Below are 133,051 nucleotides of genomic sequence, written 5' to 3' on the forward strand. Positions count from 1 at the left end.
ATTAAACCTGTTCGTAGGCCTGATACGACCAGTGAGCCGTACGTTTTACACCCCTGCTCTAGACCATCGCCTGAAACCTGAAAGTGCCTGGATGTGCTGTGAATGCAACCTACCTATTGCTGCCAAAGGTGCGTCAACAAAGTACGTAGCAAATACTGTAAATACTTACACACGTGATATTTTATTTTTAATAAATAAAAAAATTAAATAAAAAAACAAGCATTTTGACATTATTATTATGGGGTATTGTCTGTAGATGTTTGGGGGACAAACATGTATGTATTTCATTTTGGAAAAAGGCTTTAACATAAAATGTGGAAAAAGTGAAGCACTGTGAAGACTTTTTAGGTGCACTATACTCCTTAAAAAAACCCGAGTTCTGACTGCTGATAATTGCAAACAAGACCACTAACTTTTGCTAACGTCCAAGAAAAGCCGAGAGCCAGAAAGAAGATATACAACGACATAATGGTGAAGTTTAATGAAGTGAGGTGGAGCTAAACAACAAATAGATGAACTAACAAATTCAACACGATGACATGAAATTCTAAATATGATGTTATGGCGCATGCTCATAATGTCATTCCCTCCGCTGCTGGAGCAGCAAGAAGCTCCGCTGAGAGCGCCGCCGTACACGCCCCTGCGCGGCCCGCTCAGACCGCGGCCACGCTGCTTTTCGAGCTGAGTTTCGAGCAGTCTTCGATCACCTAGCCGATGCAGGGGACGCCTCTGCAAGACTGCACATCATCCGGCATGGCTTCAAGGAGGGGGATGAGTGGAAAGCAGCCTTCAATACCCATCTCGGACACTTCGAGTATAGAGTTATGCCGTTTGGACTAACTAGTGCCCCAGCCGTCTTCCAGGCCCTTGTCAATGACGTCCTGTGGGACATGCTTGACCGCTTTGTTGTCGTATACTTGGATGACATTCTCATTTGTCCCCAAATTCTGCAGGAACACCAGCAACATGTCCGTCCCATCCTTCAACGACTCCTGGAAAACCGCCTCTTTGTCAAAGCCGAGAAATGTGAGTTTCACGCACCATGTGTGGATTTTATGGGCTTCATTATCGAGAAGGGGCACATCAAGGCAGACGCCAAGAAGGTGGAGGCGGTGTTAGAGTGGCCCCAGCCCTCTACCCGGACGGAGTTGAGACGCTTCCTGGGATTCACGGGCGTTTACCGACGCTTCAACCGGGACTTCAGTAAGTTGGCCGCCCCACTCCATGCTCTTACGTCTACCAACTTTCTTTTCCAGTGGACCCGAGAGGACGGTATGGCCTTCAAGAGCCCCAAGAAGAGTTTTGTTTCCGATCCGGTCCTCATTCACCCGGACCCTGAATGTTCTTTCATTGTCAAAGTAGATGCTTCGGATGCTGGGATTGGCGCTGTACTGTCCCAGCGTGCCAAGGTAGATAACAGTATCCACACTTGCGCATATTTTTACAGACGCCTCTCACCAGCAGAACGGAACTATGATGCCGGAAATAGGGAGCTTCTGGTGGGCCATGAGGCCCTATCATAATGGAGACACTGGCTCGAGGGAGCCAAGCACCAGTTCCAGGTCCTCACGGACCACTGTAACCTACTGCACATCTGTTCAACGATGTGCAGTAGTGTTGAACGACCGGCAGGCTCGTTGGGCACAATTTTTCTGCCGTTTTGATTATTACCTTCTCTTTCAGGCTGGGCTCCCACAGCGGCTGATGCCCTATCCCCGCAGTTCACTGAGGAGCCCGCCTGCACCTCCACGGCAGAACCCATCCTTCCTCCAGCCAGGATAGTTGGCATGGTCACCTGGGAAGTGGAGGACCAGATTCGGACGGCCCTGCGCTCTAACCTCGGACCAGGGGGAGGACCCCCCAACAAACTATTTGTGCCTCGGGAGTTACGACCTAGAGTGTTGGACTGGGGGCACTCCAGCATTTTTTCCTGCCATTCCGTATTCCAGCGCACACTCTCCTTCATCCGTCGGCGGTTCTGGTGGCCGTCATTTGGCAGTGGACACCCATGAGTTTATCTCCGCTTGCACTATTTGCTCACGCAACAAGTCTTCCCACAGACCGCCGACAGGCCTCTTGTGCCCCCTACCTCTCCCCGGTCGCCCCTGGTCTCACATCGCGTTGGACTTCGTCACTGGATTCTCCTTGTCCCGAGGTAACACCACGATTCTAACCATTATTGACCACTTCTCCAAATCCGCACATTTTGTTCCATTGCCTAAACTCCCATCTTCTTCCGAGACCGCTGACTTACTTACAGCGCATGTTATCAAGCAGCATGGGATCCCCATGGACATCGTCTCTGACCGTGGCCCCCAGTTAACTTCCCGGGTGTGGCAGACCTTCTGCAAAGGGATTGGGGCCACGGTCAGCCTTACGTCGGGCTACCATCCCCAGAGTAACGGGCAGGCAGAGAGTGCTACCAAGGTTTGGAGACCACGTTGCGCTATGTTGCTGCCCGTCAGCCCGCATCTTGGAGCAAGTTTCTGCCCTCGGTCGAATATGCATACAACTCAATGAAGAGCTCAGCTACGGGTATCTCTCCTTTCGAGTGCTCTCTCGGGTATCAACCCCCTATGTTTCCCCAACAGGAAACCAAAGTGGCCTTCCCGTCCTCCCACAAACACGTCAGACGCTGTCACCAAGTTTGGAGGACTGCCCGTGCTGCCCTTATAAGGGCTTTGGAAAGAATGCGTCTAGTGCCAACCGGTGGCGCATCCCGGCACCATCATACACTCCCGGTCAACAAGTCTGGTTACGGGCCAAAGACCTCCACCTGCAGGTACCGTCTCATAAACTGGCACCCCGTTTTGTTGGACCTTTTGCGGTGGAGGCCATCATTAACCCTGCTGCAGTGAATCTGTCTCTTCCCAATTCCATGAAGCGACACCCTGTGGTCCATGTGTCACAAATCAAACTACTCTCCCCCCCGCCCCCCTCTATAGAATCCTGGATAACGGTGACCCGGTGTAGTCCGTGAAGGAGATCCTCAGGGTCCGTCGGCAGGGTAGGGGACTGGTATACCTGGTCGATTGGGAGGGGTATGGACCAGAGGACAGATCTTGGGTGCCGGCCTCCTACCTTGCTGACCCCTCCCTGCTGGAGGACTTCTACTGGGCCAACCCGGGAGCTCTCCAGTGCTCGTCGGGAGCCTCGCATAAGGGCGGGAGTATTGTTACGGCGCATGCTCATACTGTCATTCCCTCCGCTGCTGAAGCAGCAAGAAGCTCCGTTGAGAGCGCAGCAGGACACGCCCCTGCGCGCCCCGCTCAGACCGCGGCCACGCGCCTACACGGCTGCGGGCAATCTGCTATCGGCGCACCTGGATCTGGTTAAATTAAGCTGATGACACAGTAAGTTGAATGATGCGGACACATTTGTAACTGGATACGTTTTGATACATTTCTGCCTTGGAGAGTTCATATCGATAAGTAATATGCAGCTAAATTTATTTGATACTAGTTTCCATTCAAAAATGTATAGTTCAGTTAAGGACAATTATTACATACTGTATATGTCTAGTTTGTGTGCTAGCACCTAGAAGCCTGTGCAGCCTACCATGTTTACATTTTGGAAATGACAATACTAAAATACAAGAAAACCTTGTGTGCTTATTGGGGGACTTAAGATGTCAACTGGCTGTCGAACTTTGCACAAATTAACACGCTGAATGGCTGCTTGTGTTGGATATTTAGATGTAAGACGATATAATTGATTTTTTATTTTTTTGCTGATATCATATTATCGAATTGGGACACCCATAATACTGTGTTACATTAAATGGTTATCATCAAAACTCTTTTGCTCTTTATCCATCACTGGTATCCTTCTGTGGCACTATTACCAACAAAGTAGTACTGTAGTTGCAACTATTCACAATATACTGTAAATCTTTGGGACTGTAACAATAATGAAATAATCAGAATTAAAGAAAGAAAAAGAAAAAAAGAAAACAATTCATCCTCAGGAATTTGAGCTTAAGGAGACAGAACACCTAAACACTGTGGTGTACTCTTATGCAATCAAGTTCAGTTCATGGGGCCAGAATGTACAGTACCATAATCAAGATTAGAAGCACAACTATACTTCAATTAGCCCAAGAAAAACATATTTCATACAGTTGTGCAGTCTTAAATGAGTGCCTGTCGTGCACAGGAGGAAGAGGACGGCCATACTTACAATATTGTCACTTATTTGGGAAGTGACTATTTTGTACACACGGAAGGAAAATGCTGAGACATGACAAGACCTGCAAACATGTTGGTTACATCAGATATGGGGAAAAAATGTCAATATAGTCCTGGCACAAAATGTAGATGTACTGAAAAGTATCATACATTTCAAAACAATGTTACTCAAAGAAGATGTATTTCAAATCTTAGAACAACATAAAATAATGAAAATTGGCATCAGTTTTGCAGATTTAATTATATATGCTAGTAGCATTAATGATTCAGTAAAGTCAGTGTTTCCCATACATTCATTTATTTATGTGTGGCGGGGCCACACATTGGTCGCTACCTTTTTTCCCCTTGCTCATAAACACATTACAACATTTTAACAATTGGTCTGCCAGAGGAGGAGGGATTGGCGTTGTCAACTTAGCGACTCTGTAGCTTTATTTAGCGGTAATCAGAGCCTTCTAGACACTCGTTGTAAAAAATGACCTTCAAAAAATGTGGAGAACAGCCTTTTGCCGACTCTGAAGACAAGAACCTGCCCTTCCCCATCTAAAAAGCACTCACAGGCAGCTCAGTTTTGTTTGTGAAATTAATAAACACAACACACACAAGCGATAAAACAAATATTTGTTTTGATTTTCATGTTTATATATACTTTTTGAAAATGCCACATGGCCAAATATAAACAAATTGCCCACTCCACGTCCATAACCCACCACTGCCATAAATAGATTGCAGTGGTGTGGGAAACACTGAAAGTAGAGCCTTCATGTAGTGTACCTGCACCTTTAAAACCTTTAACCTTGGCAATAAAATACATTCAACATACATGTACACATGTTTGAAGAGACAAATAATTACTTTAAAAAAAATCTGACTTTAAATGATTGTAAACATGAAAAAAACAACAACAAAAAAATAATGCACACCTTACCTGCATCAAGTTTAGATTGACAGCAGAGCCATGAAAACAATTCGGAATGAATAAAACAGTCCAAAAATTACCACCACCAAACCTAATAATTCAACATTCACTAACAACCTACAAAATTAAAACAAAAAAATGTACGTTGAGTCTTGTCTTCTGCTACAGAACATTGTTAACCTGCACACTCATTTTCAACATCACTTTTCCTTTCATGTAAAATACATAGAAAGATATAGAAAAGGGTAGAAATAAATCAACTCTGCTTCTTCCTACTCCTTGTGGAATTGTGCAAATGACACCATGTGATGTTCCTTTATGTATCTTATTAGAGCGTGTCTAAAACAGATAAACCATACCGGCCACAGAAACACATCCGAATTACTACATGACTTTGTTATGCTGTATTTAAAGATTACTGTAAATTGGCAACAGTGCCCAAAATATCAAGATGAGTCTTTATACAATATGATTGTATTCTTTTAATTGACAAATATGATCTCTGCTGCCCATATTTGTAAGTGGTGCATAGTTCTACTTTAGTACATCATGGCTACAGCTGTGATGTGTTGATTTAATTAATGGTCGTAAGTGTAACTACATGCAATTTCAGTCACGTGTGTGTGTGTGTGATAGATAAAAAAAAGCCATTAATAAATGTCACCCATTTGACTGTGGACAGAAGCCAGAGGCAACAATCCGTGCGTGTGTGTGTGGTGATTTAAAAAAGTCAGGTATGTGATAAAATATGTGTGCAGGTAAATAGAGCCAATTTTAAATATAAACCAACCAACCATTGTAGCAGTTCTCTGCTTTGGTTGTAGACTCATGACTCAGTAGAATTTATTTTGTGCCTTTTTTCTATGCTCCTGAATCTCACATCTGAAGTTCCTAACAGATACATGAAGTATTTGAATTGAGTTGAATTTGGGTAGCAACACTAACAGGACGCAAGAATGGACCAACAAGGCTCACTTTCCCATTGGAAATGATGCACACTGAAGCATTACAGGGGCCACACCACACCGGCTATGTTTTCATGATTTCGTGAACTCAAATGACTATAAAAAAACGGAGTAATCCCAGTTTCCAATTATTATATCATGAATAATCACCATTCACGGCTGTCTAAATTATTCCAATTTTCATGATTATTTTCATTATGCACATGCACTAATGAAGTCCAAAATTTTTGCGTAATTAAATACAGACAAAAACACCTTTTTTGACAGCCCAAATTATAATATATATTTTACACTAAAAACTGCATGATGGCTCAAACTCAAGCTGCCAATTTGCTTCGATTGATGACAAGAAATGCTTTCATCCATCCTTCAATTTTCTACCACATGTTCCTTTTGGGGTGGCAGGGGGCTGGAGCCTATCCCAGCTGCACTCGGTCAGAAGGCAGGGTACACCCTGGACAAGTCGTCACCTCATTTGATGTCCCGGTCTGCTCTCTATGTGCACACGTACGCGCATGCACACGCACGGACCTATAACAATTTGTCTGCCAGGTGTTACACTTGGAGTTCAGGGAAAATAAGTTCCAGCTCCTTCTGTGCTTCTTCATCCTGTGAAAAGTTGCATTATTTTAGTGCATTGCAGTGAAAAATATATCAAACCAAACTTTTTCAATATGTTTGGAGGTTCCCACCTCTTTTGAGACAGCTTGCATTGAACAAGCAGCTTCAAACATCTTCCTCGCCTTTTCTCTATGTCCCAAATCTCTGTAGCACTGTAACATAGAAAGAAAACATTGTGTGAGGGCTTCATGAGCTCAGCCCACCTTAGTACCACAAAACATGCTAAATATGAACTTTTAGTAAACATTAGGTACAGGTTGAAAAGATCAAATCCAACAACAGCTTGGTAACCATTCTGCCTTTGCAAAGAGCTATTTATGATTATTCTGAACAACATTGCAGCGGTCCTCAAAAATGTCTATTTTTGCAAAACATTCTGATTCATGACCACGAACGAAAGAGACCTGGATCTTATTTTTAAAAAACGGAATTGTACTTTTCACACTGCTATGGAAATAAATCAGAAACTGATCACATATGAGCAAACAAGTGTTATCTTTTTCACAGATTTAAATGAGATTAACAATTACATTTGAAAACTCAATTTCTATGACTTTCACAAAGCCAAAAAAAAAAAAGGTGTTCTCAGCCTCATTAGTAAACGAACCACATGAGCCCACCTTCGCGTGAGGTGGGCGTGTCCAGATGCTAGATGGAAGAATATGAATAAGAGAAATGTGCGTAACTGCAGGCGCTTAGAAAAACACTTAAAGGGGAACTGCACTTTTTTTTGGAATCGTGCCTATCGTTCACAACCATTGTGAGAGACAAGAACACATGTCTTTTTTATTTTAAAGATGATTTTTAAAAAACGGTTACAAGATGCGGTTAATGGGAGTCAGTATTTTAGCTTTCAAAGCCCTCTACAAAAACTTCAAAACCCTCCATCAACATTTTATAAACACATTGCAAGTAATTATATAACAGACACGTTCATAAAAATGTGTAATATGCACAATATTTACTTTATTTTGGTAATTTTAAGCAATACCGGAACTTTTTTCTCCGGTGCATTTATTTCCGTTTTCATAGCAGTGCTCTTCCGACTTTCAGCAACGTGTGTTCCTAATTCCGGAAACAAACGCTAGTGTGTCCTAATCAGGGCAGACTTGGTAACAGACAATGAAGATGACTATTTTTTAACAAATGAGGATTTACAATTTTTTTTTTTAAGATGAAAATACAGAGGATGAACTACTGGTTATAGAAGCAAGCACAAGCAGGGTGAAACGCTGGAGCAGACGGAAGCCGAGAGAATGAGGTCGGCATGACTTAGACGCTGTATATGTGGAACTTTGAGCCAAGCTAGGGTTGGGCGATATATCGATATACTTGATATATCGCGGGTTTGTCTCTGTGCGATATAGAAAATGACTATATCGTGATATTCGAGTATACGTTCTCACGCAGTTGCTTTTAGCTGCAGGCATTGCACTGCAGGCTCGTCTCACTCTTTCTAGTCTCTCCTTCTTACAGAGACTTAAACAAGCGCACCTTCTTACATACGTCACATACGTACACGCCATCACGGCGCAGAGAGGTAGCAGCACGGCTAAAGTTAGCTATGGTGCGAGTGGTAATACAAGAGAAAGAAGGTGCGAATCTGGTAACAAATGAAGGAAGAATTAATTCCTAAGAAAAACAGCACAGGGTCCATCGTCTGGCGGTGGTTTGGCTTCAAGTGGGAATATGTCAAACAGACAACCGTAATTTGTCAAGTGTGGGGCGAAAGCGTTGCTATAAAAAGTAGCATTACTGCTAAGTTGTAGCATCATTTCAAAAGTCACCCGCTCAAGAATGAAGAGTGCTTGAAACTACGCACGTCAACATCTCCGTTCGGTGCCACACCAACAAAATGCCGAGGCAACCATTTCCACATCAACATCTTATGAAAAAAATAGTCCACGACATAAGGAGATAACGTCCGCCGGAACCTACCACATAGCGAAGGACGTACACAATTTGATTTCCTATTATGCAGCTCATTTTTATTTGACAGTTGTTGAAATATCTTGTGTGACATCATGCACAGAAGTGCACTTTATTTGTTTTAAACTATTGTAGTGGCGTTCTGTACAACAAGTGCACTTTAATTTAGTGTTGTTTTGATATGTCATCTTGAGGACATCATGCACAAAAGTGCACTAATAGCTTGTTTTAAAATGTCTCTGACAATCTTGCACTTTATGTTTTGAAATGACATGAATGTTTGTGCCACTGCTTAATAACTGTTTAATAAATACAGTGTTGGTCAATTGACTTAGTTGTGATTTCCGTCTCTGCATGAAAGTTTAAAATGAGCATATATTAATGCAGTATGAACAAGAATGTTTTAATGTAGACACATAGAATCATCATACTGCTGTGATTATATGCATCAAGTGTTCATTCAAGGCTAAGGCAAAATATCGAGATATATATTATGTATCGCGATATGGCCTGAAAATATTGAGATATTAAAAAAAGGCCATATCGCCCAGCCCTAAGCCATGCTATGCCAAATTAATGGTGTGCTTACCCAAAATAAACTGTAAACGTCCCTGACCAGCTCGGCCAAACAGACAACAGTCCATCGAGTAAGTCACTATAATATTATTCATAATACATGCAGCACATCACCGTACACTACAGTACTTAAGCTGTCGAGCTAGCTGTGTACAAACAAAACATGAAATGTGAGCTAATACTTTAGCTAATACGTGGCTAGATAGCTGACCGCTAACGTCGTAGCATGGTGATGTGTTCTTCCGCTAACAAAACAGTTCCTGAGTGTTCACTCTTACAATATCAATGTAATTGAAGTGGCGGTCAAAGTGTCCCAATTTGTCGGAATACATCCTCAGCCATCTACTGTCCAGGTGAGATGCATGATTAGAATACACTTACAAGAGGCAAGGAAGCAGCAGACCACTCGAGAGACACGGCGCCACTTGAAGTAGTTAGTCTATAATAACAATATCAATAAACCTTGGTTAATATTCAAGTCACGAAATGTAAACTGAGTATTGTTGGCGCTTTTTGAATGGTTATTTATCGGATTTTATGGGCAGAATAGTGTAGCTCCCACTGGCTCAGAGGTAAGCAGACTTTTATTTACGAGTTAGAATGCATTAAAACAAATACATCCGTTGTCACGTCTTTCATAATGATTGTGAGTGATGAAAATTCCCAAAAAATTGCAGTTTCCCATTAAGCGCAAACGGGCAAATAAGGCCCATTGCACACAAGCTATCTGTTGGAGTCCGCTGGTCGAAGCTGTCGGGACTGTGTTAGAACAATTATGTATAAGTTATCACACAACTCTTATGCTTAAAGGCTGTTGCTATAGTTAATATCTATTGTGCTCAAGTTGTACTTTTCTATCTGTGCAAAGGCACACAACTTGCTACCTTCCACTGCAAGTTGTCTCGCAGCAGCAGTTTCTTTTTCCAGACCCTGCCTGCTAAACAGCCAAGGACAGACTTCAAGTACCTCAACGAAGATAAGACGACAACACGCAGACAAAGCTGAGACAAGGCGAAATCACAAGGTCCCCAGCACATTCCGTTCTGAATAATCACGTATTGTGTGTGCTGAGCTGCTCGCATTATATGTGTGACCACTCCCTTTAGAGCAGTGGTTCTTAACCTGGGTTCGATCAAACCCTAGGGGTTCGGTGAGGCAGTCTCAGGGGTTCGGCGAAGCCTCCGCCGCGGAGGTCAAGACATATCCGACTCATCGTGTAAATAAAAACTTCTCCCTATTGGCGTATTATGAATACGGCAACAGCAGAAGTCACACTGATTTGCAGGTGTGTAATTTGTTATGATTTAATTCACTGTGTTGGTTTTGTTCTTTGAACAAGGTGATGTTCATGCACGGTTCATTTTGTGCACCAGTAAAAAAAAACTTCACTTTGTCTTGAATTTGAAAAAAAACAACATTTTATTTGTCACTAAAGAAGGGTTCGGTGAATGTGCATATGCAACTGGTGGGGTTCGGTACCTCCAACAATGTTAAGAACCACTGCTTTAGAGGCAGCCTCAGTGATGTTAACTAGGGAACTCCTGAATAAATAGAGGAGCGCGGGGGCTGTACCTTAGAGCGTGGTGGGAGACTTTAACTGGGTGTGCAGCCCCAAACGTTTTTCCTCATGAGCAAAATTGAACTCTGTCTCTGCCTGATTCATTGCTTCTTGTCTTGTTTAATAGATAGTTTGGTGTTTGAACCTGACAACTGTGACGACAATCAGAAAGGATAAAGATGGTTTTCTTGAACATGTGAAATAATTGTCAACTATGAAATGGACTGTGATTATTAAGCAGCGTAGTGAGCTCAGTATTGAGACTTCCACCTCACTATAAACTTGTCTCTCTGTTTCTTGCAACGCCCCTTCCAGTGTGCAAGACATCCTAGGACAAGGGAAAAAGTTAATCATTGTTAACTTTCTTATCACAGTTTTATTTAATAATGTATTTATTATTTGTAACACTCTATTCAACATGTCCATTTTGTGTTCTGTGTACAGAGTGAGTGACTTAATTTTTCATTTACAGTAGGACATACAATAAAACGCAAGTTACAATGCTGTTTTAGGAATGCAAATCATATATTTAGACTGAGGACCTCTTTCCTGTAAGTGACAGGAAAACATTTTGGTGCAGATTGAAGACATTTTGTTTTTTTAATCACTACCGTGCAAATGAATCAGTCCATCCTAAAATCTCCATCAACAATAGTCTCTTAAAACTAACAACGCGGATGAACATAATGACTTTTGGAAACACTTTTAAACGCTCTACTCTCCTGTGTGCCTTAAATCGTTAAAGTGCTACAAAATTGTAGATAAACCTCTAAAGTATAGCAGTTTTGCAAACTCATTTAAAAACGTTTTATGTACAGACCTTAGCAAGAAATGCATAGTTGAGTTTGGAATATCCTTGATGGATTTCTTCAGCCTGCAACAGAGACAAACATGATATCAAGTTACCTTCCAGACAGAAACCATTTATCTGATTTCATTTCTGGAGGCCTTCACATTTGCAGTATACATTTCTGGAAGCACAAAACCCTTTTTTGGCAGCTTTGTTTCCTTCTCTTGGGCTACATGTTACAACAGGGACCATCAAATTGATGGGTAAATATAGATAAGATGTGAGGAAGAGGTTTGCACAGGAATATTAGCCAGAAGCAAAATTCATGTTTCTACTATATAAACATTCAAACAGTGAGAACACACATTAAGCCTGTCTAAACACAGAAGGTTTGGCCCTTCAAAACTTGGCACAGGGGAAATTTGGGAGGCAACATGTAATGGAGCATTTGTCAAATGGGACACAAAAACTCAGTTAAAAAAGTGCACCAATATAATTTTCAACAGTAAAGTAAAGTAAGTAAAAAACAAAAAACAAAACAACAACATGCTTTTGGAATTACGGTGGACCATCATATTTGGCTTTTCAATTGTTCAGATTTTATAATCTTACCTAAAAGAAATGATGGGAATGAAGCCCTAATTTTATTCAGCTTTAGTGGATTGCAAAAGACTTTGAAATCTCAGTTTCTGTTTTTTAATGAGAACACAGTGGTTCCTCGGTTATTGTATGCCCCCGTTTTTAATGTACAACCACATATTTTGCAGTGCCCACGGATCATTTCCAGCAATTGCTGGGTTGCATACGACGTCACATCCGCTTTGCTTGGTCGTGGTGTAAATCACATGATGGTCAACAGGTTTGAGCGTATTGTTAAATTAAGTGAGAGACGCCGATAAGCCGGTTTGCTGTGCTGTTCCAAGCGTTCAAATCAAAAGGTAGGAAATACCTTTTAATAGAATCTCGACAGAATTTGTTCATTAAAATAAAGTCAGGAAAATTACGAAAATGCGTAGAAAGAAATGGCTCTCAAAAATATCACTTTCATCATCTTGTGGAGTATAGTCGGACCATGCGCGTGTCTGCAACGATAACTTAGTCGAAGGTTTGTTTGAGCATTTGATTTGTTTGAGAAACATTCTGTGTTGCAATCGAGTTTATTCTCTAATATTCTGTACTTGGTCTTTTCGTGTCGTTCTAGTCATTCCTGGATCTAAATTGGATGTCGAAGTGTACCAACTTGCCGGAACACGTCCTCAGCCTTCTTCTGTCCAGGTGAGAGGCATGATTTATGATCTACAATAAACTTCCAAGGAGCAGGGAAGCAAGGAAACAGCAGACCACTCGATGATGTAAACATAGGGACACATGGGATTGATCACGTCACCGCTACAAATAGTTTGTCTGCGTTAACGCTTATATAACAATATCATCGTCTTTCATGGATAAATGCTTAATTTGTGGACCCCTTCAGATGTCAAGACATGATGTGCCTCCAATCTTATCTTCTTTAAATCCCTTCAAGTGTCAAGGAAGTGCGGTTGAGACGAGCAATAACGTCTACATTGGTGATGATGAATGGTTTAAATCTTTGGAAAATTATTTTTTGTAAGAGTGTATGAATCCACTCCATCCCATTTTAAATATTTTTTTTCATGATACCACAAACAGGTTTTATACAGCCCGCGAGATGAGTTTGCTAAGTATAAAAATTAGCTGTATTTTTTTAATGAAATAAACTGCTGTTCTAAATGTGTCCACTGGATGTCGCAATAGCAATTCTTTGTATCCCCTGCCGGAGAGCATGCATGGCTTCAGAGGGGGCGCAGCTATGTGCCGTGTTAAGATAGGAGAAGCAACACTTCCGTGTTTGGACACTACGTACTTACGCTGCTTATTAGTGATAGTAATGATGCAAAATATGGATTGTTACGTTAATGCCTATATTATCATATATGTTGTTGGTAAATAACCTGTGACATTTGTACCCAAATACATGCTTTTGATAATCTGTACATTTTGTGTGGCCCTTATGACTGCACACATTTTCTGGGCACACATAAATATGCTGAAATAATATGTACTCTGTTCGAACTTCATGTCTAATTAATAAAATAAATCCAAATTCACAAGTTCTGTTGTAGGTGATGCTACTGTTCTTACATCAGTTGAGGAAAATGAGTAAATTGCATTAATAACGTCTTGTAAATTGATTTGATTAATTATTATTCATTTTATCTTCTGACAGGTTAAAAATGAACACCAATGGGAGCATTTTAAATCTCTACCAGACTCAATTCCACCAATTTGACTGATGAACATTATCAGATCATTTATCAGATAGCATAAACGACAACAAATGAAGATATGATACTATAAAATGCAACATGTAAGCGTAAAAAACAAACAAACAAAAAAAACAACAACATTTGTTAATTTTCCTAATGTACTTGGTCTATTTTAAACAAAAAAAACCCCAACAATCTAAAGTTATCTTTATTTGTAAGTTATCATGCCATGATTTTTACAAGTCAGGCCCACTTGGGAATAGATTTTCCTCCATGTGGCCTCTGAGTTCAAATGAGTTTGACACCCCTGCTCGAAACCTTTCAAAATACAGCCAAATTTGCACATATGTAGGTAAATAAACAGTATAGCCAAATGGGACTTTAGACCATTACCTGAAACCCGGAAGTGCCTCTTGCTCTGGGTCACAGGATTGCAACCCAGCAATGTGTGGCCCAAATAAAATACTTCCACATGTTAGTGACTTAGTCTTGGAGTGTTATAATTAGACTGTGTTCCTAACGTGTCATTACAAAATGTTCCTGTAACTGTTTGCCTTTCAACTTCCTGCCTGGAAGTTGTTCTCCCCCATTAATGTCGCCCTGCCGCCCCTCTATGGCTCCATTACTGTTAGACTCTAACTAATTGACTAACACAGTAATACAACATGTCACTGTGCTTTTTTTTGGTTTATTAAAGGGGAACATTATCACCAGACCTATGTAAGCGTCAATATATACCTTGATGTTGCAGAAAAAAGACCATATATTTTTTTAACCGATTTCCGAACTCTAAAAGGGTGAATTTTGGCGAATTAAACGCCTTTCTAATGTTCGCTCTCGGAGCGATGACGTCACAATGTGACGTCGCATCGGGAAGCAATCCGCCATTTTCTCAAACACTGAGTCAAATCAGCTGTTATTTTCCGTTTTTTCGACTGTTTTCCGTACCTTGGAGACATCATGCCTCGTCGGTGTGTTGTCGGAGGGTGTAACAACACAAACAGGGACGGATTCAAGTTGCACCAGTGGCCCAAAGATGCGAAAGTGGCAAGAAATTGGACGTTTGTTCCGCACACTTTACCGACGAAAGCTATGCTACGACAGAGATGGCAAGAATGTGTGGATATCCTGCGACACTCAAAGCAGATGCATTTCCAACGATAAAGTCAAAGAAATCTGCCGCCAGACCCCCATTGAATCTGCCGGAGTATGTGAGCAATTCAGGGACAAAGGACCTCGGTAGCACGGCAAGCAATGGCGGCAGTTTGTTCCCGCAGACGAGCGAGCTAAACCCCCTGGATGTCTTGGCTCACACCGTCCCGAAGATGATCAAGAGAAGAATATCGACCCTAGCTTCCCTGGCCTGCTGACATGAGGGTATGTCTACAGAATATATTAATTGATGAAAATTGGGCTGTCTGCACTCTCAAAGTGCATGTTGTTGCCAAATGTATTTCATATGCTGTAAACCTAGTTCATAGTTGTTAGTTTCCTTTAATGCCAAACAAACACATACCAATCGTTGGTTAGAAGGCGATCGCCGAATTCGTCCTCGCTTTCTCCCGTGTCGCTGGCTGTTGTGTCGTTTTCGTCGGTTTCGCTTGCATACGGTTCAAACCGATATGGCTCAATAGCTTCAGTTTCTTCTTCAATTTCGTTTTCGCTACCTGCCTCCACACTACAACCATCCGTTTCAATACATTCGTAATCTGTTGAATCGCTTAAGCCGCTGAAATCCGAGTCAGAATCCGAGCTAATGTCGCTATAGCTTGCTGTTCTTTCCGCCATGTTTGTTTGTGTTGGCTTCACTATGTGACGTCACAGGAAAATGGACGGGTGGTTAAAATCAGGCACTTTGAAGCTTTTTTTTAGGGATATTGCGTGATGGGTAAAATTTTGAAAAAAACTTCGAAAAATATAATAAGCCACTGGGAACTGATTTTTAATGGTTTTAACAATTCTGAAATTGTGATAATGTTCCCCTTTAAGTGAGGCTGCAAAGTAAGTTATGGGCAATCTATTGCGTTCATCATGTCTTCTAAAAGAAAATAGGTACAAATTATTGTGTACAGACATTTTTTTTTGTTTAAGAGAGGTTTCTTACCTGCTGACCAATTTTGGCTGACACTTCAGCCTTTGTCCGAGCTGTTGTAGCTTCCAGGTGTGACGTGTGTAAAAACAGATGACCGGGTCGGTGAACTTTATTTTGAAAGATTTCCATATTTGTTCTGCACCTTGGCATTGCTGATAAAGGACAGCCTTTGAGGTGTGTGAAAGCATGTATGCCCCCTCATCTCTATTCACGGTGTTGGCCCCTCGCCTCCTGATTCCCATACCCTCCTTGATCCATCTCTTGTATTTATTTGTTTCTGATTAAATTACTTTACTTACCCTTGTTCCAGTCCATAAGGTGATTGGTCCTTCTGTTATAGCTATTTTTGTTTTCTTGTTCTGCGGTTTGTTTTTGTGCTCTAGTAAACTTTGCAACTGTCTCCTTCTCGCATTTGTTATTGTGTTCTTTTTTCCTGGTGCTAAAAATGTGTCCAGCCTCTCCATTATTGGATTTATTGCATGATCTGCATGGGATTTTGTAGATGAGATCGCATTTACTATCCTGTGTTATCGTATCTTTTGGGTGTATAATTTGTTGTCTTAATTTTTTGTATAGTTTTACCGCTGTGTTTATTTGAACTTTTTTCATGGTGTGTTGTATTGGTTCTGTTAATCCTTAATAAATAATGATAAATGGGTTTATGTGACGTCACAGGAAAATGGACGGGTGGTTAAAATGTATGTATAGCGCTTTTCTACCTTCAAGGTACTCAAAGCGCTTTGACACTACTTCCACATTTACCCATTCACACACACATTCACACACTGATGGAGGGAGCTGCCATGCAAGGCGCTAACCAGCACCCATCAGGAGCAAGGGTGAAGTGTCTTGCTCAGGACACAACGGACATGACGAGGTTGGTACTAGGTGGGGATTGAACCAGGGACCCTCGGGTCGCGCACGGCCACTCTTCCACTGCGCCACGCCGTCCCTAAATGTATGGTAGAGTTATTGTATCCTTATTTCTTGTGTCAGTTTCTTCTTGTTGTTTTGCTTTTCTGTTTTTTTTCTGCCTCGCTTGTTGTTTTCCTTTCTGTATGACCCACAATGGATATTGGCAGCATAAGAGAGCATATTGGATGTTTTTGTCTTCCTCCTGTCTGTCTTTTTTATCCGTTATGATGCTAGTCTGGTTGTAAAGGGTTCTGACTACCAAGAGTGTGTGTGCAGTGGGATTTTATGATTGATGTCCAGAGAAGTTTACTGTATACTGTGGTTTGAATGTTGCCATCTTCTTTGTGGTGTAAGTTTATGTCCATAACCAAGGAGATTGTCGTCGACTTCAGGAAACACAGCACTGACCTAGCCCCCCTCTACATCAAGGGTGAGTGTGTGGAGACGGTCCACACCTTCCGGTCTTTTGGCGTCCTTATCTCTGACATCATTTCCTGGTCAGATAACACTACTGCCATCACTAAGAAGGCTCAGCAGCGGCTGCACTTCCCGAGAGTCCTCAAGAAGTACAACCTGGACTCCAACCTGCTGCTGACCTTCTACCGCTCATCCATTGAGAGCCTGCTGACACTGCATCACAGCATGGTACGGCAGCTGCATCGCTGCAGACAGGGAGAGGCTCTAGAGAGTGGTAAAGGCAGCACAGCGGATCATCGGCTGCCCTCTCCCCTCCCTGCTTCCTGCTGAGGCAGCGGGTACAGAGCTACCAACATTATCAAGGACAGCTCCCACCCTAGCTCTGACCTGTTTGACCTGCTGCTCTCAGGAAGGCGCTACAGGGTCACCAGGTCTAAGACAAACAGACTCAAGAACACTTTTTTCCCTAAAACCATAACCACGGTGAACTCTCACAGGCACTGATTTTATAGTTTAGCACCTCTCTGTGTGCAATTTGTACTTTCCACTCACAGTCTGAATGCTTCTGTATGTATGTATACAGTATAATATTTAAACAACACATTCAGAACATTCGTTCTCAGGACTGTGCACCTGACCTCCTTTTGCACTATTTTTCTTTTTTTTTCCTTCATATGTTTTGCATATTTGTACTGTTGCATTGATACAGGAGTAGCTTTTAATCTCATTGTACCTGTGTATAGTGACGATAAAAGGCATTCTATTATATTCTATGAATGCTATTGTCCTGTTTGTTTCTTCTTCATGTGAAAATTGCATGTTGCCAGTGCTGTCAATTGTGTTCAAGTGATCTGTAAGCACTTATGTGTGTCCAGTCTTTGTTATTTCCAATATGTCATCTACGCAATTGCGGAATTGCAATTAGAATTTTTATTTTTATTTTATTTTTTTATTACAAAAATTGCTCATGACAGCAGATAATGGATCGCCCATGGCGAAACCTTCCTTCTGTCTATATATCACTGTGTTGTACGAGAAGTATGTAGATTTGGAGACAAAATGCAGTAAGTTGGCAATGTAATTCATTGTCAAGTTTATGCGCGACTTGAGGTTTCTGTCTTGTTTAAGTCTTTCTGTGACAAAATGAAGGGTTACATCTACGAGGGGTTTTGTGAATAATGTGGTGACATCATGAGATATAAATGTTTCAATCAATCAATCATTCAAAGTTTACTTATATAGCCCTTAATCATAAACGTCTCAAAGGGCTTGTCAAGCCACAACGACATCCTCGACTCAGATCCCAAATCAGGGCAAGAAAAAAATCAATCCAATGGGCACGATGAGTAACCTTGGAAGGGACTGCAGATGTGGGGAACTCCCATGCCGAGTTACTGGTGCAATGGATGCCGAGTGGATACGGTTAATAAGGTGTGATTCCATTCCAAAGTGGGGGATCTTGTTTTCATCTTTTTTAATGTTTTTTAGTTCCTAGGCCAGCTGTTGGGAGTTCTTGCAGTGGTGTTTTTTTGTTAACAAGGAGGGCGCTGATTAATTCAACTAAAGTGTTTGATAAGTTATATGTGGGTCATATACTGTATATGCTGTCAACTATTGGTCGTGAGTGTATTTTGTGTATTTTTGGAGTTCCATATATACGGGGATTAACATTGGCCGTGGGTGTTAAATGATTGTGTTTGTCCCGTGTTATCTTGTTGGATTCCAGTAGAGACTAGAGTAATGTCTTCAAAGTCCTTTTATTTTCCTCTGCGGGGTCTTTTTTTAATACTTTGTATGTGCCACTGTCTTGTAGCATTGTTTCTATCAGTGGTATGTGTCTGCATCCATGATGACTGTTGTCCGTCCTTTGTCTGCTGGGAGTATTTTTATTAAATTGTAAATTTTTTGTGAATTTATTGCTTTTTCCTCTTCTTTTAAAATGTTGCTTTGTGGGGGTTTTGGATGCTTTTTAGATTACTGCTACCACTTTGCGTAGATCAGCTTTTTCTCCTGGGTCTTGAATTTTATTGCATGATAGTTCCGTTGCTAATATATATACTTCATATGAAATTGTTTTCAGTGTGATTGCAAAATGTTATGATCTTGATAAACGGCCTTTTCTGGTTACCTGGAAATGCGCTTTGATAAGGTGCAAATCCATTTTTCATTGAATTGATAGTGTGTGTTTGTTTTCAAGTGTTTTTAATTTTCATAAGCTTGTCTAATTTTTCTATTTGCCGTTGTTTTATGATATTAAATTCCTGTTCATATGACCGTTCCAAATGTGTGGTGATTGCCTTGTCCATGTAGCAATCTAGGTCGTATTTTGATTTAATTATGTCCATTTCTTTCCTTTATTTCAATGTTGATAATGTCAATTTTGTTTGCCGTCGTCCTAATTCACTCTCTGATGAGGGCCTTCTTTGCTTTATCGGTGATGTTTTTTGCATTTTTAGTTGAGATGGGACTTCTGATGTTTAAACTTGCAGGTGTTATTCCTTCTTATTTGCATCAGGGGCTCAAATCTCAGGTGATTATATTTGGCAGGCAAGCTTCTTTTAAAGTCCTTCCATATGTCAGAGAGCGGGGACACTGTCATGTGCGTATCTTCCTTGAATAAGCTGTTTTTAGACATGTCACACCAGGAAGCTACAACAGCTCTGACGAAGGCTGAAGTGTCAGTCAAAACTGTCAGCAGGTAAGAAACCTCTCTTACACACACACAAAATAAAAATCTTCATCTGAACACAAGAATTTGCACCTGAGTTATAATGGGGCCAAATTGTTTTGCAAGTGCCAGCACTTTGATAAAGAAGCTGAGAAACACTATTGAATTCAAGAAATAACTTCCCAAAAGTACGAATGTGACGTCCATGTAGCTTATTCCTCTTTCCCTCCCTCTCCACTCATCGTTGTCTTCACCAACAACTGACCTCAAGATCAAGACTCTTGCCGACAAGAGTCTTCAATTAAGGTACATTTAATGCTAAAAGTTTATTTACCCATTTCATTCATCATTTACATATATTTCATATTGTTTTCTGCATGGATACAGGATATTTCGGATGCAAACCAACCGATATAAACTAAGAAGGATTTGAGTGTTTGCAAAAACAAATTAAGACAAGGTCAACCTATGGAATGATTTAGAATTAGAAATTAAGTTATGAAAAACACTTAATACATTTTAAAAAAATATTTAAAAACACTATTAAGAATATAAAACAGAATCATTAACATATTTGTGCACATAAACTGCTCACTGTATGTGAAATTTGTTTTGTACAATTATTTTTTTAATGAATGGATGACAAATTTAAAAAAGAAAATTAAAAAAAGGTGGTTTCAACCACATATTTTTGGTCAAAGAAGTTAAGTTTGCTTTTTAACATGTCCTGTATGTCATATAATGTTGCTTATTGATGTGTGTAATGATGTAGTACATATATTTTGACTGAACTTACATAGGAATATAAACATAGGATATATAATATTATTATGAAATAATATAAAAAAAACAACAGCAGGCCTTTAATGAAGCAATTTGTATTGTCTGTGGAGCTGAGATTGGGAGGGCTGATATGTTTTAACTGAATTGACAAATTACACAGTAGAGTTCTGACTAGTATATATGTATAGGTAAAAACCCAACCTTCAGAAAATTTGCCAATGCGTCTTCAATTGAGGCACTGGGAGGCTCCCCAAATAATGCAGCAGCAACCTTCCTCTCGATCCAGGATAATTGAGCCACCTGCAAAAAACACATTTAGTTACAGTAAACATTTTATGACTAAAACTTTTAGGCTAAAATTTATTAATTTGATACATCTATTTCCATTCATACATCAATTTTATCAACCGTTATCCTCATTAGTGTCAAGGGTACGCTGGAGCCTATCCCAGCTGACTTTGGGTGAAAGGCAGGGTGCACCCTGGACATATACAGTGTATACTGTATATATACACAACTATATTTAGACTGGACGCCAGCCCATCAAAGGGAACGCACAAACACACACACACACACACATATATGTATATGTATATATATATAACTACATATATATATACATATATATAACATATTTCTGTGAGTGCATATGAATATATACATATAAATATATACGTACACAAATAATCATTACAGTATATATATATATATCCCATTCTGTCGGAAGGCGGCCACCTCGTCGCAGGGCCAACACAGATAGACAGACAACATTCACACTCACATTCACACACTACGGCCAATTTAGTGTTGCCAATCAACCTATCCCCAGGTGCATGTCTTTGGAGGTGGGAGGAAGCCGTAGTACCCGGAGGAACCCACGTAGTCACGGGGAGAACATCCAAACTCCACACAGAAAGACCCACAACCCAGAACCTTCGTACACTGTGCTATATATATATATATATATATATATATATATATATATATATATATATATATCGAATATTGGACATAAATTAATTGAAGATATTCAACAGGAACACTTTGAAACTTAGGCTCCGTTTACACTAAGCCGGCTAAGGTTATCCAGGGTAGATCACACCTAACCTTATCCATGTCCACACACAACAATGCCACCGTTTAAGACCCCCGCCCCCTCCGTCCGCCGGCGCACGCGACCTTAGAACTAGACTTAGACTTTCTGTTATTGTCATTCAAATTTGAACTTTACAGTACAGATAAGAACAACATTTGGTTGCATTAGCTCGTTGTAGTGCAGGATAAAAGAGCAATAAGGTGCAGATATAAATAAGTAGATTACTGTTCAGATAAATATATTGCACTTTTGCATATGCATCCACGTTTATGGATGTAGTACGCATGCGCGGAAAATGCGGATGTCATAGTCATCTCCAGTGTTGCTTTGTGTGCAAGTTCTTAAATGTAACTTATTTGAACAATATCCAGTGTTGTGGTATTTCAATAAACTGGAATCCAGTGTGCTGTGGGGCCCTATTGTAGGGAATCACACCTGACACATCATAAATTAATCAAATCTTTATTAGACACGTAAACAATGTGATAAACAACATTTTAAATCAATCAAATTAGGGATTTAGATATCTTGTCAGGACACTCCTCACTCTTTTGCCTTCACCTTCATTGTCCATTTGTTTTTGGTGACTTTATATACTCTGGACCTAGACGTCGAGTCCGCAACATACTTGGCGGAATAACTGATACAGTCTGCTTTGCCAGTCCAAAAGCCTTCACCGTTTTCCTCGATGGCCAGGTTATACAAAGCACACGCTACCTTTTTTATCACATCCATGGTAGCTCACATTCTCGTTGTCTCTCCTTCGACATATGGTCAAAGCTTTTCGCCAAGTAGAAACACAGCTGACCCGGCTGGACATTGGAAAGTTATTTTGCCGTCTGAGAAGTGTTGTATCCCAAATAGCTGCAATCACTTTCTCTTAAGGTATTCATGTGTGATTTCCACAAGCGTCTATACATGTAGAAGAATGAGACACACGGGCATGTCTGGATGACTCGCCTTCATATTTCCAGTGGTGAGCTCCGAGTTACGAAACCGCTCAATCATTGGTACTTTAACTTTAACTTTATTATGAAGCTGGCTGTGAGACGTTCTTTCTGATGTCACTTCTTGTGTGGGCTTGGTCTTTGTGGCGTCACTTCCTCTCCGAACTCACTTTGTAAACGATCAATGAGTCCATACAAAGCTAAGTGCCGGAGATTCAAGAATTACACGGCTGACTTACTCGTGTAAAAATTTGTCCGAGGAGGAGGAGCTTAAACGCTGGTTTAGTGTGGCTGATACGGGGCTAAGGCTAAATAGTTATTCGTTTAAGGGGTTAAACGACTTAGTGTAGGCATGGCCTTAGTTACAGCTGCATGATGACTATGAAGCAAACCACGGACAGACACAACAAAAAGATACTGAGCACGCCCAGACAGACAGCCGATACCACTAACAACCCCAACCCCACAGGTAACTGCAATTGCAGACAAAGGCTGTTTGAAACTATCAGTCATCTATCAAGCCAACGTCACCCGCAAAGACAACTCAAACACAGAGACATATATCGGAATCACAGAAAATACCTTCAAAACCCGCTATAACAATCACACAGCATCATTCTGTAGGCCCTAACTCAGGAACCCCACAGAGCTGAGGAAATACATATGGACTCTTAAAGACAATAACATTGATTACTCTATTAAATGGCGAATTGTCGCATCTAGCTCACCATACAAAAAGTGCAACTACAAAACCCAAAACCAGTGAAGTTGGCACGTTGTGTAAAACGTAAATAAAAACAGAATACAATGATTTGCAAATCATTTTCAACTTACATTCAATTGAATACACTACAAAGACAAAATATTTAATGTTCAAACTGAGAAACTTAATTTTTTTTTTCAAATAATCATTAATTTAGAATTTACTGGCAGCAACACATTTCAAAAGAGTTGGCACAGGGGCATTTTTACCACTGTGTTACATGGCCTTTCCTTTTAACAACACTCAGTAAATGTTTGGGAACTGGGGAGACCATTTTTTTAAGCTTTTCAGTTGGAATTCTTTCCCATTCTTGCTTGATGTACAGCTTAAGTTGTTCAACGGTCCGGGGGTCTCCATTGTCGTATTTTACGCTTCATAATGCGCCACACATTTTCAATGGGCGACAGGTCTGGACTACAGGCAGGCCAGTCTAGTACCCGCACTCTTTTACTACGAAGCTACGCCGTCCATGAAAAAGACGTTGCTTGGATGGCAACATATGTTGTTCCAAAACCTGTATGTACCTTTCAGCATTAATGATGCCTTCACAGATGTGTAAGTTACCCATGTTTTGAGCACTAATACACCCCTATACCATCACAGATGCTGGCTTTTCAACTTTGCGCCTATAACAGTCCAGATGGTGAATTTCCTCTTTGGTCCTGAGGACACCACGTCTACAGTTTCCAAAAACAATTTGAAATGTGGACGCGTCAGACCACAGAAAACTTTTCCACTTTGCATCAGTCCATCTTCGATAAGCTCAGGCCCAGCGAAGCCGGCAGCGTTTCTGGGTGGTGTTGATAAATGGCTTTCGCTTTGCATAGTACAGTTTTAACTTGCACTTACAGATGTAGCGGCGAGCTGTAGTTATTCACACTGTTTTTCTGTAGTGTTCCTGAGCCCATGTGGTGATATCCTTTACACACTGATGTCGGTTTTTGATGCAGTACCGCCTGAGGGATCAAAGGTCCGTAATGTCATCGCTTACGTGCAGTGATTTCTCTAGATTCTCTGAACGTTTTGATGATATTACGGACCGTAGATGGTGAAATCCCTAAATTCCTTGCAATAGCTTGTTGAGAAATGTTGTTCTTAAACTCTTCAACAATTTGCACACATATTTGTTCACAAAGTGGTGACCCTTGCCCCATCCTTGCTTGCGAATGACTGAGCATTTCATGGAAGCTACTTTTATACCCAATCATGGCACCCACCGGTTCCCAATTAGCCTGTTCAACTGTGGGATGTTCCAAATAAGTGTTTGATGAGCATTCCTCAACTTTCTCAGTCTTTTTGCTACTTGTGCCAGCTTTTGGCTGTCAATTGGCTATTCACATTGGAAGGTGCAGTTTCACTTAAAGGGGAACTGCACTTTTTTTTTTTTGCCTATCGTTCACAATCATTATGAGAGACAAGAACACACATTTTATTTTTTTTTTAAAGATTTTAAAGACGATAAAAAAGGCTTAAAAGATGCAGCTAATGATTCACCATTGAAGACTTAAAACCCTCTAAAACAACATCAAAACCCTGCAGCAACGTTTTATATACACAGTGCAAGTCTGTATATAATGTAGTAACAGACACGTTCATAACAGAATGTAATATGTTCAATATTAACCAAATTTTGATCATTTTAATTATTTCCGGGACTGATTTATTCCGCACATTGATTTATTTTTACATAGCAGCACACGTCTGACTTCTGGCAACATGTGTGTTCCTACGTCCGAAATCAAACACAAGTGTGTTCTGATCATGGCAGACAACAAAGATTACTATTTTTGGACAAATGAGGATTCACAACCTTATACTTTTCAAGCTAAATATACTGCTAATGAAGACGATTTTGAGCCTATATATATGGAACTTGGAGCCAAGCTATTTCGACATAAATGGCGTGCTTACCTAAAATCAGCAGGAAACGTCCCCGGTCAGCTGGCCCGGACGAACAACTGTTCATCGAGTGAGTCACTTTAATATTGATCACGATACAAGCAGCACGTCATGCGTGTTAGTACAACCACAGTACATACGCTCTCTGGCTAGCTCAGCTGTGTACAAACAAAACATGAAATGTGCGCTAATACTTTACAGATACTGTAATATGATTGTTCATGTTTTTCAGTCAGTAAAAATTGGTGTTGTATCGCTGTGTTGTGCATTACAAACTCAATACGTTTCATGCTGACGTAGAAACTAGCTTGTCTCTTGCCGCAGCTAGGTTTTACGGCTAATACTGTAGCATGGCGATGTGTTACTACACTAGAAAAAGAGTTTCTCAGTGTTTGCTCTCACAATAACAATGTCGCTACAGCTTGATTATTATACGGGATATAGAACGTAAATAAAGTATTATTGGCGGTTTTTGAATGCATTTTTAAGTGATTTAGAGGTAGAATTCATAGCTCTCATTAGCTGCATTGCTAGCCAGAACAAGCTGATTTTTATATGTTAGAAAGCAAAAAAAATCTTGTCTCTCATAAGGATTGTGAACGATAGGCAAAATTCCAAATAAAGTGCAGTACCCCTTTAAGCTATGAATATAGTGTTTTATACAGTTACCAACTGTCAAACAAATCAAGAAGACACTAACAAAAAAGTAACATGTTCGCCTTGTTTTGATCTGTGCCAAAAACTCAGAATTGACAGCACGTGCGTATAGATGTACAACACCATGCATATTAACATATTGTTAATTTGTTTGGGTCAGTGGTAGTCTAAAGATTGACTTTCCTGCAGTCAGAGTGGTGTCTATTGGTGTGAATATGAGTGTGGATGCTTGTCTGTCTGTCTTTTTGATTGACTGGTGTCCAGGCCAGGTTGCGGTCTTTCTTTTACTGGCATAGGGTCAAGCACCTCAGTGACCCTGAAGAAGACTGAACCACTTAAAACAGGCACAGTGAGGTGTGAAAGGCCAATAAATTCTAGTGGTTACATTCAATTCAATTCAAACAACTTTATTAATCCCTCAAGGGGTAATTCATTTTGAGCAGCAGGTTGTCGTAGTTCGCAAAGTTTACACATGGCCCACAATAAATAAATAGTCAATAAATACATAAACAGTACAACAATACAAGCCTCTGAAGAATTTATAAGTTTAGGAGTCTGAGTGCAGATGGGAATACTTGGAAAAGCAATTTTTTTTAACACATTGGAATGGCATAAAGTCGCCCTGAAGGCAACAGAGAGAATTCACCCGCAAGGACATGGCTCGGGGAGGCTAAAATGCTCTTTGCTTTTCGGAGTATTTGGTGGTTGCAGAAAAAGTTTAAGTCTCTAAGTTTTACTACGGTAATTCTAGAGCAAGACTTAACAATACTAGTCAGGCTGTTTCGGTCTTTGACTGAAAGACAGTGAAACCAACAAATTAAAGAAAAACACACAAGACTCTGAATAAATTCTTGATAAAAATGACAGAGTAGAACAGGCCTGACAGATAAATAATTTAGTTTCTTGAGAAGATTAATTCTCTGTTGTGCTCGCTTCACTATAGAATCTGTGTTCACATCAAATTTGAGCTGGTCGTCAAAAATGGTTCCCAAGTACTTATATGATGAATCAATGTCAACTTTTCGGTTACGTATGACGTACTCCATAGAATTGTCCTTCTTATGTCTAAAATCAATAATTAATTATTTTGTTTTAGGTACATTTAAATCCAAAAAGTTACAGTCACACCAGGAGATAAAATCAGTTAGGGCGCTCTCATGCTTTGATTGTGAACCATAGAGGAGGGACAGCAGTGCCGCGTTTTCAGAGAATTTAATCAGATAGCTGTCCTCCAGCCTACTCCTGCATTCATCCATATACATAATAAGAAGTAAGGGTGAAAGGATCCATCCTTGGGGTGAACCTGTGGAGATGGCTAGAGTCAGAGAGACAGCTGTTTACGGAGACTCATTGCTCTCTGTCAGTTAAAAAGTGTAAAATCCATAGCACAAGCTGGGGAGACAATTCAAATTTAGACACAAGGCTCTCTATTATGAGGTGTGGCTGCATTGTATTAAAAGAGAAATCAGCGAACATAAGAGCCTGGCATGGGCTTGTGGCTTCTCTAAGTGTTTGCAGGGGGGGTTACATCCAAAGGTAAATAATCAAATGTATTTCTAATGTATATACTTGTGCTTATGCTATCTGAACTCACTATGTTCTCTGCTCACTGTACATATCCTACCAAGTCAGACCTACACTGTTTCAATGCCCATTTCTCTGATGATGCAATTGTTGATGACTGAAGTGCTGTTATCAACCAAACTTCTCATCCCACCCCCCGGATTGTAAATAATGTAAATAATTCGATGCATATACTCCATACTTGCCAACCCTCCCGAATTTTCCGGGAGACTCCCGAATTTCAGTGCCTCTCCCGAAAATCTCCCGGGACAACCATTCTCCTGAACTTCTTCCGATTTCCAGCCGGACTTAAGGCACGCCCCCTCCAGGTCCATGCTGACCTGAGTGAGCACAGCCTGTCGTCACGTCCGCTTGGCCAACCAAAAAGTAACCACAGAACACTATTGTTCTGTGGTTACTTTTTGGTTGGCCAACGGTTTACGTTGTATTGCGCACCCTGACGGCAAGTGTGGGAGTCGGTTCTGAAGTATGAAGTAAAGAGACGTAACAGTGACTTCGTCACCTCGCCTGGTTATTGACTCCAATCCAGAATATTACACTGCTCATACCTACGCTCCTTCAAAGGCTGTGCTACTGGCTGCAAAGCATTGCACTTTCAAATACAACATTGAGTAAAGATGAGTGTTATGTGTGTATATGTGTAAATATACATGAATTAAAAATTATAAAATTTACCATGAATTGATTTACGTGGACCCCGACTTAAACAAGTTGAAAAACGTATTCGTGTGTTACCATTTAGTGGTCAATTGTACGAAATATGTTCTGAACTGTGCAATCTACTAATAAAAATTTCAATCAATCAATTTATCAATCATAAATGAACACTGAAATACAAGTATTTATTTTATTTATAAGTATATATATATATATATATATATATATATATATATATAATAAAAAAAATAATAAAATACATCCATATATATATATATATATATATATATATATATATATATATATATATATATATACTGTATATATATAAGAAATACTTACATTTCAGTGAATTCTAGCTATAAATATACTCCCCCTTAACCCCCCCCCCCCCCCAAATCTGGAGGTCTCAAGGTTGACAAGTATGATATACTCTGATAGTTAACTTGTGTGATGACAGTATTATGATGATAGTATATATTTGTACCATGAATTGATTTACGTGGACCCCGACTTAAACAAGTTGAAAAACGTATTGGGGTGTTACCATTTAGTGGTCAATTGTACGGAATATGTACTGTACTGTGCAATCTACTAATAAAAGTTTCAATCAATCAATCAATGAGTATAAAAAAGCGTTGCTTCATATACACCTCTCTCTGCTAGATAGGCAAATTGGAGTGGATCAAGTCCCTCAATAGAACACACGACCAGGACTTATTAGTGATGTTAATGCAACTGGTCTTAAATCTAGATCTAGATTTACATGTTTTAGGGAGGGGAATCACAGTCGAAGATTTCCAAATGCCAGAAATCTGGTTACAGTTCAGTGACATTTGAAATATATGTTGGAGGACACTTTAGGTATGTGAGATCACAGTCAAAGTTCTATTTTATAGAAAGAGACCAAAAAATTGCTCAATCATCGTGGAACCGGTTGGGAGCTTCTCATTGCTCCTCCTTCCTGTATACTGCATGACAAACATGAAGTAAAATGAAGTGCTTCACAGGCTAAGGAAAAAAGAAGCATTGCCTAGTTACTTTTGGTATATTTTCCATAACTGTAGTACCGGTAACTTTCCACATACTGTATGTTTTGTATGTCTTCTTTTTGACAGACAATAGGAAGTCTGCTTTACACCATTATTCCGAGCGCCAACTAATTGCAGGTGTTGTATTGCTATGGCGTCATCGTGGCAGCTTTCAAACAGGTAGACTAGATCATTGTGTGAACATGCAAACATGACAGCGAGTCTATAAAACTCTGTGAAAAAATCAGGGCAATGCTCCAGATTAATGATGTTGACTAATGCATTTGATGTCCATAGCAGCCTTTTTTTACTTCCTGACAAACTGTGACATTTAGAAACACATTGCAAGCTTTAACCGCATTTCAAAATGTGCCTTTTGCTGGAACTTTGCCTGAACACTACATACTTTTCAATTCATGGTTTTGCCATGGGATCACCTGTATCCCCAATAGTAGCGAACCTTTAAATGGATGACATGGAAAAGAGAGCTTTGAACTCTTTTAAGGGAACAGTACCAAGTCATTGGTACAGATATGTGGATGACACATGGGTGAAAATTAGAAACCAAGAGTTGCAAGCCTTTACCAAACACATTAACTCAGTGGACAAAAACATCAAGTTCACACGTGAGAATGTCAAAGACAGTAAATTACCTCTTTTGGACTGTGATGTCCACATTGGAGAAACAGGGGCCTCCATGTTGGGATTTACCAAAATCCCACGCATAGCCGATCAATTCCTACTTTTTGACTCAAACTACCCTTTGGAACACAAACTGGGCATTATCAGAACCCTACAACACAGAGCCGATAATGTTCCTACCAGCCCACAGGCCAAAGAGAAAGAGCATAGGCATTTGAGGGAGGCCCAGCTGGTCGTTTGTGAAAAGTGCATCCAGTTCCAGAAATAACAAGAACAGAGTGGATGAGGAGAAAAAAGGTGGCAGATGCAAAAATACTGTCATTCCATATGTATCAGGTCTATCTGAGAAACTCTGGATATTTTGTAACCAACACAACATCCCAGTACACTTCAAATCAGGCAACACCCCGAGACAAAGATTGGCGCATCCTAAAGACCGGACACCCTACAACCACAAAAACAATCTGGTGTATGCTACCCAGTGTAATGATCAATGCACTGATTCATATATTGGGGAAACAAAAAGACCACAAAGCCGACACATGGCACAACATAGACGGCCAAACTCTTCAGGCCAAGACTCAGCTGTATACCTGCACCTCAGGGAGAAACAACACTCCTAGAGAACAAAAAATGAGAGGTTCTGAACAGGGAGGACATATGGTACGAAACAGGATTGAGGGAAGTCATCTAATCAAGGTTGAAAAACCATCCCTGAACAGAGGAGGTGGTCTGTGACACCACCTGTCTACCACATACAACACCATCCTTTCAACCATTCCGAAAAGACTGCAATTTAGCCTTCAACAAATAACAGGAGTTAGAAACATTGTGGTCACAGAAGGCGACCAGAATGCCTTTTGTTTACAACTGAATGGAATGCTTATGCGGGGAAGTCCGACTATTTTGGATTGTCAGTAGTCGATCCACAGCGATCGTTCTTCCACACAATACCTCGATGCTAACGAGGGGAATTTACACTTCAACGACTGTTGTTGGCTTTGACAGTTAGGATTGCTTGTTTACATTAAAACAGTTGTTTTTCTGACTACGATAGGTCAAAACCATCCTTACCCAGGCACACCCTTTGGTTTTGTGGAGTATAAATATATATTTTTTTGGCACCAGCCGCTGGACTAGATCTGACCAATCTAAGTCTATGAGCACGAACTGATGAAGCCTACTCGGATGAGCGGCAAAACGTCTTCCAAGACAAACCAAACATTGCAGTTGTGATCAATTGAATGCCCTGAGATGACAATGACCTGGATGAATGAGTACCTTCATAGACAGATTACAAAAATAAATATACAAAGAAATGAATCGCTTCCTAATAAATCACTACAGCTTACTGACTGGCAGACCAGACATAGTAAAAACTGTCAGGATATGTATTAGCTGTGATTCTGCAACACAAGCTTGAACAGCAGCTGGATGAAAATATGTTCTAGCTACAATCTGATTTCAAGTTAACAATGGCCGGTGTCCTGGAGCCTTCTCCTGAACATACTTACAGGGAAAACAAAACTCTAGGAAGTGATTGAGGAGAAATGATGGAAGTGTTTGCAAAAGGAGATGTGAGGTTGTGTCAGCTTTCAGAGTGGAAGTGATTTTGCATGTGGAGAGAGATGTGAGAGATAGGGTCACATACAGCGTAGCACCAGCGGCCCAGCAGGTAGTAGGACATGGGGTCTTGAGGCTTCAGCTCGATTGCTTTATCCAGATGATCCTGAGACAGGAGGAAACCAGAAAGACAGGGTGAACATTCTCAATGTTGATTTATGACATGGCTGCTATTTCTACCGCCCCTCTGTTCTGACCTGATCTGTCCTGCTTCACCAACCCACAAGTATTTCACAAACGCTTCTCACACACGCTATCACGGCCACGCACACGCGCTCTCTTGCTTTTCCATTTAGATTCTCAAAAACATTTTTTCACATATGCGCTCTCCTTTGGCTCACCTGTCGAGAGTTTTGCAGGTACACTATGTTTTAGGGGAGGCCGTTGACAGAGGATAAAAGGATACGTGCCATTGTTACACACACGCAAGCACGCACATACACACCCACAGTCTTATGTAATAAAAAGTAAAGGATGTGGGAGGGTTTAGACTTGACGAGAGAATACAATATGACATATAAACTTAAAAGTATAAAGCATTTAAATAAAAAGTAACAAAATAAATACAACAACTTACCTTAAAAATATAGCCATTCTTGATCTTGTTCTGCATTGTGTCATATTCAGCCAAAATACCACACATGATGGCATACCTGAAAGATGAAACCATTTTTCAAGTTAGGGATCAGCACCCTATTGTGTGTGTGTATTAAAATGGGTTTGTTTTAAGCGGTATATTTGCTGAAATAAAGTAGTGATTCATGTCGTGATCGTAAAAATATGTATCTTAAATCACATTTTTTTGAATTACACTTTTTGCAAAAGAGATGTTAATAGAACAATGTGAGAAGAGATGATGGAGAGTATAGACTAAACATTACTTAAAGGGAATTCACACTCAAAGCAGGAAAGGCAAAGTTAAATGGCCCCTCTAATGCTGACAACATTGGCACAGTTCTAAGTTAAAGTTAAAGTTAAAGTACCAATGATTGTCACACACACATGAGGTGTGGCGAAATTATTCTCTGCATTTGACCCATCAACCTTGATCACCCCCTGAGAGGTGAGGGGAGCAGTGAGCAGCAGCGGTGGCCGCGCCCGGGAATCATTTTTGGTGATTTACCCCCAATTCCAACCCTTGATGCTGAGTGCCATCTTAGTCACATCTGTTGTATCCTTGAGAAAGACACTTCACCCTTGCTCCTGATGGATCGTAGTTAGGGCCTTGCACGGCAGCTGCCGCCATCAGTGTGTTAATGGGTGGATGTGGAAATAGTGTCAAATCTCTTTGAGTACCTTGAAAGTAGAAAAGCCCTTTACAAGTGTACGGTAACCCATTTACCATTTGAGTAATCAAAAATATTCGACAATAAACCTCACAGTCGAATCAATTAAAATGATCGGGAAAATTTTACCCTTTAGTAGATTTATTCACATTACAATTAATTTATTTATTTCTCTACAATTTATTAACATGTTTTGTAATAATCTAAATTCTGTTGACAAATGTCCCAAAATAGATTGTGGTCAACATCAGAGGTGTGACTGTCCCCAGCTATAATTACATTTCTATATTGTGAATTGTAGTGTATATTAACTTTAGTCTTACACTTTCGTTATTGTTTTAGCTTGCGTGGTTACATTAGTCCCCCCTTGTCCTAATAGTGTACTGTATTTATAAAGCTCAGTGCATTGCTACCTCTAATCACATACAATTGGGATCATGTAATCGAGAATTAATGGTCACTGCTTCGTCCTGACGGACTCTATTGAAGAGGTACTCTTGTGAGTGAAAGGAGCTCTGCTGTTGCAATGCAGGTCATGAGAACTAAAGTGAAACTGAAACGCTTACCAAGATACAATCCTTTTTAGCAAGGCTCTTCACTCGACAGCAGATATAAGCTGTCTACCCCTTTCTCCACCTCCGCACAAATTAACACACTAGACTCAGGCTATATGACAGGTGGGAGGAGGAAGAAAATATTTGAACTTCAGAATCTTGAAGTTTGCATGAAGGCAAGGGTTTGGAGAAGAGTGGAGGAAGTTGATTAAAGTATTTTCACCACTGCTATAATCCATATGGTACTTTGTCAAACACCACAGAGCCACATAAACACCTTTTATATGAAGGATCAGCACGTAAAAAGGTCATCTGACAGTGTTGTCTGACATGATGGTGCTGATGGTATTGGAATCTGCAGCAGCATGTGTCTGTGTGTACTGGAATGTGTGAGTGGATTTATTTGACACTGCATGTTTTAGTGGTGGGCTACTATTTGAGTTAGTCACTCCCAGGGCTCTCACCGTGTTAAAGCACAGCAACCTAATATATGGATACATGTTTTTTTTTTTTTTTTACTAGAAACACATTTTAATTTGACATTTCTATGTGCAACTAAAATGATTAGTAGTCTCTAACCCTTTCCTCACCCCTTCACAAAGTTTTATAGAAATTGGTATTTCTTGCACAATCCTGCCCAATACAATAACCAGCTTGATGGAAGCAATTATACTGTGTACACTAGATGATTTGACACTACCTAGATGATTTGACTTCAGGTTAGCCTGAATATTCCTAGCTATCCATTGGATAAATATCGGCGGCACATTTCAGTTCTTTAGCACAGGCTATGTGCAGGAAAAGAAAAAGCTGGCAAAATTGTAGAATGTGTTTATGCCCTAAGACAGAATGAGCTGATTCAGTATTTTCTGGAATTTGACACTATTGCGACAGTGATGAACCTTCGTAGACAAATTGACACCGTATTGCCACAAGTAAGGCAACAGAGGCTTGCAACTGACAGACTGGCCACAGACGTACATTCTAATCCACATACCTTTGTAGCACCACAGAGGCCCCAAAGGCAGAGTTCCACATGAGCTAAATTTACACAACAGGATCACTGAAATCATACCAACAAAGAAATGCTTTACAAGAATGGAAACACATATCCCAGCTGTGTGCCTGCTGAGGTTATACAAAAAGTATTAGTTGAGAGTTGGCTTGTATCCCCCAAAAATTGTAAGGTACGGCACTCGTAAGCTGAAGTACCACTGTATTTGAGTTGTGTCACTTAATGCATTTCACAAAACTTGTTTTGATTATATAAATGCCAGTTTAATTGATAAGTGAATTGTACCAAGTGTGTAATGTTGCCCCAGAAATAATCCTGAAAATCCATTTTTCCTACAGTACTTGCTGGTAAACTTAAATTTTAAATTTTGAAACAGGGGTTAGTGCATGTGCCTCACAATACAAACCCTGTTTCCATATGAGTTGGGAAATTGTGTTAGATGTACCGTAAATATAAACGGAATACAATGATTTGCAAATAATTTTCAACCCATATTCAGTTGAATATGCTACAAAGACAACATATTTGATGTTCAAACTGATAAACTTTTTTTTTTTTTGCAAATAATCATTAACACTTTAAAATTTGATGCCAGCAACACGTGACAAAGAAGTTGGGAAAGTTGGCAATAAATACTGATAAAGTTGAGGAATGCTCATCAAACACTTATTTGGAACATCCCACAGGTGAACATGCAAATTGGGAACAGGTGGGTGCCATGATTGGGTATAAAAGTAGATTCCATGAAATGCTCAGTCATTCATGCAACTGACAGACTGGCCACAGACGTACATTCTAATCCACATACCTTTGTAGCACCACAGAGGCCCCAAAGGCAGAGTTCCACATGAGCTAAATTTACACAACAGGATCACTGAAATCATACCAACAAAGAAATGCTTTACAAGAATGGAAACACATATCCCAGCTGTGTGCCTGCTGAGGTTATACAAAAAGTAGGTTTATTATACAATGTCATTCCACAAAACACAATGTGGGCATTAATCGCTATTAATATCCATATAATCCTAAATAAAACAAAGTACCAATATGATTTTGACTGTTTGTTAGATTTTCTATGTTATGTAGTTATGTTGCTCAGCTTTGGGGCAATTTTGGGTACATTACATGTTTGTAAAACGACCACCACCGTTACATAAACGAGTGGTTATATTTTTGGTGTACAATAACTTATGGTTTTCATCTTTAATTCCTATTTAAAATTTAAGTTTACCAGCAAGTACTGTAGGAAAAATGGATTTTCAGGATTATTTCTGGGGCAACATTACACACTTGGTACAATTCACTTATCAATTAAACTGGCATTTATATAATCAAAACAAGTTTTGTGAAATGCATTAAGTGACACAACTCAAATACAGTGGTACTTCAGCTTACGAGTGCCGTACCTTACAATTTTTGGGGGATACAAGCCAACTCTCAACTAATTGTATGCTTTACGTTGCAGGCAAAAAAAATTAGCCACCATAAGATATTACCCCACCGCTAGTTGGTGTAGCGAATACCACATGAACCCCATAAGATTCGCCAAACAACACTTAATTTTTTCAACCAACGTTCTGAGGAAATTGACTGTTAAGGACAGTGCTGAGAAAAATAAGATGATGCGGAAAGAAGTAAGCAATATGCAGGTAGAAAGGAATTTAATTAGGTACCTGGCAGAAGAGAAATAGTACAGGTTGTGTAGGAACTCAGGATTTAAAATAACACTGTGGCACACACAAGATCCTAAACGAGAAACATCAGAAGGAAGCTGCTGGGCATAAAAATCCTCCTGGCAGATGAGTTGAATAACTAAGCCAGGACAGGTGTCGAGGATCAGCGCTTCAACAGGAAATAGAAAAAAAGGAAGGAAGGAGCGGTGATACTAAAAAAAACACACAAAATATTGGGAAATAATGCAATAATGCAGGTCTTGACAGTCAATATGAGTGCGCATTGCAAAAACCAATTGAACTCATTATTTTTTTACAATGATAGTCAACAAAAAACCTATTTAAAGCCCGACGACGTAGTGACACTGATAGTGCTCTCATGAACATCACACTTCAAAAGAACCTTCACCATAGTTTATGCATGACTAAGTGGAAAGTTAGTTTAATCTTCTGTGAAGGGATGCTGTCACTCTTCGTTCACTTGTAGTCTACAAATGGCCAACTACAAAGGATGTTGTATGCTTAAAAGGGGACCTATGATGATTTTAATCTACATTTAAAAATCTTCCTTGTTGTCTAGATCAGGGATAGCCTAAGTGGGGGCCCGGGCCAAATTTTATTCAAAAAGAGGCACTCAATCATTGAAGGCACGTCTGCAAGGCTAACTAAATGCCATTGATTGAATGTGATGATCTTCACCTCTTTAAATGTGGCAGAATGGGCTTAACGATTCACTCATGGTGCTGCTATACACTTTAAATCGCGATGCAGTGGCACATTTTCACTTTGCCCCTTTGAGGCAAAACGTTTGGGCATCCATGGTCGAGATAATATCTATTGGACATGCTTTTGCGTACATTATGCTTCCCAGTCACTTTTATAACCCGTTTCTAGTCTGTCCGCAAGATGTTTGTTTCTGAAGGCTTTTCCAGATTGCAAATAAAACAACATCCCACCCCTTCCACAAGTATCATAATTTATATTTAGCAAATTGTTACTGTTTAAATACAGTGGAACCTCGATTTACGCACCCCTCTATTTGTGATTTTTTTTATTTTTTTTACAGAATTTCAAATCGAGCTAAGTATGCCTCTGTGCGCGAACCGTGTCTCTGTGTATGAACGCTACATTCAGTCATTCATTTACGTACATGCATGCCAGGCAAAACTCTGGGCTCAACACTGTAGCAGGGGCGGAGCCTTCCACTCAGGTTGTGCCTTTCTAGTCACGTCTCAGCGTTTCAGTTTGTGTGCCTTTTGCATGTTTTTCCCCTGTTGACAAGTAGTGTCCATTTTGCTATCTCAATATTTGTCCCCAAAAACAAACAGACCAGCGTAGCAAAAAATAGGGAATCCCTGTAGATTTAAAAAATGACTATTTGCGTGGAGTACTGTACATCAATCAGCTTGCAAGTATGGAAGAATGATGGGACAGGCTTCATACTAGAGCAAGTTTTAATTGTGAAAAGACTGGACAGTTCTGGAAAACTGTGCCAGAGCAGACTTATTGCACAAGCAGGGAACATTTCCTCTCCAGCGGCACACACACAACAAAGGGGACGGGAATTTGAGGAAGGGGTGTCTCTCAAGTTGTCAGATGCTTTTTTTCCCCTTAGCTACTGATGATGTTATTGTAAATTGATTTAACTTTTTTTAAATGTTTATTAAATTAGCAATATGGTTGTTAAAGGCTTTTGTGACTTCTGATTGGCTTCTCTCTGGGTACGCGTGTTGGCAGGGCTTCAAGCCCACCTGTGAAGTGAAAACCATTTCAGGTGACTACCTCTTGAAGCTCATCGTGAGAATGCCAAGAGTGTGCAAAGCAGTAATCAGAGCAAAGGGTGGCTATATTGAAGAAACTAGAATATAAAACAAGTTTTCAGTTATTTCACCTTTTTTTGTTAAGTACAAAACTCCACATGTGTTCATTCATAGTTTTGATGCCTTCAGTGACAAACTACAATGTAAATAGTCATGAAAATATAGAAAACACATTGAATGAAAACGTGTGTCCAAACTTTTGGCCTGTACTGTATATATGTATGGGCAGCACGGTGAAACAGGGGTTAGTGCATGTGCCTCACAATACAAACCCTGTTTCCATATGAGTTGGGAAATTGTGTTAGATGTAAATATAAACGGAATACAATGATTTGCAAATAATTTTCAACCCATATTCAGTTGAATATGCTACAAAGACAACATATTTGATGTTCAAACTGATAAACTTTTTTTTTTTTTGCAAATAATCATTAACACTTTAAAATTTGATGCCAGCAACACGTGACAAAGAAGTTGGGAAAGTTGGCAATAAATACTGATAAAGTTGAGGAATGCTCATCAAACACTTATTTGGAACATCCCACAGGTGAACATGCAAATTGGGAACAGGTGGGTGCCATGATTGGGTATAAAAGTAGATTCCATGAAATGCTCAGTCATTCACAAACAAGGATGGGGCGAGGGTCAACACTTTGTCAACTAATGCGTGAGCAAATTGTTGAACAGTTAAAGAAAAACCTTTATCAACCAGCTATTGCAAGGAATTTAGGGATTTCACCATCTACGGTCCGTAATATCATCAAAGGGTTCAGAGAATATGGAGAAATCACTGCACGTAAGCAGCTAAGCCCGTGACCTTCGATCCCTCAGGCTGTACTGCATCAACAAGCGACATCAGTGTGTAAAGGATCTCACCACATGGGCTTAGGAACACTTCAGAAACCCACTGTCAGTAACTACAGTTGGTCGCTACATCTGTAAGTGCAAGTTAAAACTCTCCTATGCAAGGCGAAAACAGTTTATTAACAACACCCAGAAACACCGTCGGCTTCACTGGGCCTGAGCTCATCTAAGATGGACTGATACAAAGTGGAAAAGTGTTCTGTAGTTTGACGAGTCCACATTTCAAATTGTTTTTGGAAACTGTGGACATCGTGTTCTTCGGACCAAAGAGGAAAAGAACCATCCGGATTGTTATAGGCGCAAAGTTGAAAAGCCAGCATCTGTGATGGTATAGGGGTGTATTAGTGCCCAAAACATGGGTAACTTACACATCTGTGAAGGCGCCATTAATGCTGAAAGGTACATACAGGTTTTGGAGCAACATATGTTGCCATCCAAGCAACGTTACCATGGACACCCCTGCTTATTTCAGCAAGACAATGCCAAGCCACGTGTTACATCAACGTGGCTTCATAGTAAAAGAGTGTGGGTACTAGACTGGCCTGCCTGTAGTCCAGACCTGTCTCCCATTGAAAATGTGTGGCGCATTATGAAGCCTAAAATACCACAACGGAGACGCTCGGACTGTTGAACAACTTAAGCTGTACATCAAGCAAGAATGGGAAATAATTTCACTTGAGAAGCTTAAAAAATGTGTCTCCTCAGTTCCCAAACGTTTACTGAGTGTTGTTAAAAGGAAAGGCCATGTAACACAGTGGTGAACATGCCCTTTCCCAACTACTTTGGCACGTGTTGCAGCCATGAAATTCTAAGTTAATTATTATTTGCAAAAAAAAAAAAGTTTTTTGAGTTTGAACATCAAATATCTTGTCTTTGTAGTGCATTCAATTGAATATGGGTTGAAAGGGATTTGCAAATCATTGTATTCCGTTTATATTTACATCTAACACAATTTCCCAACTCATATGGAAACGGGGTTTGTGTATATATATATATATATATACACATATATATATATATATATATATATATGTATATATATATATATATACACACACACATATATATATATATACATACATACATACATACTGTACCTACATACATACATACATATATACATATATATATATATATATATATATATATATATATATATATATATATATATATATATATATATATATATATACACATAGCGCAAACTAATGAGACCGTTATAATTTGGAGCACAAATTAGACTGTCTTGGTTGAAAACAAAAAATTCCTTGTGACTGGTGACGTCACTTTTGGCAACCTAATCTTTAACTCATAAATTACAGCAGCACAATTGACGGCGTTTCACGATGATGTCACTTCCGGAAAATTTTTACATTAATATCTCGAAAACAAAAGCACCCCGATCAATATTTTTGCTGCACAAACGAATGAGACTATTTTGGCTTAATTTGGAGAAAACGGAGGGGGCTTGTGTCGCCACTTCCGGTAACCTTAATATTTAATATCTCAAAAATTAAAACAGCACAATTATAATTTTAATGGCACAAACCAGCACAAACGTTGCACATACGAATGAGACTATTTTGGTTTAATTTTGACGAATAGGGCAGCTGGCTAAACTTTGATTGACCTCAAAATTAATCTTTAATAACTCAGAAACAAAAACAGCACAAACTTCCATTTCAATGGCAAAAACCAACACAAAGCAAGCACAAACGAATGAGACTATTTTAACAGTGTTTCGCGAAAGGTTGGGGGCCTACTTCACGCAGATGTTGTAGTAATGTAGATTACCGACTTGAAGTTTGCAGTGGAGTATGTAGAATTAGGGTCTGACTGATGTCTTAACACGTAATCGAAAATAAAGGACAATTAGATTGTATTAAAATCAGCTGTATGAATGACATGTTTTACAAAACCAACTTTGTGTGTCACCAAACTGGAAATACCAATTGAAATTTCAAAATAAACGTTTGGATAACATCCAGGTGATTCAGGTTATCGACGATTGAGAATGAGAGGCAAAGAGGCCTGTGTTTTTCATATAATAATGTGTGTAACAATAAGATTTCAGTCTCATATTCATTTATTCTAAATCAATCACAATTGCTAGTCTTATGAAGGCTGCAAATTAAATGAAAGATCAATCTGAACCCATTCCAGATGATACCCAAGTAAAAAAACAAAACAGTACAGACACCATTGGAAAGGTTCCAAAATCCTTTCATACAGCAGGGCGAAGTAGCGAATGCTTCATAAGTAGTTTCAGTGGCAAAGCAGAAACTCGTCGAAACAACAGCTGCCAAATTGTGACGGGTTGGGCGTCACGCAAGAAAACAGGTAACAAGTTTTCTCACGGCATTCGTGCACTTTGTAAACAGTTACCTCAGACATAAACTTCCTTGTGACACTGGCTGGTACCGTTCCCAGTCTCTGCTTTTCCCTTTTACAATGTATTTTGCATCCACTAATCTTAAAACACTGGCTCTGCATGGTTTAAGAAACTTACAAATTCTCTTAGTGGAGGCAGGATTAACAATTAGGCTTTGGAAAAGCTGTTTCTTTCAATTAACTAAACAAACACTGCATTATATTCATTGAGTGCTTTAGCACATAAATGACCTCATAGTAATTATAGTTTAACAAACCGTACAAACATGACTGCTGGCCCAGTGTAGATGTGTTTTCCACTAGAACGTTTACACGCATTCACAAACAAAAAAGTAATATGATCTTTACTACTGTATATTATATGGAAAATTATAACATCCAATAGTTTTCATTCTATGAAAAATATAGTTTAGCAGATTAATCACAGTTTAAAAAAAACAATCATGACGAAATGCAGTGTCCAACTATATTTGAAATATGCCTATTTTCACTACAGAAAGATAAATTACAGTGCACAATTACAATATATCTATTTACCTTAGGTCTGGGAGATATATCTAATTTATCGATAAATTCGAGTTTTTTTAAATCGGCTCAATTTTATTTCTCCTCTTACGCCGGCATACTTATGTCCCCAGGAGCTTCCGCAGTTTCCGCCCTCCCCCTCATTTCCTTCGCGGGGATTCACATACCTAGCAAAACATAGGACATGCTAACATTTACAAGAGCAAGACGTTTGTTTCAAAGAAAAAAAAGTGTCAGTGGTTTGATTTTGCGGAAACAGGCGTTGAACAAGTGACTGCACACTGCAAAGTTTGTTAATAGGCAGCAGTAAAACAAACATATTCCTGCATCTGAAATCGAAGCCTCCAGTCGAGTGCGGGAAATACAACTTTTTATGAGGCGAATAAAACCGTAACAACAAACAAACTCTGGCTGAAAAAGTAGCTTATTGCGGTAGAATAATTTACACTAAGTATGTATGAAGATACCATGTATGATGAGCACAGTGGAGAATGATCACTAAAGCAGTCACTCTGCACACCACCAAGATGTGTAAATGAAAAAGCCTGCATTTATCCACTTACTGAAACTATAGTCCTCTCAATATTTTACATGATTATCTAATTGCATAAAATGTATAATACTCCATTTTTATTTACATATATATTTAATTCAAGACAGAAGATTGCACTTTATTGATCTCAATGTTGGAGATTATTATGTATTTGCATGCAATGTTCAATGCAACAAGTATTTTATTTTAGACAGACTTAATTTTAGTTCTCTGAAAATTATTTCATTAAAAGTACAATTTATATCTGGTCTAAAAAACATAATTAAAATTAGAATTTTGCAAAGCGTAAGATGCAGTGCATGCAGTGTCTTTTCAAACTACTGTTTTTTGTTCAAATAAAATAAACAGTTTTGAATTATCTTTGTCATTTGTATTCATTGATTTATTTAAAAAGTAGTAGGAAAAAAACGGAAATCGTAAATTGAATTTTTAGTGACCAAATCAGGGATTTTATCTTTAGGTCATAAATTAGGCCTCCGCCTAATTTAACTTAATCTATGTTTACTAACAGCTCCAAATGAAAACATGCTACACACTTTAATATATTTTCCATCCATCCATCTTCTTCCGCTTATCCGAAGTCGGGTCACGTTGGCAGCAGCCTAAGCAGAGAAGCCCATACTTCCGTCTCTACGGCCACTTTGTCCAGCTCCTCACGGGGGATCCCGAGACATTCCCAGGCCAGCTGGGAGAGACAGTCTTGAGGAGCAACGGCTTTACTTTGAGCTCCTCCCGAATAAAAAAACCTCTCACCCCATCCCTAAGGGAGAGCCCTGCCACCTGACGGAGGAAACTCATTTCAGCCGCCTGTACCCGTGATCTTGTCCTTTCGGTCATAATAATAATAATTCATTTGATTTATGGGCGCCTTTCTCAGCATTCAAAGTCACCTTACAACAGATAAAAAATCAATCAGTAATGTGACAAACAATTAAAAAGAGAAGTGACGAGGAGGCAACTGATTAACATGAGTAAGCCAGTTTAAAAATATATATTTTCAGGCGAGATTTGAAGGTGGCAATGAAAGAAGAGTGACGAATGTCCACAAGCAGAGAGTTTCAGAGGTGGGGGGCTGACTGACTAAATGCTCTTGACCCCATGGTAACCAGGCGTGTAGGTGGGAGGATGAGCTGAATGGAGGAAGAAGACCTGAGATAATGGGAGGGTGTCTTGATATGAAGGAAATTGGTGAGATACAGAGGGGGAAGATTGTTGATGGCCTTAAATGTGAGGAGAAGGATCTTGTAGTGGATGCGATATTTAATGGGGAGCCAATGGAGTTGCTATAGGACAGGTGTTATGTGACTAACGGAGGCGGTTCCAGTAATGACACGGGCAGCAGAGTTTTGAACCAGTTGTAGTTTATGGATGGACTTGTCAGGTAAACCAAAGAGTAGAGAATTACAATAGTCCAAAGGGGATGTGAGCAGGGTGTGAATCAGAATTTCAGCACTGCTGAGGGAGAGAGATGGGCGTAGGCAAGAGATATTGCGTAGATGGAAGTATGCTGACCGAGTGACATTATTGATATGGGACATGAATGATAAGGTTCTATCCAGGATGACACCCAGACTCTTGACCTGGGGAGAGGGGGAAACAGATGAATTGTCAATGGAGATAGAAAAGTAATTTATATTAAAGAGGGTGGAATTTGTACCAATAAGGAGGAGTTCAGTTTTATCACTATTTAGTTTGAGAAAGTTATGGGAGAACCAGGATCTGATTTCCTGAAGGCAATCGGAGAGGGAGGAGGGAGGGCGGAGACATGGTGGGTTTGGTGGACAGGTAGAGCTGGGTGTCATCTGCATAGCAATGGAATTGAATATTATATTTACGGAAAAAATGGCCAAGAGGGAGGAGGTAGTTGATAAACAGGAGGGGTTCGAGGACAGAACCTTGGGGTACACAAGAGGAGAGGGGGGAAGAATGAGATCTGAATATTTTGAGTTGGAAAAACTGAATACGGCCAGAGAGATAAGATTTATACCAGTCCAGGGGTGTACCAGATACTCCAAGGGAGGCCAGTCGTTTGATGAAGATGGCATGAAAGATTATGTCAAAAGCCGCACTGTCACACATCAGAGCAGTAGAGTAGATCTGGGGTATGGCCTTTTGAATGTGTTGGAAAATCAATAAACTGCTGCACATCGAAACTGTCCAGGCATGATATTAAGTCTTTTGTAAGGTAGTTACTACCATTGTCAATATGAACATTAAAGTCACCAAGGACAACGACAATAGGAGAGAGGGATAAAATGAAAGTGAGGAAGGCAGACAATTCATTGATGAATTCTGAATTTGGCTTAGGTGGACGGTAAACAGTGGCTACAGTGATAGGAGACGGACCATTCAGTTTTATGACAAGGGACTCAAATGATCCATACACCGGCACAGAGACAGGCGAGACTTTCCAGCTCTCGCGATAGATTAGCGCAAGACCACCACCGCGACCGGTCATGCAGGGTTGAAAGTTGTAAACAAACCCGGGGGACATTGCTTCGTTTATCTGTGAAAAATCGTTTGGTTGTTGCCATGTCTCTGTCAGGCTTAAAAAGTCATACTTGCGGTCATTGATGAGATCCTGGAGGAGCTGTTCTTTGCCCGAAAGCGAGCGGATGTTGAATAATCCGAAGTGGAGATCATTATGGTTGCTCCTGGCGGAGACAGTGTTAACTTTAGCTGACCTGGCTAGGTTGGCTAGCTACCGTCCTGCTGAATGTTCTCGGTTGACGGCGAAATGAAGAGCAGAAGGAGTTAATGGTGGTGGATTCATCGATGTTGAAGCTCCGTCGGGACCAACGATTAAGATATCCCCGGCGAGGTAAACGAACGTTGTCCGGACCATGGTGCAGTGACGATTGTAGGATTACTGGGGCAGGCGGATTGAAGCGGAGTTTGAGAAGCTCATCAGCCGAGTATTGTATCAGGGCCGATGAGGGGCTTATCAGAGAAAGCACAGCGGTCCATATGAGTATAGTCGATTGGTTAATCCACATTCTGGGTCACGGGACAGGGCTGAAAAGGGAGGCAGGAGTAGCTGGGTGTGACCGGTCAAACAGTGAGAGCCAGGGCGTCAAACAGGTAAACGGCCCGCGGTAGGAGCCACTAACAGCCGATCAGACAGTACAACACAGCTTCAATATATCAGCAGGGCAATGGACAGTAACGTAATGATTGTCACCTAATTCAAGTTTAATTAGAGTTTATCAAAAAGTATGTTTAAACAACCGGAGAGCAGCAGCAGCAAATCGCCCCAAACCTTATGACCATAGGTGAAGATGGGGACGTAGATCAACCGGTAAATTGAGAGCTTTGCCTTCCGGCTCAGGTCCTTCTTCACTACAACGGATCGATACAGGGTCCCCATCACTGCAGACGCCGCACTGATCCGCCTGTCAATTTCACGATTCACTCTTCCTTCACTAGTGAAGAAGACTTTGAGGTACTTGACTTCCTCCCCTTGGGCCAAGATCTCCTCTCCAACCCGGAGATGAGACTCCACCCTTTTCCGGGCGAGAACCATTGACTCGGACTTGGAGGTACTGATTCTTATCACAGTTGCTTCACACTCAGCTGCGAATCGATCCAGTGAGAGCAGAAGATCCTGGCCAGATGAAGCCTTCACAACCACATCATCTGAAAAAAGCAGAAACCTAATCCTACAGTCACCAAACCGGATCCTCTAAACGCCCTGACTTTGCCTAAAGATTCTGTACATAAAAGTTATGAACAGAATTGGTGACAAAGGGCAGCCATGGCTCAGTCTAACCCCCTCACTAGAAACGGGTCCGACTTATTGCCGGCAATGTGAACCAAGCTCTCACACCGATCATATATGGAGCGGACCATCACAGTCAGACGGTCCGATAACCGATACTCCCCACAGGACTTCCCGAAGTCGAAAGCCTTCTCTTTGTCCACAAAGCACAATTAGACTGGTTGGACAAACTCCCACGCATGCTCAAGGACCCTGCCGAGAGTATCGAGCTGGCCCACAGTTCCACGACCAAGATGAAAACCCCACCGCTCCTCCTGAATCCGAGGTTCAACTATACGGCATAGCCTCCTCTCCAATACACCTGAATAGACCTTACCTTTACCGGGAAAGCTAATGAGTGTGATCCCACGTTAGTTGGAACATACCCTCCGGTTACCCTTCTTAAAGAGAGGAACCACCACATGAACATGGTGTTTGCTACGAACAATCTGTGATGAGCACAAAAGTTCAATAACAAAACACCACTCGGGTTCAGATCCGAGCAGCCGTTCCTCCCAATCACGCCTCCCCAGGTTTCACTGTTGTTGCCAATGTGAGCGTTGAAGTCACCCAGCAGAATAAGGAAATCACCTGGGGGCACACTCTCTAGAACTCCCTCGAGGTAATCCAAAAAGGGCAGGTGCTCTCAGCTGCTGTTTGGTGCGTAAGCGCAAACAACAGTCAGGACCCGTGCCCCCACCCGAAGGCGGAGGGAAGCTACCCTCTCGTCTATTGGGTTAACCTCCAACGTAAGGCTCTGAGCTGGAGGGCAACAAGAATTGCCACCCCAGCCGTCGCCTCTCACTGCTTGCAACGCCAGAGTGGAAGAGAGTCCAACCTCTCTCGAGAGGACTAGTTCCAGAGCCCTCGCTATGCGTCCAAGTGAGTCCGACTAGATCTAGCCGGAACTTCTCCACCTCGTGCACCATCTGTGTCCCCTTCCTACTCAGCGAAGTGACGTTCCACGTGCCAAGAGCTCACTTCTGCAGCTAAGGATTGGGCGACCAAAGGACCTGCATTCAGCATGCGCCAAGCTCACACTGCAAATGACCCCTGTGCCCATTCCTATGAGTGGTGAGCCCAATGGATGGGCTGTGCCCGGCTGGGCCCCATGGGGACAGGCCAGCCACCAGGCGCTCGCCATCAAGCCCCACCTTCGGGCCTGTCCCCAGAGGGGGGCCCCGGTGGCCTGCGTCTGGGCGAGGAACATTAGAGTCCTTTTCCTTTCTTTTTCATAGAGGTCTTTGAGCTGCTTTTTGTCTGGTCCCTCACCTATAGAACCTGCTTGTCTTTGGAGACCCTACCAGGGGGCATAGAAGCCCCTGGACAACATAGCTCCTAGGATCATTGAGACACGCAGACTCTTCTACCACGATAAGGTGGCAGATAATATGTCTTTCTTTTCCTTTTCTGTCTAATTCCTCTGAATGAGGTTACTAACTAAAGTTACAGGTCCAGTATTTAGATCAGTATTTTCATTTTACAACGCAGACATCCCACTTTTACCCAACACATTGTTCTTTGAGGTGTGGAAAATAAAAGAATGCTTGAATGAATTTCAACATTTGACATCCGGACGTGGTTTGTCAAGCCAGCATATTTTTTGCTCAAGTCATTTTTCCGTCATTGTTCTTTTTGCTTCAGTCAAGTATGTGCGTAACAGTAGTTTCTGCCGATTTATGACGCTATGCGCTGGTCCTCATTGGAAACGTCTTCCTTCAGGCAAAACACTATCGCTTTGACTCTCTTTTAAAACAACCCGTTTTGAGAGGCAGAGTTGTTAGATGCAATGAACTCTTCCTCACCACGCCCCTTCAAGCTCAGTGAACATTCGTTCCCATCCCGGCAACCATCTTTTGTAGTTTTTTAGCTTTCTTGCTTTTATCGGACCTTATTAACATTGGTGATTTCGAGCAGCCATCTGTTTTGAGTGACATTCATCCCAACACAACATCGCAGATGATATAGCGAGACCAGCGGGCTCACCGTTTTGTCAGCTCAAGGAGGAAACGATGCGGGCGGAGAGAGAAAGGAAGGATGACAGGCTGCAAATCTGGTACGATACGTTGGTTGAGGTTAAATGTCTACCAAGTCTGTATCTCTCCAATGTGAGATCCTGGACATATACAGTACATGTGTATAATGACAATTAAATAATTTTCTATTGTATATCATGCTAATAATTCCACTGGACTGCTGCCAAAAACCACTTGTTAACAATAGGCTCAAGTATACAGTAAACTACGCTACCAGCCAATGTTCCCTCTAATTTTTCATGTGTGTGAGCGAACGCACAAACTCCCTGAGCATTCAGTGGAGCACATGTGAGCAACATCAGATGTGCACACTGTGGCCACACCAGTGTCACACCTGTCCCAAACCTGACATCATAACAATTTAAATGTTTTATTAAAATAATTTTCTGATATAAGTGATTTTGCCCTCTTACAATGATAATAACAAAAAAACATGTTTTTCATGACCTATGTGCTAGTATTGTATGTCTGGCTGCGGGTCCTGCCTTTAAAAGAAATGATACCCCTTTCAGAGATTACATTTAGTTCCTGTAACTTTCTGTCTGTAAAATACATCTCTTTATTAGCATTTATGAAATCTAGTTACAATATTTCATGAATAATATCCTTAGATTAACATTCTTAATAAATGGCAGTAAAATAAGCACACATCTGATTGTGGAGTCAGAGTGTTACAACCTGGCATTTACACATTGTGTGGCGTTGGGGTTGTCCGACTTTTTGTGTGGCCATAAACGCAGCACTGGCTAAGTGCCATGAGTGCGTGTGTTGGTGCAGGTGAGAGAGCGAGCGGCTTCTGTTGAAACGACGGATGATAACGTTGGTTTAAGCCTGGTTTGTATGGCAGAAAATTACCAGTTTTTATAGATACAATTTTTTTTACTCATGTTTTTGGTGTGGTTACAAACAGTTTTGCTCAATAAAGTGATTGATGGAATTCCTGTCCGTAAAGTGTCTCGACAGACGATAATTGAACTGTGTTGACAAAGATTGTTTTATTCATTGGGGCCACTCTTGTTGTCACCTGTCACTCACAGAGTTGCATTGCAAAATCATACAGAATAAATTGTAATGTGTTTATTTTGTGTAAAGTTCAGATGGGATTTTTGATTTCCTGCGCGGCATTAATTTGCTGTGCGCAGAGGACGCGTGAGCGGTGCGCAATTGCGCAGGCGCGCACCTTAGAGGGAACGTTGCTACCAGCTACTTCACAAATATAATAACGGATTACATTACTAACTGCCAAACACAGTAGGCACTGATCCAATTACAAATAGTTTTTAGGAAAAGCATTATTTATTTTGCCGGAGGACGAGGACATTGTTGTCTTACATTGAAAGGCCATGCTACAGGGTGGTATTGGCATCAAAATCTCACAGTACGATATGATCACTGTATTAAGTCCACAGCATGATATTATTGACATTGATATTATTATATGTCCAAAAAAAAAAAAGACATAAAAATGCCAAAGTGTGTAAAATGGCAGACATTTTTAGGATAAACACACTTACTGTAATTGAAACCATAATGCTAACATGTTCAATCAAATTTTGGGATTCATGCAGGTCCCAAATACACATAAGCAGCTATACCATCAGGTTAGAAAAGTTGGTTTTGCAAACTACAGCTGTAAATATTAAAGGCATTTTGACTGAATTAAAAAGTGCCATTTTTTTTCAGTTTTGTTGAATTTGTGTCCATTCCAAAGAACACCTCTTTTCCTGTAGACATTTTTACTTTTTAATGCCCTTACAGCGTTCCTCTTTATCCTTTTTTTTTCTTTTTTCAGACGGACGGGGAAGGGGGTGGGTGGGTGTAAGGAACAGCGTGAAGAAGCCTACAATTTTTGGTTGTGTTTTCCGCTCCATTTGCTGAATGGCGATATACGATATATATCTCTATGTTTTCCGTAAAGTAAAAACAAAACACAAAACAGTCGTAGGTACCTGAGATACTAAATATGTCATTATTATGACTTAGTAAGTCAATATTTTGACTTAGTAATTTACTAAGTCAAAATAATGACAAAATAATGACTTACTAAGTCAAAATTATGACAAAATAATGACTTACTAAGTCAAACTAATGACTTACTGTAAGTAAGCGTTTGCAATAAGCGTTTGAAAAAAAAGAGTTAAAAGTGGGGTCACATGCTGACATATGCTCAACTCATCATGCTTAATTTATTACAGCATTTGGGAAGCCTGTAGTTGATTTTTATTATGTAAATGTTATATTTTTGTCAACATGTGATAGCAGGGACCCTGCCATTCAAAACTAGGCTGCTACATTACTAATGACTAATGTAACTATAGCTGAAAAAAATAGTACAATAGCAATAGGAGAGACTATTCATCCCTGAACACCATGGAGTTCATGTAGGCTTTATGATGCAGTTACACTATTATATAAACTATCAGAGACAGCTTCAGGAAACTCTTCATTTAACATAATGTCGTTTTTTGCTGCTTCAACACAGCTCAATCAACACAGAAAAAGGTAAAGTGAAATAACTTAGTTGTTAACTGTAGGTGAATAATGCTTGTCTTTCTCTCAGGCAGACAGGGCTTTGCTGTCCATTTCACACACACGTGCGCACACGCACCCACACACACCGCACAGTGAGCTAACGTTACGCTAAAAGCTAATTAGCCTTCACCTCAAGGACTGCGAGCGAGCTGAGCTGCCGCTTATGTTTCTCGAACGTCATTGGGCTCATAGTGATGTTACTAGCAGTTGAGTTGTAGAGGACTGATTGGTGTTTATTATAATTTGGGGAGAGTCCGTTGCCTTATGTTTACCTGCTAAACACCTTTCTGCTCACCCCACCGTCTCTTCTCTCTGCCTGCCTGTGCCGTAAGCACTGACTCCATGCGCTCTGAATACGCACTGCTGATTGGCTGTTACCGCTCTGCGTGTAACCAATCAAATGGTTCTGTGGGTGTGACAATGCTGGGGTGCACCAGCAGCACAGCTGAGACACGTACTGACAGGGGGCAGAACGAAGCGGAGCAGCTTGTTAAGACCTTAGTTTAGGCGGTGGCTCTTTGCTGTTAAGGCGGCCGCCTTAACAACAAAGCACTGCCGGAAACCCTGACCGTAGCTACGACTGTCACGTTGACCAAATTTGTGCAGCAACAAAACAACAATTTGCGTAGATGGTTTCAAAACTCAAAGCCCAGTTATAACTTGAAGTAATTACCATATTTTTCAGACTATAAGGCACACTTAAAATATTTAAATTTTCTACAAAAACCAACAGTGTGCCTTACAACCCATTGTTTCGCAATATTATGCAAAACCAACTTTTCTTACCTTCTGGTACCTGCTGATGTGTATTTGGGATCTGCATAAGTCCTGAAAATGTGCGCGCTCCCGCCTTTATAGTCCGTGCCGACTCCATAGTCGATAAGTTTCTTCTTTTACTCGATTTTCTTGTTATGGGGCGTTCATCCTCCACTGTTGCCATTTCTAATATAAAGTAGCGTAAAGTTAATAATAATAATAATAATAACTGGGATTTATATAGCGCTTTTCTAAGTACCCAAAGTCGCTTTACATGTAGAACCCATCAATCATTCACACCTGGTGGTGGTAAGCTACTTTCATAGCCACAGCTGCCCTGGGGTAGACTGACGGAAGCGTGGCTGCAATTTGCGCCAACGGCCCCTCCGACCACCACCTGTCATTCATCATTCAATTCACCGGTGTGAGTGGCACCGGGGGCAAAGGGTGAAGTGTCCCGCCCAAGGACACAACGGCAGCGATTTTTGGATGGTAAGAGGCGGGGAGCGAACCTGCAAGCCTCAGGTTTCTGGCACGGTTGCTCTACCCACTACGCCATGCCGCCCCTAAAGCGTAAAGTTCCAACTTATATCCGTCAGTAGACTCGCTATGAAAGTATTTAAAACCACCTTTGTGAGTTTACATAATTCACCCACGGAACTTTAGCTATTAGAGATTTCCGGTCAGACGTTTTTTAAGGGACACATTCCCGGAGTTGCTGTTGCACCAGTGAGCCACAGATGAGAAGATGCTGCTCCGTTATTGATTTAAGTAAAGTCTGAATGTCATTAAAACAGTTAGCTCCATCTTTTGACACTTCTTTAATATCCGTCCTTGCACACTACACCGGTACAACAAAGATGACAGGGAGAAGAGGCACGTTGAAGGTGAGCCATGTAAATAAGACCGCCCACAAAACATCCTGAAACGACTGTCAGAAAGCAACTTGATGATGGTCTGTAAAACATAATCTATGCAACACTTTGACCAAAGAACCCATTATATGTTATGTCGACCACAAGGAAGTGTTTTAAATTTAGAAAAAAAAAATCATAATTTTGTATGAAAATAGACCTAATAATAGTCACGTCATCGGCAGTGCACTTTATAATCCGGTGCGCCCTATGGTCTGACAAATACGGTACCCAGGATGAGTCAAAGTATTTCCACGTAGTGGCCGGGTGACGGCCATAGCAATGATGGTTGGAGGGTCTTCAGTGTTACTTGTAGGTACTGTAATACTGTAGCTACTAATATGAGTGAAATGAATGCATAGAAAATTATAACAATAAATTAGCTTTGCAGTATATAGTGCTTTTTTCTAGTGACTGAAACTGTGTGACCAACCGATAATTAATTCACTCCACATTCACACAGCTGCACTGGGGTCGACTGATGGAAACGTGGCTGCCAATTTGCACCAACAGCCTCTCCGAAAGCAAACAAAGAGTCGGCTACACTGGAAGCAAGGTGGGTGAATTGTCTTGCCCAAAGACACAGCGGGAAGGTGACTATATATGTTATTTCATGTTTAGTAGGCTCTAATTAAGTTGAAAAAACATATTTAAAATGTCATAAAGAGTTTTTTTATTGCTGTAACTATGAAATTATTTGATTTATTAATAATAATAAATCATTATATAACGGCCATGTCTGTTCCGAATGAACCCGATAAATGAGGGATGCCTGTATTATTAGTTATCATTTTATTTAAATGGTTAAGTATTTAAATTACTGTTCAACTTGAATGCTCCAAAATTCTGTAAAAAAAAAATGTTAAAAAAAATAAAAATAAAATCCATTTTCTGGTTTGGGCACCATTTAGGTACGAGTATCTTTTGTTGGGAAGTCACAATATGCTTCTGTTCTAGAGAATTGTGGCTTGCCGTGATGTGCATGCATTAAATAATGACATTTTAAAAAGTTTAATTAATAACATTACTTCATTTATTTTGACAGCTCTAATATTTATATACACATTTTAACAGAGACGGTGTTGTTAAAAGAGCTTAAAGTTTTATCCTCTCCATTCCATGTATGATCAGTAGTCAAGTTTTGACATGAGCATCATTTTAGATGAGGAATGCACCGCTGAGGCCTATACAAATACTAACAAGACATCTGATGCCATCAAACTCAATCACCGATAAAAAGCAAGGGGATTTTGCAAGCAACCAAAGAGGTATACCAAGAAATAAATTTCTCTGAATTCAATAACAAGTCTACTTGGTTCAACAGAGAGAAAGTGTATCTGGATCCTTGTTGACCTTTTCAAAAATTGTGTCTTTAATGTTTTATTTTGAATGGACATTGCTATGACTAAGAAGACACACTTGAAAAAAAGAATATCAATCAAACAGGTTGAACATACCACTGATGACTTTCAGCACAGGTCGGGTTCAGTGCCACTGCCTCCTCGCCAACCTGCTTTCCTAAGAGGAAATAAATGGTTATGGCATTAACGTTATCTTTGCTATAGAGATAAAAGACAGCTATAATCTAAAGAATCAACAAATCCTTCCAAAAGCATATGGAAATCAATGGTGGAAAAGTGCTTGGTGACACCAAAGTTGAAGCATAGGGTTTGAAACAATAACAACCCGTCACATCACTGGATAGGCGCCTAACACTTGGTGAAGTAAGACTGCAACGTGCTTTGGCTTGTTTTTCTTCACTGGAATTGTGGCTTAAATTAGTGTCAACCATTAGACAGATCCTAGAAAGATGAAGATGAAGACGGAATTCTAATTATGTTGTTGGGACTTGTATTATTTGTCAGAGTTGATTTGTTGAATTCTTTATTTGCCTGTTTGTATTTAACCTAAATTGTACAACAAAAACGGAATCGTACAAAAACCGAATCCATTTTTCTTATAAAATATTATATACATTCAATTAATGCAATCCAGACATACATTAATTTTTTTCTTATTTAGAAAATAATTAGTTTTACATACAGAAAATTTGTTGAAAAAAAAGTTAATGGTATATTAAATGAATAAAGGCACAAATACATCACGTTTATCTTTATTGAAGACTTTTGTTTGCCGAAAACCACAACATTAGCTTTCCTAATTTGTTCTTTGCCAGGATGGAGCAAATTGTTGATGTGGACTTCCCATACGTCCTGGCGAAATTTGCCTCACGGACGCCACCTTCATACAGTGGTACCTACTACCAAGCTTGTAACTCAAAACACTTATATGTTCAAACATCGCCACCCACTGAAATGAATGGAAATTAGGGATGTTGCAATCACGGATTTATGCTGCCGATTCCGATACGATCATCTATTAGTAAGATCAACTGAGATCGCCCCGGCTCCCAGAATGGTAAACCAGATGCCTTGTCTAGGATGTACGCCTGCCCCGAGAAAGAGGTCAAGACCGAGACCATCATCCCTCCATCACAAGTGCTGGGAGCGCTACAGTGGGACACTGAAGGTCGCGTGACAGAAGAACTCAAGAACGTTCCCTCTCCCAAGAACTGTCCTCAGGGGTGTTTGTTCATGATCCCAGAGCTCCGTCCGGAAGTCTTGAACTGGGCCCACAGCTCCGAGGTCGCCTGCCACCCGGGCATTACCCGTACTGCTTTCCTCCTATCCCAGCGCTTCTGGTGGCCAACCTCCAGGGCTGACGTCAAGGAGTTCTTATCTGCCTGTGCCACCTGTGCCCGTTATAAGGCTTCACATTGGGCACCAGCTGGTCTTCTGCGCCCACTTCCCATCCCCTCCCGCCCGTGGTCCCATGTGGCGTTGGACTTCGACCATCCAAGGGCAACACCGTTATATTGACTTTGGTGGACCGCTTTTCCAAGATGGCCCATTTCATCCCTCTTCCCAAGTTGCCCTCTGCAATCGAGACTGCAGAATTGCTGGTACCCCACGTGTTCCGGCTGCATGGAATCCTGGTGGATGTGGTCTCCGACAGAGGGCCACAATTTTCATCTGCGGTTTGGAAGGCCTTCTGCAAGTCGTTAGGAGCATCGCCCAGCCTTTCTTCTGGATACCACCCGCAGACAAACGGTCAGACTGAGCGCAGCAATCAGGATCTGGAGGCTGCCATCCGCTGCGTTTGCCACCAGCAGCCGGCCTCCTGGGCGCTCGGTCTACCTTGGATCGCGTACGCTTACAATACACTCGTCAGCTCTGCTACAGGCATGTCTCCATTTTACTCCGCCTACGAGTACAAACCTCCCGCTTTTCCTTGTAGGTTTAAATTTTGTTTAATATGTTTTGGTCGAAATCAGTTAAAACTACTTTTATATTAAACATGCTTGTGCTGTGTTTCATAACTGATTTCCTTTTTTTTTTTTTAAATGAGGACTGAAGTTATGAAAATCAATTATTTTCTTAGCACTTCCACAAATTGGTCAAGCCCCCCCCCCCCCCCCCCCCCCAGCCCCGGTGGAAAAAAAAATCTTGGAGCCATCCCTGGTCAGTGATCAGGTCAATGCATACGCTAGTGCAGGGGTCGGCAACCCGCGGCTCCGGAGCCGCATGCGGCTCTTTGATCACTCTGATGCGGCTCAGCTGCATACTTGCTGACCCTCCCGATTTTCCCGGGAGACTTCCGGATTTTGGTGCCTCTCGCAGAAACCTCCCGGGATTAATGTTCTCCCATTTTCACCCTAACAATGATAATAAGGGCGTGCCATGATGGTACAGCATTTAGCGCCCTCTACAACCTGTATTAACAAAGTGCCAGCCCAACCTCTTTTTTGATGCATTTTCTCCTTGCACACGTAAGCGACAGCAAGGCATACTTGGTCAACAGCCACACAGGTTACACTGACGGTGTATATATAAAACAACTTTAACACTCTTACTAATAATGCACCACACTTTGAACCAAAACCAAACAAGATTGACAAACACATTTCGGGAGAACATCTGCACCTTAACACAACATAAACACAACAGAACAAATACCCAGAATTCCATGCAGCCCTGACTCTTCCGGGCTACATTATACACTCCTGCTACCACCAAACCCCGCCCCCACCCCAACCCTGCTCCCTCACACATCACCCCCCACCCCCCTCCCTCTATGCGTCGGTTGAGGTGAGCGGGGTTTGGTGGGGGGGGGGGGGTGTATAATGTAGCCCGGAAGAGTTAGGGCTGCATGGGATTCTGGGTATTTGTTCTGTTGTGTTTATGTTGTGTTACGGTGCAGATGTTCTCCCGAAATGTGTTTGTCATTCGTGTTTGGTGTGGGTTCACAGTGTGGCGCATTATTAGTAGGAGTGTTAAATTTTTTTATACCTCCACCGTCAGTGTAACCTGTGTGGTTGTTGACTAAGTATGCCTTGCTGTCACTTACGTGAGCAAGCAAAAGCCCCATACACCGTGTGGCTGGGCCGGCACGCTGGTTGTAGTGGACGTTAAATGCTGTACATTCACGGCACGTACGAGAGAACAGTGTGATATTCGTAGTCTCCCGGAAAAATCGGGAGGGTTGACAGGAATGACGCTGTCAAGCGCCATTCATATAAAACCCGCGGGCCGCACTAACATCCTATTTTCATATAAAGGTGTGGACCTCGTGTCTGAGACCCTTGCTTTATACAAAGCATAAAGCAAAAAGAAACTTTGTTTGCAGTGTTATTTCATGTTAAATTTCAAAAGATTTTTTGTGGCTCCCATTGTTTTCTTTAATTTGTGAAACTGGTCAAAATGGCTCTTTGACTGGTAAAGGTTGCCGACCCCTGATCTAGTGCAAAGATGAGTAATGTGTGAGGAGACTCCAACTAGAGTACTCAGTGGCAAATTTTACTTCAAAATATATCCTAGCAGGACTTTAGATAACTGTTACCAACTTATGAGCAAATAAATGACATGCATCCATGTAAAACATTTAAAACTTGTTTGTGTATGACGTTTTGAAAATAAAATTGCATATGTGTCAAAATATTGTGGTTAATCGAATTTTTAAAAAAGCGTTGTTTGACAGCATTAATTTTAAGCCAACTGTCGACCACAGTGTAAAAAAGCACAGCTGCGTAGTGAAGTAACAACCAAAAGTAGGATAATGTTAGATTACCAGATTCTGCAAGTTCCTTCTTTTCTTCTAGTGTGGAGCTGATATCATGAACATCGCAGTAAGCTCTGATTAGCCGCCAAAGAAATGTTGAGTTCTGTCCAAACTACAAAAGTACAAATACGTAAAGTGAGCGCAAACATTCCAAAGTGGACCAGGGGAAAAAAATAATCCTGCTGATTTAACATACCTCTTCTCGTCTTGCTGTTAGGATACAGAGGCTTTCCCTTTTTTCAACTTCTGTCCCCTGATGCAAAGAGTCGATCGTTTCAAGTAGGTCCGCTAATTTGTTTGTTGTGTCCTGCCTTTCCTCCCATTGTTCATCATTGCTTTGCTCTTCTTCATCGGAGTCTGTCAGTGCGGTTATATACCTGAAGACGGACAGAATATAGTTCTCAGTTTGCTGTGAACAAGTGAAATTCAAAATCTCATTTTGGGATTAGCATTGTTCAAAACAGACCAAGAGAAGCAACTTGTTCTCAGAAAACTTTGTGCTAAATGTAACGATACATATGGACATGTTAACTTATTGTCTAGTTCAGGCTGTTTCAATACCATTTTGTGTGATACAATGTTGTGCATGGAGTACAGTGGGACCTCGAAAGACTCCTTAGGTTGTACAATATATTATTCAACCAAAGTTTAGGGAACCCTTTCCAGTTTGATTCACTAGTGTGCATGGGACATCAGCACATGACACAGTATACCTCAAGTTCAGCAAGTATCAAGCGTTAGATGTGCCCACTTTGAGGCTTCTTTGTGTCATTTATTTAAAATGAAAGTATACAACATGTAAAAAGAGCTGGAGAATACTTCAAAGCAGTCTGATTCAATCGTCACCATACATATCATTTGCTAGCAAAGTTAGGGTAGAGGAGTTCCCGTATTTTTCGGTCTATAAGCCGCTACTTTTTTTCCTCCGCTTTGCACCCTGCATCTTATTAAAGGGTGCGGCTAATTTATGGATTTTTGTTGCTAACGGCCACAATGTTTTGTGTTCAACAAATTGTTTTCAACAGGCACTGAAAAAGTTTGTTATAGCTTGTGCTGTGGCACCATTTTTGTACAAGTTTCCTCACTGCAGGTGTTGCAGGTTGAAAATATACTTACTGTTCACTCCAAGCAATGTTTGTAAGTTTTACAATATAACTACAACTATTAATACTTACTAAACTGTCCCATGTGTGATTTCTGTAGGAGTGTTTTTTATTGGATATTTGTACATGATATCATAATGTAATCAAGCTAGCTCTTTAGCATTAGTCAATATGCTAACAGGTTTAAGTGACTGTGTTAGTATTATTAACTTACAACAGCATTTTTGTATTGTTTGCAGTTTAGTAAATTCACCAAAACGTGACCGTGTAGTTATTGAGTTTGTTGAGCTGATTGAATAGCTAGCTTCCGCAGTTAGTGGGTCCATTACGATGACTTCTGTTTTGTTTGATCAGCCGTTTAACTGCCGTGTTACAGACACTGTTTGGAAACAATTAAGGTATGTAAATAAAACTTGACATCGTTTCTCGTACCGGTATATATCAGCTTATGGTCCAGTACGGCTAATTTTTGTAAAAATATTTATTTCTACTACAATTTGATGGGAGCGGCTTAAATACCGGTGCACTCCATAGCCCGGAATGTACAGTAGTTGTTTTTACATATTACTGTTAAAAGTAATTAATTTGTTTTTACACCTGCAACGTTGTAAATGTTACTAACAATGGCCTGTGCAGTTAAAAAGGATTCACGATGGCACAAACATGGTCCAATTTTGATTGTGTTTATTTCCTATCGGAAAAAAATGTTTAAGAAATTAACAAATTTGAGGTAGAGTAGTTTAATAGTAGTAGTTCATCCCACGCAGTCAAGCTTTCCACCAGCGACCAAAAATCCCCACTCATTAAGAGTTACGTAAAGCAACCCTAGCCAATGAGCTAAAAGTCCTGGGATGTTAACTAATTGTCCAGCACAGCTCTGACAGTGTCAGTGATTGAGGGTTACACAGCGAACTACGGCACAGTCACACTAGCTGGCCCCCGTTACACTAGTGCCCCAGAAAATATTGTTGATATCTCTAACTTGTCTGCAGAATTGATTAAGTTAATGAATAAGTGCAGTGAGTGTGTGTGCTAATGTGTTCATTTAGAATAGTCTATTAAAATATTATGGTTTTTTTTTTCACGCAAACCAACAGTTTGTACATTTAAGTCTATACAGTATTTTGTAGAGAACCTAATAATAAACAGAGACTTTGATCTGTAGTGGTTCATGTAGGTCAGAGGTGTCCAAACATTTTCCAGCGAGGGCCACATAGAGAAACATTGAAGGACGCGAGGGCCACTTTTATACATTTTGTATATGAACAATTCTCAAACCAAAACAATGTAGGTGAACATATGTTAACATTTGAAAAACACTTCTACATCTTAGCTTTGTGTTATAGATAACAAAGCAATAAAATCATTCATGATTATTTTAATGTATTTTATTTGTATTTATGTTAACTGTGCTCTAAAGTCAGCTTGTATTTAATAATATTGCTATTATACCGTCAACTGAAACCCTTTTGAGGGCTTGAGTACACTAAAAAACATATCATGTCTCACAAGAAATGTGTACACTTTTTCATCATGACAGGACACACAGAAATCATCAAAGACCTTATACAGTAAGATGCTCAGGTTGTCGGCCATTTTGGTTTTCAGGACCCAATTTTGGGGGATTTGCTCCTGTAGAATTTTTCATAGTTTTTTGTTCTAATTTGGTACCTGTTTAGTTTGTCTATAGAATGTGTCGCGGGCCAATACAAATCGTGCGAGGGCCGCAAATGGGTCCCGGGCCGTACTTTGGACACCCCTGCTGTAGGTCATGCAAATTATTTACGTCACCTGCATGAACCACTTGCATTAAGATGACATCATCTTGACTACAATGACATAAGACAACTAACAAAGACTGACTAAGTTGAAGTACTCAACAAAAATACAATAACATTGACTATGCCAAATTCAACACTACTAAGCACTACATTGTATTCATTCATCATCTCCGATAAGTTATTGCACTTTTTATTCTTACTTATTCTCATATTCATTTTCTATTATTAACAGTTTAACTTTTATAAATTTTTTTTAATAAAATGTGTACTTAAATGTATTTAATAATTTTGATTTATATTTTTACTTTTACGTTTGTATTCATTGTTCCTTAATATTGTTCAACTCGACATTCGGAATAATTTTTTCAATCCTTAATCACCGAGTGTTGTGTTTTTGTATCACATTCCTTTCTTTTCACACAAGAAGTGAACAAAATTGAATGACAAAATGTAAGCAAAGAAAATATTGTCAACATGTAAACACGTACAAGTTATGTGAATGTGAACCTTAGAGGGGTCATATTATGACATTTTTTCTAGATTTAAAACACTTCCTTGTGGTCTACATAACATGTTTTGTTATTTATTTGAGCAAAAGTTTACATACAGTAGATTATGTTTTACAGACCATTCTCTTCAGGATGCAATGTTTTGCGTCCGGTCTTGATTACGTGCCTCCTCTTTGACTGCGCCTCATTGGAGTTTTTAACGCTTTCATATTGAGTCTACTGACAGGCATAAGTTAGAACTACATGTTACTTTGTATTGTATTAGAAATTGCATCAGTGGAGGATGCATGTGCATGTACAAACAGTCTGCCCTACAACAGGAGGATAGGATTTGTGTTTGATTGTGTTTTGTTGTAATGTATTCTCAGGGCATTCAATTGATCGCAACTGGACTGTTTGTTTTATTTTAGAAGACGTTTCGCCTCTTATCCGAGTAGGCTTCATCAGTTCATGCTCATTGACTTAGATTGGTCAGATCTAGTCTTAGACTTAGATTGGTCAGATCTCGTCTAGCCACTGGTGACAATACCTCAGTAGGCTTCATCAGTTCATGCTCATAGACTTAGATTGGTCAGATCAAGTCTAGCGGCTGGTGCCAAAACCCCAAATATTTATACTCAAAAACCAGTAGGGTGTGCCTGGGCAATGATGGTTTCCGCCTTATCTGAAGACAGATAAGGTTATCCAGGGTAAATCACACCTAACCTTATCCGTGTCCACACCCAACAATGCCACCGGTTAAGAACCCGCCCCCCTCCGTCGGCCCGCGCAACGCGACCTAGTACGCATGCGCGGGAAAAAGAAAAGAAAAGCGTCCATCTGCTCCAAGCTCTCCAGTCGATGACTTTACTTCACTGAAGTTATTTAAACGAGCTATATTGTAAATAGGTTGCTGTGCATTTTACATTTGTTTGTTGTGTTTTGTGTGCAAGTTTTTATGCCATTTAAATTAAAATGTATCTCCTTTGAACAATATCTAGTGTTGTGGTATTTCAATTAACTAGAATCCAGTGTGCTGTGGGGCCCTATTGTAGTGAATCACACCTGAGCCATCATAAGTTAATCAAATCTTTAATAGACATGAGAAAGTAGACAATGCGATAAACTGTTTGGGACATGAGGGGATGGTTCCATCTTTCAGCTGCGCGCTAATGGCGGAGTTAGTGAAGATGCGGGCATCACGCACACTGCCTGGCCATTTCACAGTCACATCCATAAAGCAATATTTATAGTCACACACTGCCTATCACAATCAAATCCACGGGAGGAAGGGACCAAGTTTTCCGGCAAGCAGAATCACAGCTGACTGTTCGAAAGTTCTCTTGCCGTCTGAGATGCGTAGTATCCGAAATAGCTGCAATCGCCCTTTGCCTTCTTTTAAGGTATTCATGTGTGATTTCCAAAAGCGCCTGTACATGTAGAAAAAGGAGAAACACGGGCATGTCTGCATGATCCGCCTCCATTGTTGTTATGAAGCTGGCCGTGGCGCATTCTTTCTGATGTCACTTCCTTTGTGGGGCGCGGACTTTCTGGCGTCACTTCCTGTGTGGGCGCGATCTTTCTGGCATCACTTCCTCTCCGAACTCACTTTGTAAACGATCAATGAGTCCATACAAAGCTAAGTGCCGAAAATTCAAGAAATACACGGCTAACTTACCCGTGTAAAAATGTGTCCAAGGAGGGGGACCTTAAACGATGGTTTAATGTGGCTGAAACGGGGCTTAGGCTAAATAATTATTTGTTTAAGGGGTTAAACGACTTAGTGTAGATATGGCCTTAGTGAGAAAACAACTGTTTTGATACAAAAAAAGCAGTCCTACTGTCAAAGCCGAGGACAGTCGTTGAAGTGTAATTTTCCCTCGTTAGCTTTCAAGTATTGTGTGGTAGAACGATCGCTGTAGATCGCCTACTACCAGTCCAAAATTGTCGGAATCCCCCATGTTAGCATTCCATTCAGTTGTGAACAAATTGCACAAATGGCATTCTGGTCACCATCTGTGACCAGAATGTTTCTAACTCCTGTTATTTGTTGGAGGCTAAATTGCAGTCTTTTAGAAATGGTTGAAAGGACAGTGTTGTATGAGGAGATAGGTGGTACCTTGACGTCTAAGACTAGATCTGACCAATCTAAGTCTATGAGCATGAACTGGTGAAGCCTACTCGGATGAAAGGCGAAATGTCTTCTAAGACAAATCAAACAGTCCAGTTGTGATCGATTGAATGCCCTGAGATTACAATGACTTGGATGAATAAGAACATTCATAGACCTGTTGTAATGTATGTTTTATGTTTTTCTGTATGTGTGTTACAAACCCCTTGTATCTGCACTGCAATCACAAAATGTCCCCCTTGTAGGATAAATAAAGTCTATCCAAAATTAGATGCTGCATCTGAAGGGGCTATCCTGAAAAAATTGAATGGTACAGAGAAAAAGGAGGAGATTATTGACCACAGCGTGGACTCACTCAAGGCTCTTCAGGTAAAACTTCACCATATATGGAGATACCCACTGATGTAACCAATGGGAACATCACAAATGAGGCAAATTCCAAACAAATCGTTTGGAGGAATTATGCAGGAAAGCAAAATTGTTTTATCAATATCTTTGCCATGCCTTCATGGTATGATTTCAAAATTTGGTGAACAAATAGACAAAAACAGGTACCAATAGGTAAGAAAAGTTGGTTTTGCATGATAGGTCCCCTTTATTGTTCCTAAATGTGACATATAAAGCATGTCTGAAAGAAACAACCCAAACCGTACCATGCCCTATGGTTTTATAGTCATTGTAACAACACCCACCAACTCAATTACAAACCTGTCTTTTAGTTGTTGTAAATACATTTTTTAATTTCTGATTTTCATCAGTAATGATGGCAACATCCGGTCTTCTAAGAATTGCATTAAAAAAATAATAATATGAGTTTCAATTGTCAATGTAGTGTTTGTTCATTAATAATAGCAGATTACAATTTGTTGACATTTTACTTGGCTACCTTGTGTGGGCTTTTGTTGAAAACACAGGAGGCTTGTTTATTCACAGTGAGGCACGCAACACTTTCATTAGACGTTTTATTGAAGCCTTTCAACTGCTGTGGGTACAGTATGTACAAACACCTTGAGCTAACACTTAAGCAATAGTAAAATGCATTTTTATATCAACACAACGGGTAGACATGAAAGACACAGACAAAGGTGAAAAATTAAAACAGCTCCATGTGCGTCATAGGTGGTTGAAGGGAATATGTTGAGCTTTGGCCATGGTTCTAGAGCGACGTGTCAGAGCGGGCTACAGACACAAACATCAGCAACCCAACAGGTGCCTTACGCCGCAGGCTCAATCTTGACTCCACCTGCATTACACACCTTCCACCCTAAGTGCTGGAGTAGGAGAGTAATATGGGGACATTTGAGCTCTGCAGATGTGCACTGTAATTAGCACAGTCAACAACATCAATGGAGCCACAATGGTGTGCTGACAAGAAGAGTTAACTATGAAATGTTACTTTCTTTCTAGACTATAGTGTTACTAACATAATTGTAAGACTATGCATTTTCAGTTCATAATATATTTATGCATTGCCTACTTGTAAGTGAATAATTATAAATAGGCGATATTACTGAGAAAAAGCCCATCCATCCATTTTCTACCACTTGTCCCTTACGAGGTCGCGGGGGGCTACCAAGAAAAGCCCATCCATCTAATCCATTTTCTACCGCTTGTCCCTTTTGGGGTCGCGGGGGGTGCTGTAGCCTATCTCAGCTGCATTCGGGCGGAAGGCGGTGTACACTCTGGACAAGTCGCCACCTCATCACAGGGCCAACACAGATAGACAGACAACACTCACACTGACATTCACACACTAGGGACCATTTAGTGTTGCCAATCAACCTATCCCCAGGTGCATGTCTTTGGAGGTGGGAGGAAACCGGAGTACCCGGAGGGAACCCACGCAGTCACGGGGATAACATGCAAACTCCACACCGAAAGATCCCGACCCCGGGATTGAACTCAGGACCTTCGTATTGTGAGGCACATGCACTAACCCCTGTCTCACCGTGCTGCCCACCAAGAAAAGCCATTCAATGTAATTTTTATACCAACAATAAACTATTTTCCATCCAACCATTTTCTATTGCTTGTCCCTCTCAGGGTCGCGGGGGGCTGGAGCCAATCCCAGCTGCATTTGGGCGGAAGGCGGGTACACCCTGGACAAGTCGCCACATCATCACAGATCCAACACAGATAGACAGCATTCACACTTACATTAACAAACTGGGGCCAATTTAGTGTTGTCAATCAACCTATCCCTATGTGCTTGTCTTTGGCGGCAGGAGGAAGCTCGAGTACCTGGAGGGAACCCACGCAGTCACGGGGAGAACATGCAAACTCCACACTAAAAGACCCCAAGCCGCGGGATCTATTATATGCATGCCAATTATTATTACAAAATTTGCCATAGGACTGTAATCTACAAAACCCAAAACCAGTGAAGTTGGCACGTTGTGTAAATCATACATAAAAATAGAATACAATGATTTGCGTCTGCCTCACAATACGAAGGTCCTGAGTAGTCGTGAGTTCAATCCCTGCCTCGGGATCTTTTTGTGTGGAGTTTGCATGTCCTCCCTGTGACAGCGTGGGTTCCCTTCGGGTACTCCGGCTTCCTCCCACCTCCAAAGACATGCACCTGGGAATAGGTTGATTGGCAACACTAAATGGTCCCTAGTGTGTGAATGTGAGTGTGAATGTTGTCTGTCTATCTGTGTTGGCCCTGTGATGAGGTGGCGACTTGTCCAGGGTGTACCCCGCCTTACGCCCGATTGTAGCTGAGATAGGCTCCAGCGCCCACCGCGACCCCGAAAGGACTAAGCGGTAGAAAATGGATGAATTTGCAAATCCTTTTCAACCTATATTCAATTGAATAGACTGCAAAGACAAGATACTTAACGTTCGAACTGGTAAGCGTAGTTATTTTTTGCAAATATTACCTCATTTGGAATTTGAAGCCTGCAATATGTTTAAAAAAAGCTGGCACAAGTGGCAAAAAAGACTGAGAAAGTTGAGGAATGCTCATCAAACACTTATTTGGAACATCCCACAGGTGAACAGGCTAATTGGGAACAGGTGGGTGCCATGATTAGGAATAAAAACAGCTTCCATGAAATGCTCAGTCATTCACAAACACAGATGGGGCGAGGGTCACCACTTTGTGAACAAATGCGTGCGCAAATTGTTGAACAGTTTAGGAACAACATTTCTCAACAAGCTATTGCAAGGAATTTAGGGATCTCACCATCTACGGTCCGTAATATCATCAAAAGGTTCAGAGAATCTGGAGAAGTCACTGCACGTAAGCGGGAAGCCTGAAAACCAACATTGAATGCCTGTGACCTTCTTTCCCTCAGGCGGTACTGCATCAAAAAGTGACATCGGTGTTTAAAGGATATCACCACGCTCGCTGCTGCCGCGAAAAAAAAAAGTACTGTCTTTCTATCTGTGCTTCTCATTGTTTTACAGCTTTCTTTATTCCTTCTCAAACATATTTAGCAGTCTTATCAAACTTGCAAAGCACCCACTCTCTGTCTCAACGCCCCTCTCTCAGCCAGCTAGCTGCTAAGCTAAAAAAGCTAAGCTCGTCGCGGCTCAAAGCAACTCCGCTCCGAAGGCGTCTGCTCCCTCACGCTGCTGCTACTGCTCTGAAGACAGCAAGAACTCGACTCAGTGAAAGAAACAACCTAGCTTGCTGTTAAGCTAATGAAGCTAAGCTTGTCGCAGTCGAAAGCAACTACGCTCCGAAGGCATCTGCTCCCTCAAGCTGCTGCTACTGCCCCGAAAACAGCAACAACTCGACTCAGTGAAAGAAACAACGTGAGTATGGCTCCCTGCTCTTCATCCACTGTTATCATGGATAGGTTGGCCCTACTAGAGGACCGTGTCCGCCAGTTAGAGCAGAGTAATTGCGTAACTTTAGACGTCACGGACACATTTGCTAGCGTTAGCTGTAGCGAGTTGACTAGCCCTAAGTGGCCTACAAGCTACGGTGAACCGGTTGAGACGCATAATAGATTTAGCCCTTTAGCTAGTCCTACACCCCAGTCTACCGGGCACCGCACCTTAAGAATAGGGGAAATCCTCACCGAGAACATGCAGCTTAGTAACCAGCAATAATTAAGTGTATTCCCGGGGCCATAGCACCTGACATTGAAACTAGTCAGGTGCTATGGCCCCTGATAGGGAGCTGACTGGCAACAAGCCTAGTAAACTGACTGGCAACAAGCCTAGTAAACACGTACGACAGGCGAATCGCATCACTTGCTACGCAAACATAGTTGTACATGTCAGCTCCAATGACACTAAAATGAGACAGTCAGAGATTACAAAGAGGAACATAGGTAGGACTTGAAATCTTGCTAGAAAGATGTCTCGGCATCGAGTACTTGTCTCTGGCCCCCTGCCTGCGAGAGGCAATGATGAGAGGTATAGCAAATTAGTCTCGTTTATCAAGTGGCTCGCTAGGTTTTGTAGAGAACAGGGACTAACGTTTTTTGATAATTGGCCCTCTTTCTGGGGCTTATCGGGCTTGCTGAGGAGGGACAGCCTTCACACTAACTGGGAAGGTGCCATCACCCTCTACAGAAATATAGACTATTTGAGTCAAGCTTGGCAGCACGGTGAGACAGGGATTAGTGCATGTGCCTCACAATACAAAGGTCCTGAGTTCAATCCCGGGGTCGGGATCTTTCGGTGTGGAGTTTGCATGTTCTCCCCGTGACTGTGTGGGTTCCCTCCGGGTACTCCGGCTTCCTCCCACCTCCAAAGACATGCACCTAGGGATAGGTTGATTGGCAATACTAAAATTGGCCCTCGTGTGTGAATGTGAATGTGAGTGTAAATGTTGTCTGTCTATCTGTGTTGGCCCTGCGATGAGGTGGCAACTTGTCCAGGGTGTACCCCGTCTCCCGCCCAAATGTAGCTGAGATAGGCTCCAGCACCCCCCGCGATTCCGAAAGGATGGATGGATGGATGGAGTCAAGCTTGACTATCTACACTAGTGCAAGATCAGACACAGGCAATTACAGTGTCTGTTAATCCGGGTGAGGAGTCAGTTAAACTAGACCTAACTCACATAATATTTTTTCTGTAGTGACTGCGCCAGAGGTGAATATGCATTCTACTGAGGTGGCAAATTATGACGCGTTCAATCTATTGCAGCACCAAGCAAATAATCTCAAGATCTCCATCAAAAAAAATATTTTAAGGCGCACTAAACAAAATAAACGTAAAGTTATTGTTATCAGTACTACGGATACCATTAACAAAAATTCCTCATAAAAGCCCACTACCTATAATATGGGCTTTTTAAACATCAGATCATTGTCTCCCAAAACGTTATTAGTTAATGGGGTCATTAGAGACAACAATCTTAACATCATTGGTCTCAGCGAAACTTGGCAAAAGCCAGATGATTTTTTCCTGCTTAACGAGGCATCTCCTCCTAACTATACGAGTGCACATATTGCCTGTCCCCTTAAAAGAGGTGGAGGGGTCGCACTAATATCCAATGAAAACCTTAATCTTACCCCTAACCTGAGTAATCAATCAGTTGAGGTGCTTACTATACGGTCTGTTACACCGCTACCTCTCTACCTGGCTGTTATCTATCGCCCCCCCTTTGGCCCTATTCCGACTATCAGTGAATTTTCCCAGTTTTGTCGCTGATTTAGTGATGCAAGCAGATAATATAATTATAATACAGGTTTTAATATCCATATTAATAACCCTGTCAGATCCTACGTGTGTGGCGCTCCAGACTATTATGGATAGCTGTGGTCTTGCACAAATAATAAATGAACCCACGCATCGCAACGGTAATACAATAGACCTAATCCTTGTCCGGGGTGTCTCCACCTCCAAAGTTATGGTACTCCCGTACACTAAAGTAATGTCTGATCATTACCTTATACAATGTGGTGTTCTGACTCATTGTCAACAAGCTACTAATAACCAATGCTTTTGCAGCTGCAACATTAATGCTGTCACAACTACGACATTATGTGGGCTCCATCAATTACCTCACTAACAACTTTAACGATGCCCTGTGCAATGCCATTGATAGAATTGCACAAGGCCCCTAAAATTTCTTCTGGTTTACAGAAGAAATCAGAGCTTTTAAACCATCAAGCATGGAGTGATAGTTTAATAACTTATAAACATGTGCTTACCTTAGCTAAAACTAATTGCTATTCCAATCTCATCCGCCTCAATAATAACGATTCTTAATATTTGTTCAGTACAGTAGCATGGCAAATTCAACAAGGGACTCTCCTCAGTAGCTCCACCCACTCATCTGATGACTTTAGGAATTTCTTTACTAAGAAAATTGAACTCATTTGAAAGGAGATTAAACATAATGCATCCAAGCTCCAAATGGGTTCTATTAACGCAGATACAAGTGTATGTACGACGGATATTGCCCTCCAAAATAATCTCTCTCTTTTTAAAGAAATAACATTAGAGGAACTCCTGCGACTTGTAAATGGGACAAAACAAACAACATGTTTACTTGACCCACTTACTGGGAAACTTATCAAGGAGCTGTTTGTAATATTAGGACCATCAGTGCTAAATATTATTAACTTATCACTTTCCTCTGGCACTGTTCCCCTAGTATTTAAAAAAGTGGTTATTCATCCTCTGCTCAAAAGACCTAACCTCAATCCTGACCTCATGGTACACTACCAGCCGGTGTCCCACCTTCCCTTTATCTCGAAAAATGTTCAGTTTGGTTTCAGTGGCAAATCGCTTTACGGGGACAGCCCTCGCAAAAATGACTAATGATCTATTGCGAACTATGGATGTTGATGCGTCATCCATGTTGCTGCTACTTGATCTTAGCGCTGCTTTCGATACCGTCGATCATAACATTCTATTAGAACGTATCAAAACACGTATTGGTATGTCAGACTTAGCCTTTTCTTGGTTTAACTCCTATCTTACTGACAGGATGCAGTGTGTCTCCCATAACAATGTGACCTCGAAGTATGTTAAGGTAACGTGCAGAATTCCACAGGGTTCGGTTCTTGGCCCTGCACTCTTCAGCATCTACATGCTGCCGCTCGGTGACATCATACACAAATACGGTGTTAGTTTTCACTGTTATGCTGATGACACCCAAGTCGAAATGCTCCTAAAGCTGACCAACACGTCAGATTGTAGTCACCTGAAGGCATGTCTGAATGAAATAAAACAATGGATGTCCAGCAACTTTTTGAATCTTAACGCTGAGAAAACAGAAATGCTGATTGTTGGTCCTGCTAGACACCGGCACTTATTTAATGATACCACTTGACAACCAAACAATTACACAAAGCGACTCGGTAAAGAATCCCGGTATCATCTTCGACCCAACTCTCTCATTAGAGTCACACATTAAGAGTGTTACTAAAACAGCCTCCTTTCATCCCCGTAACATCGCAAAAATGTGTCCCATTTTGTCCACCAACGACGCTGAGATCATTATTCATGCGTTCATTACCTCTCTTCTCAATTACTGTAACGTATTATTTTTGGGTCTCCTTATGTCTAGCCTTGAAAGATTCCATCCATCCATCCATTTTCTACTGCTTGTCCCTTTTGGGGTCGCGGGGGGTCGCTGAAGCCTATCTTAACTGCATTCGGGTGGAAGGCGGGGTACACCCTGGACAAGTCGCCACCTTATCACAGGGCCAACACAGATAGACAGACAACATTCACACTCACATTCACACACTAGGGCCAATTCAGTGTTGCCAATCAACCTATCCCTAAGTGCATGTCTTTGGAGGTGGGAGGAAGGCGGAGTACCCGGAGGGAACCCACGCAGTCACGGGGAGAACATGCAAACTTCACACAGAAAGACCCCGAGCGCAGGATCGAACCCAGGACCTTCGTATTGTGAGGCAGACGCACTAACTCCTCTACCACCGTGCTGCCCACGTGATTACAGTCAGTACAAAATGCGGCTGCTAGACTTTTGAAAAGAACAGGAAAGTTTGATCATATTACGCCTATACTGGCTCACCTGTACTGGCTTCCTGTGCACTTAAGGTGCGACTTTAAGGTTTTACTACTTAGGTATAAAATACTAAACGGTATAGCTCCATTCTATCTTGCAGATTGTATTGTACCATATGTCCCCGCCAGAAATCTGCGTTGAAAGAACTTTGGCATATTCGTAATTCCCAGAGCCCCGCATCTGCGGTCCTTTCCAAGGTTTCTTGTTGTTCCCAATGGGTTAAGTTTTTCTTGCCCTGAGCCAACAAATTTAGCTGAACTGCACCAATTTTGTCATGAGGAATGGTCAAAAATTCAACCAGAAGCTTGCCAGAAGCTTGTGGATGGCTACCAAAGTGAAGTGAAGTGAATTATATTTATATAGCACTTTTTCTCTAGTGACTCAAAGCGCTTTACATAGTGAAACCCAATATCTAAGTTACATTTAAACCAGTGTGGGTGGCACTGGGAGCAGGTGGGTAAAGTGTCTTGCCCAAGGACACAACGGCAGTGACTAGGATGACAGAAGCTGGGATCGAACCTGGAACCCTCAAGTTGCTGGCACGGCCTCTCTACCAACCGAGCTATACTGCCCCCCCCCCAAAAAAGTGCCTTATTGCAGTGAAACTTGCCAAGGGACATGCAACCAAATATTAACATTGCTGTGTGTATACTTTTGACCGAGCAGATTTGGTCACATTTTCAGTAGACCCATAATAAATTCATAAAAGAACCAAACTTCATTAATGTTTTTTGTGATAAACAAGTATGTGCTCCAATTACTCTATCCCAAAAAAATAACAGTTGAAGAAATTATTGGAAACTCAAGACAGACATGACATTATGTTCTTTACAAGTGTATGTAAACTATTGACCACGACTGTATCTACTGTGTGTTTATGCATGGACTATTATTATGTTTTTATTTTTTTATTTTTTATTAAATCAACATAGAAAAAAACACACGATACACTTTCAACTAGTGCATCAACCCAAAAAAAAAAACCTTCCCTCTCCCATTCACTCATACACACCCACTCACACAAAAGGGGTTGTTTCTTTCTGCTATCAATATTCTGGTTCCCACAACATGACTATTATTATGTTTGTAAAGGTAAATATTGTATGGGCCATTTCACAGGACACATGTTTAAAAATACTGTATGACATACTCGTTGACACTATTGTGTGTCTCAGCTGGGACAGGAAGTGCAATTACTCTCTGCAGTCAAACTTAATTTGCAAGGGAATAAATATTGTTTTAAATGTGAGTTCAAAAGCAAAACACTTGTTTCACTAGTTAAAAGCTGTAGCTTACATTAGTTTTCATTTGATTAAAGAAGACTGGATTTTTCCATGCAAGTCATTATAGCATTTCTTAGTTTTTATGCTGTTTCTTGCCTGTTTTTAATTCACTTTTATTATTGTATTATTTCTTTAGAATCATTCACTGATTGATTGTTTCTTGAAAAGACACTTAATTGGGTCAAGAAAAGTGCTATGCACTTAAAGAGTACTATTAAGTTATAAAACATGACACATTCTTTCACAAATATATACCGTACATGTAATAAACCATATAGGGAATATTTCCAAAATTCTGGGGGTTTTCTCTAGGTAATACAGCTTTCTTTAATGTCCCAAAAACACAAATGTCAGTTTAATTGGAGTATCTAAATTGGCTATCAATGTAAATGTGAGTGCGCTGTGATTGACTAGCAGTCCAGTTTGTACCCTGCCCATAGGCGCCGATCTACATTTCTGCCAGTGGGTGCTCGGACGGGCGGTAAATCTGACTCTACTTTTTTGAGCATGCGCAGTTTTTGCTTGGTGGTGAGAAAGAATTTGCCATCAATCCCACGTGGGTGCTCGGCATTGTCCGTGAGTGCTTCGGGGCCCGAGCACCCACAGACAATGCCACGGCGCCTATGACCCTGCCTGTTGTCTTAACTCCAGTTTACCTGTGAACCCAAGGAGGATAAGGGGTATAGAAAATGCTTTACGCTTCAATTTAAATGCAATAACCTCAGACATCTATACAATACAATAACACCAACAATTCAAATGGGGGTAGATCTCAATAATATATGATTGAAACCTCCCTTTCATAGTTTAAAACAGTAGTCGAGATGCTGTATGAACTTCAAACTAAACTTACTTCTGCTGTTCAAAGTTACATCTACACCTGACAGTTTTGATCTTTGTTTGTCAGCAAGATGTGTGCTTATTAGGAGCGCTGCCAGGTAGGAAAAACCCAAGGGGGACATGAAAAGAGCTCTCAATAGAGCTTAGCAAGTATCCTCGGTTACTCTGTACAAAAACAAATCTGAGTTACCATGCCCACATCAGTGGGCCTCTGAGCACGCAACCTAGCTTATTCAGCATGTAGCTGAATGAGAACCTTCCATTTGCAACAAATGCTGACGGATTATTAAGGGTTTACTTTTATTATAAAGACTTGGCAGGTCTTCACATGATACCATGTACTTTCCCATGCACCGATCAGGTGCATAGCTGATAACGTCATTGGGTTTTTAACTTAAATTGTCTGAAGGAAATACAATGTCAAGTAAAAAAATAACCTGTCACTTATTTGTCACAGTAATTGTGTGATGCATGCGTTTGCGCCATCGGTATTGTTTCATTACTACTATAGCACTTAAGAGTAGGTGTTGGAACCCTTGGTTCCTAAAATAGCACGAGGCAGGAGCTTATTTTTGAATGGGTTTTGTGCGAAACTGTTGAAGGCATTTGTGCTTGCTAAAAGGAAAAGGGGAAAACAAAACATTGGACTGATTTCATTTACTGGATTGTGGACTTCTAATTCAAACTGTTAGAATATTATCCAAATAGACGCTATCCGATAAATTGGTCCAATAAAGAGATATACTTAATTCATCACTTAAATCAAAAGAAACCATGCATCCGTGGAGAGGCCCTAGTCCGACCATTGTGCAAAAAGGTATGTTGTAAAAATCTAGGCAGGCATATCTTGTCATTGTATGAATCTACCATCAAGAGATTTAAATTATATAAATAAATGTCATAGCTCCATACCATTTAAGGCAAAATGTAAAAACCCACGACATGCGAGTATTTATGTGTAAAGACATCTCATTTTATGAATACAATCACTCGTCTGTCAAGTGAATAATAAAAGCCTCCATTCTCCACTATAAAAATAATCACAAAGACACAAAAAAATGGTCATATAGTATGTGTATTCCAGAAGTGGCTGCGTGAGCGTATGGGCCAAAGTACACATGTGCTGTGTGACCACAGGCCACTAGAGGACAGCAGAGGGAAACTAAATCAGGCCCATTTTATGAATGGCCTCATATGAATGTGAATACACCCTAATCAAATCAGATTAAATCAAAGTTCATTAATAAAGCACTTTCCATACATAAAACAAATGCAACACAAAGCGCATTACAGACTTAAAAACAATACCCCAATGAGCTACCTCCCTGATCATCAGTCACATACACGAGCATGAGCACCATATACACAGCCAGGTGAAAAAACACGATCACAGGAGGATACAGGACCTGTATCCAACCAGACCACGGCCACCAGGATGCTGACACAAAGCACCTCCACAGCCACGGCTGATAGAATCCCGACACTAATGCGGAGGTCTCCCTCCAAGGGACGATGAAAAGTAATAATAATAATACACATACAACCTCAATAATTTTTGAATACGATGCCACAAGCTTGGCACACCTATCTTTATGCAGTTTCGCCCATTCCTCTCGATGCCATCTCGCAAGTTTGTGTCCTGACTTCATAACTTTAATAACAAGGACCCCAGTGCCAGAGGATCTCAGAGTCTGCGAAGTTCGAAGTGTAAAAGCAAATCTGAAAGATAAGAAGCCCAATGCCATAAAATAATTTATAAGCCATTAGAAGACTTTTGAAATTGATCCTGAAACACGTCTTCTGGTCTTTATCAGGATACGTGCAGCTGAATTATTTGGGGTGCAATACTCTTTTTAGGAAGACCAGAAAGCAGGGCAATACAGAAGACTATATAACTCGTAATAAAAACATGCATTCATGTCTTTGTGTTGCACTTAGATATGTTATAGGGCAAACTTTGGCTATATATTCATCAATATCATAAAAATCTATTTGTAATTTTTTAAATATATGGCATAAAATTAAGCTCAGAGTCAAAATCTACGCCCACATTTTTCACTCGGAGGGATGCAGTCAAAGACAATGATTGTAGTTTAGATATGTGTCTCTCAGGGCCAATGACTATAAGTTCAGTTTTGTTCTGGTTAAACTGTAAAAAGTAATCTACCATCCAGTATATATTAAAAATAATCCTTGAGGGACACCACATTTGATTTTATGGATCTTTGAGGAGCTTGGCTCAGACCTCTCTGTTTTGAGTTTTCTTGGGTTCTTTAATTACCTTCCACAGTTCAAAATAATGCATTTTAGGTTGATTGGAAACTCTAAAATGCTCATACGACCTCATTAACTAAAAATTATTCTCATCAAAGAACTAAAATGTAATTTAATAAAAAATGTATTTAAATGTTATTTTGTGGGGATTATTTTGAGGGATATCTCTTCTTCTCTGGGCCGGCTAGGCCAAACACTAAATATATCTATTAAATAAAGTAACAAATAGGGCAACAAGAGAAATGTGCAAAACTTATATTTTGTAAAGCAAATCTGTACAGCAGATATTGGCATCTACATGAACAATATAATTTGCCTAAGACACGCAAAAAGATATCTATTTTTGACACTTAAATAAAGATGCTGCCAGTGTATGCTTCCCTCCATGATAGCTTGACGTTGACGTTCTCCTCTGATTTCAGATCAACATTTTATAATTAAAGTGACTGTTATAATTATTCATTTAGACCGTGCTTGAGAATCCTCCCTGTGTCTCTTCAATTGCTATTGTTTATTCGCAGCGAAGGAAGCTAGCAAACTTAATGAAGCACAATCCAAGTTTAAGCCCTAAATGTCTCATACACTTATTGAACACATTTTAAATTCTAAAACGTATTTGTACTCACCACTAATGAATACAACTGAAATATGATTAATAGAACAGATGGAATTGGAGTCATGGTCCAGCTTTTAGCCTGGTTGTCAAGCTAGTGCTAGAACCGTGTATGTCTGTTGTAGGGCCTCTTCTATCTCCCTTTAAAGCGGCTGGTGGTGGTACGTGGCACCGCTGCGTTGCAGGGCGTCAAGGCTAGCTGTTGGGGAAGGTGTTCCTCTAAGCCACATCTACACAATCTACAAAGCTGGCTTTTTGTATTTCTGGTCAAGATTTAGAATATATCGATGTATGTTCATCTCGCTGCAAGTCTTGAGGCTGGATTGAAACTAAATTGACTGTAGTGTGGTGTTGCTATCTCTCATGATGATGAGTTTTGATGGTCTATATTTTTTTTGTGGAAAAATTAATATATATGCTTTTTTAGTAAAAAACAAAACACATATATATATATATATATATATATATATATATATATATATATATATATATATTTTTTTTTTTTGTTTTTGTTTTTGTTTTGTTTTGTTTTGTTTTTTTGTTTTTGTTTTGTTTATATATATATATATATACATATACACATACATACATACATATATATATATATATATATATATATATATATATATATATATATATATATATATATATATATATATATATGTGTTTGTTTGGTTTTTTTTTTTACCAAAAAAGCATATATTTGCAGTAGGGCTGGGCGACATGGCCTTATTTTAATATCTCGATATTTTTAGGCCATGTCACGATTTACAATATATATTTCAATATTTTGCCTTAGCCTTGAATGAACACTTGATGCATATAATCACACCAGTATGATGGTTCTATGTGTCTACATTAAAACATTGTTGTTCATACTGCATTAATATATGCTCATTTTTAAACTTTCATGCAGAGGGGAAATCACAACTAAGTCAATTGACCTAAACTGTATTTATTAAACAGTTATTAAGCAGTGGCATAAACATTCATGTCATTTCAAAACAGAAAGTGCAAGATTGTCAGAGACATTTTAAAACAAGCTATTAGTGCACTTTTGTGCATGATGTCACTAAGATGACGTATCAAAACAACACTAAATTAAAGTGCACTTTTTGTACAGAACACCACTATACAATAGTTTAAAACAAATAAAGTGCACTTTTGTGCATGATGTCACACAATATATTTCAATAATTGTCAAATAAAAATGAGCTGCATAATAGGAAATCAAATAGTGTATGTCCTTTGCTATGTGGTAGGTTACTGCGGACGTTATCTCCTTCTGTTGTTGACTATTTTTTTCATACAGTGTTGATCTGGAAATGGTTGCCTCGGCATTTTGTTGGTGTGGCACCGAACGGAGATGTTGACATACGGAGTGTCAAGCACTCTTCATTCTCTAGCGGGTGACTTGTTAAATGATGCTACATATTAGCAGTAATGCTACTTTTTGTAGCAACGCTTTTGCTGCACACTTGACAAATTACGGTTGTCTGTTCGACATATTCCCGCTTGAAGCCAGACCACCGCCAGACGATGGACCCCCTGCTGTTTTTCTTGGGAATGAAATCTTCCTTCATTTAGAAGATTCGCACCTTCTTTCTCTCGTATTACCACTCGCATCACAGCTAACGTTACCTATGCTGACGTATGTAAGAAGGTGCGCTTGTTTTACATCTCTGTGAGAAGCAGAGACAAGAAAGAGTGAAAAAAGCCTGTCGTGTAATGCCCGCAGCTAAAAGCAACTGCGTGAGAACGTATACTCGAATATCACGATATAGTCATTTTCTATATCGCACAGAGACAAACCTGCGATAAATCGAGTATATTCGATATATCGCCCAGCCCTAATTTGCATGGTCGTGAATTTTAAATAACGGCGAGCATCTACTATAAACAATAAATGTTGTAATTCAATGACGTTTTAACAGTTGTATTTACAATTAACTCTGGTGATGTATGGACAAAAAAAATACTTCACTTCGCTGTATGTAATACACACCAGTCTCTAAATTGCATAACGTGTCTGCTCTGTGAGTGAGACACTTTTATTGAAGTCAATCAATTAATTTGAGGATGTATATATGAATAGACAGCTGTGGAGCAAACATTCCCATGACGGTACCAGGAAGCAAGACAAAAAGTGGTAATCACAAAGCAAATATTGAACTCCTGTTGCTCTATTTAAAACAGACTGCGTGTCGATCAGGCTTGCCTGTTATTAACCAAAACATTTATGCTTAAATCAACAGCTCTCCAATGCCATAAATGCATGTATCAAAAGGGAAACAGAAGCTGTAATGTCCTTGAGCTACAGCAGCATGACGTGAACAAATCCAGTGGGTACTGTTCAAGGAATTACAAGTCCTTACAAGACACGATAAATGAAGTCTATAACAGCTTGGAACAGAGTCGAGTTGACTGACAATTTATTTTTTAAATGTGTATCTAGCTCTGTTGATGCTGTGATAACATGAGTAAAGTACAACTTTAAAATTGTTACTGCACCCTCGACATCATGCTCTGATGTTTTTGGGGTATATTTTTTGAAGGAATTAAATACTTTAAGTAATCAGACATGGAGTCAGACTTAGATAATTTGGAGGGGAAAGCTGCATGGGTCCAATTCTATACTTTTACCACTAGCCCCACACCCTTGGATCACACATATACTGTAACAGAGCGGCAGGACAAGCTCTTTAATCAAAGGAGATATGTGCGTGATGTGATTTATTTCATAATAACCTGGGGCCTTATACAACAAGTTTGCCTATGCACAAAAACCTGCCGTACGCTCTTTTTAACGACAAGGTTGAGATGTATCAAGACTGAAGTTGATGTAGAAATAATAATACAAATTATATTTTTTTACAGACAAAAAGTTACATGAATGTACATTGTATCCCATGGTTGTGCTACTAATTGTGCAACATGTGAATGTTTTAAGTTAAACTAAATGTGTGTTTTCAAAGTGGAACAAATGAGGAGAGGAATAGGGATGGGAATTTGTCCGGTTCCGATTCCACTTAACGATTCATTTCTTTATTGGTTCTCAAGAAAGTGTTTGAATTGTAGAAAAGAAACCCATAATATAATCCCTTTAAATATGAATCAAAATCATTAAAGATGAAATAATGATTTACCAGAAATATTTCCAAGCTGTTATATTTAGTTTTGAGATAGGAGTCATCATCTTGATTCAACACAAGCATCTTTTCAAATTCAAAATAGCCCACATTTTAAGCTTAACAGTTCTAAATAATTACTGTTGTATGGTATGTGATTGTTAAGGGGAGAAAAGAGGAAAAATAATCATCCACGTTGCACAGAATATTCAATTGATATTGGTGGTGGTGTTGTAAAAATGTTCTACAAGATGACAGATAAATAATAGAGGTAAGGAGGAGTAGTACATTTACAACTCTGACGTAAGGTTCAGTGCATGCTGGCAGGTTTGTTGTGATGTCTTCTTGGCACTAGTATGCTACTTCCTCAACAAAGACAATGCCAATCAAGTACATATATATGAAGTACTGTTTCATCCTTTTCTAAACATTAAACCTGATATAGATACGATTTCTGAATTGCAAGTAGAGAAAATATATAACCACAACTTAGAACAACAGCCTCCTCTACCACAAAATAAGTTAAAACATTGTCTTAATCATCACCATTTAACCAGAGATGTGTGTTTTTAGAAGACTTGATTGAAATGGTTGTCCATTCAAACGACAAACATCTGTGTTATAGAGGTCTGCCATGAGTTCAAGGCATTTGGCTATGCAGAGGTGGGTGACTGGCCATGCGGCCCTTGATAAGGCTACTGTTTACACTAAAACCTGATGCAGAATTACATGACTTTGAGTTAGACTATATAATCTAGAAGGGTACTGCACATTTTTTGTATTACTTTCTGTATAGAGATTAGATCATTACAAGTGGTTTATCATTGACCAATGATTGTCATCAGCCACGCCAAGTTTGCAAATCCCACTTCATAAAAAAATGGTGTGCTGGAATGTGTGTCATGATGACACTAAGGAAATATAATACAGTACATACACTGTGTCTGCTTTAGGACCGGTCAAACTTGATTCATGTAATACAGTATAACCCCTGATGTCAAACACAATCTGTTCTGAGACATCTTTGATTTACTGTATTTTCTGGACTATAAGCCGCTACTTTTTTCCAACGCTTTGCACCCTGCAACTTATGAAGCGGTGCAGCTAATTAATTGATGTTTCTTTGCCAACGGCCACAATGTTTTGTATTAAACAAATAGTTTTCATATTAAGCCAAAAGACACACTGAAATTTGTTTGTGCTATGTCGCCATCTTTTGGACAAGTTTTCTCACTGCAGGTGCTGCTGGTTGACAATGTACTTCCTGTTTCGTGCAAGAAGAATGTTCATTCATAGCATTTTTGCTCGAAATGATTCTACATTCATACTGCAAGCAACATTTGTAAGTTTTACAATACAACTAAAAAATGTCATACTTCCTAAACCGCCCCATGTGGGACGTCTGAAGGTGTGTTTTGATGTAGATGATGCATATGACTGAATGATGTGATAATGCATATACATTTTTTCAACACTTTTATGATGCAAAATGGCAAACATTGTTCATTGAAACAAATTAGTAGGACGCAAAAGAAGAACAATCAACCATAGACTAAAAGAAGACTTGCTTGCAACAAGAAGAATACATTATATGGAACATTTATAGCACAAAGTTCTACAGAGGCCAAACACAAGTACAAAATGTATAAGAACAAGCTCAATAGCATACTACAAACATGTAGGAAATAATATTACAGTCAATTATTTGACAAACAAAAACAACATGAGAGCAACATGGGGCATCCTAAAAAACCCAAAACCAGTGAAGTTGTCACGTTGTGTAAATCGCAAATAAAAACAAAATACAATGATTTGCAAATCCGTTTCAACCCAAATTCAATTGAATACACTGCAAAGACAAGATACTTAAGGTTCGAACTGGTAAACATTGTTATTTTTTGCAAATATTAGCTCATTTGGAATTTGATGCCTGCAACATGTTTCAAAAAAGCTGGCACAAGTGGCAAAAACACTGAGAAAGTTGAGGAATGCTCATCAAACACTTATTTGGAACATCCCACAGGTGAACAGGCTAATTGGGAACAGGTGGGTGCCATGATTGGGTATAAAAGCAGCTCCCATGAAATGCTCAGTCATTCACAAACAAGGATGGGGTGAGGGTCACCACTTTGTGAACAAATGCGTGCACAAATTGTCGAACAGTTTAAGAACAACATTTCTCAATGAGCTATTGCAAGGAATTTAGGGATTTCATCATCTATGGTCCATAATATCATCAAAAGTTTCAGAGAATCTGGAGAAGTATCTGCACATAAGCGGCAATGCTTGTGACCTTGGATCCCTCAGGCTGTACAGCATCAAAAAGCGACATTGGTGTGTAAAGGATATCACCACATGGGCTCAGGAACACTTCAGAAAACCACTGTCAGTAACTACACTTTGTCGCTACATCTGTAAGTGCAAGTTAAAACTCTACTATGCAAAGCCAAAGCCATTTATCAACAACACACAGAAACGCCGCTGGCTTCGCTGGGCCCGAGCTCATCTAAGATGAACTGATGCAAAGTGGGTAAGTGTTCTATGGTCTGACGAGTCCACATTTCAAATTGTTTTTGGAAACTGTGGACGTTGTGTCCTCCGGACCAAAGAGGAAAAGAGCCATCCGGATTGTTATAAGTGCAAAGTTCATAAGCCAGCATCTGTGATGGTATGGTGGTGTATTAGTGCTCAAGGCATGGGTGACTTACACATCTGTGGAGGCACCATTAATGCTGAAAGGTACATACAGGTTTTTGAGCAACATACTGTATGTTGCCAACCAAGCAACGTCTTTTTCATGGACGACAATGCCAAGCCACACTCTGCACGTGTTACAACAGCGTGGCTTCGTAGTAAAAGAGTGCGGGCCTGGCCACACTGGTCTGCCTATAGTCCAGACCTGTCTCCCATTGAAAATGTGTGGCGCATTATGAAGCGTAAAATACCACCACGGAGACCCCGGATTGTTGAACAACTTAAGTTGTACATCAAGCAAGAATGGGAAAGAAGTCCACTTGAAAAGCTTCAAAAATTGGTCTCCTCAGTTCCCAAATGTTTACTGAGTGTTGTTAAAAGGAAAGGCCATGTAACACAGTGGTAAAAATGCCCTTGTGCCAATTTGTTTGCAATGTGTTGCTGCCATTAAATTCTAAGTTAATGATTATTTGCAAAAAAATGAAGTTTCTCAGTTCCAACATTAAATATCTTGTCTTTACATTGTATTCAATTGAATATAAGTTGAAAACGATTTGCAAATCATTGTATTCTGTTTTTATTTACGATATACACAATGTGCCAACTTCACCGGTTTTGAGTTTTATACTTGTGGGTTAGGTGGCGACTGACATAATATGGTAATCGTCAAATTTGCATAGCTGGCCATGACTCATTTGCAAAAAGTGAGTGAAAGTAGGGCTGGGCGATATATCAAATATACTCGATATATCGCGGGTTTGTCTCTGTGCGATATAGAAAATGACTATATCGTGATATTCGAGTATACGTTGTCACGCAGTTGATTTTAGCTGCGGCCATTACACTACAGGCGTTTCTCACTCTTTCTTGTCTCTCCTTCGCACAGAGACATAAAACAAGCGCACCTTCTTACATACGTCACATACTGTCGCGCGTGCAACGTCATACGCCCTCGCGGAGCAGAGAAGTAGCTGCATGGGAAACGTTAGCTGTGATGCTAGCGGAATGGTGCGAGTGGTAATACGAGAGAAAGAAGGTGCGAATCTGGTAACAAATGAAGGAAGAATTAATTTCCAAGAAAAAAAGCAGGGGGTCCATCGTCTGGCGGTGGTTTGGCTTCAAGCGGGGCAATGTTGAACAGACAACCGTAATATGTCAAGTATGCGGCAAAAACGTTGCTACAAAAAGTAGCATTACTTCTAAGTTGTAGCACCATTTGAAAAGTCACCCGCTAGAGAATGAAGAGTGCTTGACACTCCGCATGTCAACATCTCCGTTCGGTGCCAAACCAACAAAATGCCCAAGCAACCATTTCCTGATCAACACCGTATGAAAAATATAGTCAACAACAGAAGGAGATAACGTCCGCAGTAACCTACCACATAGCAAAGGACATACACTATTTGATTTCCTATTATGCAGCTCATTTTTATTTGACAGTTATTGAAATATTTTGTGTGACATCATGCACAAAAGTGCACTTTATTTGTTTTTAACTATTGTAGTGGCGTTATGTACAAAAAGTGCACTTTAATTTAGTGTTGTTTTAATACGTCATCTTAGTGACATCATGCACAAAAGCGCACTAATAGCTTGTTTTAAAATGTCTGACAATCGTGCACTTTCTGTTTTGGAAATTACATGAATGTTTGTGCCACTGCTTAATAACTGTTTAATAAATACAGTGTAGGTAAATTGACTTAGTTGTGGTTTCCCTCTCTGCATGAAAGTTTAAAATTAGCAAACAATAATGCACTATGAACAAGAATGTTTTAATGTAGACACATAGAATCAGACTGGTGTGATTATATGCATCAAGTGTTAATTCAAGGCCAAGGCAAAATATCGAGATATATATTGTGTATCGTGACATGGCCTAAAAATACCGAGATATTAATAAAAGGCCATATAGACCAGCCCTAAGTGAAAGACATGAAACCCCCCCACAAATATGTTTAGAACTACAAACCCCGTTTCCATATGAGTTATACAAAGTGCTAACTGCTAGCCTCAGGCACAAACACAGAACGTCATAACTTGAAGAGACACGGCAACCCGCACATATCACAACATGGAGGGCACAGAACAGCTTCATTTCAAATTGAAAGGTAAAACAAAAGTAGCGAACAAAAGGAACATTTGATATATAAATAACGTGACAACGTCAGACAAGCAGAAATACACAGAGCCATGTTTGTTTACAGCAAAAGTCACTGCTTCTTCTTCCTCTACTTCCGTTCCGGTATGTCACCCATGTCAAAATAAAGTATTCCCATCTAAAAAGGACTCGCATCTCAGCCTTGCTTGTGACAAACAAAAATAATGAAGCTATCAGCATTGCTATAGCTGGTCGCGCACCTGAACAGAGTTGACACGCGGCAAGTTATTTTTTTCATCTCTACTTTGAAAGACTGTTTACATATTTGGCAAACTAAATTCCAACAATCAGTGAGAGCAAAATATAGTATAGCCTGTGTTACCTTTTACAGCAGGGGTGTCAAACATAGTTTGCTAGGTATAAAAATGACCTTGAATTTTTAAATGAAAGAAACTGCTGTTCTAAATTAATATAAATATGCTGAAATAATATGTATCCCCTTCTAACTTCATGTGTGATTAATCAAATACTTTTAAATGCACACGTTTTGTTGCAGATGATGCTACATATTTACAGAATAAACTGCATGATGTTAAAGGTTGGGCCCTAAGGTCTAAAATGTTATGAACCTGTTCTAGATGGATAGACCAAAAAATCCCAGATATGTTGACAATCTTCGTATATTCCTTGCATTTTAAATGCTGTGTAATGGTTATTCAAATATAATTGTACATATAGTTAAATATGACAAGCTGTCCTCTATTAAGATGTTGTAGACCACTTACCCTCCTTCACTCTCTGCTTCTTCAGAGCTCCGCCCCCCTCCTATGGCGCCAGCGATGCTCACTGCAGCCCTTTTCCTCCGTGTTGGCGTGTTCCTGTGAGAGGCAGCAGCTCGACGTGCTTCTATCCTATCACCTCCCCCCAGCTCTTCGCTGACTTGACCATGCACCACCGGAATGGCATTCTTCAAAGCCTTCATCTCTTCTTTCAGCTCTGACACACACTGAATTAGGGCCTCCAGGCGGTGCAACACCTCAACCTGAGGCCCGGGCAGACCCGGACTATCAACAAACATCATGCCAGTCGCAAGTTCATTATTATGGTACAGGTATTGTGCTGGCATTGAGGCTCTCCGTCTCATCTTGAAGCCCTGATAACATGCCACTGCCAAGCCGATGCCAGCCACTCCAGCCAAGGCACCCAGAACCAGAACTTTGCTGTCTGAATGGGCCATCCTGCAGGTCATTAGAGAAAGAAAAACCTCCATGTCACTAAGTCTGGAAATGTTCAGTTCAGTGCAGTTCAGTTTCAGTTTATTTCGAACATGCATACGATACAATGTAATGCATCACACAATTCCAGTTGTTTCATTACAGCCCGTCCAAAAAGGAGTAGGAAGAAGCAGAGCTTATTTAATCCTACCCCTTTTCATACCATAGTAATTTTATCCAATTTCCTTGTTCTCCGTAACAGAACAGTGAATAAATAAATAATACATAAATAATATACCATAGTAAGCGTACAAATATTAAATACATAAATAATCTTAATCTAAACAAAAAAAGGGTTCAAGATGTTCATCATAATTCTTGTTCTGTGTACTTTGTGAACACTTGTAGTTTGAACAGTCTCTTAAACTGGATCATATTGGTGCTTTGTTTGATTTCTTTGGTTAATCAATCCATAATTAAATTCCACATACTGATATACGAAAGGTTTTAAGTGTTGTACGAGCATACAAATGTTTTAAATTAGATTTCTCTCTAAGGTTATATTTCTCTTCTTTTGTTGAGAAGAATTGTTGTACATTCTTGGGTAGCAGGTTATAGTTTGCTTTGCACATAATTTTAGCTGTTTGCAAATGCACCAAATCGTTGAATTTCAATAATTGTGATTTAATAAATAAAGGGTTTGTATGTTCTCTATATCCAACATTATGTATTGTTCTAATTGATATTTTTGTAACACAGTTAGTGAATGAAGCACACATTTGTAGTTGTTACCCCATATTTCTGCACAATAACTCAAATATGGTAAAATTAGCGAGCAGTAGAGAATATAAAGTGATTTTTGATCTAGAACATGTTTTGCTTTATTCATTATTGATGTGTTTCTTGCTACTTTATGTTGTATGTTTTTACATGAGATTTCCAATTCATTTTATCATCTATTGTTACACCCAAAAATGTGTTTTCTTTTACCCTTTTCAATATTTACTCCGTCTATCTGTATTTGTGTTTGACTTTCTCTTCTACTGTTACCAAATAGCATTATTTTAGTCTTACTGAGATTCAAAGATAGTCTGTTTTTTTTCAAACCATCTTTTTAATTTGTTAATTTCTTCTGTTATTATTTGTATTATCTTTTGTGTGTTCTCCCCTGAACAAAATGCTGTTGTGTCATCTGCAAATAATACTAACTTTAAGTCCTTTGTAACTTTACAAATGTCATTCATATAGAGATTGAACAATTTTGGTCCGAATATTGATCCCTGAGGTACGCCACAAGATATGTTTAGCTCTGTGGAAGTGTATTCGCCTATTTTCACGTATTGCTTCCTGTTGGTTAAGTAGCTTCAATACCAACCCTCTGATGCCATACCGTTCTAATTTTTTTATTAAAGGCCTACTGAAATGCGATTTTCTTATTTAAACGGGGATAGCAGGTCCATTCTATGTGTCATACTTGATCATTTCGCGATATTTGCTGAAAGGATTTAGTAGAGAACATCGACGATAAAGTTCACAACTTTTGGTGGCTGATAAAAAAGCCTTGCCTGTACCGGAAGTAGCAGACGAGTAGCGTAACGTCACAGGTTGTGGAGCTCCTCACATCTGCACAATGTTTACAATCATGGCCACCAGCAGCGAGAGCGATTCGGACAGAGAAAGCGACAATTTCCCCATTAATTTGAGCGAGGATGAAAGATTTGTGGATGAGGAAAGTGAGAGTGAAGGACTAGAGGGAAGTGGGAGCGATTCAGATAGGGAAGATGCTGTGAGAGGCGGGTGGGACCTGATATTCAGCTGGGAATGACTAAAACAGTAAATAAACACAAGACATATATATACTCTATTAGCCACAACACAACCAGGCCTATACTTAATATGCCACAAATTAATACCGCATAACAAACACCTCCCCCCTCCCGTCCATATAACCCGCCAATACAACTCAAACACCTGCACAACACACTCAATCCCACAGCCCAAAGTACCGTTCACCTCCCCAAAGTTCATACAGCACATATATTTCCCCAAAGTCCCCAAAGTTACGTACGTGACATGCACATAGCGGCACGCACGTACGGGCAAGCGATCAAATGTTTGGAAGCCGCAGCTGCATGCGTACTCACGGTACCGCGTCTGCGCATCCAACTCAAAGTCCTCCTGGTAAGAGTCTCTGTTGTCCCAGTTCTCCACAGGCCAATGGTAAAGGTTGACTGTCATCTTCCGGGAATGTAAACAATAAAACACCGGCTGTGTTTGTGTTGCTACAATCGGCCACAATACACCGCTTCCCACCTACAGCTTTCTTCTTTGCTGTCTCCATTGTTCATTGAACAAATTGCAAAAGATTCACCAACACAGATGTCCAGAATACTGTGGAATTTTGCGATGAAAACAGACGACTTAATAGCTGGCCACCATGCTGTCCCAAAATGTACTCGACAATCCGTGACGTCACGCGCTGACGTCATCATACCGAGACGTTTTCAGCAGGATACTTCGCGCGAAATTTAAAATTGCACTTTAGTAAGCTAACTTATTAGCTAACCGTATTGGCATGTGTTGCAATGTTAAGATTTCATCATTGATATATAAACTATCAGACTGCGTGGTCGGTAGTAGTGGGTTTCAGTAGGCCTTTAAGATGTAGATCAATAAGCAGTGTGATATATATTATTTTGAAGCTGAGGTGACCCAGTTGCTGTATGGTTGAGAAAGTAAACGCTCTGCTGAATGGAGATGTATTTTGGCACATTCATCTAATATTGTTGAAACATTAGAACCTCGCCAATCCAACAAGACACATTAGAACATCACTATTGAAATCAAATATATCATTATTAGAGCTCTGAGAGTTGAGCAAGATGAGCTATTATTGTAGTAAACGAGGGAGTATAGCCGCCTCCCATTTATTTGTAACATGATTACAGTGACAAGTGACGTTGCGGTTGGACTGTCAGATTGTTTTTTAAACCGTAAAAAGCAGCCATACACCTCAATTAATTACCTGGAGTTGCAAACGATGGTTGTGCCTCTAGCTAGCTTGCCTTGGTAGCGTTTAAAACAAAGACCTTCGTGGAGGTTATAATTAAAATAACACTGATACACCAGCGTAATACATCACTACTACATATTTCTCTAAGTAGTGCCTTATTTCAAATTAATAAGACATTGCAATAGTATTGCGAATCCTACTGCCAGAGGAACATAAAGCTTATCCTGACCATGGTCCTGACAGCTCTATGGTGCATCGATGAAAACAGTCCGTGTGCGTTTACGCACAGGAAAAAAACTTAAGTTCCGCTTTGCGAGCCTCCCAAAACACTCGGGAGCTTTTCGAATTGTTCCCGAAATTAAAACAATTGGAATCATAAATGACAGAGTCAATATTCAAAAATATGGCGGATGTTTGTATTTTGTTAACCTCTTTACATTTGAGACCAAAACAGTTCCGGCTTTATGAAATTAATAACTGGCCATAATGCAAAATGCACAAACCGACAAGACGTTCAAACAAAGATATTGTTTTTTAATGAACATTTTAGTTTCTAATATCAATAAATCAAAAATAGTAAGTTCAGTCACTCACCTCGGTACATTCAGCACTCTTCGGAGCACAGCTGGAGAGCAGGGCACTGTAGTGACTCAGCCAGCCAGAACTTGCAAAGTTACTAAACTATAAATATTATCACATCAACCTTGGACCTGTGCATGGTCAGTGCAGGATGTCCTCGCACAAGTTTATTTAAGTGTAATAAATGACTCTCACAGAGAATATGGCCAAAGATTAACTTTGATTTATTCATGTATCCTGCTTTTTTCTATGTCTTATTTTCATATTGTTTAAATATGGTATACTTGATATAAAACAGTATTGTCACGTTTTAGTTTTTTCCATTTGCATTACACAGAAAACTACATACTAGAATAACTTTATTTTAATGCAAATACTAATTCAAATGTAAAATGTATGTTATTTACCCTGATCTACTCTCTATTTTATGCTGCTGCTGTCACATATACTGTATATACTGTAATATTGTACATGGTCATTGGTATATATTGTATATATGTTATAGACATAACATAATATATCTGTATATATATTATTCTGTACACATATTATGTATATATTCGTATATACAGTATGTTAGATTTTTTATCGCTATATTAGTCTATTTATACCTGCATTGTTCTTTCCATCCTTACACTTTCCATCATTGTAACTGAGCTACTGTGTTGAACAATTTCCCTTGTGGATCATTAAGGTGTGTCTAAGTCTAAGTCTATGTCTAAGACTAAGTCTAAGTCTATTTATGGCATAAAAACTTTGACCACTGTAATTTTCCTTTGCCCCATTCTGACAGCAAAAAAAAGTCCATCTGAAATTCTCAGACGTGGCTGAGGGAGAAAAAAAAACTTGGCGAGCAGCTCCAGGTTTTCCCAGCAGGATGTGTCGATAAGCGAGTTGCATCTCGTCATGGCCATGTTCCCATTAGGTCAAAGGCCGTAGATAAGCAGATGTTGTCAACAATGTAACACATCTGCCCATTCCACTGAATACCATACCATACCAACTTTATTCCTAAAGCCCTTTAAACACAACCACAGTTGAAAAACAAAGGGCTGTACAACACAAACAATTACAAATATAGACAAAAACGATAATATATATAATTTAATGCAAAGTTAAAATATATATTTAAAAGGATCAAATGTCCTGCACATTAAGCCTATGACATATTTTGTAAATACATTTCTAAACATAAGGAACATAACATGTTACCTGTCCCTGCTTCCTAAAATTAGACCTTACCATGAAATATAGTTATTTAAATCCGTCAGTAATGTTTTTTTACATACTTATGTTACCACTTATTCCAACAATACTGAGTTTATTAAAAAAAAAAAAAAAAAAGACTTAAAGCACCAGTAGAGTGGAAAAACAAGTTGTCCCTATATTGAAGCTATTATCATATATACAGTATATATATATAAGACTTCCAAAGTTTTCAAATAAATAGATATGATCAAAATAGTATCAATCTCACAGAGGTTCCCAAGAGATAAAGAGCCAGCCTGTCACATATGTTCACGTGACGTAGTGGTAGTAACAGCAGATCCCTTCATCACTAGCAACAACGCAGATCATGCAGACGTTGTGAGAACCAATTACTGTGTGCAAAATTATGATCCAGATCCTTATATTTTTGATCCTGAATATAAGGAAGATGATCTACAAGTTTTAGAAGCTCTGCTAAACAGATCCAGCTAAGCGTCATGTAGCAGTATTGAAATACACAGTAGAAACATAATAAAACGATAGTTTACTGTACAATGTCTGCTCTTACTTCGATAACGTCTGATAGGATGTCCATATCTTCCCGTTTAGATGAACAATTAACCATGACGTACGCAAAGGGTTAACAAGGAAAGGTCTCCCTGCAGACACTGTTTTCGGTTGTTTGTGTTTGTCTTCATCTCCGTGTATAAATTGAATTTCACAGATGAACAACTTCTAGATTCATGGCTGAATCCTCCTAAAATCCAGATGAAAGGCATGATTTATAATCTGGAACAACTTTTACAAGATGAGACGCGATGATACGGGAGCAGCAGGACATCAGAGTAAGAGCAGAAGGACATCAGAGTAAAAGCAGCAGAGGGCTTCTTAGCTGTCTATATCATTGCACCGCAAAATAATATTTTGTCTGCATTAGCGCTTATAATAACAACATCGCTAATATTTGGTTAATATTCAGGTCACGATATGTATATAGAGTATTGTTGGCGGGTTTTGGATGGTTATTCAAAAGGTTTGTGGGTGAAATAGAGAGTCTCCACTGAGTACATTGTTAGCGGACTTGTTATGTATTTATTTATGTGTGACTTAGAATGCATAAAAAAAGAAAAACATATGTGTTCATGTCTTATTTAGGAATTGTGAATGATAAACTGCACATCTCTATCTAAATTTTGCATATTTCCAATATGACTGGTCTGATAACATGGTCAGAGTGCAAAAGCGTTTCTATTGTGACATCAATCTCCAGAAATAGCCAAAGGTATTCCGAGCAGAATATTCAAAATGGCAGACTGAATTTGTGGCATTTTGTGATGTTTAAACTGTGCTTTTACATATTTTCCATCCATCCATTTCCTACCGCTTGTCCCGTTCGTATTTTACGGATTGTAAATACAATTAGATATGGTTTAATGCAGTGGTCCCCAACCACCGGTCCGTGGATCGATTGGTACCAGGCCGCACAAGAAATCTAAAAAAAAAAAAAATATATATATATATATATATATATATATATATATATATATATATATATATATATATATATATATATATATATATATTTTTTTTTTTTAAATTAAATCAACATAAAAAACACAAGGTGCACTTACAATTAGTGCACCAACCCAAACAACCTCCCTCCCCCATTCACACTCATTCACAGTCATTCACACAAAAGGGTTGTTTCTTTCTGCTATTAATATTTCTGGTTTCAACATTATATATCAATATAGATCAATACAGTCTGCAGGGATACAGTCCGTAAGCACACATGATTGTATTTTTCATGACAAAAAAAAAAAAAAAAATACCATACACATACTCAACCCAATGGGATGACAATGAGAAACCAGGTCTAAAAAGGGGGGTCTCTTTAAAGGCTAGAGTATACAAATGACTTTTAAGATGGGACTTAAATGTTTCTACTGAGGTAGCATCTCTAACTGTTACTGGCAGGGCATTCCAGAGTCCTGGAGCCTGAATAGAAAACGCTCCATAGCCCACAGACTTTTTTTGGGCTCTGGGAATCACTAATAAGCCGGAGTTCTTTGAACGCAGATTTTTTTCCTGGGACATATGGTACAATACAATCAGCAAGATACGATGGAGCCAGACCGTGTAGTATTTTATACGTAAGTAGTAAAACATTAAAGTCACATCTTAAGTGCACAGGAATCCAGTGCAGGTGAGCCAGTATAGGCGTAATATGATCAAACTTTCTTGTTCTTGTCAAAAGTCTAGCAGCCGCATTTTGTACCAACTGTAATCTTTTAATGCTAGCCATAGGGAGACGCGAAAATAATATGTTACAGTAATCGAGACGAGACGTAACGAACGCATGAATAAGGATCTCAGCGTCGCTAGTGGACAAAATGGAACGGATTTTAGTGATATTACGGAGATGTAAGAAGGCCGTTTTAGTAACACTCTTAATGTGTGACTCAAACGAGAGAGTTGGGTCGAAGATAATACCCAAATTCTTTACCGAGTCGCCTTGTGTAATTGTTTGGTTGTCAAATGTTAAGGTGGTATTATTAAATAGGTGTTGGTGTCTAGCAGGACGGATAATCAGCATTTCCGTTTTCTTAACGTTGAGTTGCAAAAAGTCAGCAGACATCCATTGTTTAATTTCATTAAGACACGCCTCCAGCTGACTACAAGCGCTTTGAGTCACGAGAGAAAAGCGCTATATAAATATAATTCACTTCACTTCACTTCACTATGCATTCTAACTATCAAATAAATGCTATCAAACGTCCGCTTACAATTGAGCATTTGGGAGACGCTCTATTCTGCCTATAAAGTCCTTAAAAAAACATCCAAACACCTTCATATACATGATGTAAGTATATATGTAATGTAGTAACGGGCACATTTATAATAACATTTAATATTTTCATATTTTGATCAATTTAAGCATATGCGGCGCATTATTTAAAAAAATGCATCACAACGTTTGCTCTTTTTTCTTCATCAATAATTTCTACTTATTGCAGACTTCATGAGAGCCAACAAACATAATAAAACATCACCTAATGTCCAAGGCCTGCTGTCATCAGGATGCCAACTCATATATTCCCATTTGGATGAAGAATGACTTGTAATCCTCGCAAAGAAATGGGGTGACCAAACATTTTTTCGTGTTGTTCTTGCCATTCCTGGATTTAAATTGGATGTCAAAGTGTACCGACTTGTCGGAATACATCTTCAGCCTTCTTCTGTCCAGGTGAGATTCATGGTTTATGATCAAACAGAAGACCATTCAATGATGCAAACATAGGGACACACGGTAGTGATCACGTCGCCACTATAAATAGTTTGTCTGCGTTAGCGCTTATGATGACAATATCACTAATATTTGGTTGATATTAAAATCACAAAATGTAAACGGGGTATTGTTGGTTGTTTTTGGAAGGTGGATTGACCAAGCCATCAATCCATTGTGCCTACATTTAACCAACCACGGAAGACACTACGAAATTTGTACGTTGTTTCTGATTGGTTTAAATTGCGTGGTGTCTTCCGTGGTTGGTTAAATGTAGGCACACCTGAGATACGGACACGCAGATTGTATTACACGCATGCGCCTCTGAATGCGCTTGCGCACAAGTTGTATTACACTCTCACAAATCTGGATGCGCTTGCTAAAATCGTACACGGCAGAAGTGTCGCAAAAGTCACGTGTAAATAGACAGCCTATCGAGGGTCCTTATATATATATATATATTATATGTAAATGTGTATATATGTGTGTGTATATGTATATGTCTATGTATATGTATATGTCCATGTATATATATATATATATATATGTATATGTGTATATATGTATATATATATGTATATATATATGTATATGTGTATATATGTATGTATATGTGTATAAATGTATGTATATGTGTCTATATGTGTGTGTATATATATATATATATATATATATATATATATATATATATATATATATATATATATATATATATATATATATATATATATATATATGTATTCATACATATATATTCCTCGCGTACTAATTGACTTAAAGAGCGCACTTGCTGCATGTCATGTTATCGATGGTAAAATGCATTTTTAGACAATATGATTTGCCTGAGTAGCTAAAAAAAAAAATAAATTAAAAAAAAAAAAAATATATATATATATTTTAACTTGGGACTTCCCGTGGGCCGGATTTTGACACTGGGGGGCCGTATCCGGCCCGCGGGCCGTAGTTTGGGGACCCCTGACCTAATCCTCTGTTGTGTTTGTTCTACTACAGTACACGTTGACAGAATATGTAGTTTATGATGAACATAGAAATGTTTTAGAAGGCATCATTGATACATGTCTTGGGAAAACGATAGGAAGAGCCCAGTTCTTAGGTTTAAATATGTAATAACAAAGAGCAGATTAACCATAAACTGGGGTTGTCTCGATACCAATATTTTAGTACCGATACTTTTGGATACTTTTCTAAATAAAGAAGACCACAAAAAATGGCATTATTGGCTTTATTTAAAAAACTAATCTTAGGGTACATTAAACATCTGTTTATTATTACAATCAAAGAACAATCATGTCCTTAAATAAAATAGTGAACATACTAGACAACTTGTCTTTTATTAATAAGCAAGCAAACAAAGGTTAACATATTGTGTCATTCCTCATTCTATTATTTTGTCAAAATTATAAAGGACAAGCTGTAAAAATGGATTATTAATCTATTTGTTCATTTACTGTTAATCTCTGGTTATTTTCTGTTTCAACATGTTCTATCAACACTTCTGTTAAAATGTAATTATCACTTATTCTTCTGTTGTTTGGATGCTTTACATTAGTTTTGGATGATAACACAAATTTAGGTATTGTTCCGATACCAAGTAGTTACAGGATCATATTTTGGTCATAATTTAAGTTCTCATGTGTCCAGGAACATATTTCCTGAGTTTAAGAATATAATATGGATTTAAAAAAAGGAAAAAAAAGAAAAGATTTTGTGACGATAAAAAATATTGATGTAATCATAGTAGTATTGACTAGATACGCTCCTGTACCTGGTATCATTACAGTGGATGTCAGGTGTGGATCCACCCATGGCTTTTGTTAGCGATGACACCGGTGAGCTGTTGTATCCTCCTACGGTGTGTAGTGAAGCATGTTTAGCTATTCCTCGTCCTGCAGGGGTGATACTTGAAAGAATCGTATTTTATTTGTCACCATGGAGGCCAGGATCAGTGATTTAGAAGTAGCTGAAACACTGCAGACTGCGGATGGATGTTCGCTGCTAGCTAGCTAGCCATGTCTTAAAGCACCTCTTCCTGAGGGCGTTTCAGTGTTATGGCTTCACCTTTATTGTCAATTTTTAGACCAAAATGCGAGCGTTCTCCCTTTTTTGTCTACACACTGTGTCTGCTTGTAAGTACTCCGTGATTGTGTGCTGCCGAACATGCTCCTCTGCTCGAAAAACCAGCAATGGCACGTATAGTAGAGTATAGTACCATTTTTGATTCATTAGTACAGCGATACTATACTAGTACCGGTACCCTGTACAACCCAACCATAAACATAGGGATTAAAAGTCCAACCACAGGTATAAAATCAGGTAATCAGTCCATTAAACAGGATTAAACAGAAAGCTGCCTTGGTAGCTTCAACCATACTGCTGAATAGCATTATTGAGCTGACAGGGTTGATGAGGGAATGCAGAAGTCAAGTTCGGGTGCAGAGGTATTAATTGATTACAATAATAAGCCAGTTTGTAGAAATGGATGGTTAATATGAGAAAGGGTGAAGCAATATAAAGATACAGAGGATACCATATGGTTTTTAAAAATCTGGATGTAATACTCATAAAGATGAATAAGTACTGGAGAACCCTTTGTGGTACAGTAATTGCAATGGCATTGGTATATGATGCAAATATTCCAGTTGAGGTCAGTAGTGGCTTCAACTTGTTGAACCATACAATAGCTCCAAATGCCACTCATCAAAACATGATTTTTTTGTACTAAATATCGGATTCTGTTTTAGGATAAAATTGTTTTGTTTTCTTAAAGAACCCACATTCAGTTTACGTTTCCTAAACCTGCTTTTGCAGTACAATGAACCTGTTGAGAGATTTGTGCAGGCTTCTGGCAACTTCCATGAGCAGGTGTGGTCCTGTCTACTTCCAGCTAAAGTAACGCGTGACGTCACACAAACACATAACCTGACTACTTTGTAACACTGCCCTCTGGTGTGTTAGTTAATTTCCAACATGTGATTGATTGATTGATTGAAATTTGTATTAGCAGATTGCACAGTACAGTATATATTCCGTACAATTGACCACTAAATGGTAACACCCGAATACATTTTTCAACTTGTTTAAGTTGTCGTAAGTCCACGTTAATCAATTCATGGTACACAATTACATTACGATACACACTTTTTTCCAGTTCATCGTTACAGCTTGCCCGAAAAGGGGTAGGAAAAAGTGAAACTTAATTAATCCTACCCCTTTTCTTTTTCAAGCAATCTCTAACACACTTGTTTGTAACACAACAGTGAATAAATAAATACATGAATAAGTAAATAAATAAATAGACAAATGAGTACACACAGTAGATTAATGAGATACATAAAGTTATCATTAATAAATAATTAAGTAATTTATGATTCACATAATGAGATTAATAAGATTATCTAATTTTTCAATCAGGTTCAAGATGTTTATCAGGATTTTTCTTCTTTGTACCTTACAAACACTTTGAGTTTGAACAGTTTCTTAAACTGCACTGCAAAAACTGAAATCTAAGTACGATTAAATATCTCAAATAAGGGTGATATTTGCTTATTTTCTGTCTGATAAGATAATTCTTCTCACTAAGCAGATTTTATGTTAGAGTGTTTTACTTGTTTTAAGGGTTTTGGTCCTAAATTATCTCAGTAAGATATTACAGCTTGTTACTGAGATTTGATGACCTATATTGAGTAAAACATGCTTGAAACTAGAATATCAACTGTTGCAAAGCTGTGTCATTAACACTCACAAGTATAAAACTACTTTTTTAAAGTAATAATTTCTTATTTCAAGCATGAAAAAAAAAATCATGACTTTGACACAATTGTGTCTCATATTAAAACAGATGACAGCCAAATTGACTTTGCTGTTTTATTTTCAATGAAACAATACAAAATACGTACTCATATAGTAGTACAGTTGTTATTAGTGAGAATATACTTATTTTAAGGTATTTTTGGTTTCATTGAAATTATCTAATTTTACTTTTTTTGGAAAGTCTCGACAAGCCAAATTTTCTTGTTCTATTGGCAGATAATTTTGCTTAGTTCAAATCAAATACCCATAATTTTTGTAATTTTTTTTCTTGTTTTTGAACACTGACTTTTTGCAGTGTAGATCATTTGTTTGACCTCTACAGTCCATCATTTAATCCCACACATTGATATACTAAACGTTAAGGATGTGACAATACGGTATTATCATGGTGATCACATGCACAGGTATCACCCACCTGTCCGTGTGATGTGGGAGTGTATAAGGCCCCCAGAGTGTCTACTGTGTAATTAAAATTAGGAGGTAAGCCATTACAGCCGACCTCCAGTCCCTATTGATGTGTGTACTGTAGCGTGAAGGAGATATGTATGCAGGTGGGGACTAATTATGCGATTGAAATTGGGGGACATCAAGGCCATGGTGGGTCTCTACCATGCTGAGCCTCCTAAACCTTAATTGTCTAACATGCAGTTAGCATTGAGGGATGGATGAGCAGGGAACAAGTCAGGAGGACTGGAGCCCCATAGCGGCATCCTCATTCCCCCCGCCATACCTCCCCGCAGGACAATCCCTCGAAGTCCTATGTGTGCGCTATAAGTAGGAAGTCCTATATGTGTGCGCTATAAGTAGGAAGGGCAAAGTGCAAGGACACCCCCCACCAACCCACAGCCCCACCAGTCCATGCAGGATGCAACCAAGAACTACGGCCAGGAGGCCGCCCCCACCCACAGTCCATGACCCAGCTTGATCTGGTGTTCCATGAACTTCACGGTTTCCTCTGGATCTTCCTCTGTCTTTTCCGGTATGCCCGTGAAGACCAGGTTGTCCCTCATGCTTCTCGCCTGGAGGTCCAGCATCCTCTCCTTCATGATCTTGTTTTCCCGGGTGAGTTGTGCCACTCCGTCGGTGAGTGATTTCAAGGACTCACGAAGAGCAGCGTTCTCTTGGACGAGAGAGATGACCTGTGGTTGTCCAAAGTCCAAACTCTCTCGGATGGCTTGGAACTCCTTGTGGAGCACCTCGAAAAGTTAGAGGCGGCCATCCAAAAAGTCAGCCTCTTGTCGATGGAATCCAAGATATCAGCAAAGCTTAAAGCCGGCGGTGACACATAGCTAGGTGGGTCTTCCAGGCGGCTCTTTTTCTATGTTGGCGTCTTCAAAGGCTTTCCCATGATGAGACGATCACCGCACTTTTTGATATTTTAATATGTTGTATGCTTATTTTTGCCATTGTTTGATTTTGGCGAATGTTGGAATGAACTAGAATTGACTGTTGTACGCTCTCGCGAGACTACACCATCACTGACACCACGTCTTTACTTTTGATACCTTAGTTATTTGAGATCATGTCAATCATAATCAGCAACACACTTTAAAGCAACTAAATCATTAAGGTCATGTCCAAATGCTACGCGATTGGTGGGGACTACTCTTTCTTCTGCCTCGGTCAGTATGTAATGCGCGAGTGAACTGGCACAGTGTGCTGTGCTCGGTCAAGCTGTTATTTATATAAATGATGTTGAATATTTATTTAAAACAGTATTGACTATAGATAATAAAACGTAATGTAAATGTCATTTTTTTCTCCCTGTAATTTTATATAATTTCACCAAGAGCAGCATATGTGGGTAACCCCCGGGGGTTACCCACATATGCGGTCCTCTCCAAGGTTTCTCATAGTCATTCACATCGACGTCCCACTGGGGTGAGTTTTTCCTTGCCCTTATGTGGGCTTTGTACCGAGGATGTCGTTGTGGCTTGTGCAGCCCTTTGAGACACTTGTGATTTAGGGCTATATAAATAAACATTGATTGATTGATTGATTGAACACGTGAAATACTTACATTTTTACCAGACACATTACAGTAGGTATATTTGCAAAAATAATCGGTATCTGATCGATATTGCCGGATCTTTACTCAGTATTGGATCAGAAAGAAAATTAGTTGTTTCGAACATCACTACTGTCAGGCTTGGACGAAGGAAGGGACTCAGATGCAGAGATGGGATTCTAAATAAAGCTTTTATTTTGAAAACTCTTTAACCTCCAGAGCAGAGTATATTCAATTACTATGAGTCACAAAAAACAGACAGCGAAAAAAGGTTCCAAAAAGGGAAAAACCGAAAATCACTCCAAAAGGAAGAAATACGAAAATAAAGACAAACTATAATTAGCGCCGTATCTGCTATAAAAACTTTAACAAAAAACGCTCCAACAGGAGGAAGAAAATAATGACTATAAAAATTACTACTCTAATCTTATTCTCATAAATGTAAACAAAAAATCACTCAAAAACTTTGAGGAAGGAAGATCATTAGGAAAAGATCATAACTCACCACTGCGGTTGAAAAAAGGCTAGATAACAAAAGTTGCTCTGAGGGAGGAGAAAAAGTTAACTCAAAATTACAGCGTGGGAATTTCTGGATACAAGGAAGTAGACGTGGGACGAGGCAAGGCATGGACATGAACATGAACATGGATGCTAGACAGGCACGAAAGCTCGAGACAATCTGGCACAGAACAAGGGGAGGCATGGGCTTATATGGAACATGAGGGTAATGGGAAACAGGTGGAAACAATCAAGGGTCGGACTGGTGACACAAGAGGAAGGACCCGTGATCTGAAACAAGAGGAGTTGCTTTTCAAAATAAAACATGCAAATCACAAGACAGGAAAAACCAAGACAAGACTTCCCTCACCGCGGTGTGACAACTACACTTACAACCGATGCAGACTGACATCACTGACGGGCATCAGCTAACTACACCAGTCAGGTCTGTATGGGGCTACTTATTAATTTTGGTAAATTACATTCAGTTTATATATAATAAAACAAGAACATAATAAGACAACAATAAATTGTAATGAAAAATAAAGACAAATATGAATGATGGCAGGTGAAATAATCAACCCCACGACACTTATCTCAGCTGACTGCTGGTGAAAAACGGGGTACATCCTGGACTTGCAGATTGTATTGTAATATCGTATTGCATTGCATGTTTGTAGTACTTTACTGTAGAATGTTAGTATTAGTATTGCCACACCCTGCATCCGTCCGTCCATTTTCTGCCAGGGATTTCAAAAGCACTGGCACCATGAATTACATATTCTGGTTGTATCAATACAAACAATTAAGACATGGTAATGAACTTTGTTATTGCTTTCTGAGATTACATTAACATATGTATAGAATGCCTATTCACACATTAAAGGCTGACAATCTTAAAGTTCATATTTTGCGAATTATCTACAGTACTTAGTAGTACTTGGATCTGCTTAGCAGGTGAGATGTATCAAAACCTCTTATAACACAGAAGTCATGAACCGACCGTAGTTAGTATGACCAGGTCACTTCCTTTAGTGAAGAAGCTCACTCGAGAGAAAGTTTTCTTCACAGCAGAATCATGGTGTACAGTATATCAGATATTTTATGTTGCTGCAAGAGTGGTGACATGTGCAGCTCACAGAGACAACAGTAACTACCTACCTTGGCCAGCAGGGAGCACACAAAGATTTGGTTTTGAATTTATTCTGTTTCTTATTCAAGAAAACAGGTATGACCATTTCAAAGAGTGTGTTTATAGACTAAAATGAGATGTATCAGTACTTTGACAGCTCACTGTGGTAATGGGTGGAGTATACCAAACATGAAAGTAACAGACTCCTGACCCGTACGTGGTTTGTATTCAGAACTCTAAGCACATTTTACAGGCCTGCATCTTTGCTTGCAAAGATGTGGAAAGACTGAATCATATAATTTCATTATTTATTGAGCTTTTAGGGTAGACCAGAACATGATAATATGCCAAATGATATACTGTAGATATTAATATACATATGATATAAAGTGTCCAAAATGCAGCCTGTGGGCCATTTGTGGCCTGCAGCTACTTTTTTTTAAAAACATTTTTATTGGTCCTCGACTTAATAAAGCAGAAAAACTATTAAGGACATTACACATCAGAACATTATGAATAAATGTTAAGGTAACATTGAAAAGAAAAAGAGATTATGAGAAGTGCAAGGGGGGTGGTATTATTTTTATTATTATTCCATCCATCCATTTTCTACCGCTTGTCCCTTTTGTTATTATTATTATTATTATTATTATTATTGTTAGTAGTAGTAGTAATCGTAATAATATAATCATACAAATGTTACTATTTTGCGTGTCAAAAGGACAAACTTTTTTTATTTTAATTTTAATTTAAGTTACTGAAGTATGTTTTTTTTTTAATATATTTTTTTAATGACACATGGCCTAATCCATCCATCCATCTTCTTCCGCTTATCCGGGTCGGGTCGTGGGGGCAGCAGCCTAAGCAGGGAAGCCCAGACTTCCCTCTCCCCAGCCACTACGTCCAGCTCCTCCCGGGGGATCTCGAGGCGTTCCCAGGCCAGCCGGGAGACATAGTCTTCCCAACGTGTCCTGGGTCTTCCCCGTGGCCTCCTACCGGTCGGACGTGCATCCTGACCAGATGCCCGAACCACCTCAGCTGGCTCCTCTCGATGTGGAGGAGCAGCGGCTTTACTTTGAGCTCCCCCCGGATGACAGAGCTTCTCACCCTGTCTCTAAGGGAGCTTGTACCCGTGATCTTGTCCTTAGGTGAGGATAGGTGACAATAGGTGAGGATGGGAACGTAGATCGACCGGTAAATCGAGAGCTTTGCCTTCCGGCTCAGCTCCTTCTTCACCACAACGGATCGATACAGCGTCCGCATTACTGAAGACGCCGCACCGATCCGCCTGTCGATCTCACGATCCACTCTTCCCTCACTCGTGAACAAGACTCCGAGGTACTTGAACTCCTCCACTTGGGGCAGGATCTCCTCCCCAACCCGGAGATGGCACTCCACCCTTTTCCGGGCGAGAACCCGGAGGTGCTGATTCCCATCCCAGTCGCTTCACACTCGGCTGCGAACCGATCCAGTGAGAGCTGAAGATCTTGGCCTGATGAAGCCATCAGGACCACATCATCTGCAAAAAGCAGAGACCTAATCCTGCAGCCACCAAACCAGATACCCTCAACGCCCTGACTGCGCCTAGAAATTCTGTCCATAAAGGTTATGAACAGAATCGGTGACAAAGGGCAGCCCTGGCGTAGTCCAACCCTCACTGGAAACGGGTCCGACTTACTGCAGTAAGTCGGACATGGCCTAATATATTTGTTAATTGCTGTAAATTTGATTGGTTTAATTAATGAAAAAGTGAAGTAAATTCAAGTGTATTTAACTGGCCCTCAGTGGACTAAAAAGTTTAGACATTATGACTTAAGAAAAATATATTTATTCGTCACTAATTTCTTAATATTTGTTGTGTAAGAGGATCTTTGTGAACAGGTACACATATTGGGTGAATGATATCAGCTTATTATTAATCATACTGCAATTTCTAATAACTTATTTTTGTGTGAAACATTTCACAAACACAAACACACCAGCCGTTTTGTTATTCACTAAAAGGGAACACTTTCTTTTACTGGTTGGTTGTCATGAATCTATTGAAACTGTTTTTTTAAACACTTTCTTTTGTGCGCGTGTGCAATTATTTTGGATTCTAAGCAACACCATACCCTTAACAAACCGCCATGCCACTCATTCCAACCCTTTCAAGATAATTTTGGCTCATTATCCACAGTGGGGAGTGGCAGGTCTGATCCCACGAGATACTTTCTGAAAAAATTACCGAAGAGTGCATTCATTTATATTGTAGAGCCGGGGTTCTCAAAAAGGTCTCTCAATCCAAGAACCATGTTTTTTTAATGGCAATTAGTTCTGACACAATTTTATTTAAGTCAAACCCATCATGTATTTGTTTTTTTCAAATTGCTTTTTAAACATAAATAGTCATAATTATATGTCCAATACAGTTTGGAATAATGTATTGAGACATTTTATGAAGGAAATGGAAGGAACATGCTAACTGTGTTTCCATTCAATTAATGCAAAAACTAAAATAAATATTAAAATTGCATTAAGTAACAACATAAGATACAATATTGCACTCATAATAGTGCAAATTGCTCACTTTTACATTTGCTTACAGTATTCTACAAAACAAGTCAGCCAACAGTTTAATATTTTAATGTAATTAATGCGACCCACATTTGGGTCCCGAATCACTGTTGCAGAGGACATCAATATTAACATGCTCACTGATGTTGTCATTTGGACCAAGGTTATATTCATTTCAGTATTGAAAAAAATACATAATTTAACAAACCAAATTAGACTGAAACTGGGTGGTCTTAGTGGATGATTGATGCAAGTTTGTTTACAGACATACGGTTTTATTTAACAAGTGAATATCAGACACGTGCCCTGCGATGAGGTGGCGACTTGTCCAGGGTGTACCCCGCCTTCCGCCCGATTGTAGCTGAGATAGGCTCCAGCGCCCCCCGCGACCCCAAAAGGGAATAAGCGGTAGAAAATGGATGGATGGATAGCAGACACGTGTAAGCACAGAAACACTAAATCATATGAACAAAATATGAGGCCACTTTGTATTAAACCTAGTTAACATTATAAGTCTGTAACAGTTTCAAACTTGGGTTTTATTTACATTTTTTATTTGTGTTGCATAATTTCCTTAGGTCAGCTTGATATTGTCAGAAACTTGAATGGCGGTAGTTGGCATGACCCCAGGATGCAGAGACAGGAGGCGGCTTGCAGGTACCATGATAATTTAATAAGTGCAAATGACAATGTGTGCATCTAGGAAGTACACAGACAGATCAACATCAGTCTCGGTAGCAACAGCTTAGTCCTGATTGGCATTTTAAGTATAGGTGTACTTATCCAATCAAGGACAGCTGCAGGAGGCGGCGCTCAGGTCAGAGATGAAGTGGCAGGTAATGAAAGCCCACAGGAAGTGGAAACAAGAAAACAAGAGCGCTTGAACGGAAACAACACTAATCACAGGAAAATAGTCAACATAAATCCAAACTGTCTTGAAGGATCTTTACAAATATCATGGATAAATGTTGGAAGGAGATCTGCAGACCACTTTTCTCTGGTCTGCAATCATTCTGAACTGCTGTATTACTTAAGTTTTTTTTTATTTAATTTAATTTTCATCTATTTTTTAAAGGTGACCTCTGTCATTAATTACCTGCAAGAGATCACATTTATGAAATGACAGATCTTTATTATCCACATGAATATACTCCAGGGTCAATAAGCATATCATGAGTTTTGACTTTTGGACTTTTTAGTCTCACTATGTGTTTCTATTAAGAGAAGTGAAATACTTCGCAAAGAGGAATAACCCAAACATGCCAAAGAAGTGCAAGTATTAGATATGTTTCGATACATTGATACTTTTCAATACTTTTCAAAATAAAGAGGACAACAAAAAATTTAATTATTGTTTTTTTTTTAACACAAAATCTTATGATATTAACATTTGTTTTTTATTGCAATCAAAAAACAATTGTGTCATGAAATAAGATATTACACATACTAGACAACTTGTCTTTTAGTAGTAAGTAAGCAAACAAAGGCTCTTAATTGGTCTGCTGACATATGCAGTAACATCTCCTGTCATTTCCCATTCTATTATTTTGTCAAAATTATGAGGGACAATTGGTAGAAAACTAATTAATAATCTACTTTTTCATTGGCTGTTAGTATCCGCTTACTTTCTGTTTTAACATGCTCTAGCTACACTTCTGTTAAAATGTAATACGCACTTGTTTTTCTGTTGTTTGGATACTTTACATTACTTTTGGATGATACTACAAATGTTGGTATCAATCCAATACATAGTAGTTACAGGGTCATACATTGGTCATAATTAAAGTTATCCTGTGTCCAGGGACATACAGTATATCATGGGTTTATTTACAATTAATAATATCATTGTATTATCGACTATGTACGGCTCTTGTACTTGGTGTTACAGTCAATGTCTGTGTAGACCCAACCATGGCATTTGTTTACATTCAGGTAAGCTAGCATGCTGTTAGTGGTTAGCTATTGTATTCTCCATGGTGTGTAGTGAAATCATGTTTAGCTATTCCTCGTCTTGCAGGGCCATGGCGGCGAGGATTAGTGATTTAGAAGTACAAACCCCGTTTCCATATGAGTTGGGAAATTGTGTTAGATGTAAATATAAACGGAATACAATGATTTGCAAATCCTTTTCAACCCATATTCAATTGAATGCACTACAAAGACAAGATATTTGATGTTCAAACTCATAAACTTTTTTTTTTTTTTTGCAAATAATAATTAACTTAGAATTTCATGGCTGCAACACGTGCCAAAGTAGTTGGGAAAGGGCATGTTCACCACTGTGTTACATGGCCTTTCCTTTTAACAACACTCAGTAAACGTTTGGGAACTGAGGAGACACATTTTTAAGCTTCTCAGGTGGAATTCTTTCCCATTCTTGCTTGATGTACAACTTAAGTTGTTCAACAGTCCGGGGTCTCCGTTGTGGTATTTTAGGCTTCATAATGCGCCACACATTTTCAATGGGAGACAGGTCTGGACTACAGGCAGGCCAGTCTAGTACCCGCACTCTTTTACAATGAAGCCACATTGATGTAACACGTGGCTTGGCATTGTCTTGCTGAAATAGGCAGGGGCGTCCATGGTAACGTTGCTTGGATGGCAACATATGTTGCTCCAAAACCTGTATGTACCTTTCAGCATTAATGGCGCCTTCACAGATGTGTAAGTTACCCATGTCTTGGGCACTAATACACCCCCATACCATCACAGATGCTGGCTTTTGAACTTTGCACCTATAACAATCCGGATGGTTCTTTTCCTCTTTGGTCCGAAGGACACGACGTCCACAGTTTCCAAAAACAATTTGAAATGTGGACTCGTCAGACCACAGAACACTTTTCCACTTTGTATCAGTCCATCTTAGATGAGCTCAGGCCCAGCGAAGCCGACAGCGTGTTGTTGATAAACGTTTTTTGCCTTGCATAGGAGAGTTTTAACTTGCACTTACAGATGTAGCGACCAACTGTAGTTACTGACAGTGGGTTTCTGAAGTGTTCCTGAGCCCATGTGGTGATATCCTTTACACACTGATGTCGCTTGTTGATGCAGTGCAGCCTGAGGGATCGAAGGTCACGGGCTTAGCTGCTTACGTGCAGTGATTTCTCCAGATTCTCTGAACCCTTTGATGATATTACGGAGCGTCGATGGTGAAATCCCTAAATTTCTTGCAATAGCTGGTTGAGAAAGGTTTTTGTTAAACTGTTCAACAATTTGCTCACGCATTTGTTGACAAAGTGGTGACCCTCGCCCCATCCTTGTCTGTGAATGACTGAGCATTTCATGGAATCTACTTTTATACCCAATGATGGCACCCACCTGTTCCCAATTTGCCTGTTCACCTGTGGGATGTTCCAAATAAGTGTTTGATGAGCATTCCTCAACTTTATCAGTATTTATTGCCACCTTTCCCAACTTCTTTGTCCCGTGTTGCTGGCATCAAATTCTAAAGTTAATGATTATTTGCAAAAAAAAAAATGTTTATCTGTTTGAACATCAAATATGTTGTCTTTGTAACATATTCAACTGAATATGGGTTGAAAATGATTTGTAAATCATTGTATTCCGTTTATATTTACATCTAACACAATTTCCCAACTGATATGGAAACGGGGTTTGTAGATAACACTACCAACTGTGGAGGGACGTTAGCCCCTAGCTAGCTAACGGCTAACAAGAGCAAGCGCTAAGCACCTTTTGCCGAGCTGCGCTTCTGTGTTTATAGCTTTAACTTTATTGTTTGTTTTTAAGCCAAAATGCGTCCATGCTCCCTTATCCATCCCCACCCTGTTTCTACTTGTAAGTGCTACGTGCGTGTGCGTCGCCTAACATGCGCCTCTGCTCATTTTACCAGCAATGTTACGACGGGATGATGGCGTGCCGTCATCTCCAGAAACAAAATACTACCGGTACTTTTCAGAAGCAGTATAGTACCGCTTTTATACATTGATGAGAGCATATGAAATTATATTAAATAAAAACTCCTAAGTGCTTCACTTCACTGCACATCACTGATTAACTGTAAACGCAAACTACAGAGTTCATTATTTTTTGCTAGTTTGCATGTCAATGACGTGTAAATTGTTGTATATGGACATAGAGTATGAACAGTCCTGTTTGTTCGGATGTTTTGAATGAATGAGATCGAGGCAGAGAGGAGTGAGAGCAAGTTCTTTGATTAAAGTTCAGTACATTGCAGTCATGTCTTTATTCATACTTGAACGTTACACAAATTTAAAAATGTCAAAATAGTATTGTAATTCAATGGGGGGCATGAAAATAATTGTGTCCCCTACAGATATATAAATAATGAGGAACGACTTGCTTGGTGCAAGTCCACCATGAAGGGTGGTGGGTCTTAGGTAAAGGTCAATTGGCCCCAACACAAGTGGATTGTAACAGGACATGATAGGTTGATTGGCAACACTAAATTGGCCCTAGTGTGTGAATGTGAGTGTGAATGTTGTCTGTCTATCTGTGTTGGCCCTGCGATGAGGTGACGACTTGTCCAGGGTGTACCCCGCCTTCCGCCCAATTGTAGCTGAGATAGGCTCCAGCGCCCCCCGCGACCCCGAACAGAATAAGCGGTAGAAAATGGATGGATGGATGGATGATAAATTTGGTTATGTTTGCCTCCATACTAAATTCAATGGAAATTGCCAATGCAGTCATTTTGCAGAATCCTGCCAACTAACCAAGTAAAGCACCAGCAAAAGAAGATCAAAACCTGACCTTTAACCTCATACAATCTGCACTTGCTGGAGGTAATGAAAATAACTATGAGTTGACAAATGCAATATTAATGATGAAAGTCACGCAGCCAAAAACAACTCAACAAAGCAGCGTCCCCCTCATCTGCAAAAGCTGCTCCATCGCTGGCTTTTTGCATGTGGTTGGCGAGTGAACGCCACCACAGCGCCGAGAATAGCCAAGGGCGGGGAGGGCCAACAGACTTGCATGTGGGCTGCTGAGTGCTGTGGAGCGTCTTTCAACCGTCCGTTGGCCTGTGGAAGCTGCTTCCGCATGCGTGCCGGTGGTCAGTGCCAAGCCTACACACCCTCAACTATTTTTGTCTCCTTTCATTCGCCTGCTGTTTTACACAAAACCACTTTTTAGCATTGTCCAATATTTGGACATTCACAAGAAGCACATGGGTGCACTACAGCAAAAGCATGAGGAAAATGTAAATGCTGATCTCTATTGGCACTATTTACACTCCGTCATTTTGGGGCAATGGAAGTGTTCCTGCAATTCGAGCCTATGGTTTTAAGTAACAACATCAAAGTATACGATGAGTAATATTACAACTATTCTTGGACAAAATACAGACAGGGAATGGACTTTTAAGGATAACACTGACATTCCTGGGGCGTTACTGTTGCTTATCACAAGATTATGTGGAGCTGATTAAGACTAATTCCATAATGACTGCGTGGCTGCACGGTGTAATGGCAAATAAATATAAAGCATTCTTTCAGTCGAGTATCTGAACGTGTCAGCAGACTTGCTCCACTGGGAGACATAAATTCAAAACAATTTAATTATAGGAGATCTGGGAATTCCTCAGCTGCACAGACTGGAAATATTTAGGAAAGGGTTCATTTAATGCATCCTCCTCTTCGTTGGACTTTTGTTGCCTTAAACTGCTGTGCTCAGCAACCACGGTCATATGATTGAAATATGGTTTGTCTAACCAGATACTGTACAAGCACAAAAGGCAATATGAATTGTAAACTTAAAATGTTGCTTTATCTCTGACCTTCACTGCTTTTTTCCTTCCACTTCTTATAATCAATTGACCAAACATGTGTTTCCTCTCATACATTCAATTGTTTTGATATTTATCTTGGTCCTCTGCGGTCTTGTCTTTCCATGACACTTTAGTCTGCATCAACAGCTGAAGGCTTTGATTGACAGACAGCTGTGGCTCCAAAAAAAGAGAGATAAGCCGCAGGATGTGTCTGCCTTCATGATTTAGCCTTTGGTGTGTGGAAGCAGGAGAGGTGCACATGAGAGGTGTAGATCTCCTGTTTGATTTAGATTCTGAAGGATCCAGAATATCCAGACAGAACAGAGGGCTTCATTTTCCTCGTCCCTCAGAGTATATTGGGGACTTTTTTTTGTCCCTTCAGGTAAATGTTTGCTTTAATTTAGGCCATAGCTTTAGTTGAGTCACTCCTAGTGAAATTAGTATTTCCGAAAGGGTTTTTGAATTTTTTGAATTGTATTTTTATTTCTTTCACATAACAAAATACTGGGAAATAATTTCAGCCAAATTAAGTAGCACCAGGACAAAAAAGCCCATAGGTAGTAAAGATTGTATAGTATTGTTTTTTCTACTTTTTTGCTCAAATCCCTTAATAAACTTCAGTCATAATACAAATTAGCATTTTTTTCCCATTTTAACCCTTGAAATGCCCATTTGACTTAAAGGGGCTATTTGCTTCTTTCTTAAAGTTACATTTTTCAAACCAAAAAATATAACAAAAACACCAAAGAGTAGCCTACAGCAGTGGTGGGCTGTCAGGGCCAGCAAGGCCTTCTCTGCTGGCCTAACATAACCAGAAATCATGATCATGATTAAAGATACAATTATTTTTTAATATACTTTTTCTAAATATCTACAATTATTCATATTCTCTTCATGTCATATTATGCACATTCCAGTGCTGTTGTTTTTAGTTTTAGTTTTTATCCAATCAGAATTCAGCCAGCTTATGTTGCCATGCTGTACCAAATCTGCCAGACGCCTTCAGAATCAGCAATGCTGGCGTCTGTGCACTGTAAGTGAACGGGGACATACAGGTGATAGACAGTTGCGATAGCCAATCAGATCACAAGTTGTTGTCAGTAAGGCCTTCTAGATGGCATCACATTGAACGTGACATTTACGCGTCCTGTGATTGGCTACTCAACGGGACTGTTAGAGGATGAATTTGAGAACACATAGAGTTGATAGACAGTTGCAATAGCCAATCAGATCACAAGTTGTTGACAGTAGCTGTTCTGTTACAACTAAAAGTTGTAAACTCTTGTTGTTAAAGTGTGTCATGCTTGTCATTTAATTAACATTGTTACATGTGTATTTGTCGCCATCATGTGGTCAGGGCAGTTGATATATATTTAATAAGTGTGTACTTTGAATCAAACTTTATTGACTGGAAGTTGCATAAGCCAAGCAGATACATTTACGGTATATGTTTTAATTGCTGATGCGTTTTAATTGATCAGAAAATAACCCGTTTGTATACTGTTGATGTGTTTCAATGCACAGTAGGGTGTAAATGTGTTCCTGTATAGTATTTCTCCAGCAATGATCATGTGGTGACATCAATTATGGTATTTTGAGAGGTAATCTTTGAAGTCGGAGATCACTGAAGGCCTTGGTGGGAAACGCATGGCCCACCACTGGCTTACAGTATGTTACCATTAGTAGTTTAGCATAACAAAACTGTCTATTTTTCACTATTACTTAAGTTTATGTAATAAAAGATGTTTCCAGCCCGAACATAATTGGTGATTACGTCTGTCACTCGTCAACCTGTACGTGCAGGGAGTGCGTGCGCGCATACAAAAGCAGTCATGAATTGATTTACGTTGACCCAGACTTAAACAAGTTGAAAAACTTATTCGGGTGTTACCATTTAGTGGTCAATTGTACGGAATATGTACTGTACTGTGCAATCTACAAATAAAAGTTTCAATCGATCAATCAATCAGTCCAAGAGAACTAACAAACAATTTTCAGTCATGTTGTTGTTATGATAGAATACACATTCAATGACAGCTAACGCTAGCTATCCAAATCGCTATCATTACTAACAACACCAAAAGCAAACGGGCGTGCATGTGTTACGTACGTATGTAGTTACGTCATTAAGATGGTGGTATAAAACGCTTAAAAAACATTGGAAAGTTAGCACCTGGGAATCGGAGGAAATGTTGCAAACAGGCCCTTAAATTACACTATATTGCCAAAAGTATTTGGCCACCCATCCAAATGATCAGAATCAGGTGTCCTAATCACTTGGCCCGGCCACAGGTGTATAACATCGAGCACTTAGGCATGGAGACTGTTTCTACAAACATTTGTGAAAGAATGGGCCGCTCTCAGGAGCTCAGTGATTTCCATCGTGGAACTGTCATAGGATGCCACCTGTGCAACAAATCCAGTCGTGAAATGTCCTCACTCCTAAATATTCCAAAGTCGGTTTTGTTATAAGAAAATGGAAGCGCATAGTGCAAAGAGGTCGCCGACTTTCTGCACTGTCAGTTGCTACAGAGCTCCAAACTTCATGTGGCCTGCCAATTAGCCCACGTACAGTACACAGAGAGCTTCATGGAATGGATTTCCATGGCCAAGCAGCTGAATCTAAGCCATACATCACCAAGTCCAATGCAAAGCGTCGGATACAGTGGTGTAAAGCACGTCGCCACTGGATTCTAGAGCAGTGGAGAGGCGTTCTCTGGAGTGATGAATCACGCTTTTGTCAATACGTGGACTATGGTGTGGTTGTTTTCCCGAGATGCAAGTGAACTTGGACCGGACATGGCGTGAAAGTAATGACATCTTTATCTTAACACTAATAAAAGGAATAAACAAAAGGCGCGCACAAGGGTGGAAGTATAAAACTTGGCTATAAAAACAAAAACTAGCACAAAGGCAGAACTATGGACCAAAAACAAAAGACACAAACTGTGGAATTAATAAACAAAACCTACTTGCGATGACGTGAACAGGGCAGCATGGACTATGAAACAAGCAGCCTGAACTAAGCATGAAACAGTAAACATGACATGAAGCAGAGTGATGTCGCCAGAAAGACAGCCTGGCAACAATGGGTTTAAATAATACAGACATGATTGACAACAGGTGCGCGAGTGCAAAACGTGAAACAGGTGAAACTAATGGTCGCTATGGTGACAAAACAAACAAGAGTGCCCAAAGTGTCCAAAAACCAAACCGAACATAACCAAAACAAAACATGATCACACAGACATGACAGCTTTTCCATCTAGCAATCTGATGGACCAGTCTGGGTTTGGAGGTTGCCAGGAGAACGCTACATTTCGGACTGCATTGTGCCGAGTGTGAAATTTGGTGGATGAAGAATTATGGTGTGGGTTTTTTTCAGGAGTTGGGCTTGGCCCCTTAGTTCCAGTAAAAGGAACTTTGAATGCTCCAGGATACCAAAACAATTTGGACAATTCCATGCTCTCATCTTTGTGGGAACAGTTTGGAGCGGGCCCCTTCCTCTTCCAGTATGACTGTGCACCAGTGCACAAAGCGAGGTCCATAAAGACATGGATGACAGAGTCTGGTGTGGATGAACTTGACTGGCCTGCACAGAGTCCTGACCTGAACCCGATAGAACACCTTTGGGATGAATTAGAACGGAGACTGAGAGCCAGGCCTTCTCGATCAACAGGCCACCTGGGAGACATAGTCTTTCCAACGTGTCCTGGGTTTTCCCCGTGGCCTCCTACCGGTCGAATGTGCCCTAAACACCCCCCCGGGAGGCGCCCGGGTGGCATCCTGACCAGATGCCCGAACCACCTCATCTGGCTCTTCTGCACCTCACCCTATCTCTAAGGGAGAGCCCCGCCACCTGACGGGGGAAACTAATTTCGGCCGCTTGTACCCGTGATCTTGTCCTTTCGGTCACAATCCAAAGCTCATGACCATAGGTGAGGATGGGAACGTAGATCGACCGGTAAATTGAGAGCAGTCAGGACAACAGTTAGGACCTGTCACCCCACCCGAAGACGGAGGGAAGTTACCCTCTCGTCTACTGGGTTGAACTCCAACGTGCAGGCTTTGAGCCGAGGGCAACAAGAATTGCCACCCCACCCTGTCGCCTCTCACTGTGTGCAACGCCAGAGTGGAAGAGAGTCCAGCCCCTCTCCAGAAAACTGGTTCCAGAGCCCTGGCTGTACGTCGAAGTGAAGCCGACTTTATATAGTCGGAACTTCTCCACTTCGCGCACCAGCTCAGGCTCCTCCCCCCCCGAGCGAGGTGACATTTCACGTCCCAAGAGCTAGCTTATGTAGCCGAGGATCGGATCGCCAAGTGCCCTGTCTTCGGCTCCTACCCAGTTCACACTGTACCCGACCTCGATGCCCCCTCCTATGAGTGGTGAGCCCATTGGAATTTGTATGTTCTTCACATTGGTTTCTCAATCTAAACCTATAAAAATGTGTTTTGTATTATTATTTTGGGGTGTCTGGAACAAAATTATTGGACTTACATATTTCTTATGGGAAAAATTGCTCCGGTTTTCGTACAATTCAGGTTTTCAGCAGGCCTTTTACGACGGACTAATAACGACCATAGGCGCCGATCTACATTTCTGCCAGTGGGTGCTCTGACGGGCGGTAAATCTGACTTCTAAGGTCATTCAACGTTATTTTAGGATAAACAATGTCACACATACCTGCCAAGGTCAGTAAAGGTCAAACTTTCCATATCTTTAATTTCCATTCAAATAAGCAAACTCAGTAGAAGCAATCATTTTTACACTAGCGAGAATTAGCCGCCAGAAAATTGCTAATTAATGTGCTAATGTTGTTGAAAAAATGCTCTCAACGCAATATTTGTAATCTGCAAAGGAATTTACATGTTAGAGGATGTAACTTTTTTTAAATTTTTGTTAGTGCTTTATTCTTTTTCTTTTTTTACTTGTTAGTGGATGTAACTATTATTTTATATATCGGCTGTAATTGTATTTATTTTTTTAACATTGGTTAGCGAATGTAACTTTACTATTTTTTGTTGGTGTCATGTCTGTGTAATCATGTTTTGTCTTAGTCATGTTTTGTTTAGTTTCTGACTTTTCACTCCCTCGTCTTGTTTCCATGATTACCCATTAGTTTCACCTGTTCCACGTTTGGACTCATTGTGCACTCTTGTTTATCACCATAGCAACCCATTAGTTTTCACCTGTCACGTCACGCACCTGTTTCAGGTTTTGAGTCACGCACCTGTTTTCGTTAATCATGTATGTAGTATTTAAGTTCAGTGTTTTCAGTTTGTCGTTCTGACGACATCCCCGCATTTATACTCTCCACACACTTATGACCCTTGCTGCGCTTTTTCATGCCGTTTTTGTCCATGCCAAGTAAGTTTTGTTTATTATTGCCACAGTTAGTGTTTTTTGTTGTTCATAGTTTTTGCCTTTGTGCAAGTGTTTGGTTTCATAGTTTGTTCTCCGCCATTGTGCGCGCCTTTTGTTTACTTCCTTGTTTTGTATTTATATAGTCTGCGCGCCATGGAGGCCGAGACGCTGCGCTTTTCCCCCAGGGAGCGCAGGGGGATGATGTGGGGGAATGGAGGCAAGCTGGTGCCGATCGGTGCGTCACCTCAGCCACGGAAGCGCCGCCAAAGGCGAGGGACGGCAGGAAAGACTTCCGCAAGCGGGCAGGACACGCCGCTCCCACAAGCCCCTCCCCCTCCGGGCGGAAGCAAGCAGCAGCCAGCCCGGCTTCGCCCTGATGACACCACAGACCAGGATTTTTTTTTCAACTCTTTTTCTTTTGATCACCCGCCTCCAGCAAAAGACTCTAATGCCATGTCTTTGATAAAACATTATCAAAATATGTTTTTAGAAATCAGGTCTAATCAGTCCAAGCCACGTCCCAAATTTCATGCCCCTCCCCCCAAGACTCATGCCCCGCCCCCCAAGACTCAAGTCCCGCCCCCGTCACAATTTTTTTCTTTTTTCCGCCCACACAACCCCAGGTGGGGGATAAAGAAAAACATTGTGGCCAATTTAAAGGGGAAGTTTCGGCCCCCCTCCTGTCCTCCCTCCGCCCACCCCTAGAGGGAGTTCCAGACCGCAGGGAGCGCGTCTGGTATCCGCCCCTTGAGGAGGGGGCTAGGGCTGGGAATTGTTCAGGTGGGGTGGCTCTGCATCACCATGCCAAGCCACAGCCTCCAGCACGGCCCCCACCACCAGTCTTCCGACCTGCCAAGCCACAGCCTCCAGCACGGCCGCCACCACCAATCTTCCTACCTGCCAAGCCACTGCCTCCAGCACGGCCACCACCACCGGTCTTTCACCATACCAAGCCGCAACCCCCAGCTAGGCCACCTCCACCTGCACCAAAGCTACTGCCAGTAGCTTCACCACGCCAAGCTCCAGTGCTGCCAGTAGCTTCACCACGCCAAGACCCACCACGCCAAGACCCACCACGCCAAGCTCCGGTACCAGCTACATGACGCCAAGTGCCGCCAGTCGCAGCTCCACGACGCCAAGTGCCGCCAGTCGCAGCTCCACGACGCCAAGTGCCGCCAGTCGCAGCTCCACGACGCCAAGTGCCGCCAGTCGCAGCTCCACGACGCCAAGTGCCGCCAGCCGCAGCTCCACGACGCCGAGTGCCGCCAGTCGCAGCTCAACGACGCCAAGTGCCGCCAGTCGCAGATCAACGACGCCAAGTGCCGCCAGTCGCAGCTCCACGACGCCAAGACCCAAACCAAGAGCAAGACCCGCCATGCCAAGACCAAGACCCGCCATGCCAAGACCAAGACCAAGACCAAGACCCGCCATGCCAAGACCAAGACCAAGACCCGCCATGCCAAGACCAAGACCCGCCATGCCAAGACCAAGACCCGCAATGCCAAGACCAAGACCAAGACCCGCCATGCCAAGACCAAGACCAAGACCCGCCATGCCAAGACCAAGACCCACGCCAAGACCAATACCCACGCCGAGCTTCGCCGCCTGACGCGCCACGCCGAGCTTCGCCGCCTGACTCACCACGCCAAGCCACGCCTGCCACGATGACGACGCGCCTGCCTCCTCGTCGGCTACGGATATGGCCGCTACCTGGTCGCCCGCCACGCCAAGTGCGCCCACCTCCCAGTCGGCCACGAATGTGGCCAATCCCTGGGCGCCCGCCTCGCCTGCTGCAGCGGCGTTCCACTCGCTGCCGCCACTTGACTTTGCCTCGGTGGATTCGGGGCCACTTGGGCTGGCGACCCACCGCCATGTCCCCCTCCCGCCCTCCCATGACTCTTGTTAAGTTTTTTCTTGGACATCTGGGATCTGTCCATAAGGGGGGGGTCTGTCATGTCTGTGTAATCATGTTTTGTCTTAGTCATGTTTTGTTTAGTTTCTGGCTTTTCACTCCCTCGTCTTGTTTCCATGATTACCCATTAGTTTCACCTGTTCCACGTTTGGACTCATTGTGCACTCTTGTTTATCACAATAGCAACCCATTAGTTTTCACCTGTCACGTCACGCACCTGTTTCACGTTTTGAGTCACGCACCTGTTTTCGTTAATCATGTATGTAGTATTTAAGTTCAGTGTTTTCAGTTTGTCGTTCTGACGACATCCCCACATTTATACTCTCCACACACTTATGACCCTTGCTGCGCTTTTTCATGCCGTTTTTGTCCATGCCAAGTAAGTTTTGTTTATTATTGCCACAGTTAGTGTTTTTTGTTGTTCATAGTTTTTGCCTTTGTGCAAGTGTTTGGTTTCATAGTTTGTTCTCCGCCATTGTGCGCGCCTTTTGTTTACTTCCTTGTTTTGTATTTATAGTCTTTAAATAAAAAAAGTACTCACATTCCCGTCTCGCCCGAGCCAACTTTCCGTTGCATCTCGGAAAAGCAAACACCCAGGACCAAGTCACGACAGTTGGCAGATGTAATTTTTTGTTATTTTGGTTGTAACTTTATTATATATTTGTTAGCAGCTGTAACTATTATTAATTATGTATTTCTTAGGTGATGCAACTTTATTATTTCTGATATTTGTTATGAATATACATGTATTATTTATGATATTTGTTATGGATTAAACTATTAATTTCAATATTTGTTATTAATATAACTATTATTTTTTTTGTTATGGATATAATTAGATTTTTTTATGGATAAAATACTATTTATGATATCTGTTGTGGATATACATTTATTATTTATTTGTTTATGATATTTTTATGGGTACAACTAATTTTTACTTATTTTGTTATGGATCTAACATTATTATTTATGATATTTGTTATGGATCTAACGTAATTATTTATGGCTCTAACAATATTATTTATGATATTTGTTATGGATGTAACTGTATTATTTGTTATTTTTATTTTCTTTATTTAGCCTTTATTTAACCAGGTAAAAATCCCATTGAGATCAAGGATCTCTTTTCCAAGTGAGACCTGGCCAAGAGGGCAGCAGCAAGGTTACATTAAAAAACAGTAAACAACACATAAAACATCACATTTACAACTTTAAAACTTGCTCACATGACACATGTGCATACAGACAAGGTAGACTGCAATCATTTCACAGAAGCTTTAAACTCATTCAATGTAACAAGGGTTTGAAGTTTAATATTTGATTGTAGGTTATTCCAAGCCATCGGTGCTGAAAACCTAAATGCTTTCTTGCCCAGTTCAGTTTTTACTTTGGGGACGACAAATTGCAGAACATTCATTGAACGAAGATTGTGACTTCCTTGTTTCTTTGTTCAAAGACAAGACAGATAAGATGGAGTGATACCCAGAATGGTTTTGTAGATGAAAACATACCAATGATTGAGGCGTCGAGCACATAAAGATGTCCAGTTAACCATTGAGTATAACACACAATGGTGAGTAAGGGGAGCACAGTTGGTGATGAATCTCAGTGCCCCGTGGTACACACTATCCAGCTTGTGGAGACAACCAGCAGTAGCATTCATGTACAACACATCTCCATAGTCAATAACAGGTAAAAAGGTTGTTTCCACCAATTTCTGTTTCACAGTAAAAGAAAAGCAAGACTTGTTTCTATAATGAAATCCCAGTAAAAGTTTCAGGTTTTTTTTTTACAACATACTGAATGTGCTCCTTAAAACTCAAGTGGTCATCAATTAAAAATCCTAAATATTTAAAAGCAGATACTAACATAATTTGTTGCCCATTTCTTGTTAAAATGTTCTCACACAGTGCTGATCTTACAGTTTTTGATGTCAGATCATTTTGATGTAAATTATTGATAGGTGTATGTGCACTGCTAGCTATGGGTGACTGTTAGCATCCAAGATGGCGGCTGACTTGCCTCCTTAAAGGGGAACATTATCACCAGACCTATGTAAGCGTCAATATATACCTTGATGTTGCAGAAAAAAGACCTTTTTTTTTTTAACCGATTTCCGAACTCTAAATGGGTGAATTTTGGCGACTTAAATGCCTTTATATTTTTCGCTCTCTTGTGACGTCACATCGGGAAGCAATCCGCCATTTTCTCAAACACATTACAAACACAGAGTCAAATCAGCTCTGTTATTTTCCGTTTTTTCGACTGTTTTCCGTACCTTGGAGACATCATGCCTCGTCGGTGTGTTGTCGGAGGGTGTAACAACACGAACAGGGACGGATTCAAGTTGCACCAGTGGCCCAAAGATGCGAAAGTGGCAAGAAATTGGACGTTTGTTCCGCACACTTTACCGACGAAAGCTATGCTACGACAGAGATGGCAAGAATGTGTGGATATCCTGCGACACTCAAAGCAGATGCATTTCCAACTGGACTGGACAGATCAGCTTTCAGGAAAAGAGAGCGGATGAGGGTATGTCTACAGAATATATTAATTGAGGAAAAATGGGCTGTCTGCATTCTCAAAGTGCATGTTGTTGCCAAATGTATTTCATATGCTGTAAACCTAGTTCATAGTTGTTAGTTTCTTTTAATGCCAAACAAACACATACCAACCGTTGGTTAGAAGGCGATCGCCGAATTCGTCCTCGCTTTCTCCCGTGTCGCTGGCTGTCGTGTCATTTTTGTCGGTTTCGCTTGCATACGGTTCAAACCGATATGGCTCAATAGCTTCAGTTTCTTCTTCAATTTCGTTTTCGCTACCTGCCTCCACACTACAACCATCCGTTTCAATACATGCGTAATCTGTTGAATCGCTTAAGCCGCTGAAATACGAGTCTGAATCCGAGCTAATGTCGCTATTCCTTGCTGTTCTATCCGCCATGTTTGTTTGTATCGGCATCACTATGTATCGAAATACAACTGAAATAATATTTTATTGTTATTGTGACAATAAATATTTTCTGACTAAAAACTCATTCTTTATTCCAAGTGTGTCACATGTATTCCCTGCAGGAGATTTGAGTAGCTAAGTAGAAAAACAGGAAGTGATCATTTTGATAATTTGGGTCAGATTGCATGACAGCAATGTGTTTAGAGTTATGTTGTTTTCCCACGCAAAGAAGCATGCAATGACCGTGTAACCTGCACCAGCCTGCGATTGACTCTTGTACTTTCAGCACACATTCATGTTTCCCCTCAACCACTTGTGACACAATGTAAAAGTTTTGAAATGATTTTATCCTTGTATCCAAACATGCATTTGCAGACTTCTTCCCCACACAAAAGGAGCATTACATAACGTCTGTTGTGTACATTCCCCAAATTCCAACATGGGAGATTGTGATCCAACTGTGTGAGACACTTAAGTAAGGAAGCATGGACATTACCAGGGGGGGAAAAGACCACAATCTGCTAAACTCATCACAGTGGCATCTTTAAATGGGAAAAACGGTAAGGCACTAACTACTTAAAAACCACATACCAAGAAAACGAGACCACTCCTTCTCAGGGCGGTTTTTCCAGTTTCCCCGCTGCCTGACACCTAACACCTGATTTACATCTTAGCTAGATAGCAGATCAACCAAACAGAATGCAGGGATTTACTGTACAATCATCATTGTATCCTTAAAGCTGCTGGGGTCAGGGGTATACCACAAAATTCTGGGCCCCCATACACAAAACTCTTTAAGGGCCCCTCATCCCACCCTACACCTATTGTCACCGCCCCATACACTCACTAAATATGTTTACATGCATAAAAAAACGAATTTGGTTGGAACCAGCATTTTAAGGACATGTAAAAACCTTAATTAGGTGTTTGACTTTTTATTGTTCACAATCATCATGAAAGACATGACAACAGATGGAGTTTTTTTTAATGCATTCTAAATATTAAATACATGTAAATAAAAGTCTGCTTACAGCAGAGTCAATGAGAGCTCCACTATTTTGCCCATGAAATCCGATAAATAACCGTTCAAAAAGTACCAACAACACTCAAGTTACATTTTGTGACTTGACTATTAACCAAGTATTAGTGATATTGTTATTATAAGCGCCAAAACAGACACACTATTTAGAGGGGCGCCGTGATCACTTCCTGTGTGCCGATGTTTACATCATGGACTGATCAGCTGCTTCCTCGCTTCTTTGCTCCCTGTAAATTTATTGCAGATTCTAATTCATACCTCTCACCTGCACAGAAGAAGTCTGAGTAGGTATTCCAACAAGTTGGGACACTTTGACAGCCATTTAGGACCTGGAACTGGCGAGAATGACACGAAAAGCGCTTTTCCCCCGAAATATTAGACAGTTTTCATCTAAATGGGAATATATGAACATCCTAGCAGTCTGCATCCTAGTGACAGCAGACATTGCACAGTAAGTGATGTTTTATTATGTTTGTTGGCTCTGAGGAGAAATCAGTGATGAAGAAGAAAAAAAGCAAACACTGCGATGCGTTTTTTAAATGAATGTGCGGCATATGCTTAAAATGATCAAAATGTGTAAATATTAAATGTTATTATAAATATGCCTGTTACTACATTACATTAACTTACATCATGCATAAAAAACCTTAATGGATGATGTTTAAGGGCTTTATAGGCCGAATTGAACGACTCCCGTAGGCTCCACTGTAAGCAGACTTTTGATCGCATTTATTTAATATTTAGAATGCAAATAAAAAAACATCTGCTGTTATGGCTTTCAATATGGTTATGAACGATAAGCAAAAATTCCCCAAAAAGTGCAGTTTCCCTTTAAAGATGGGATTAACATATCTAGAACATATCATGATAAACCCATAAATGTGTTTTTGTTAGCTGATACACATAAGATTATCATCAGTGGATAACAATAATCATAATAATACACCATTATTATTATAATATTAGTGCATCTTCTGGGTGTTAAGCCTCACCCTCTCTTTAAAAACTAGAGACACTTCTGTTTCTAACTTTAATCAAGGGTCCTTGAATGCACCACAGTTACAGTATGTGCAATGAGATGCAAACGTGAAACTTGTGGAAAACTTTCTCCTTTGCTGCCACAGATAAATGTGTTGTATTTTCTAACTTTCTTCTATCACTTCATCCTTGTTTCAAAATGATGGTGATGTGTGGTAATGCTTATTGGTGAACTTTGATGTGTGCAGTGTGTTGAGTGAAGTGTTCAAAGTTAGGTTTTGCTATTCAGGTGGAATGAACCATTGGCATTTTTGATAGGCGGCATATTGTAGGTAGTCTTAGAAATTCTTAATTTGATTCAAGCAACCTTTTTATTTAACTTTTACAGCAACATTTATTTTATCTTTCATAATTGACCTATTTAAATACATCTGGAAACTCTACAAAAGCCACCTGCTTACTTCAAAAGAGACACAATCCCCATTACTAGAAGAATTTGATTATGATACTTTTTACACATGATTTTCGCAAACTAATCCCAATTTTGTATTAAATGTAGAATAAATAATAAAAAGAGAGCTACTAGCATATTCTGTATGCAGTACTATATAAACTGAACAAACTCACAGCGTAGTGCTGAGTACAAAATATTTCTAATACCTCCACCAGGTGGTCAAGATGAGGATTGGTGGGTGGCCAGCCCTCAGTGATGAGCAAAACTGTCAGCTAATTAATAATAATAATAATAATAATAATAATAATAATAATAATAATAATAGATAAGATCCCATCATTCAATCTCTCCACATTCACACCTTGATGGTTGTAAGCTACATTTGTAGCCACATCTGCCCTGGGGTATAATGACGGACGCACCACTCAGGTGGTGGATGAAGCAGGGTATACGCTGGTAGAAATTGACACAGCCAAATGTTGATTGCTGCAGAGTGGTCTGTGGCCCAAGAACTCAATTACTAGTGGGAACTCTCACGCCACGTATCGCTAAACTCTCGTTTCTCTTTCCAAGGATGCGTGCCAGACATTGACAGTCTCGATGTGGTTGGACAGCTTAATTGTAGACAAGAAACTTTTTTTTTGTTTTTTTCAGCAGAAATTGGAGTAAATCCCACAAGGGTACTCTTACACTATCATCAAAATGAGACGTGTCATTTCTGTTTTTGCATAAGCAACTCTAATTTACTCTTCTGTGAGGGTCGCTAATAGTATTTGCAATTCCACTGTGAATTGTCTTCACTGGCCATATTTAAAGGGCCCCTCTAACTATTTAATTGTTCTTGAATTATAAATGATGCCTACAAGTAAAATTCCCCCAAAAATAGACACGGTAGTGATTTTAGGCTTGTTTTGTAACAAGTTTTAGTATACTGTATTTTGGAGCGCTCACTTATAACTCCAACATGTGGGCGGGCCATACTTGCCAACCCTCACGGATTTTCCGGGAGACTCCCGAAATTCAGCGCCTCTCCCGAAAACCTCCCGGGACAAATTTTCTCCCGAAAATCTCCCGAAATTCAGGCGGACCTGAGTGATGTGTCGACAGCCTGTTTTCACGTCCGCTTTCCCACAATATAAACAGCGTGCCTGCCCAATCACGTTATAACTGTAGAATGATTGAGGGCGAGTTCTTGGTTTCTTTTGTGGGTTTATTGTTAGGCAGTTTCATTAACGTCCTCCCAGCGCCGTAACAACACACAACAACAGCTGTCATGTTTTCGTCTACCGTAAAGCAGTTCGTCTGCCGTAAACAGCAATGTTGTGACACTCTTAAACAGGACAATACTGCCATCTTCTGTACATGCATATGTGACAATAATATCTTGGGCTTTTAGAGAGTGCAGTGCACAATTGCGCACACAACAAGGAGACAAAGCAGAATGCATCATCAGAGAGGGTGTTCAGCATGGTTAGAAAAATAGTGACAGAGAATAGAACAAGGATGGACAATTCAACCCTTAACTCAACAATGAGTAGATGAGTGTTATGTGTGTGTATATGTGTCAATAAATGAACACTGAAATTCAAGTATTTCTCTTATTTATACATATACATATATATATAGCTAGAATTAACTGAAAGTCAAGTATTTCTTATATATATATATATATATATATATATATATATATATATATATATATATATATATATATATATATATATATATATATATATATAAGAAATACTTGACTTGGTGAATTCTAGCTGTAAATATACTCCTCCCCTCTTAACCACATTCCCAACCTCGCGAAATTGGAGGTCTCAAGGTTGGCAAGTATGGGGCAGGCCTGCATGGCCAATTACAATATTTTTACACAGAATTTGAAGGAATGATCAAGTATGTCTTTCAGATGCATTGTTGCAGGTTGTTGCAATACAACTAAAGAAGGGGTCACCCTGCATACATTTCCAAATGATGGGAACATGAGGAAAGCATGAACCTCTCCAGTCAAATTGACTGACACAAAATGGATGGACCAAGCGAGAGTATTGTAATTTGCAGTGATCATTTTAATTGGTTCTGACTTCTAAGAGGAAGAGTTTTGGTCGGAATTTGGATGGGGAAAAAAATGAAAGACTCAAGACAAATGTGATCTTGAAAATCTGGAGCACCTTTGAGGGGAGAAAGACTGAGTCAGAATTTGTGGAAAAACTAAGAAAGAAGAGCATATCCAGACTCATAAAAACTGATGAAAAAATAAATCTAAATACAAATACGCAGGGCTAGAATAAATAAAACAATCTAACAAAACTAATGGGAAATAATAATATATGCTTCTTAAATAAGCCGTCAATAAAATTAAAACACCTTGGTCATCATTTTTGGCTTAAGAAACGTTTGTATGACTTAAGCCCATACATGCCAACCTTGAGACCTCCGATTTCGGGAGGTGGGGGGTGGGGGGTGGGGCGGGCGTGGTCGGGGGTGGGGCGGGGGCGTGGTTAGGGGCGTGGTTAAGAGGGGAGGAGTATATTTACAGCTAGACCAAGCTACACCAAGTCAAGTATTTCATATATATATATATATATATGTATATATATATATATATATATATATATATATATATCCAAGAAATACTTGACTTTCAGTGAATTCTAGCTATATATATATATTTTATTATATATATATGTATATATAAATAAAAGAAATACTTGAATTTCAGTGTTCATTTATTTACACATATACACACACATAACACTCATCTACTCATTGTTGAGTTAAGGGTTGAATTGTCCATCCTTGTTCTATTCTCTGTCACTATTTTTCTAACCATGCTGAACACCCTCTCTGATGATGCATTGATGTGTGGCACGCACAAAAGTGCTTTCATCAAATGCATTGGAGTCTGGAGTCTTCCATCTCTCCCTAGCATGGCCCAAAACCGGTCAATCTTTGCTTCCTGAGGAAGATCTTCAGTGCCAAGCACTTGGTAGTCCACTACTTCTTCCCGGAGGCTATCCAGGTCCAATCCCAGCTGCGGCTTGGAACTTACAAGCTGTTATGAGAGTAGCGTATGTGTGTGTGTGGCCCTTTAATAGGTGAGCATGTGAGATGAGTGACGTCAGTGAGTGTGTGGGCGAGATAAGAGAGGGAGCGGTAGCATGAGTGCGGGCGGGACTAGTTTGTTTTGTGTTGGATTGGCTGTGTGCAAGCAATCAATAAAGCAAGATTTGCAACTAATCGCCGGACTCAGGCAGGAAAGGTGCAACAAAGCGTATTTCTTCATCTTACTCGTCGTCGGCGTCGCCATGGCTGTATCTTCCTCGTTCTTCTGCTTCGTCTCCTTGTTGTGTGCGCAGTTGTGCACTGCACTCTCTAAAAGCCGTATATGTTATTGATGTTATAGATGGCAGTATTGTCCTGTTTAAGAGTGTCACAACATTGCTGTTTACGGCAGACGAACTGCTTTACGGTGGATAAAAACATGACTGCTGTTGTTGTGTGTTGTTACCACGCTGGGAGGACGTTAATGAAACTGCCTAACAATAAACCCACATAAGAAACCAAGAACTCGCCCTCGATCATCCTACAGTTATAATGTGTTTGGGCAGGCACACTGTTTATATCGTGGGAAAGCGGACTCAGGTCCGCATGGAGCTGGAGGGGGCGTGGCCTCCAGCTCCGCCTGAATTTCAGGAGATTTTCGGGAGAAAATTTGTCCCCGGAGGATTTTGGGAGAGGCGCTGAATATCGGGAGTCTCCCGGAAAATCCGGGAGGGTTGGCAAGTATGCTTAAGCCCCAGACTTCTTCTATTGTTTTGATATTGTCATTACTGCCACAAGTGGCGGCAAAGTGTATTACAACTGAGTACCCCTGCGGCCCATACGGATCACAGCTGAGAAACGCTTACGGCCCAACAATGGGACTAGAATATAATCTTTATTGACTGAATGACTTTAGCAAACTAATGCTTGGTTATTCAACAAACTTTTGGCATAATTCTGGTTGGATATTTGACCACTGTTGGTTGGTTTCCTGGCATGGATCGCCTTTAAGGCATAGTACACAATAGGGTTGAGATTGGGGCTCTGGAAAAGCCATTCCAAAAGCTTAATTTTAGGCTGATTATCCATTCCAAAACCAGTTTTGATCCGTGTTTGGGATCACTTTCTCGTTGGAACATCAAATTGTGCTGTCCAACTGTTTTAAGACTTCAATGACTCTACCCACTTTGTGTAGTATACATCAGCACCACAAGTAAGCAAAGCATTCCCATCCCGATGATGCAACCAAAATTAAATTTATAATGACATAACCAATTCTTGTTTTTAAAGGGGAACATTATCACCAGACCTATGTAAGCGTCAATATATACCTTGATGTTGCAGAAAAAAGACCATATATTTTTTTAACCGATTTCCGAACTCTAAATGGGGGAATTTTGGCGAATTAAACGCCTTTCTAATATTCGCTCTCGGAGCGATGACGTCAGGTTGTGACGTCACATCGGGAAGCAATCCGCCATTTTCTCAAACACCGAGTCAAATCAGCTCTGTTATTTTCCGTTTTTTTCGACTGCTTTCCGTACCTTGGAGACATCATGCCTCGTCGGTGTGTTGTCGTAGGGTGTAACAACACGAACAGGGACGGATTCAAGTTGCACCAGTGGCCCAAAGATGCGAAACTGGCAAGAAATTGGACGTTTGTTCCGCACACTTTACCGACGAAAGCTATGCTACGACAGAGATGGCAAGAATGTGTGGATATTCTGCGACACTCAAAGCAGATGCATTTCCAACGATAAAGTCAAAGAAATCTGCCGCCAGACCCCCATTGAATATGCCGGAGTGTGTGAGCAATTCAGGGACAAAGCACCTCGGTAGTACGGCAAGCAATGGCGGAAGTTTGTTCCCGCAGACGAGCGAGCTAAACCCCCTGGATATCTTGGCTCACACCGTCCCTTAAACTGGACAGATCAGCTTTCAGGAAAAGAGCGCGGATGAGGGTATGTCTACAGAATATATTAATTGATGAAAACTGGGCTGTCTGCATTCTCAAAGTGCATGTTGTTGCCAAATGTATTTCATATGCTGTAAACCTAGTTCATAGTTGTTAGTTTCCTTTAATGCCAAACAAACACATACCAATCGTTGGTTAGAAGGCGATCGCCGAATTCGTCCTCGCTTTCTCCCGTGTCGCTGGCTCTCGTGTCGTTTTCGTCGGTTTCGCTTGCATACGGTTCAAACCGATGTGGCTCAATAGCTTCAGTTTCTTCTTCAATTTCGTTTTCGCTACCTGCCTCCACACTACAACCATCCGTTTCAATACATTCGTAATCTGTTGAATCGCTTAAGCCGCTGAAATCCGAGTCTGAATCCGAGCTAATGTCGCTATAGCTTGCTGTTCTTTCCGCCATGTTTGTTTGTGTTGGCTTCACTATGTGACGTCACAGGAAAATGGACCGGTGTTTATAACGATGGTTAAAATCAGGCACTTTGAAGCTTTTTTTAGGGATATTGCGTGATGGGTAAAATTTTGAAAAAAACTTCGAAAAATATAATAAGCCACTGGGAACTGATTTTTAATGGTTTTAACCATTCTGAAATTGTGATAATGTTCCCCTTTAAAAACAATGGAATATGTTTTACCTGCCCTCTTGATCCTATTATAATGTTACCTTGGCAACAGCCCTAATGTTTGGTTAATTAAAGACACTAAATTGCCTTACGTAGGAAGGTGAGCATGACTAACCACAGCAGGGCGGGTCCGCCTCACCCTAAAGACATTGCCATTGGACGTAGGCAAAGACATAGTTCTTCTGTCAGTGGAAAAATAAATTGATGTTCACTTGGTTCGCATTGAAACACCATTTTATCATTAACAAAGAGACTAAGTTTGGGGGGGGAAAGAGTAGAAAATACTTGTTTCCGTGTGACCCTTACACAGAAACAAGTATAAGGGTCACTTTTACAGACCGGTAAATATAAAAGGATCAAACTATGTTCAATAAATGTATTTTAGAACATCTTGCTGAGCCAGTTTGGCTGGAAAATAATTATTGTGAATTATAAAATCCATGCAGTAGAACTTTTCACCTTTGGCCAAGTTACTTCTGTAACTGAAACAGATACCAAATGCAAAGGCACTAACTTTGGGTTTATGTCGTCGATCGCAATATGCACACACAAAAACATCCACGGATAATTGCAGCCGCAGAACAATAGTGTTTACCTTACCCACAATGCATTCTCCTCCACATAACACCTTCTCGACTATGGTCAGAGCCTACAGCATCAAATCCCTCCCAGTCTGATTACAATGTTGTAAAATGCATGGTCAAGTTATAAATAAATGTGCACAAGAGGACTTAACAGTAACACAAGAGATGGAGCTGTTACAGACCAAACTGTCAGCATGTGCTCCCATTTAATGTGGTGTATCAACATAATCAAAGAACCCCCATCCGTAATGTAAAATCTACTACCTTTAAAATGGCCGCCACATAAACATTATCATGTAAAGTACAATATAATGTTACATCTGGCAGCTATTTTATATATACTGTATATATATATACACACACACTAGGGTTGTGCGGTATACTGGTATAAGTATAGTACCGCGATACTAATGAATAATTTTCGGTACTATATCGCCTCTAAAACGTACCGGTCCCGAACCCCCCGCACCCGCGTCGTCGTCACGTCGTGACATTGCTGGTTTTACGAGCAGATGAGCATGTTCGGCGGCACACAATCATGGAGTACTTACAAGCAGACACAGTGTGTAGACAGAAAATGGAGAACGGACGCATTTTGGTCTAAAAACTAACGATAAAGGTGAAGTTATAACACTGAAACGCCCTCAGGAAGAGGTGCTTTAAGACATGGCTAGCTAGCTAGCGGCTAAAGTCCATCCGCAGTCTGCAGTGTTGTAGCTACTTCTAAATAACTAATCCTCGCCTCCATGGCGACAAATAAAGTAAGTTTCTTACAAGTATCATCCCTGCAGGACGAGGAATAGCTAAACATGCTTCACTACACACCGTAGCTCACCGGCGTCAAAATGTAAACAAACGCCATGGGTGGATCTACACCTAACATCCACTGTAATGATACCAAGTACAGGCATGTATCTAGTCGATACTATTATGATTACGTCGATATTTTTTGGCATCACAACATCTTCTTTCGTTTTTTTAAAATTCATATTATGTTTATAAACTCACAAAATATGTCCGCGGACACATGAGGACTTTGAATATGACCAATGTATGATCCTGTAACGACTTGGTATCGGATTGATTCCCAAATTTGTGGTATCATCCAAAACTAATGTAAAGTATCAAACAAGAGAAGAATAAGTGATTTTTACATTTTAACAGAAGTGTAGATAGAACATGTAAAAAAAAAAGTAAGCAGATATTAACAGTAAATGAACAAGTAAATTAATAATTCATTTTCTACCGCTTGTCCTTAATAATGTTGACAAAATTATAGAATGGAAAATGACACAATATGTTACTGCATATGTCAGCAGACTAATTAAGAGCCTTTGTTTGTTTACTTACTACTAAAAGACAATTTGTCTTGTATGTTCACTATTTTATTTAAGGACTAAATTGCAATAAGAAGCATATGTTTAATGTACCCTAAGATTTTTTTGTTAAAATAAAGCCAATAATGCAATTTTTTTGTGGTCCCCTTTATTTAGAAAAGTACCGAAAAGTATTCACACTCACATTCACACACTAGGGCCAATTTAGTCTTGCCAATCAACCTATCCCCAGGTGCATGTTTTTGGAGGTGGGAGGAAGCCGGAGTACCTGGAGGGAACCCACGCAGTCACGGGGAGAACATGCAAACTCCACACAGAAAGATCCTGAGCTCGGGATTGAACCCAGGACTACTCAGGAACTTCGTATTGTGAGGCACATGTACTAACTATATATATATATACATATATATATATATATATATATATATATATATATAAATATATATATATATATATATATATATATATATATGTTACAGTATGTTCTCACAGTCATCTGTCAGTATGGGTTACTTGATAAATGCAATGCAGGAAAAACACGCACTCTCCATAAAACTTAAAAAGATAAAAATACAAATATAGAGCTGCACGGCAAAAAGTGTACTTAAAGAAAAAGCCAGGCCATCAACACTCGTGTCTTTCTAATAATTTCAATGCAAACTGCGCAGGCGACACCAAACACAGACCGGTTTCGAAAATATCGTCGTCATATACTTGATAAATGACCTACTTCAGGCTAACAAAAGGACTGTGCAAACCTCCAAGTGTTTTAAAGTGAAAAGCCAACAGTAGCAGCCTGTGAGTGTTCTTTGGCCTTCCTCAGACAGGAAGTGCTAATGATGCAGCTTGCTCCGAAATGGGTGTGAACAAACGTGTCTGGAGGGGGAAGGGTGTAGTCAGCTGATGTGTCAGCTGAATAGAGCCTTGACGTGATTAGAATGTGTGACAATGCCATCAACAACATTCATTGAAACACCTGATTTCAGTTCACTCCAATTATTTACTTCAGGAAACAGGAAAAAAAACATGTATTTATTACGCCTGACTCAGTTTGTAGTGTGGAAAATAAAATAGACAAAGAACCAAATAGAACGTTCCACTGTTGAATTGTTTTGATTGGGTAGATCCTTCCTGAAAACATTTATTTGGATTGTTGTAAGCATACAACTAAGTATTTTAGTAAGGGCTACATATATCGATTATTTTAGTAATGGATTAATCAAACACTAAATGTGTTTGGTAAATTAAGCAATCAAATAAACACTTTATTGCCTCAATGTATCGTCTGTGGAAAATAGTTGAAATAAACAAGGATTTTTCCGATGACCGTTCTTTCTTCTTATAAATGCATATAATATTGAAATTGCATTTTTACCATGGAATAATATATATTACACGAATATTTAAAAAAAAAAAACAATATAAAACTGTGTACCCTATAACCAGGTACTTGATAATACATCAAGAACCAAACTAAACAAAAAAAAAAATACATGCATGTGACGAACTATGACAAATTGAGTGACTACAATTAACAATTTAACACGTACGCATTTGAAAATATATTAATTGGAAGAGTGGTGTATGATTATTTGACAAACAACTGGTTAGCATGAACATACAAACTGTAGATCAGGGTTTCTTAACCTTTATGACCTTGGAGCCCAACTTTTCCACTACAGAGGGGCCCTAGGCCCACTCAAATATCAACATTAATCTTACTCTTGATTTTATTGGTATTCGATAATTATATCTAACATGGTGAAATTATATACAGTAGATAACTGATGAATAATACATTTACAAAAAAATAAACATGAATAAATAATAATAAATATGTTTCAAAACTAGACTGTCAATAAAACTATGCAAATGAAAACACAGTTTCACCACTTTAGTCATCATTTTTGCGCTTAAAGTACCAGTAGAATGGGAAAACAAGTTGCCTCTTTATTGAATCTATCATACAGTATATATCTGATGTATGACACCGAAAGACATACAAAGTTTGTGAGTAAATAGATATGATAAAAATTGTATCAACCTCACGGAGGTTCCCGAGCCATTTTGAGAGATATTGAGGAAGCCAGTCACATGATTGCGTGACGTAGAGGTAGGAATCACAGATCCCTTCCCCACCAACAACAATGCAAATCATGCAGACTTTGTGAGAGCCACTACCAATTATGATCCGGAAACGTATATTGTTGATCTTGAATACAAGGATGATAATACAAGTTTTGTAAGCTCTGCTAAACAGATCCGGCTGTAGTGAAACACTAAGCATCATGTAGCAGTATTGCTAAGTGCTAAACAAGAAGTAAAAACCACAAACATAATAAAACGATAGCTTATTGTACAATGTCTGCTCTTACTTTGATGACGACTGATAGGATGTTTATATCTTCCCGTTTAGATGAAGAATGAATCATGATGCACATGAAAGGTTAACAAGGAAAAGTCTCCCTGCAGACACTGTCTTTGGTTGTGTGTGTTTGTCTCCATCTCCGGGTATAAATTCGATGTCACAGATGAACAACTTTTAGATTTATGGCTAAATCCTCCTAAAATCCAGATGAGAGGGATCATTTATGATCTAGAATACCTTTAACGAGCCGAGGCATGATGATGCGGGAGCAGCAAGGTGTCGCTGCCAGCTCACAGTAAAAGCAGCTGTTTTTATCATTGTGCCGCTAAAAATAGTTTGTCTGCGTTAGCGATTATATTAACAAAATTGCTAGTATTTGGTTAATATTCTGGTCCCGATATGTATATAGAGTAGTGTTGGCTGTTTTGGATGGTTACTTAGAGGGTTTTGTGGGCGGAATAACGAAACGCCCATCGACGGAATATTTGTTTATGTTTTTTTATGCCTGAGAATGCATAAAAAAACCCAACAACATATGTGTTCATGTTGTATATAGTGATTATGAATGATAGACAGCACATCTCTCTCTGTATATTTCCAGTATGACTAATCGAATAATATTGTCAGAGTGCAGAAGAGTTACTCCAGTAACGTCAATCTACGGAAATTACCGAAGATGCTCGGAGCAGGATATTCAAAATGACTGACTGAATTTGTGGCATTTTGTGATATTTAGACAGTATTTTCACATGGTCCGTGGATTGTAAATACAATTGAATATGGTTTAATGGTTACAATGAAACACAATTACCGGTAAGCATATAAAGTCCATTTGTTTTTCCACTCATGTAAAAACGCCAGCGGACACCATAATGCATCCATTGAATGTTTTTTAATAATCCCCTTAAGTCATCCATCTCTTATAAAACTGTGAAATTACATTGCTGAGTAGACAATATGTCCAATGTTATTATTTTTGACAGTCAATATATGTTGACAAGCATATGTACTGTACACTGCAAAAACTGAAATCTAAGTAAGATTAAATATCTCAAATAAAGGTGATATTTGCTTATTTTCTGTCTGATAATATAATTCTTCTCACTATTATGTTAGAGTGTTTTACTTGTTTTAAGGGTTTTGGTCCTAAATTATCTCAGTAAGATATTGCAGCTTGTTGCTGAGATTTTATGACCTATATTGAGTAAAACATGCTTGAAACTAGAATATCAACTGTTGCAAAGCTGTGTCATCAACACTCACAAGTATGAAACTACTTTTTAAAGTAATTATTTCTTATTTCCAGCATGAAAAAAATATATATATCATGACTTTGACACAATTGTGTCTCTTAATTAAAACAGATGACGGCCAAATGGACTTTGCTGTTTTTGTCACGTGGGGGGGTTGCAGCTTGCTGCGGGGTTGTTCTTCCAACGCAAAAAACGACTCCGGACGACAGCGTGAAGGTAAGCTTGGATTTATTGAACATAAATCACTCACTCCCACAAACACAAAAATACAACAAAAAAGGCAAGCGTGCCTAAAACACAAGTGAAGCT

At 40.0% G+C, this 133,051-nt stretch overlaps 1 protein-coding gene across 3 annotated transcripts; it reads right to left on the minus strand.

Moving 5' to 3' along the window:
- Positions 1–4,807: 4,807 nt before the first annotated feature.
- On the minus strand, positions 4,808–88,699 carry rmdn2 (regulator of microtubule dynamics 2). Of its 3 annotated transcripts, none has more exons than XM_061962270.1 (11): positions 88,607–88,699; positions 84,571–85,023; positions 57,601–57,781; positions 57,414–57,516; positions 53,744–53,804; positions 32,185–32,260; positions 31,636–31,713; positions 20,910–21,008; positions 11,576–11,629; positions 6,764–6,844; positions 4,808–6,680 (listed from the first exon to the last, which is right to left on the minus strand). In XM_061962270.1, exons 2-11 carry the CDS (start codon positions 85,020–85,022, stop codon positions 6,627–6,629), a joined length of 1,239 nt encoding a protein of 412 aa, XP_061818254.1. In that variant the 5' UTR covers position 85,023; positions 88,607–88,699; the 3' UTR covers positions 4,808–6,626. The 3 variants fall into 3 exon arrangements, with proteins under 3 accessions (XP_061818254.1, XP_061818245.1, XP_061818262.1); XM_061962261.1 differs by lacking the exon at positions 88,607–88,699 and adding an exon at positions 88,025–88,257; XM_061962278.2 differs by lacking the exon at positions 88,607–88,699 and adding an exon at positions 87,144–87,222.
- Between the last annotated feature and the right edge of the window lie 44,352 nt (positions 88,700–133,051).

Source organism: Nerophis lumbriciformis, linkage group LG02 (assembly GCF_033978685.3).
Source record: "Nerophis lumbriciformis linkage group LG02, RoL_Nlum_v2.1, whole genome shotgun sequence".
NCBI classification, from domain to species: domain Eukaryota; kingdom Metazoa; phylum Chordata; class Actinopteri; order Syngnathiformes; family Syngnathidae; genus Nerophis; species Nerophis lumbriciformis.

Bases quoted from the DNA above. Each gene is read 5' to 3' on its own strand.
- rmdn2 (XM_061962270.1), bottom strand. From the start codon at position 85,022: ATGGCCCATTCAGACAGCAAAGTTCTGGTTCTGGGTGCCTTGGCTGGA. The intron at 32,261-53,743 runs GTATGTTCAACC...TTCATCTTTCAG, and splicing joins TGTGCTGAAAGTCATCAGTG to GTATGCCATCATGTGTGGTA. The intron at 31,714-32,184 runs GTAAGTTGTTGT...CTCCTGTCTCAG, and splicing joins AGAATGGCTATATTTTTAAG to GATCATCTGGATAAAGCAAT.